Source organism: Melanotaenia boesemani, chromosome 20 (assembly GCF_017639745.1).
Source record: "Melanotaenia boesemani isolate fMelBoe1 chromosome 20, fMelBoe1.pri, whole genome shotgun sequence".
Taxonomy (NCBI): Eukaryota; Metazoa; Chordata; class Actinopteri; order Atheriniformes; family Melanotaeniidae; genus Melanotaenia; species Melanotaenia boesemani.
The window spans coordinates 16,249,380-16,393,558 of record NC_055701.1 but is presented as its reverse complement, the minus strand read 5'-3'; the positions used below and the strand labels follow the sequence as shown (position 1 = coordinate 16,393,558).

The following is a 144,179-nucleotide window of genomic DNA, read 5'->3' as shown; positions in this document are numbered from 1 at the left end:
ATCTGATTCTGTCTGCATCGGTGTGAGTGAAGATCCAGATGCCTGAACACTTTGGAAGAGAAAAACAGAACCCAAGACCAAAAAAAAAAAAGAAAAAAAGAAGAGACTCTTAGCTTTGAATGAGTATCCATTAATCCAGAAATGCTAAATATTAGAACACTGAGTGGCCCTGACAGACATGGGAATGTCAGGAAATTAGCTCATGACTATTAACAGAAATTGATACCAGATATATTGTATTTCTTGCAGTAATAATCTCCTAATTTGATATATTAAATTACAGTATGTGAGTATACAGCTTGCGGCTTTCTTTTCTTGCTTGTTCCGGGATCATGACAGCTCTGATCCCTACTGCACACTGTCCATTCCGGGTGTTAAACAGACAGGATAAGTCATTATGGCCAGTTAATGACCATGGCACATTGCCTTGGCCGCCACTTGAAAGTGAACACTCTCCGTTGATGACTGTACAGACTGGAGTTGTTGAATGAGGAGTCACTGGAAGACATCCAGAAGGTTTTTCTTTTCTTTTCTTTTCTTTTTTTTTTTTATTTTGCTTTGTGACGCACAGCTGCACTCATTGGAGAAGCTATTACCTCAATACAGAGGTTTTTGGCAGAAACTTGACCCCCCACTCACACCTCCCCTACCTTTTCCCTCATCACCTTTAGGCACATTTCCCTCCCTTCTGTTTTTTTGCTGAGTGCTTGTTTATATCAGCAGCAAGCAGGCGTCTTCATGCATCATGGCACATCCAGCGCACCACACAAAGATCTCATTCAGGTTGAGGGGAAGCCCTGTTTATAGTGCTCCCCAGGAGAGGCTATCAAAGTCCATTGTTACAGATCAGAGGAGGAAGATGCACATTTACACTGAGCTCAATGCCTTTTTATGTATGTCAGGAGCATAGTGCACTTCAATGACTTTATATTGCTGTCATATGAGAGTAATGGTGAAGGATGAAAGCATTTAGAAACAACAATCATGTTTATGTTTTCATTGTTATAAACCAACCTTAGCATAAAGTTTTCTACTTTTACTGTACACAAGGCCTTTCATATAAACTATGGCCATCTCTAGATAAAAAAAAAAATGCTCAGAGGGTTTTTTTTGTAAAGGATTTTGATTTTCTATACTTCCTTTACAAAACTCATAACTTTCTTAATTTGTTCAACAGCACATAATTCCTATTAAACTCATTAAAAATACTGACTGTATAAGATCTGATCTGATCAGTGCACACAAATGTGTCCATCAGATTTCACCTTTTTTTGCAACAAATGTTTCCAGACAATATATCGAGACATTTACCTCGCTGACTCCTGACAGGTGATGATTGCTGCCAGGACCCCTTTTCTCTGTCAGAAAACACAATCAGTAAAAAAATAAAAAAATACAGATATTCTGTCAGAGCCGCTTTCAAAAGAATACGTAGATTCTAATTATGGTTCAGAAAAACGTTGCAGGAACCTGTGACATGATATGGAGCCAGTTGCTACATATATATATATATATATATATATATATATATATATATATATATATATATATATATATATATTTATATATGTATATATAAAACGTCAGTTCTCCTGACAAACTCCATCAGCCAAGAAGATGCATTCACAGTGTACCTGTTAGTGCTGTAGGTAACCGTCTTTTGAAACTTGCCAGAAGTCAAATATATGTAGTCTTTCTTGCATCAAAGCTTTTTACGAAGAGGTTCAGCTTCCTGTTAGAAGGTTTATTTTTAGCCAGCATTAGCTTACATGCTTTTCTGTTTCTAGTTGGCGTGTAAAGCCCATTGACCCGCAAAAGGAGCACTTTTCTCCTGAGAGGTGTTTGGATGCCAACTTGCACATGCTGCTGTGCCTGTGGGTTAAAAACACACAGCTAGTTTCTAATACAGCACCACAGGCAACGCATATCAACACACACACACACACACACACACACACACACACACACACACACACACACACACACACACACACACACACACACACACACTTTTTCTCTCTTTCCCACACTGACGCACACACAGATGTGAAAACTCACAGATGGGCACTAGCATCCTTAAAAACCTGTTTCAGAGCAGTACAACTGTTGAAGAAAAACCACAGCTGAACGCAGTGTATAGTAGGAAAGTCTGCTGTGCTTTTATTTATTTATTTATCTATTTTTCCACTCAATGGGCATCAGTGAGCTGCCAACGCTGTTCACCTGATGCCCAGCATGTCAATCAGAGGAGGGCTTGGCAACTGCTAGTGCAACACAATCACAGCTGTACATGTTCATTCAGCTCTAAGCAGAAATTTACTGCCTGTTTGAAAACATACTAACTTGCAAAGAAGGAGAAATGCCTGAATCAACCTATGATATTTTTGTACAAGGATTAAAACAAAATAAAAACCAACATTTGAACACCCATTAATAACCAAAAATATATCATAACAATTTTCTCTAATCCTTTAGAAGTCAGATATGGAGCATGAAGGAACAGAATAGAATGAACATCCATGACACATTGGATTAAAGTGATTATATTGCATAAATGCCTGTTTGTAGTAAATTATGACTGTCCAAAATAGGACAAAATGTTGCATCTATTTAATAACATGAAGGAAAAAATCACAAGTCGTTTGGGTTATTAAGCATCACATTAATTCTTTTTTATGGTATTAACATTTTAATTTAAACAAATAATCTTTTTTATTAATGAAAATAATTCTTATGCTCTCAAAAAACAAAAAATCAAACAAAAACACCTTGGTGCAACGGCAATACTGAAAAAGAAAAATCTGTCTTATGTTTGCACACCAGTGAGTGGCTGATCTGTGGTTAAAACTTAGCCACTTAACATAAGAGTATGCAAACAAAAAAATCTTAATTTATTAAAAAAAAAATATTTAACAACTTTTTGAACTCCCTTCTTCTCCATCATTGCCCCTCCCACCAGACAAGTGCATGCATATAAATTTGTTCGTGGTCTAAAATTAGGACACCATCAATGGGACTCTCCTGGCTCAGAGTCCTCTGTTTAACCCATTCATCCAATTTGTCATCACCCCTACAGGGACTTTGATGCTCTTTACTTCACCTGATCTGATCTGAAAAGATGCATTTGGCCACAGTCTCTCATCACATGTTAATCTCCTACAGTCAGACCGCAGAGCCAAGAGGAAGCGCACTTAACTTGTAATATGGTTATTGTGGAGTGAGCCGCGATAAAGATTTTGTATCTCTAGACATTGGTGTAGCTAGAAGAGTTTACATGAATTTAACATTTAACCTAAAAAATAACAAAAACAAAAACCATTGTGGTCTTACGTTGCTAGTTTACTGGCATTACCATCCAACACAAACTGTGCAAAGTCCATTTCAGAGGAAAGAAAAACAAAACAAAAAACAGTTTACACACCAAAAGCAGGATTGTATTTGACTCATTTTTCTCATCTGCCTGTTTCAGATTGGTCTGAGACGAAAACTGAAGACTTTTCCAGGGAAAATGGTAAACACTGTCTACAGTGATGAGGAAAAGGGAATCCAAGACAAAGAAAGTAAGGAGGAGAGCATCTTGGCCATGTTGGGCATCATTGGGACCATTCTCAACTTGGTAGTCATCATCTTTGTCTACATCTATACCACTTTGTAGGCCCTGTACTCCTATTAAACTTTAAAATCTCACAAAACAGAGCACATCTGACCTTGTTTCAGCTACAGCATGTTGACTGATATGGAGATAAAGATGGGGAAAATGCTGAACTTCCCCAGTGGTCCACTGGATCTAAGACTGTGTGACTGTAATATGCCATCCATAATGCATCGCTACAGACATTTTCAACCATGGGCAACTGGCCTGTTTCTTCCCCTTTTACAGGAACAATTTTCCAGAATACCTGTTCATTTTTGACTTGAAAAAAGTGCATGAAGCAAAAAAGAGGAGCTCAAAATTTACAACTTTTAGCAACACGTGGACTTAAAGATTACAAGGAGTTTGAACATTTTTGGATAATATTTTTCAAATGTTATTACCAACTAAGAGATGAGTGTTCTCTGATATTGAGCATAAGGATGTAAAGAAAAAGCCAAACAAAATGTCTGCTTTTTTTTTTTTTTTCTTTTTGGCCTAGTATAAAAGATTTATATCATATTTAAAAGGACTAAATAAAAATGTTATTCTGCTTGGTTTAGTGGTTTCTTTTATCTAAACTTTTTCCTATCTTGAGAAGATCATTATTTCATCCAAACAACTGTACATAACCTGAAAATGAGTTACAGTCACACACGTTTAGGTTGCATAAAGCACGTTTACTGAAACTGTTGGTGTTTTGTCATGCAAGATGAAGGAGCTGAAATGCATCTGTAATGGGTACACTTGACATTGTGCTTGACATAAAATGATTGACGCAAAGAGATTTAAAGACATTCGTAGAAAATATCATGCCTATTTATTTATTTAAGACTTTCATGCATCTGTTGAGCATTTAAATGAAGTCAACATTGAAATGAAATGAATCCATTTACATGGAGAAACTTCTCAGAAGAGCTCAGATGAAAGTGTTTTACTGACTTAATGCACCTTTAATACTGAATGATATAATTTCATGCTGCACGAGTAAATGAGCTACATGATCATCATACTCCTGATAACACTTTCTCATTAATGTACATAGATTTTTCTAAGATTTAAAGCTTCAAATGTTCAACATTTTTGAGCGATCTATTTCAATTTTTGCCATAAGACATGACAAAACTGGCTTTTCCTGCAATGTATAAATTAATCAGGTTATCAGCAGGTTGTGAAATGTCATTGTAGTACATTTAACCATTGCCATGTGTTTTTATTAAAGGAAGATAGTTTATTAAGCAATTCCATAAAAATATTATGCTCATGTTTTAATATGCAGTTATTTTATTTTATATTATACATTATATTATGTAACAGTGAAAAGAAAAATACTGGACCGTGAATACCGTGAATGTTATAAAATTTGCACATCAGCAAGAATACTAAGGTATGTTTTTAATTTTCAACATATTTGCAGCCAATTAAATGCTGATCCCAACCATTTATAGTTTAGTTTTCTACAATTAGAGCTGAGCTTACATTACATAAATACATAGTTATGTGTTCTCATATGATTTAACACTTATTAAAATATAGTTATGAATATGATGTTGCAGCTCTGGCTATACATTCCCCTAAAGATTTTGCTAATTTGTTCTCAATGTTTCAGAAAACTTTACACCATAAATAGGCACCTAATGTTTGATAAGTGTTCACTGACAACTTTATTTATAAACTACTATAATCACATTCAACTTTATTAAAGTTTTCATGGTCATAGGTTCTTATAGATTTTCCCTGAAAATAGCATGGTCTTCCGCTCAAAAGTGTACCATAAAGAATATAACTTGACTAGAGTCCCCACTGCTCTGGTCTTCCCAGAAAGGATCTAAAAGCATGGGGGTTCAAGTTAGGCTTTGCTTTCGGCTTAGGTTTAGTTTGTTGGACTGAAATTCTGCTTTTCCAATTTACAACAGTTATGATTGTACACTGAATGTATACAGTCATACCTGACCTCCTCTTACCTGATAAACAATTCAACGTCAAACTTTCCTGAAAAGACTGACAGCTGAATAAATTACAGCTGTCCTTTGAGTGTTTGGGAGAATCAGCTTTTTGAAGGAAATGAAAGAAAATGTATCTATTTTGGTGCATCAACAAATTAATTCCCCAAGTCCAAGATAGTCTTGTAAAAAGGGGTTGGTGACTGGTTGTGTGTTAGATTGTGTAAAAGTAAAATTCATGGCTCATTCTGCTGCATTCTTCCAGAGCCAGAGAGTAACTCCACATTTATGTGCAGACATGTAAAATATGCTGTTTGCAAGGTTAGGACCGACATTATCTTGATGACATCTCCCGTTGCCATGTCAACAAAGGGAAGATAGACACAAAGGGTAGACTGGCACATATCTACCCAATAAGATGTGCTATGGAAGGACATAGCAGGCAATAACATGACATGGAAAGCCCCCAAAAATCCCAGCCACCCTGTCAACAAGACAACACTGTAACCAGAGTCTGTAAATATCTTCACCCTGACTATATGTGGATATGGACAACAGGCAGAAAATGCATAGAAATATCTGCATTTATCAAACTACCCATGTCTCCAGAGCGTACGTATTTCAGTGGTGCTGCTTCAATCACCTAACCAGAGAGCAAGTTGAGACTCAGGGTTAGAATCCCAGTCATATTCTTTTAGGCAAAAACTATGGACCCCAACTCTTCCCACTCCTTCTGGTACATTTCATTAATGTTTTGTTTGAATTTTTTTAACATATATAAGATGAATAAGATAAAAAAAAACAAAAAACAAAAAACAAAACTACTGAATTTTACTTGATCCATGACTACAAAAAAAAATAAAAATTTTTTTTCATGTTATATAATAAGAATAGAACATTGGTTTGGTCTTAATTATTATTATATTCATTGCATTATTATTTCATAGTGCACCAGGTTTAAGTCTCTCTTTTTTTTTTTTTTTTTTTTTTTTACAAATAAATCAGGTAATATAAGAGATGAATATAAATTAAGAATGGAGGTGTTAATAGGTGGTTTTACACTCTTTTGGCTGTATGGGGTCTGTTATTTCTCAATGTTTCTAGTCATTCTAGTCCTCAGTCTAACTAGCTGTACGTTCGTAATTAGCAGTCAGATATGAGATTGGTATTAAACATTTAACATTGCTCTCAGCAAGAAAACAAATTTATTCACAAACTGTTGTACTGTTCTTATGAAAAAAAAAATCTATAATAGACCTGATTTACAGTATGTAGAGAATGTGCAGCTACTGACAGCAGGCTTCATTAGATTGTCAAATACTTTGCTCTCGTCAATAACTTTGTGATTTCAGAAAGTGCCTAGATACTAGTATCTTAACATCACCTGTGTAAAGGTGAAAAAAAGGAATAAAAATGAACTGGAAGACGTTTTCAGACATAACAAACATATATAATGATCTAATGCGCTGCATTCACAGCAGATCCAGATCAATTATCAACATAATAAAGACAGTGTATTTTTTTGTCTTTCTTTCCTTTTTCACTTGGGTGAGGAGCTCCTGCTTGTTAAAAAATAAATAGAAAGTGAGACTTTAGGAAACACATGGTCTTATGAATGTATTCATATTTAATGCAAATGTTGATTTTCACTGTAATCTTTGTCATTCTTAATGCAATGTAACCTGAACTATTTTTTCTGTTTTATTTATGTGTATGCAAAATCTACTTAAACTCACTGTACAGTCTCTTATGGATGGGAGATGTAAGGGTTAAACATTTTTCAACTTGAAGTTTTGTTAGAAATATCAAATAAAAACATCTTAAGAGTGATAATATCAGGACATGTGTAGCAGGTTGATGAAGATCAATCTGAGTTCATTCTTTTTTATTAGGCAGACAAGCTACATTCCTTAAATACAATATAAACCGCAGATATAATAAGTGTTTAGCTGAAAGAGGACTGGTCCATGACACTTACAGTACCAGATAACATCCCATTAAATCTAATAGTCCTAAATTTTGACTAGTAAGTAAAAATTTTAGTATGCTTGTGTATCTGTAAGCTATGTGAGATTACAAGTGAGCATTGAAGATGACGAAGAAACCAAATCTACAGTCATATCTTTCCATGCAGTCAGACATATTTATGTCTTGCTGCAAATAGAGGGAAAACTAAGTGTTTTAAGCTAGCTGGGCAAAGAGGCAAAAATGACACAACCTTAAACAAATTCATTTCTATTCCATCTCCTTGTGGGTCAAACGTACAGAGTGGTGTCAGTACAATTTCCCACTCCACTTAGAGTCCTTTATGACACAAAACATACTGGAATAATCCTGTTGGAGAGAGAAAATGAGACTAAAAACAGCTTGACTTTGCTTTTTTTCATTGAATATAAAGGCTTAGGCAATGAACCAAAACAGTTATTTGAGCAGCCGCAGCTGCTTAAATTCACACATACCCAGAAGCCTCCTTTAAGCTATTGTTTCACCTGCATCCAGCAAGCACGGCTTTAGAAATTGCTCCTTCTTTTGAAGCTGAGAGATGATTCCCGAACAATGTGCTGGAGATTGTGGTGCATCCCAGATGGATGATTCAACCCAGCAGATTGTCAGTGCAAACGTTCCATCTTATCCAGCTGAGCTGACATGAATTTGATGGTTTCACTGAAAAGCTCTGTTAGCAATTAATCTATACACCACGAAAGCCACTCCAGATCAACAAGACATACTCATGCTTGGCAACATCAGGCTGCTTCATTTCTCATGCAAAAAAATAAAGTTCAACCTGTGGCAACAGAACACATTAAAATTTAATGCAGAACTGCAAAGCGAGATTTCCAGAAACTCACTGGCGTTTTCCCCTCATCAAGTCAACAGAATACAGATTTTTTTTCACTGAAAATATCTTCCTGGAAGCAGAATCACACCCTGCATGATAATAATTCTACTCGACTGGGAAAGCTTTAGATAAAAAATACAAAAACAACCCAGATCTGGGTTGTTATACCATATAATATAACAGCAAAGATTAAAAACTGATAGTGCTAAAGTTTTTAGTGATATGCTTAAAAACTTTATATTTTACTTCAATACTTTACTTCACTTTAATCACCTAGATACAAACCACCAAACCAATTCTCTGAGGCTGTCAGAATGCATTCTGGGAAATGTAGGAACTTGTGTTATGTGACTGTGTTGAGAGCAAAGAAACAGCACAAAGGTGAGACTGCACCAACTCCACAAATAACCCTGAAATATTCTTTTTACTTTAGATTATACAAGTTAGACACTTGCACATACTAAAATCTAAACAGGACGTGGGTCATGCAAGTACAAATGTAAAGATCAAATCCTTAGCTCCACAAAAATCTGACAACAAAGTATCACCTTTTCTGCTAAATCAGGTTGAACTTAACTCTGCAGTACCAGTGTCGTGACTTCCTAAAATCTGGCCATCACCTCACTTCTCCCTCAATTAGAGATCTGAGAGGATTTCCCCAGCAGATGTGTCTTGTACAGATTTCTTGTCACAAAGGGTGCACATATCCAGCTGCTTTTCTTCACATTCATTCATGCAGAAGAATAAATCCTGTGATCAAAATCAGGGAACAGGCTTGAAAGCCATGACAAATCCTGATATAAATGTAAAACTTGAAAGAAGAAAGTGTCAAAGTGTTAGGTTTAGCTTTACTGTGAGAGATTGCAAATCTTTTTATGCATGGGATTCATGTTATTCTGGAGATCAACCAGTCTGCCAAGAGGACTGCTTGAGATCATAAATGTCTAGGACCTTCTGTGCAGGTCTTATAGCATCAACAAGGAGAGGAGGATTTGTGAGATAAAGGAGAAGCCATGTAGGAAGACAACTTTTCAGCAGGATGTTAGCAGTGCTTCCTGCAGTCAAACTGAAACAGAAAAAAAGCTTACTAGCAATTATATTTTGCCTTGAAAATAAATATGCAGAAATACATTACATCTCTTGCTGTTTTATCAAGTTTAGATAAAAATGCAAAGAATTTGAAATCTGCATGGCAAATATGAACCTAAAGTCAGTAGCTTGTTGTCTTAGCTTTGGTTAGGTTGGAAAGCACAGCACAGTTTTACTGACCTTGGCAACTTTAAATGAAAATATACTGTCACAGCATTAAAAGCTGGAAGCAATAAATGGTTAAAGAAGCTTTTAAAGAAGAAGATATTTAAAGATAATCAATTTTCTCAATTGTTTTGAGTTGGAATTTTATAATTTTTCTGGTGATATTTTGTTGCTCCACAATCTCACCAGTATTTTTTTTTTTGTGTGTGTGTTATTAAAACAACTTTTTCCTGTGCCGATCTACCTTCTGCCTTAAAAGCTTGCATTTGAATCCACACCTCTCTACCATGCCACAGTCCTGACATTCTTGTGCCGAAATGTGGACTTTATAACCTTAACTGAATGCGGAAGTATTCCCACTTCCAGTTTCTCCACAACCCTTCATTTTGTATGCCCCTTTCTTTTTGAGATCAAGTAGTGGTAATCTAATTCTTTAACTTGAGCATTTAGGTAGTTAGATGACAATCAGTCCTCCGTCTCTACAAGAAAAAGGGAATTTTACCTCTGAGTAACAGAGAGGTAGGACCAAGAAGATGATTGGAATTGGGTCTTTGTGCGGCTTCATTCAGGTACATATTTTAGCCCTTATTAACACTTCATAGTCTAGGGATTTTTTATTTACTTTTTATTTAATTTATTCATTTATCATAGTTCTTTAATTTGCAAGTGTGGCACACACTTGTGACATACCATCTAGAAGTTTTTTTTTACCATGTCTGTAAGGTATGTAATGTGTCACCAAAGCCATCACTCTTAATGTAAGGTCATAAATCTATAGCAATAAACTGGTCGACTAATGAACAAGACTCCAAAAACTACCTCCTTATATAAAAACGATTTTCAGATCCTAGATTCATGGTGCATTGTACACAGTATCAGCATCAGTCATTTAAATGTCGGTGGACGTATGCTGCTCTGAGCAGGCAATTTATATATATATATACACATACATACATCATTATTCCTTGGCTGATTTTGAGTTGTTTAGGAGATTGCTTTATTGTTTTTATTCTGTTAAGCAGCATCGCTAACCCCAACTCCCTTAGTTCTGTTTCTCACCATTGTTTGTACAATATCCCTATGACCATATTGAAATTCAAGCAAATTCGAATTGAAGTTAACGTGAATGATGATTTGCAACCCTGAAGAGTCACTAGGATAAAAAAAGCATTAGTTTTCCCTTTACTATGTTGAAAGAAAATAGTTCATCCTTATACTTGTATTTAAATATAATTTCAAACAACAAACCCACACATGTCTATGCCCAGCTCTCTCACACACACAGGCCCACACAGCTTTATTAACAGTAAACAAGATGGGGGAGAGAAAGTCATTAGAAAGAGAAAAAGCTTCAAAGAAGTTTGTCTTTGATTTAGGACATAAGCCAAGGATGCTCACTTAGTCATCTTTGCTTTAAAGACAGGGTCATTAAGAGAGAGAGAGGAAAAGATAAATAAAAATAAATAAATAAATAAAAACAACAAAAAAATATGCATTAATTTCAGTGCAACAGCTTTCTAACCCGAGCAATGTGCTGACTATGATTAATTATGTTTATATTTATTTTGAGTCTGGAGCTCCTGCAGCGATTAAGTAACTCTCTTGTCAAGTGTCAGACAACTTTTGCTTTTCTAATCCAGGCTGATCTGCCTAAGTACAGTGTTGTTAGCGGACTGGAAAGTCTTAAAGTAAGTTGCAAGATTCTCACTTGTGGTTTGGAGATCAGCTTACTGTGCTGCACATTTGAGGGTTGAAACATACAGAATATGCAACATACTTCATTGTTCTTTGTCCATTACTGCTCACAAGAGACCTTGTGGAGCAATTTTTTTCTATTTAAACTGTAAAAGAATGTGTTTGATATGTTGATTTGGTTTTAAAAAATAAAAACCCAAACAGCAAAAAACTAATAAAACAAGAAGAAATAAATTCCCCCATTGAGCGGGACAGATCACAGCAAGCTGATCTTTAATGGGCAGAGAAGTTAAGGTTGAAATCAGAAGAGGGGGCAGCTGTGTTGTCTCAAGCTGAGGTTAGACATCTCAGCTCCCAGTTATCTGTCACTGTTGTCCAAACAAAGACTGCTGAGCTGATCAATAGAGTGCAGACCACAGGCTTCAAGATTGATTACTTTCCCACTGAAATACCTGTGTGGACACATAGCAAGTATGAAAACACATGTTCAACTGTAAGCCTTATGTGGGTTTTTTTTTCTTCTTCCTTTTTTATTTTTTTATTATTTTTTTTGCATTGCATCTTCAGGGTTGAATTGCAAAGACACTTGGTTAGATAGTACAAGATAGATTTGATCTGGTCTAAAATCAATGCTCACTAACTACTTACACTGCAGTGGATAAGCTCAGCAGAATGACTTTTGCTCTTACTGTACTTCTCACTTTGAGTCTGATTTGTACCCAGAGGAGGGGAATGGATGACTCCCTGGCCAAATGATTAAGGCCGGGTAGAGGCGAGGTTTAAGCAACAAAAAAAAAAAAAAAAAAAAAAAAAGCCCTACCAACCAGACATAGTTGTATTCAAGGGCTGAAACACCCCAGTGCACTTCAATCAGTTCAGTTGTTGAGGTAGCTCACACACATACTGTGCAGTTGCTGAATGTACATTCACTCATTTCTACTGTTTTTAGAGTACCTCTTGTACATCCAACAAGGAAGTACTTTTTATTGTTTTCACTGGTCTTAAAAATGTACATGAAATGGTAAAAAACACTTGCTATTTTACTTTAGAGAATACAGTTTTCTATTAAAAACAGCCCACTTAACGTTAAAGGAGACTTCTCTCTTGAGAGGTAAATTTTCAGTATCCACAAAACAGTGATACATTTCCATGAAAATCCCCATATAATCCAACTAAAACTGCATGACTATATTTAAAAACTCAGCCCACAGCGTTACATAAGAAAACCATCCATGCTTCACCATGAAGCAAAACTTATAAAGTGAGCACCAATATTAAATTTAAACCATAATTTTCTCTTGAGATGTAACATAATTTTTACTTGACTCACTTTGCCCAATGTTGAACCTGACAAGATTAATCTAATTTAGATTATACAATAAAAGTGACATAAAATAGTCAAATCTCTCACAGTGTATGCAGAATTAAAAGCATTAAAAGCTTCAGCTCTAAAAATAAAAGAAGCAACTTATAACATAGCTAGCTGTTAGTGTGACTACATTTGCATGAATAATGTTTGCTAAAAGAGTAGAAACCACAGTCAGTGTTTGCAACAGCAACAGCAGGCTCCAAAATTTTGGCAGACAGACACATTTTAATGGGGTCACAATCATGACAGTGGTTGTCTGCTTGTTGGACTCAAGTACCTTCAGCTGTCAGGCTGGAAAACACAGAAACCTCCTTGATTTGTTCAACATTAAGCACAGGCGCAGGACACGGAGGCAGGCAAAACAAGTATGCAGAAGACTACTGAAATACATAAGGGATGCCTTCATGTAAGCTGCCAGAGTGATTTCACAGGCCAAAACATAAGTCTGTTTCACGTAAGACGGGACAAATATAGAGTAGATACATACTGCCCTCTCCTGACGGTTACAAAGTGGATCAATGCAGAAGCATATTAGAAGATGTTTTGTGACATTTTCTTGCATTATTGAATAAATATGTTTATCTAAACTATGTTCATGTATCTTGCAGTTAGTTAGCCCTTATTTAGTAAGATGTTACAGTGTAGATAAATTAAATATAATATAAAATCTCTCTAGAATTTAGTCACTTTTTCACAAAATATCAAAAGATCAGCCATGTAAGGTCCAGCTATTCAACTGTATTGCATCACACCATAAAAAAGAAAGTTTCATGTATTGTTCTCTCGTGACATATTACATGCAGCGTGAAATATGAAGCCATCCCAACATTTCACAGTAATCTGCTCACATGTGCTACACAAACAAAAATTACTAGCTACTGACCTCTAGCTGACACAGAAGGAAACAACAGAGTATCAGGACACATTTATTTTCTAACAGCTGATCTGTGAAATGAGAGATTTTAAGTGCTAAGATTAAATGACTTCCTCAGATCATCTAAATTAAGTTAATGATAAAAAGCCTAAAATAAAGAAAAATTAAATAAACCCAAAGGTTTTTCTCAAAAGGGAAATTTGGAAAGGGACAAAGCAGCATTCTCTATTCCTAAACCCTTCTGCATTTGTTAAAAACTTGTATTGGGAGGACAAATGTGAACAAGCAGAGGAGAAAAGAAAAAAGTGTGACTTAGAATCTGATCTGTATTCAGTCCTTTGCAACAGTGTCTGCCACATGGCAGCACAATGACAGAGTCCATTGATATTCAACAGGGCGAGTGAGATTTAAACAGGTAGTGTTCTGCTAAGAACATGGTCCCATTTATGATTAAATGTTGTCTGTAATATCAAATAGATGGCAGGCAAATTGGAAAAGACACATAAAATCTACCAGGATAGGTGCATACTTCTGTCAGCTGTGGTAAAGCGGACAGAAACATGAAACTTATTAAACTGAGGTCAGGTCTTTAAATGGTCACAAAGTTGTGATATCTTTCCAGGCAACCATGTCAAGAGTCCAGCTTGAACAGCTGAGCTTATTCTGCAAGTAAATCAGTTTTCAAAACACATTGTTAAACCAAGAATTCAAACAACTCACTCAGAAAACAGGAAATAAAATAAGTTTGAGAATTATGTGCAGTGCATGAGCTCGAAATTAGTTTTATTAATTCATTGTGAAATCCCAGAAACTGTATCCTTCATCCACCAGCTGCAGGTTAACATTGGTGGGATATCTGGCTTGTTGACACTTGCGTAAGCCATGCAAAGCTAAGTAATGCCAAGCAATGTAAAGCTAATTTAAGCTGACAGAGATGGCAGAATAATTCACACACGTCAAAACATAATTTAATGAGGCTGTTCCCAAGTTAATACCACTTAATACCTCTGAGCGTGCTAATGAAAATGAAGGCATCAAATATTGAGAAGCTGCAGCAGAGCGATAGAGATTAATACAGACAATAAATATGTCATCAATACCAGCTGAACAATTTTTTAAATATTCTTGAATGTACACGACCTTGAAATTGTCCTGTTTTTGCTTCCAGTATCTAGTTGAAAATGGCTTACATAACCTTTAAAGTTGTAATTTTAAACTGTCTGTTCATGTGAATTACAGGGGCCAATTATTCCATTAACTCAGGCCAAGAATGCATCACTGTCTGGGGATGAGCTGCTAATGTACTGCATCTTCGTGTATAGATGAATAATTCATAATCATTAATTGTATGACTTCATGCAGCCATAAAAGTAAACCATGTTTAATCTCAGACACTCAACACTTGTTTGGATTTGGGAACAGAACTTAAAGAAAATGCAATGAGGAAAAAACGTCTTGTTACATGCGGTGATGCTTTTTTCTATTTTCTTTTAAATCAAACAAAAAGTTGATGTGTTTTGGGGTATGGTGTTTCCAAGATCAATAGACAATAATTTTCAAATTTCAACCTCAAACAGACCTGAACTGTCTGTTTCAAACCTCTGTAACTTTTTCTGCTTTACTTTATCGGAGTTGCTTTTGCAGATATGTTTGGAAACTGTATAATTTAATAGAGGTTTAGAGCTGCAGCTGCATTATTCCAAAACAAACAAACAAAAGAAAAATGTAGAAAAGAAAATGAAAAACTTGTACTACCTATATAGGTTCTGTCATTACGTAACTTAAACTCCATGCAGTGAAGAGAGTTTCCAATATTCTTGTAAAAGAATCATTATATCAAATAAAAGTTATCTGCACTATATCCTTGCAACTTTGAACTTCTTTGTGATGCTTTTTAGAAGTTAGAAACATGACTCCAACCTATATATATCTTAAACTGCAATCTGTTTAATTATCATCTGGTTTATTTTATTTATCTTATATCAAATGGCACAGACAAATGGTCGCTGCCTATCTAACATCGAAGCTTGGCTACATGATCAGGCTGCAATGACCTCCATGTTTATCCTTCATTGTGTCTAAAGGAATAGCAGTTATGTTTGTGTGTGGTTTTGTGTGTGTATGTGTGAACAGAAGGGGTTGACGACCTTTTCAGAGAGCAGTCATTTAATCCACACTGACAGCCTTTTAGAGACCACTTACCATTCATCTGGTCTACAAGATTAGTCCTCAAGTGAAACTACATGCTGATCAAATCTGTGTCCCCAGACGGCACAGTGACAGCAAGAAAACACAAAAATCAATAGTTTATTGAGAGTACATATTTTAGGAAATATGGCAGCAACACGCACATCCTAAATATTCTTTACATACCTGGACTTCTCTAGAGGAGGTCTGGCTGTCACAGGGAGAAAACACGTGACATTTATACCTCTTTTGAGTTTGGATACCAGAGAAAAAAAATGGGTTGAGTTTAATTATTTCTGAATGTACAGTAGAAGCTGTGACATTTAATTCCACTTCAGCATAATGAACATGCTAGACTGACGAAAAATGTACTTCAGCAACTCATCTCATTTTATACTTTATCAAGATCACAGCTCATCTCTTGGAAATTGTTTTCTGCTGTCTCATTAGGGTTTTTTTTAAAGGTGGGGAAACAACTTAATCATCTCAGCTTGAATTCGAGAACTGAAATTTACAATAAAAAGCCCATGAAGAAGATGTGACATTCAGCGTTCTGGGTGTTTGGTGTATGCGTGCATCTGTTTCAACCTGTCTTTTCTTTTAACGTAACAAATCTCATTAACCCTATTAACAAGAAAATTTCAAAATGACTTTGATTTATCTCCAATCTAGGAGTGTTCACCAACCAACCCTCAAGTTCACTTTTCTTCTAAACTGTCAGATCAACACAATTAACTTGTCTGATGTAAAAGCAACTGTTAGAGGTTAGATTAAAATAATACAGATCCTCCATTTTCATTGATATGCTCCACAATCAGGCAAATCTCGGTTAAAAACGTATGACTTATTTTTGGATGAAAATCTAGCCTTCACTATACCAGCTAGACTAAATACAAGTGCTACAACAAGTTAGCTTTCAGCATTCGATTGTTAGACATTCGTCTCCGGACCAGTCTTTAAGAGCTTGTGCACCGACCTGTGTCTGTTTTTGCTGACTAGGAGTTTGAGTTTGCCCAGAAAAAGGAAACATGTTGAAAGTCTGGCAACTCGTTTTTTTGAATAAGGTTTTGATCAGAAGAATTAGAGCAAATCTGAACTGCTCCTCGTGTCATTTGTGCAGTTTAAGTTTTGGTTCTGCTGTTACCTTTTTGTGTAAAAGCTTTACAAGTGCCTGCCTACATGCATGGCATGCTGCTGCCACTTTGTGAGGCTTGCTAGTCTAAGAAATAAATGAAATGGCTGATCATGCTTACACTACCGTTCAAAAGTTTGGGGTCACTTTGCCGTGGGATTCAATGGGGAAGTGACCCCAAACTTTTGAACAGTAGTGTGTGTTGGTGCTGTTGGTCCTTTTGTTTTGCCCTGTTTTGGCTGGACTTTTCACCTGTCATTACTATTTATCAGTTTTGATGCTCTGTCCTCTTTATCATTAAGGCTACATCCACATGGAGACAGAACTGGTTTTGTTTTAAAAAAGTTACCATTAAGACAGACAAGTTTCCAGAAATGTGTGGATCCATACAAAAACCACTGAAAACACTGCAACATACAGTATATGCCAGGCCGCTACAGAAATTCATAAAAAATAATAATAATACTAAGACATGTAGCATGCACATAAACTTGTACAATGCGATCAAACATACAAAGAAGAAGATGGTAGAGAATTGCACAAAAAAATAACTGCAGAGGTTTTTGTTATAAAAGCCATATGCTCAGCAGCATCAACAGTGTCATCGACTTACTGTAGCAGAAAATACATTTCACGTTTATTCACATTGGGATTTGGTTTCAAAAATGAACATTTTTGGGCTCCTAAAACAGCTGTTCCATGTAGACAAAACATCCAAATGATAAAAATGTTTACTAAACACACCTTGGATGGATGGATGGAAGGATGGATGGATGGATGGATAGATAAACCTCTTGTTTTCTTCTTACTTTCCCTGAGGCTTGTTTTCCTAGAACTTTTCTGTTAGCAGCCAGCAATATGGTGTGATGCACACAAGTACTGGGTGGATAAATAAACCACTTTCATTGACAACAGTAGCTCCCCAACTGACTTCCAGCATGCAAAAAAGCTTTTGTTTTCTTTTAATTTTCCAAAAATAGTCCAAGTACATTTCTACTAGTGCAACAAGTCCAATTTTACATTTACTCTTCACAGCACACATTCATACATATGCCCACACACACATAAATCACTGAGAGAGGTACATTGTGAATTCTTGGCCAACGACATGTTTCATGCACCACTGCAGCAAACACGAGAAGTGCATACAGGAAACAGGTCGACAAGGATACAGAGCAAGAGCAACAGCATGGATCACGCAACCTCTCCTTTCATCTTAGGCAGCCTCTCAGCCACCCAGCTTCATGTTTCTCTTATTAAATATGAATCAATTACACAAACCACACAACTTCTCAATCTCATCTTTGAATAGAAAAAAAAAATCCTTTAATTTTCTTTTTCCTGCATTGGGAGGAAAACCACTACCAACGGCACACAGAGAAATCAGAAACTCCTGCTCCCACCTCTCTTCAGACAAATTTTTGCAGGGAATTGGTAGTGAGATGAGGGATAAATTGATTGTGTTACATTTAGATGAATAAATTAGTTGGCCAACTTGTACCAGAATTCATTTACATCTAGATGAGATTACACAAAAGCTCATTACTGACTTCTGAAGCTTTCCCCAAACGTCATCACCCTATTGTGTCCTCAGTCATTCAGCTTAGTTGGTTCTGTGAGTGTGCAGTAGTAACTGGCTGATGTGATAAAAATCACAGAGCTGGAACACAAAAACCACCAGCTAGATATTCCAGGAGCTTAAGTTTAAAAGTATAAAGTCACAACACCAAAGAGACCTCCAAGGCGCAGTAAAATTAAATGTTTTAGTGAGTAAGGTTGAAAGAGTTTTAGTGAAATGCACCTCTTCTGCCACAAACACAGTGATATAATCCGTACCCCCAAACTCTTTCCTTGCATTCTATTTTAAAGCAATATGATCCTTTGAGAGCCTTTAATATCCACAAATGAAACACCCTGTATATGCTATTTTTAGTGCCAGTTGAGGAGCCCTGGGCGAACCTCATCACTGGCGCCCTGTATAATGAAGCACTCTTTCATGGACGATAGTACCGCTCTTATTGTAAAGCAAGAAAGTGGATCAATCATTACACTTGTGTTAAACAGCTCACATATAGAAGGAAGAATGGATTTGATTAAATAGCAGAGTCTGGGTGCCCATATCATACCAACTGTTTAAAAAAAAAGGATGAACATGAAAGGAGGATGGCTTCTTATACAGAATAATGATCATGTCAAAATCCAGAATGATGATGTCAATGATAAAAATCTGCTGATAGACTTCAGAAAAGCAGTTGAGTGAGAGAATCCTAGAAGCCTTTCACAGGAAAAATGGGGGAAAATATTCCAACTGGAATGGAAAGACTCTTGACTGGGGCTGTGATCCTTGCTCAAAAGGGGATTTTATAATCTTTTGACCAGATAGGCTGCCCACACGATTTAACCTTTGTTTGTTGAAACAAAGAAAGATGCAAAAAACATAGCATCAGAAATTCACTGTAACTTTTAACAGCACATACAGGCAGACAATGACACAGATGACATTACTATAACCTGTTGTAATGCTTTCACAAGATTTAATAAATGTTATGTCACATATGTTCTATAGCTTAAGCAACACATTTTACAGAACCAACAATCTGCATTCCATCTACAGAGTTTTAGCAAGATGTTAACGGGGTAATTACGAGTAAATATGTTATGCAACTTTAGAAAAAAGTGCTGATCTGATTAACATTCCTGCTGTATTCTTACCCATGCACCACGATGCTTAAGTCAACATGCATCATCATTTCATTTTCTTACGGCCACAATTGTCCCGGACACACATGACAGCAGGCTTGCTGGTGTGCAGGATCAAAGTGACAGGGCTGTAATGCCCTGCAGCTTCGAGTGAAGGTGAAAAGCATGGTCACAAATGGAAGGAGAAAACAATAAAGTGTGTGGAGAGGTAAAGGTGATCCTACAGGGAAATCAGCTGAAGGCAAGGAAACTTAAAGGGAGGATAAGACTCTTGACAAGTGACTCAAGTATATACACGATCATTCTCACAGATTCTTGTGTGCAGTATATCTAAACTCAAGACGCCCTAACTAAACCATCTCCTAAGTGATGAAATGAGAATTCTCATCAGGTTTATTTTATTTTTTTAAACCAACTAGCTCTATCACGATGTACTTTTTTTCCATTTTAAACTATAGAAAAAGTAACCTCCCCTCTTATATCATTTGAAGGGCACTGCCTCAAGCGTGGGCACATCAGCACCTGTCACATCTCGCCTTCAGATCTTCCATAAATGCTTTGCGACACTTTGCACTGCCCATCTATCACTCACCACACAGCCATAACCTTCTGCTTCCCACATACACTATCACATACTGAGGCAGATGTGGAGAATGAGAAGAGAAAGGTTAAGTCGTGGACTGCAGGTGACAGCACAGCAGGGGATCGTGGAGGCGTGCTGGTGTGTACATGTTATAGCTGTAGGATATTGCTGCTGTTTATGGGTTAGGGAAGGCAGTAAGAGCAGAGCAGTGTTGTTAAACACCTCTCCGGATGAAAAGGTCATGGGAATTCTAATAAAGCTCATAAGATAATGGTGAACTAGGACAAACTGTCCTTTTTTTCTTGCTTTTTTTTTTTGTTGAGCAAAACAACATGTTTTTTGAATGGCTCCAGATGATGCTCACAAACCAATGATACATCTGGGATGGTTCACCCAAGTCATGATACTAAGAATCAGTGTTTGGTTTTTTTACTCCTAAAATACAGGGAAAAATATATATGAAAACCTGAGGTCTACTCCAAACTCTAGTTCTTTTAAATAGGTCTGAAAACTCTTTTATTTACCACTGCTTTATATTAAGAAAAATAGTTTTTACCTTTTCCTGTTCTTCCTCTTTCATATGTACAATGATGGTTATAACATGAGCATGAATTTCCTATACAAATCTGTTTGTATCATATGTAACCCAATGTATGTATTCTGTTTCTTTCACTCTATTAAAGCTATATTTTAGTCTTTATTACTTCTGTATATTATGTACTTTTAAATGTTTCCTTTACACCTTGCTTTAACTGTTTTATGTAAAGCAGTTGGCGTTGTCTTGTACATGAAGTGGGCTATACAAGTAAGCCTGCCTTGCATTGTGTTGCCATTTGAAATCAGTGAACACCAACAATCAGACCTGCAGCATTTCCTATAAAAATGACTAGTTTCAAAGCATCTGTTTCCATGCTTAATAGGTTGGTCACAGCAGAATGAGTGACATTTCATATTTATCGATTTTCTTCCCCCTTGAAATCCTTGCAATTTTTTGTATATGTATATATTTTTTGTATATATTTTTTGTATATAAAAAAATATGTGTGTGTGAATATTTGTAGAACCACCTTTAGGTTATCTTGAATTGAATCCAAATTGCACACAGTGTGACGTGACAAAAGAAAGCTATACCTAAAAATTCAAAGAACAGCAGATGACATTTGCTGTTGAATATATGATTAGATATGACTTTCTCATTGCCCTTTAATGCAGCTCATGATTCAAGTTCAACCTTTGACCTCAGTGTGTCAGAGTATGAGAGTATGTTTCTGCAGGTCATATGGGAAGAGAAACCATGGTGCTGGTATTGATGGCACAGAAACCCACAGTCTCATTCAGTCACAGGACAGCAAACTCACCAGAGTGTGACACCAGAAATAGAGATTGGAAAGAGGTAGCAAAAGATAGATTTTCTGTAAGCCTGTCAAATAGATTCAAGAAGTGCTTGTGGTGATTCACAGCTAGCTAGACATCACCGAAGTTCTAAAAACAATTTCCTATGGATGCATTTTGACAGCTCATCTGCATGGCAAAATGTTTGAAAAATGCCACAAAATGTTCTGCATTATGTTAGAGTTAAGCTGATTTCAGCTGCGTTTTTATCACACTGATGTCATAATAACCTTTGTATGGAAATATTTAAGTTTTTCATTGGTGTGTTCTCAGAAAACATCTATTAATGAGACATTATTCATCCCTAAACAGCAATGTGCTGCACAGGGATGAAAGAAAAAGTGACCAGGAGAACCGCAGGGAATGGATCATACAGATAATGGTACAAAGGCAGAAGCTGACAACAAGCTGGATTTTTATCATAAAACGCTTTTTTGCTCTTGGCATTCTTCTGCAGCACACAACTCATCCATCTCTCCTCCTTTTGTCCATATATGCTGGCTCCCCTTAGGCCAGTTCATATTGCGTGCTGTATGCTCCTTTTTAAAGCTAACCAGTCAAAGAAATGTCAGATGACAGTCAGTGACCATTAAACAGATGAGACAGGAACTATCACATAAGTTAAACAACATGCCAATAACTATCAGTGTTGAAATAGCCAATGGTTGATAATACATATTTTTATATTTTTTTTTATTTCAAACTTTATGTTCTGCACTATTCTGACTTGTTTAGCATGACTACAATGTCTGAATATTGCATTGGGGTTACATCATATGCCATCTTAAAAGTTCAGTAAGTAATTAAATGTTATTTATAAAACATCCATCAAGATAAAAATCACAAAGTGCTTCGCAAAGCGATACAAGAAACAAGAAAATATAAAACACAACATCAAAAGCAAGTTTAAAAAGATGGGGGTATTTTAGCTCCTCTTTCAAAGAGAACACCAAGTCCACAGATTTCAGGCTCAGAGGAAGGAAGTTCCAGAGATTGTTGTATAGTCTCTGTCATCTTTAGTCTTTAACGTGTGCAGCATGACCAGCAGACCCTGATCACGTAACCTCAGGGACCTGCTGGGGACATACAGTTGCAAAAGTCCTAAATTAGTCTGGGGGTGTACTTTAGGTAATTCTGCTGTTAAAAACAAACAAACAAACATGATTGGTGGATGGTTGGTGGCCATCCACCAATCATCCACCAATCATCCAGACATCAGCAGTTTCAAATACCTGCTTGCTGCTCATGAGTGGACATACATTTTTTTAATTGAACAATGATCTCACTTAAGCTTTCATGAAATGTCCAATGTCTTCATTCCTTTCTCAATACATTGCATTATTTTACTTTTTATTTGCAGAAATACCTTTTTCTACACACCATATAATTAATAATGTGGAACAATTAAGAAATTTCCCCATATTTAAGTTCACTTGATAAACTAATGATCAAACCTGTCTGAGATTATTATTGATCTAAACAAAGGGGAGAAACAACACCAGCAAAATCTTCCACGGAAAACCTAAATGTTAAACTAAAACCCAAATGTTTAAATAATTTGGAACACAGTGTAGTTTTTAGATCTGATTTTAAAATGGTTAGATTTAAAATGTAAATATACATAAACACTGGCTACACATTTGCATCGCATCTCTTGAATGTTTCTCTATCGTTGGCAGGACCTGAAGCACAAACACAGCTACATTTTCAACAACTTGACAAACACACTTCTTACATTTTTTTCTGTGAGAAAGGACTGATTATTTAGTGATTCTACAACATTGCACTAAAGACTGTACTGAGAGGAGGAACATGATGACATGCAACAGTGATCTAAGGCTGGATTCACATGCATGTGTCTAACATTACATGACATGCACCTGCCAACTGAGCCTCCAAAGTGTCTCCATCATCCAGTGTTCAATGATGATCTCCTGTCACCCAAGTGTGGCATTCACACATTTTATATCTACAGAGGAAGGAAATACCACAAAGGTCAACTCAGTTTGCCTATGTGCTATTAAAAGTGAAAACTGCACATTTCTGCACCCTGGCCGGTAGCCTGTTAAAGTAACAACCTTTCATGCCATTTTCAGGCATGAGAGATTGACTGATGAATGTGTGCTTGTGTGTCTGGACTTGATCAAACTTGTTGCAAAAGCTTGTTTTTCTAATAATTTGTTTTTCTCCACTTAAATACCACAGAGGATGGAGCAATCAGAGTAAGGAGGAGCATGAAAATGGAAAGAGGACATCTGAAAGTCAATTTTATTTAGAGTGGGTGAGCTGAGCCTGGGGCTATGATTAATGTCCCAGACAGACGTTCGCAAAATTAATCAGATGATCATAGATGTAGATTTTGGAGTGGAGGCTCATTTCCATTAATTTAAAATGAGTGAGAGCAGACAGAGGACATGAGAAAAAAGCATAGCCAAAAGATCTTAAAAGATGAGGTTTGCCTTGTCACATGGTTTCCTGAGGATGAAGATACCATGAGTCCTGCATTAAATAAAAGCAGATATACTTGAAACTGTATTAAGTATAAATTCTGGAGAAAAAGAGACAGCTATTGCTAAAAACACACTAAAAAAAGATATAGATGGCAGTCAGTTCTGCTGTGCATGTGTGTGGCGTGCTTTTTCTAGGACTGTGCTCTTCTGGATTGAGATGTTTCTCCAGGTATCGGTCGGAGCCACTTCTCCAGTGTGGGGGAAAATGCCCCCAGTGCTCCAATGACCACCGATACTACTATTATCCATGATGATCTGGTAGAAATATTTAACAATTTATAAGGACTAAATTCAATTAAAGCAACTGAAGTAAAAAAAAAAAAAATAATAAGTGTTTTTTAAGCTGGATTATTATTAATTAATTTTCTGTAAGATAGACTCAGACCATCAAAGGACATTTTTCAAGGAATGGAGGGAACCTCAACTTCTCTTTCCAGAGGCTGAGAAAATTATTCCAGTGAATACACGTTTGCATGTACTGATTTATATCTGTTCATTGTACCTACTGCATAAATGATATAGTGACAAAATCAGCCACCAGCATTTTGGCATGTTTATTTCCTTAATGATGCTGTAAGTGTCAGCTCATCACATGTTATGCGTGCACTGATTGGTCCTCACCAACCATCACCTCTGGGCTTAAGACTAATCAGCCCTTTATTATCGTGACACCATATCATTCTCTGGGTTCATTTAATCATTGAAGTGGTGTAAATAAGAGCAGGGATTTCCACATTCCACTGGTGTTAGTTATACTAGTCGTGACAGTTGTGACAGAACACAAGAAATAGACAGAAAAACAAAGTTTAACATTAGAGGCTTTTGTAGGCTTTTAGAAGGATAATCTTTCTAAAAATGAGCTGACCATCATTCTGAAGTTTTTCATTTGATTTCCACATACTGATGTCCAGAGCATTTAAATGTTTATTTCAATAACACAGTATAACACAAACACTTTCATACTTACTTATATTTGTAGCTGAGAAATTTAATTAACACTTTCAATGTTTCCTGCAGATTTAAGCCTTAAAGTGTTACACAGGTCAGGTATGTTTATTGGTATTTGTATGTGTGCATGTGGATATGTGCATGCAACTCCATTGCAGCTGTCAAAGACCTTGGTGCAATCTCACTGTTGCTGTTGCAAAAAATGGACTGTTACTGGCAGGACTGATGCAATGAGAGCTGAAGGATAAATGATCAGAGGTCAGTCAGCTGACTGAAGTGAAATCTTGTCCACCTGCAAACATGCACAAACTCATGCACACACTTGCTTTTCCAACAACCACTGTATATTCACATCAAGGTTGAATGTGTACTGGCCTTTGGCATGAACCCAGCTTAGAGGCATAACAGTAGCAAAGCTAATGCAGAATTCATAATTTATGAAATTGAAAAGATTGTTCTTCTGTTGTGGTGTTACACAAAGATAACCATATTGACCACACATACATGTTTGACAAGAGGAAAACCTTTGGGAATCTGCTTGATGTAAAATAGAGAAACTCATCCATTTTTATAACATGGTTTTGGATGTGACTGGAAATATGTCTGACACCTGAAATGTTTCTTCTTTCATCAAAGTACAACTAACACAAAGAACTTAACTCATGTCTTACTCAAATTAATTTTCTTTCCATTTTGTGGAAAAGGGCACAAAATGTATCTGCCTTATTAGGATTCTATATACAACCTCCGCATACTTGCAGCTACTTTAAGCCAGACCAAGTCTCTATTCTGACAATTTCAAGAGTCCCTTGTCTGTTTTTCGGAGCACACCATTTAAAGACAAGCCTTACTTATATTTCATCCCATGAAAAGATCAAATACAGCAATGCATTAATTCAATAAAAAAGTAATACCTGCTTAGCCAAGTCCTGGATTATCTTATTCTTCTGTGGTTTAGGTCTCCATTGAAACACATTCACCAAATAATACTCATCACAACAATACAGAGACATAAAATAGTCCCCACTGAATGCATCATTCATTCCCATTTAAGTAATTTAAAAAAATGCATTTAGACGTATTATAATCATCTGCATTTAAAGATTTACATTATGTCCTTATTGGAACTTTTAACTAAGTGCCAAAATTGGGCAGGATGAGTAATAAAAATACAGGATTACTACTGAAATTTGAACTTCAGTACACATATTTTTTTAATTTAACCATGTCAGCCCTAACTCCGTTACCTCAAGGTTGCACTTATCCAAAAGTAAATCATCACTAACATACAGAGAGATGTGGATTTGCATTTATCTGGAAAGATGGCAGCTTTTCCACTATTTTTTTTTCATTTCCTCTTTAGTTCTTGTGTGCTGCAGGTTTTGGATAATGTGTAACAGTGTGCAGGGTATGAAGGACATAAAAACACGGTGCTAGGTCTGAGTCAAAGCGATGCAGGTCTGTGTTTGTTTGAGTATGTAGTTTTGAGCTAAACTCACACATTAACTTGTGCAAAGCAAAGGACAGAAGATAATCATGCAAAAAAATGGCACATTTTAGCAGGCTGTATTTTTATTAGAATGCAGTCACTGTGCAAAGTGTTCACTTTTTCTGATTCACTGTTTACTATCCCCCTTCTGTAAAGCTGAAGAGGAGAAGCTAATTTTAATCCTTAAATTAATGAACAATAATAAATCTTTGAACTGCCAAGTTAGAGACACAAGCACAAACTGCTATTCATCAGCCTGTCTGCTGACATCTTAAAATTCCTCTTTTAGCATGAAACAAATCAATGAAACTATCTCCATTTAATAAACTGATATATTTAGATTAATTCTACTTCTGCTTTAAAAAATATTCTGATTACCTAAACTTCTTGTAACAGATTCTAACGTCCAAAAGTCTCATTCACTCTGAACATAAATATACTTGATTCTTTATGTTTGCTCTGCATGATACCCTTCCTGTTTATTTATGAGACTGTTGTTCGTATGCTAAATTTTGAAGGTGCTCAGCCATGGTGTTTGCTTATTATTCTGCACATCAAATGTCCTGTGGCATAAAAAAAAAAAAAAAATCCATCGTATGGTGGTGCTAACAAGGTGAGAAACGCATTTTTATACAAGAGGTGTCCTTCAACACCAGCTGCCATTAAGTACATGCAACCTGATCATTTAAAGAAAAAAAAAACCATTGCATGTTGTTAAACTGTACACATAAAACAACAAGTAAATTATACATATATAAATAGTATAGAAATATACTGTCACATGCAACATGCATGCAGTACATTCACACACATTTCTCCATCACTGGTGGACAGTGAAAATAAAGGATAAATAAATAATTAAGAGCTGCCATTTCAGAAACAAAGACAGGGAGGCCAGTGTAGCTTTGGACAATAATATAAATGAACTGCCTTAATTAAGCCAGTAGGTATGGAGCAGAAATATTACCATGCCTTCTCCTTCTGGTTTGTTAGCTGGTAGATTAGAACATTGTTTGGCCAATTGAAAATAAAGAGAGGGAGGGGGAAAAAAAGCTTTTTGGTGACTGATGACCCTGTTGACACATAGAAAATCAACTGGGATACTATCAGTTCCCAAAGGGAGGCTGAAATCTCTCTGATGAAACACTCTTGAGAAATGTGAGGAGAAACAGTGTGAAGGAGTGTACAGAATGAGTCCTCATAGGTTTCCCTTAGCCAAATAAGACATGATATATTTCACTATATTCAGCTTAGTGTCAATTATGAATCACCAGCCTTGTTGGCTATGCATCAGTTGAGGAAAGCAAGCAAAGACATGTTGTAAATTGAGTACATGAAGCTGTGAAAAGACCTTATACAGCACATAAGGTAAGTGTGAATGCATGTAGTGTACACAATGTGTTTGTGTACTGAAGTGTGGGAGGACTAGCATGAATTCACTCATATCTCCTTTGACAAAGTAATGAATTAGGTTATGTTTGGAAGCGTCATGGGGGTTCTCCTTATATATCACTTCTCCACTGGTTTTGCCTCAAATATTACCCTGCTTGATTCTTGATCCATTGCATTTTGGTTGATTATGCATAGATTTTCAACAAAAGTAATGTTATTCATAGGTCTGACATGCAGCTGCCAGAATCATAATTACAATATCAGTCTCAAAGCATTAAGAATATTTAGGAGTAATAGATGAGTAGAACCCACGAATCCACCCATACATGCAAACTCTGTATACATAAATAATGGCATCGCCCAAGTACAAACATGTACATCGTGGGCACGGAAAGCCTAGGTGACAGGCCACATCAGTCATTTCACAGGCACTCATGAATGTTGAGCAGGCCAACTCAGTAGGTGGCATGACATTATTCTAACTCTTACAGTCAACCTGGAATTTTACAGCATGACAAGATGCATTTTGATGTTTATTAGCCATCTATTTTTAAAAGGATTATACAGCTGCAAATCAGGGCTGGTAAATGCCCAGTGGCATGTCCATAACATAATCAAATAATTTGCAGAACAGATCAGGTTGAATGCAGAGAAGAACAACCAAAGAGAGGGTATTCAGATTAAACTGTGGTGTTACAATAATGATTTCAAATGTTGCTGAAACACCACCATTCATTTCACCAGTATTGTATCATTAATCAGTCTGATTTCTAATTCTGTCAGTAGACTCATGCTGCTGGTAATAAGTCACAGCGTCAGAGGGGAAATGGATATGTGCTACTTCGCTAACTGGATCACTGAGTCACTTGGGGCCAAGTGTTCCACCATCTGGTTTTATGAGATTATACAGTCATCAAAGCCCAGTCTTACACACACACACACAAAAAAGAAAAAAAAATCAACTTCTGTGGGTAGAAACCTTTCATTCATTTCATTCAGGCAGTCTATTGTTATCGACGATGACGTAGCTCCCTTCTGTTACATTAAATTGTTAGTGATTGTCTTGCTGGCGATGGTGTCCCTGTAGATGACTATGAAGTCCAATTCTGCCACAATGAGGACATGTGAGATCTGGTGCAGGACGCTGAGGTGGCCCTGGAACAGCAAAAAATTGTCTTTGCTGTCGCCATGCTGTTCATAGTTGGATGCGTTTCTCCTCCAGGTGTGCAACCCCTATGGCAGAAAGAGCGCTACAGTGATTGATTAGCTGCAGCTGACTCCAGGTCATTTGGATTGATGTTGCATCTCTTTAGAGTCCGCTTTTGTTGGTCTTTGTACTGCAGCTTTGGGCCACCTGGCTTTCTGTTGGCTGGCAGGAGTTGTCTATACAGCACCTGGCCTGGCAATTGGCAGCCAGGCATCCAGATGACATGACCAATCATGACCAACCTTTGTGCTAGGGCTGTCTCAACGCTAATGGTGCCAGTGCGTTGGAGAATGTCACTATGGGAAACATGAACTGCAAGAATGTGCTGGAGACACCTGATGTTAAATGTGTCCAAACGTCTGATGTGTCGACGATAAACATTCCAGGATTCTGACCCATAAAGCAGTGTGGACACACACACTGCCTGGTAGACTGCCACTTTTGTTGATGTTTTCAAGTAGTTCTTTTAAAACACGAAGGAGCGCAGTCTGCCAAAGGCAGAAGAGGCGGTGTTCATGCGGGACTGGATGTTGTCATCAGATTGGCATGTGGGTGCGAGTGCATCGCCAAGGTAGCAGAACTGTTGCACAGCCTTGGAAAAAAGAACCATTAATATTGAACATGGGAGGGACAGAGGGTGGAGACCTCACTTGCATCATAACCACTGTTTGTTAAGTGCTGGGTGCAGTGACTGGCAGACGGAGGGCATAACATCCAGAGTATGTTCCATGTCTGATGGGCTGTGGGCCAGAACTGCTCAATCATCTGTGTATTGAAGTTCATGGAAATTGCTGACCATCATCAAGATGAAACTGAACTTCAATACCAACATCTGCATTGATGGCCTTATGGAACAGGGATGAGGCTGCTTATAGAAAAAGATTGAAGATCTCTGGGGCTAGAACACACCCCTGTTTACCCCAACCTTGACAGGATGGAGGGTGATTGCTGGCCAGCAACAAGTACACCCCAGCATGCCAGTATGAAACTGCTTCAGGATGTTGAGAAACATTTGGGGCAGACCAAATTTTTTCAGTACGATCCAAAGAATTTCCCAGTCGATTGCATCAAAGGCCTTGATCAAATCAATGAAGGTAATGTAAAGGTCCTTATTTGTTCCTTGCACTTCTCGTGGACTTGTCACGCAGTAAATGGTAAAATGGTAAATGGTCCGTATTTATATAGCGCTTTTCTGTACCAGGATACCCAAAGCGCTTTACAGTATACAGCACATTCACCCATTCACACACACATTCACACACTGATGGCGGAAGCTGCCATGCAAGGCGCTCGACCACGACCCATCAGGAGCAACTAGGGGTTTGGTGTCTTGCCCAAGGACACCTCGACATGAACACGACTTGGCCGAGGATCGAACCGGCAACCCTCGGGTTACAGGACGACCGCTCTACCTTGCTGAGCCACGCGGCAGTGAAGATCATATGCAGAGTACTTTGGTTCCTTCTGACGGTAAACCTAGATGTCCTATCACAGCACAGATTGGGACTTTTCTGTTTAAGCCTTCATGAAAAAATGTTATTAATTACTGTTTATGGCAAAAGCACAAGTTTTGTTTATAGAAGTTCATCCCAATGTAACGTCTTAACCAAGACTGCAGACGATATTTTTTAGCCGATGAAAATTAGCTCTATTAATAAGTTTCACCGACTTGAATTAAATGTCTGACAGCTTTCTGCTTTCGGTAAAGATATGAACATTCTCGACTCCTTTTACTGTATGAGCTCGTTAGTAGGAAGAAAATTTACCCATTGGCCTGTTCAAAAATCTCATCTCCATAAGAAGTGCCTTGACATTGTTATTACTGCATGTATTAGCAGTACAAATTGTTCTTTGTGTTCTAAACAAGGCAGTGAACTAACACAGAAATTAAATCACAGATAACGCCATGGAAACTGGAAGTAGAGTTTTTAACTAGAGGAATGATGGAAAATCCCCCACACTGGGGGACTGGGATGGATGTTGCATGTGTGCATGGTCAGCAAAAAAAAAAAAAAAAAAAAAAAAGGAATTCAGAGTGCTGATCTGGGAGATCTGCTTCATTCCCCCCATGGCAGGCAGAGGTTATGGTAAACTATAAAAAACAAAAAATAGGTTAAAGCTTAGGATACAAGCCAAGAAGTCATCTTCCACTCAACAATAATCACCACATCTGCTGCCAAATATCGATTAAACTTTTATGTTCCGCTTCTTTCCAAAAGAACAAATCACTTAAAAGATGTATCCATCTTAAGTTCAGCCAAAACTTGAGGTAAACAACAAACGAAGTCTGGAATGTAAAACAGTCATGATCTTTTTAAAACTGTTTTGGATGGGAACTACATTGTGTTTTTGAGTACTTACTGTTAAGACTGGGTCACCATTAAATGAATCACTGCCAGTACTGTAAGTACAGCTTGTTAATTGGATCCTTTAAGTGATTCTCCAGTGAATAAGAGCGGCTTGTTTTATTATGCAGACCTAGTTAATCCAACAGCATGTCGTTAGTTTTGGTCATAAGCTTTCAGGCATAAGTGGGGCCTTGGATGGACTCTTGAGACTAAAAACTTAATTGCTTGTGCTTGAATTTTTTTATATTTGGTCAACTGTAAAGACAGTTTGGTTCTGAATATCATGATTGCACACCTGTTGACTTTTGTCAAATACTCAAGAAATCAAATTTTATTTTCAAGTAATGTCTTTCAATATCATTTATACACCAATATTTGGAACAAGATTGACAAACATTTTAGAGTTATATGATATTTTTTATAATTTATTGAGAAATAACATAAATATTAATGACTGTGCTTTTCATGAGGTGGCAACTTCTTTGATCTCTTTTTACAGTAAATGTGCAGAAGCAAATTGCACCCTCTTTCCACAAGAGCTTTATGAGACTTATGGGACCTACATTAGTGCATTTGCAACACACTCAGGACTGTTGACAGTTATTATTTATTTTTTTATTCATATAAATTCTGTTGCTATGCTGATTTTTGCATACTTCACAGCGCTGCAAAGTAGTTTCTTCCTTTTTCTTTTTTAAATAACAAATTTAAATATTCTCTCTAATTCTCCCATCTTAAATAATCAAGAAATTTGTTTTGCAAATCAATACCTATCTAATGATATTTAACAGGAAATCAATATTCCCTTCTTGCTTTTAGGATGCAAGTAAAGCAATGAAAGTGTTATTCTGCACCAAAATAAAATAGCAGCATTCAGAGAGCGCAGACCTCTGCCAAGATCGGCTCATTCAAACCCCAACAGGTCAAACAGCCCAACCAGTACAACTTATATTTTGAAGCTTCTGAATCACCAGATCCATAATATCAACATGATCCAGATCACTCCCAAAATCTAATCAGTTGTTTCTCATTCCACTTTAATTATTTCCTGAAAATGTCATCACAATCCATCCATTACTTTTTGAATTATGTTGCTAACAGACAGACAGACACCTCCAAAAACATAACCTCTGCCTTGGGTAAAAATGGAGGTAATAATAATAGAAACAAAGTGGTTATACTGGTAAAAGATTTGACTTCTTTTGATGCTACAGATAGCTGAAGTTTAGGAGAAAGATTAACAATGTTATTTTGTTTCTTTTGAATTTTGATTTGGGTGCACAAACTCCTCACGAACTATTTTTCTACATTCTGATATGCGAGGGGACATCTTGTCCCTCCATTTGGTTCTGAAACTTCTTTGATAAAAAGAGGCCTGAAATTGGACCTGCTCATACTTTTACCTTGTGGCCCCTTAATGGTTTCCAACCTGCAGCATGTGTGGAGTGATGCTGTGATGTTGACTGAGATTAATAAAATGTGTGTGTCATGATAATTAGTTGCCAGAAAAGATTCTGAGAATGAAGGAGCTCATTTTCATGTTCTGGGAGTTAAAAAGACCTGCTCTTGTCAATTGTTGCGCCTGTATACCCTTAACATTATTCTTCCTTTCAGAAGTAAAAGCCTCTTCTCTCACATTTTGATCACGGGTGCACACCCCCGCCTTCTCAGCACTTTAAAGCGTGTCTGTCAGGGAGGATATAGGCTTGTTTTCATTCCATGGAGGAATAGGAATAAAACAGGCAGTAATGTTCAATGAAAAACGAGGCACAGAAAGAATTAAACATTCGTAAGAAGAAACAAAGAGCAAGAGTGGGAGTGGGAGGACTTGCACCTCCTCCGTTATAATGTGACAGTCCGGCTTCACTCCTCCTCCTCCTCTTCCTCCGTCTCTCCCACTCACGCTGCCTCTCGCAGCCACATCTCTTCATTACAGCTCAGCGTCTTCTCCTCTTTCCTCGTTATCTTCCTTCATTGTCTCATCCTAGTTTTTTCTTTTCACGCCACATCGACGACATGCAGCTCACGTGAAGTCCGTCAACTTGCAGCGTGGGTTGATGTCGAGTGAAGAAAAGCGCAGTTAAATGTTCTGACGAGGAATAAGAGGAGGAAAAAAAAAAAAAAAAAAAAATAAATAAACACGCACGTTTGCATCCCTCGGTGAGTGCCTTGGTTTGAACGGAGCAACAGCATGGATCTCTCATTCATGGCCGCGCAGGTGAGACGCTTGTTGAAAGGTTTATGGCTTGTACGAACTTTAGCTTTTATTTATGTAGCTTATTTATGAGGGTGTGGCTGGTCAACAAGTTCAGATCGCAGTTGTCAGTGTCTTAATGGGCTATGTGAAAATGAACAACATCATGCTTTTTTCCCATTAGCTGGGAAAAGGTTTCCATTATTAACACTTTAGAAGTGTGCTACGTTGTTGTGTGACACTGTTTAAATATATTAGTATTCAGTTACTAATAGGTTGTCATTATTCCCTTTATGTTTATTAGCTGTTAGTATTTAATAATGTCAAGCGTGTCTTTACACTTTTGAGTCTTTTGTCTAGATCAAAAGTGACCGAGATATCATTTCAACTTTGAAAACATGTATTTCTTACTGCTACTCATTTTATTGCCCACCATAATATGCCAGTTTATCCTCTGCAGTCAATTTCCAACAGCATAATTGGGCCAAATTATATTTAGTCATTTATGCAAATTTCAAATGGCAGTGCTCAGCATAATAATGAACTCGCAAGCTAATTTTGGCTTCATAGAGAGCATGTGATATTGTGCATCTGTTTTGGACATGTGGTTTGTTTCCATTAGGAGCTGATGTGGTAGTCTATTCATGCTGCACGCACCCTCTCTCCTGCTGTCTGGCTGCTTATGGTTTGTTTGGTTCCATTTTCCATTAAGTTACCATTAAAGGGTTCATAGCATTATTTTTTTTTTTTTTGCAAAGGGCTGTTTTATATATATATTCTAACTCAAGGGCTACTAGATGGAAATGCATTTGAGAATTGGAGCCATCAGAGAATATGTTGTTGTTTACTATGACTTGTATTGAAAGAGAGGTGGCATGATCATCAGTCTGAAAGCATGAAATCTCACAAGCTACAGAATTTGTAGATGGTTGCAGTGTTTCTTATTCCAAAGGAGAACACAGCAGTTTATCAACATACAAGTGAAATTTACAGCTGAACTATTTCACCCTGTCATAGATTACTTAAATAACTGAAAAACTGGCAACAAAATAGAAAGTCATTAGCCATTGCAAGGTTCAGTCTGCCTATTCTAAAATAGAACAATTGAAAACAGAGCTATAACAAGGAGGTTAAGTCAAAGCAGCAGCCAACTCCATTAGGTTATCTTCACTGTTTTTTTTCCCCCCCTGCCATTTAATATTTAAATATCACCTGTCAGCATTTGCGAATGCCACTTTATGTGTCGTATAGGAATTCAGAGTACTCTCCAGGGAGGTTCAAACAGCATGAAAGTGCTTTTGGAACAGATATTATCAGTAGTAGTCTTTAAATGATGGAAAAGGAAACAGGTTCTTAGTAGGTTCTAAAATTGGATCAAGTTTGAACTATCAGTAGCAACAGTCCAGTAATCATTAGCCACCAACAGATTGAAAGGGAATAAGTGAAGCCAGTACTGTTTAGTTTTTCTTAAATTCTATACTATTATTATTTTTAGCTTATCTTTAACTTTTATTGTCTATTTCACTGCTGATTGAAAGAGGTGTTTGAATTTTGAGGCTTTCTTGAAGTAGATGCATTTTTGTGAAGACGATGTTCTGCTGGCCCTTTATGCTCTGTTTAAACAGTAGCCTAAATTAATGTTTTTTTAATAGAAAATAACAAAAGCCTAGCAAGACAGTGCAAGCTTTTCATTAATTCATAGTGAAAAACTTCCATGCTATTAATATGTTAGAGACAAGTGTATGTATGTATGTATGCATGTATGTATGTGTGTGGCTGTGGATTTTACTGTCTCAGACTGTGCAGATGGAGTCAACCAACTTGCAACCAGTGCCTCAGCTAATTTTAAATAGTAAATTAAGACTTTTGATCTCTATTTTTCAGCACTTCTGACAGGAGTCCCACAACTGTAATTTCATATTTTAACAGGTTTTTGTTTGCAGAAAGTAGAAAGATTTTTAGGAGAACTAAACTTGGTGGATTTACAAACTGAACATGTATTTACTCAAATAAAAGATAAAGTGTACCATATCCAGATGTTATGAAGTAATTTTACTGACTGTTGCAGTAGCAGAATAGTGCAGTCTGCATTCACGGTTCATTAATTTAGCAGAAATTTTAAAACCTGAGGATGAAATAGTTTCTTTTTTCATAACTGCGAAGTAGTAAAGAACTTCAACTGAAGCTTAACATCAACATACGGCATTCTGGTAACACTTTACAATAATGGTTCAAAGATCATCAAATTCATGTACATGTGCTCCCAAAGGTAGTCACATGGCCATACTCATGTCTTAATGGTTAGCTAATGATATATTCACTACAGGTAAATCCCTACTCATTAAGATTTCATCATTACTGAAAGAAAAACGTGTACCTTCAAGTAAAGTCACATCAAATTCAATATAAAGTAACTAGTAATTCATGTCTGAGTCATAGTTAAGTATTTGTTCAACAAATTGGGGTCCCTTTAAAACAAAACATACCAGAAATGCACTTGAATCAAAACCAGCTGTAATTATCTTAGATCATGGTTTACAAAGAATTGCTGGTTTTCATGTATTTGTATAAGGTTTATAATTTTAAAAAACCAAAAATTAGTAAAAATTATGAATGGAACTCATTTAATTTTTCTTTTGACTTATTTTTGTAACTAACTCAGACATGAATACCAACATTAACTTCTTTGTTTCTTACATTGAAAAAAAATCAATATCATGGAACTAATTTATATATTTTATTCTACAGTGACAAATTTGTTGACATATTAATGAATATATGAATTAACAGTGACTGATGTTCATCATTTGATGATCTTTTAAGTGTGAATTAGTCACAATAATCCACACTGAGATCATCATTAGTTCATGATGAGCAACAGGAAGTGATGATAGATCCTGCACTAATTAATGCGTTAGTTCATCATGAGTTATGCATTAGTTAAGTATATGATTTGTACCATTATTGTAAAGTATTACCGATTTTCTTGAACCTGCTTCTTAAGACTCTTTGTTGAAATTCATCTGCTGACTGCCAACAAGTTTGTTCCTAAAATATTTTCGACTACCTCTGTGATGGAAGCAAAATGAGTGCGGTAAGTAAAGCATATTTTTCTGATTAGAGAGAATATAAATTTTATGGAGTTAATTTTTTTTCTTTTATAAAAATATATAAATATATATATTTTTTTTAATTAAAATATATTTTTCTTGCAGATCAGGTGGATTGCTGTATAGGAATTGTTTTGTTTTGATTTACAAATATTTTAGGGATCTTTGGTTGGTCAGTCATCCCAGGCCAGTAATAATAATAATAATAATAATTAACAAGTACAGATGATACAAGTGTTACATTTCTTTCCTTAGTGTCTATTTCTTCCCAAACTTATTTTCTAATACAGAAATTCGTTTGTGTTCGTGTTAACCATTTCATCACACTGTCCTTCCACAGGTTTCCTGATGTCTGCTTTCACACTGTCTTACCTCCTCCATTTCAAAAAACTTTGGGATTCCTTCTACCCTGTCGTTTGTCATTTTTCTGTGCGCAAGACAGCAAAATGAGGAAATGAATGAGTCGGCTCATTAGCTCACAATAATGTCCTTCATTCAGGACCGGGATGAATAAAAAACATGGCATCAGCCTGAAAGATTGCAGGATTGTTGAAGACATCCATCCGTCTGTCCGTCCTTCCGTCCGTCCTTCCATCCATCCATCCTTTTATACGCTTCCTAAATCAGGCATCTTTGGAACTGATAAGGTTTTGAAATAGTTGAGTTTTAAAATCTGCATCAGAGCACAAAATCTGATGGATCATAGAGTTTTTGGTTAAATCATTATCCTGCCACCCACATTTCACTTCGTTATTCAGCTGCACAGAGGATTTCAAATGACCCAGAACATTGCCTTTTAGACAGAACAGGTTCTTCCAGCTTGTGATAGATTATTTACACTATTTAAAAATCAATGGCTAGCTAACAGGAACGACACTTGATGCCAGTCACAAACTGGCACTTATTTTTCTTCCCTCTAATCTGTGGAGATTATTCCCTACTGGCAAAATCCAGCTATAACTGCTAAAGATGTTCTTTTTTAAACACTGAAAATCCAGTTTTTTTTATAAAGCCAAAGTGGAATATGTCTTGCATGAAAGCTAATAAAATTAATTATGATGGTCAATGTCATGTATAAGTTGAGCTTGTGGATTTGTGTGTCAACCCATTTATTGAAATTCCACCTTAAAAGTACAAGCTGAATGCCCTGGAGCTGCAAAGCTCATTCACACTGCGTGTTCAGGGTAAAACTGATATGTCTTCATTGCACATTACCATCCTGTTTGTAAAGCATGAATGGAGGATTGGGGAGGGAGGGAGGGTTGCTCAATGTTAATATGCTTCTGAGTCAGCAGGGGAAATAGTGTGTCAAATCCTTACTGGATTTCCTGTTTACCTTTTCTCCAGCTTTCCTCCCAAGAACGTAGTTTTCTTAGACTGGAAAAGATAAATTTAACTAAAGGAAGATTCATTTCAGCGTCTGTCACTTGATAACAGGAAGTAAAAGAAGACAAGACACAGTGGAAGATTTCTTGCCCATCCATCTAAAGCGAAGCTCTCCTGAATGCAAATCATTGGACATTTGCCATCACTTTGTCTCTAAAATATGACAGATACTGCCATAAATGTCTCCTGAAAAGTTTGTAAATAACTATCTCAGAGGAGCTAATTATGGATTTTCTCCATGCAGACAATGAAAAAATAAATGCTTCAAAGGATGTTGGTCATTACTGCTGCTGTATATTTGAGCAGAACAAATTAAATGCATTTAGAGTTACATATCTTTTAACAAAATAATTTTCAAAAAAACTAAACCATTTGCTTGGCATTCAGCAAAAGAAAAAGAAAAAAAAACATCCTGCAAGGCAAAAGCATGCATCATGTGTACCATTATCCAGATGTGCAACCAATTCAGACTGCTTACATAATTGCCATTATTTGGTTGCATTTATCACTCATCTTTCTGTTGAAATAATTTTGTGGTATATCACAGAAACATGCTAAATAGCTTTTGGCTGAACAATGTTTTTACTGAATGATTTGCATTTGGCAGTGATGCTTCAGTGGTTTGAAATGAAAAGGGTGTTGTTCATTAAAATGATAGCAGTTGCATCCTCAAGCACTGCAAAACACGACTTATCTGACAATCATAATGAAACTTTTGAATACTAAGCTGAGTGCAATGAGGCGATTTACTCTTAATCTTTTCAATTAAACTTAATCCTCATTGGTCCAAGTTGTCTTTTTTATGTGTTTGATTTGCATTGTGCTTTGAGTAATACTGCCTGGAATATCATATGTATGAAGAGCCATAAAGACAAAAAAAAAAAAAAAAAAAAAGAAATTGAATCTCAAGAGAACTTTTTTGAATAATCATGATGATGCTAGAGTTCTCAGTGGAACAGCTCAGTACCCCTGAGGCACAAAATAAAAAGTATTCTGCAGCATGCAGTGCTATCAAGATATTTGATGACACACTCTGATGTCGTACATGGCATCCCTAACACCAGTGTTTCACATAACTTCCCTCAGTATTTATATTTTTAACATGCACCCCCTTCCGATTTCCTTTTCACACCAGCTGCTGTGAGGATAAATTACACTGTGAATGCCTTCGTACCTTGTGAAGGCTGTGTGTCAGAATATTAAATTGGCAGATGTAAAGGCATGAAAAAAAATGAGCCAGTGTGTTACTAACTGATCTTGAAGTGAACCTTGATGTGTTTTAGACAGGCTTCAGTGCCTTCAGTTCCAGGCATTTTGCCAGACTCAGACTTGCTTCAGCTGACAGATCTTCCACACAGGGCAGCAAAACCCTGAAGGGTTTGTCTGTCCACTGCGTGGTGACCAATTGGCTCTGGCCTTTTATTTATTTTTGCCTTGACACACATGCATCGTAAGTGATCTTATGTTCAAGGAAAAGAGAAACACCATTTAATATGTTCCTTTCCCTTAAAATATTTAATTATTTTACATTCTTGACTAGATTGATAATTGAGAAACATTTTCTTTCTGACATTCTCACATTATATGCTTTGTCTTTCAATGACAGGCTTGACTGTCATTACTCATTCACTTAGTAAGTGTAGCTGTGGCTGTGAGTCACCCTACCTGACAGAGTGGTCCATCTATTCTTATGTTAAAGACATCAGACAAGAGTGAAAGGATGAGGAAAGAGGGAGTGACAGACAGCTGAAACAAACAGAGCCATTTGTATTTATCTGCATCTACAGCCCCCCACCTCTACTGTCCAGCATGAGGGAGAACTGTCAAGAACACTTTAGTTTACTTTGGTGCCACATTTTATCACTAAACTAAGTGTTTTAAAGTCAATATAAGCTAAGCAGATGATTAAAAGTTAGAAAGATATGCTGGAGGCACTGCAAGATTTGTGTGTGCATCACCGCCCACCGCCGGATTACAGAAATGTAAGTTGAAAAGTTCACGAATTAAATTATTTTCTTATTAACCACACTTTCTGAAATAGCAGCCAGAGATAGGTCTAAATCACAACCATCTTTGTTAAAAAAATTGAGTATTGAGTTACATAATCATGTTATCTCACTGCAAAGTCTTTATGCCCTGACTGTCCCTTTTAAAAGTATCCTGCTCTCTGTAATGGAAGCTTATTTGAAAAGAGTAATAATGGCACACCAGTCTTTTCATCTCGAAGAGTTCCTTTCCCCTCTGGTCTGTTTCCTCTGCAAATGTATTTTTTTTTATGAAAGCTGTCGTCTCAGTGAAAACTTGCAAGATCCTCAATACTAAGTCTTCTTCCACTTTTATGGCCCTCCAGTGTTTTAACAGGTTGAGGAAATAACACACAAGATAAAAATATAAGAAAATAGCATTGTATTCACAAGGTAAAAAAAAGTTTAAAGTTGATGAAAAGTATGTGACCCTTTCTGTTTTCGGGACAGGATTCTGTTTTCAGCAACTTTCCAGCTAATCCCAGAATACAGAGTAAAAAAAAGATAATATTCTTAAAATGTGTGATTTTAATCCTGCACAGCCAGCAGGAACACTCTGGGACATTGATGTGCAGTGAGAGGGGCAGAGAGCAACATGAAGAAGTTGCTAATGAGAAAAACCCACAGAAAGCCTTAAAGATGTCATGCTGCTTGACACTTCTCCATTAATAGATGATTTTAATTCCTGGGTTGAAGGAGAGGTCAGGCTCTTTACAGCAGGGCCACTTCTTAGTTTACTCTCGCTTAATGGAGGTGTGGCATAATGAAAGAACAGAAAATACACAGGAGACAGGAGCATTCAGAGATAAAACAATGTGCTCCATCTTGTTAGCAGCCCTGGTTTGAACTGCTATTTATGTTGTTTTCCACATAATAAAACTAGAGGTTCATTAAAGAACTTACAGTGTTGAGAGAAGACACGACAGAGTTGCTTTAAATGAGGACTTTTATGCTCACGTCCTTTCTGATTTAATGCAAAATCTTTGTTATCAATAGGATCAATCGACTGACTAACAGGAAACTGCAGGTCTGTTGTTTTTTCAGAGCAAGTGCAGAATAGCCTTGTAACCAGCTGACTGTGTACGGAACCCCTGCCTCCATTCTCCAAGTGTAGCAATAAAAGGACATCGGATCAATTCAATTATAACAGGTGTACAATAATGATAGTATTTGGACAATAATTCAGTTCATCTAATCTTTATTGGTGTTCAATAATTCATATATATATTTTTTTCTAAGGACTTTTCTGTGTCACGTAATATTGTGGTTAAACAATTATTTACCAGCACAGCATAAGGTCAGGAGAACTTCATATTTGTAAGTCTTTGTGACTACTAATAGCTCAAACCTCTTAAACCCTCTTCTGCTTCAATGCAAATTGAGATGGCAACCCAAATTAAGATGTGCATGTCTTCTAAAGGACTCTGATATGAAATATCAGAAAAAAAAAATTGTAAAAAAAAAAAAAAGAAAAAAAAAGTACAGTAAAAAATTAAAAGATTTTTGTCCACATTAAATAAAAAAACAAATACTGGTCTGTAGGTTCATCTGTAAATTTAAAGTGGTGAGAGTAGGTCTGCACACACACAATCAATGACACTTTTTATGACACAAAGTATGATATTTATTTTTTTTTTCTTTTTACACACATCTCATCATCTTTCTTTTTAATTACACATTAAAATAGTGGGAACTAATGAGACTAATTATTGGAGTTTTGCAAGAGGAGTCATTAATGAACGCATAGTCTCAGGTGTTTAACGTGGTCATTGTCTGTTTCTCCATTTTCTGATGCTCCATACATTTTCAACAAGACAGAGATCTGGACTGCAGATAGGTCAGTCAAGCATGCAGACTCTGCGCCTTTGGCACCACACTATTGTTTGTCTTGCAGAACGAGGTCTAGCTTTGTCCTGCTGATATAATCTCAGACCTCCCAGGAAAAGGCATTGCTTAGATTGTACCACATGTCTCTCCAAAAATCCAATATATGCCTCTGAATCAATAGAACATTTGCGGAATTGTCATCAATGCTATTGGACACTAACACCATCGGAGATGATGGAGTTTGTACAATTTACTCATAACAGCCTAGATGATCACTTTTAAATTTAGAAAAAGAGAATCCGAGGTCTTTTTGACATCTGGAAGTGCTTTTGCTCAGAGTTCATACATAGATAGGGCTTCCTCCTCAAGTAATACGATTTTTAGGTTACATGAACATTGTTTTCCAAGACACTCCTGACCACATGTGGATATATTGATGGCATGTCAGTTTTTCGTGCAGTGCTGCCTAAGGGCTCAAATGTCATGTGCATGTAAAAGTGGTTTCCTTGCTTGGCCTTCACGCACTAAGATTTTTAATAATTTCACAATTTTATGCTCTGTAGATGCTAAAAGACTAAAGGTTTTTGCAATTTGACATTGTTTGACAGAGTTTGACAGAAAGTAATGAACCATGACCCATCCTTGCTTGAAAAGACTTTGGGTGCTAATTTTTTACCTAACTCTAACACCTTTACTTGTCACCTATAATTTACTCATGCAGTTCTTCAGAAGTGTTAACTTGTATAACCTTCCTGTCTTTCTTTACCTCTCTTCCATTTTTCTTAAGTGTGTGTCTGGCATAAAATTTATATTTATTTATATTAAGTATATACACTGAACGAGGTCAGTGACGATATTGAAAATCATTTCTTTGGACTTGTGTCTTTGAACAGCTTTAAATCAGTTAAATTAGAGATTACAGAATGTTCTTATTCTTTCTCTTGTCGTACACCAGCAAAAAGTCTTTAACCTTTGGCTTGTTTGTACGTGCAGGTATTGCAGATAAGCAGCCTGTCAGGGTGAGAATAAAAAGTTGTCGTTATATTTTTACTCTTTCAGTATTGTCTCTCTGTCTTACGTGGTGTTTGAACTGTTGAGGGTGGCATCTTATAGCCAGGATATCAGCTTATGGTCCATTAGAGTAATTTCTGGTTGCCATGGAGTTCAGATCAGGCTGTGACTTTCTTTTCAACCAGCTGGTGTGACACTGGCTACCAAATCTCAGCTAACAACAAAAACTTATATAATGTGACGCCCTGACCTCTAATGTGCTTTAGAGACCAAGTGAAACTGGATAATTGACAGGTGTTGCAACAGTAGCCGATAAAGGTAGAACTTGGTGAACTGCCAGAAAGTGCAAAGGCACTATGGAAATCTCCCTCTGCTGCCCCTGCACAGGGTTTCCCATGGTCTCTGTGCTGTCTTATTTTACAGCATGTTTGCACTGGAAACACAAATATCTCCCCAATGTTTTGTAGCGGAGTGACTGTATATTGAAAGAAGTCCTGGAGAGAACGAAAGGGAGACTTGATGGACTGTGACAGCCAAATATGAAGTGATAACATCTTTCCCTGATAGACCTAACCCACTAACTGTGCATTGCTTCCTATATAACTGTGCTTGGGATATTCTGCAGGTATGAATTATGTATTCTGACATGAATAATCTATTCTCCACCCATCAAATGGTAATTTCCACACAGCTTCATCTTTTGTAATGATATGGTGTCGAACAAAACAATGATTTGGGGTAAAATTTTCAAAAGTATTTCAATCTGTTCATCAGAAATTAGCTCCAAACTGATAAGAGTGCACATAAAACACACATTAGGGGCCTCATTTATAAAGCTGGCGTAGGTACAAAAACCGGCGTACGCCAATTATAGTCAACGTTTGGGATTTATAAAAACAAAACTTGGCGCGAGAAAAATAAAATCAAGGAAATGATGAGGTGGACAGTCTGCTGCCAACATGTACCCGGTCAGTAAAAGAAAATGTGAGAAGTAAGCTTTGGTCATTTATTCTAAGACACAGCAGACTGGAGGCTGGAGCGTCTAGAAGGGATACAATGCTTATGAAACAGAAAAGAGATGGATATCCTTTTATTTATTTATTCTTACCAATCCTTTTTTTTTTATGTCCCAATTTCTGTCAAGACGGTCTCTATTTCCTGCAACTCCTTGGCCACCTGGTTAATAGCGTTGACTGTGTTTCTCTGCACCTGCAGGACTTCCTCTAAAGACACGGCTGCTGCGGTTCTGGGTGGAGTCTCTGGCCTCACCCCCTCCAATCACAGCCGCAGCACCGCCCACCCAGTTGGAACACCCAGGAACTATAAAGAAATATAATTTAACACTAAATAAACTGGCGCCAATCTCAGATTTATCTGTACATATTTATTTTATGCATTAAAACAAAAGACTACCGGCATCATTACTGTCATTTAACAGACGCTTTTCTCCAAAACGACTTACTGTGGGCTGTAGAGTTAAGGGTATTGCCTAAGTGGAAAGTGTTAACATTCATTCCTGTGGGATTTGAACTTTGATCTGGCAGACGGATGCCCTACCAACTGAGATATCCAGCCGCACCATCCGATACCTCTGGCGTGTCTGCCCTCCTCTGCCTTTCTGACACTGGTAATGCCAACACCGTCCCCACCAAATAAAACTGTTTTATGTTTTTCAAGATGTTCCATCAGGATCTCAGTCTCATATTCTGAAAAAATCCCCTTCTTCCCTCTTTTCCCCTCCCAAGCCATCATGGAAATAATGGAAATAATATGATGAATATTTATTATAGGTGTTCACCTGACCTTTCATAGCCACCATATGGGAGTGGGAAGGCACTTCCTCATATGTGCCCGCTTTAGAGTTGATTCAGATTTATAAATGGAAACAGGCATGGGATGTGCATGCGCACGCTTTTTTAAATCTGAAAGTTTTTGTGCTTTGCATTTCCTTTAGTCCCTGTGTACTCCACCTGTAGTCTACTTTGCTATGCACAGTTTTATGAATTAGACCCATGGATTCTTTTTATGAGCAGTTTTTGGATGAAAAGGAAACGCAGGTGGAAATTCAGAAGATTTCCCACTGATTACCCACTATCGAGGAAGCTGAGATGAATTATGATTGCAGCAACATCACCATTCCTGTCATTTATTGGAATCATTATTATGCATTTTGAAAGTCATCATCATGCTAAACTCTACAGCAACTTTAGTTTTCAGTTAAAATGTAAATTAAATTGTAATACCCGCATGCAGCTCCATTTATTTACACTTAAGACTGAGAAGGAGGTTTTTAGATCATTTTCCATTTTCTGAACTTTTAGTGCAGCTTTTTTTTTTTTTTTTTTGGTTTAGATTAAGTCAATTTTGACCTCATTTAACTTTTAAAGCTCACCTGTGTTCAAACAGTCCCTCCATAATGATACCAGCAGGAAAACAGTCCCCCCCCCCTTTAATGTGTTTTATTGGGTCTCATTCTTTGAACATGACCTTGGGTTTGATCAAGAAAAGCTGCCCTGAAGCAAATGAAACAGTACAGACAGGGTTTTCTCTCTTTGTTTCCCTTTTACTCACTTGTTCAATCTACAAAAGAGCTGAGGTTGTATAGCACAATACGTCCCTATGCTGCCCAAAAAGTACTGAAGGATAGTCAGGCTTTAAATTACAAGGCAATAATAAGGTTTAATTTACAGTCTCATTTGTAGCTGTGGACAAAAACAATCAGCCAGTGCATAAATACAACATCTTATCATCTGAGATTATATGATTTATTTGCTGTTTTTGTTACTTTATGCTAGTCTCACAGCTTCCTTCTGCCACATTCATCTTAGAATTTAGTTTTAATTTCCCTGCTAGTTTCTTTTAAAGGCTGAATTGCATCCATTCTTGTGTTGCAGCTGTTTTCTGAAAAGCCTGATATTTTACACCAACAGACTTATTTTTACTGGGTTTGTTTCTGTACAAAAGGTATTAAAGTAAATGTGACCTTCTCATTTTGGGTACATACAATGGTAATGTTGATGAATCAGCCACTTACAGTATCAGTTGGATTACATATGGAAATCATTGGGCATGTCTCCTGTTATGCATGAGTGGTGAAGAAGTACACTAACTTGATTTTTTTAATGTTGAATTTTTTATGCTGTTCACTTGAAGTTGTGAATCAATTCACAGCTTGAGCTTCAAGCTACATACCATAAATGTTGTATTCACTTAAGCTTACACCAGTCTGAGTAGTGGATCTATCCCTGAGATATACCAGAGGAGGTTCTACATTTTGATCACTTTTTTTGTGATTTCTGGATTTTTGGTTTAGCCAGACTATGTGAACTAATAAGGATTAAGGCTGCAACACGTAGAGCAACACATCAATCTGCTTTGCAGTGTTTGTTGCATATCTATTTAGGCTTACATCTTCTTTGTAAGCATTACATAGCTTCTGCAGCATCGATGTCTGGGATTACTATTTAGCCACCCAGGTATAAAAAATACCTTTGAGACACAGGTTTCAATTGAGCACACTCAGATGTGAGTCTTCTTTACTTCTACTTGAGGCTCACAGCAAATGTACAAACAGCATGCAGTGTCCTGATGAAAACCTTATTGGTCCAACTGATAAGCATCCATCTCAGAGTGTGGCAGACAGAGAAATCTATTTATTCACAACAAAGATTAATAGAATGAAGGCTCAAGCCAAAAAAAAAAAAAAAAGCATGCTTTTGTATTTATAAATTATTTTATTTATTTTATCTCTTTGCAGTTAAATAAGTCACACATTTAGATTGCATTTAAGTCAGAGGGCATGCTCAAGAAGGAAGGCTGTAGTTATTGTACAGTTCCTGAAAATACCACTGTAACTAGGCCAACATGACACACATGTGACAAATTTATGAAAGCAACCCACCTCCTCCTCCCTACAGGGAAAACACATACAGTAACCATTCAAAGATGCTGATGCTACCTTCTGTACTGTAGCAACACTTTGGTGTGCTAATTTAGTTATACAGTGATTATGTTATGCAAGGGGCATTTTAAATGTCCCTTTCTTTAATAACACATTTATTTGCAGAATCTACCTGAAACTTGAGGAAATACAGAAAATATATTTAAATAATTTTAACCACTATATGTAGCATGTTTAAATACAGTGGCTTACGGTTAGAAAAAAAAGTCAACCAAGACTCAGACAATGGTTTTAGTCAGGTTATGTTTCAATAATCCTTCAATAATTGTGAGACTGAGCTGCTTGTCATGTGAGTGTTTTATTTAGCCTTTTGATTTTTTAATGGCTTTAAATCACAATTTAAGTTCCCATGAAAGAATTAGCAGCAAGCTATGTATTTGTGCACATTTACATATGTCTGTGCCAAGGAGTGACCCTATGAAAGCTGATTAGAAAAAAGTGCAATTCTTAGGGGATTTATATAAATATATATATAAAGTGACCACCAGCACAGTGTTCATAAGCGAATTAATATAGTTAACAAGACCATACTGTTTACATGCAAATCTAATGTCTTGTTTCTTAATTAGAGAATTTAAAAAGAAATAAACATCAGTTCCACATTTGATTCAATGCTAAATTGTTATGCAAGATAACGTTTTCTTTTATTCTTCTATGGAAAATATGCAGACTCTAAAATACCATCAGTAAAACCTTCACAACAGCTGGCCGAGTCTTTCCTTTTATGGGGGTGGTATTCTTGGTGACATGAATGTGACAGATTTCTGTGAGAAGCAGGTGCAGCTGTGAGGAACATGTCAACAGCGGTGATTAGATAATGTAATCAGCCAGAAAGTTGCTTAATAAGTAAAGTTTTCAGGAAAACAATTATCTTAATTGTATGTTGCCTAATTATCATCTAAAGACACATAAAGGAGCACAGCAGCATGTCATACGATGTGCATATGACGTGTTGAGAACATGGGCACCCTTAGGCTAATTTTAAGGGTTCTGGAGCCACCCTAAAATGTTCTTAAGCCCCCTAAAAAATTTTTATTTATTTATTTATTTATTTATTTGAGCGGGACAGTGCATGTTAATGAACAGACAGGCTTATACAGCATGAATGTAAACATACCGGATTATAGCAAATGCTAATTTCCATCCGTTGTCCCGGGGATTTGGGGGGAATGGGAGAACAATATAATACAATATAGAAACAATTTGTATTTACAAACCAATATAAAAATACACGTTCTTATATCTAAAACAGTACATTCACATGCACAATTACCAACACTCATACAACACTCAAATGATAAATTTATTGATTTAAATATTGGCTTTAAATCATTGTTGTGTTAGTGATCATTTGACCTGTCTTCAGTGACGTTTAACAGTGCAGTGAAGTCTCCCATTTGAAGTCCCAGCAGCTGCGTGTAACACCGTGAGTCCGTTATCAAAATGCATATACAAATAAAACACTTGCTAGTCCTGTTAAGTTAAAATCTTAGCAGGAAGTTTGGTTCTATTAATGTTGGGTTAGCTCTAAATATAGAGAGAACAGTTTGTTCTCTAGCTGTTATCAATGAAAAAGAAAAAAAAAGTCTTGATAATCATCAGAGGGAGGACAGAGACATCTCCTGAGTGGGTGAGTCTGAGGGATTTAACAAGAAGTGTGACCCTCAAAAATGTGGGTTTCTGTTACTATGTTCAAGTACTGTAAACAACTAAAATGATAACCTGTCCATTAAAGAGGGCATGGAAATCCAGGGACAGAGAAGGTGAAGCAGATGTATGAAGACCAAACAGATCCAGAGATAGAAAAAGCAACTCTTCCTCTAGTGAGTCTGATTTAGGTAACAAAGCCACAGGACAACTTCATGACAGTTTTGGTGCACAGAACAGAACATTTCATCCCTTTCTACGTCAATAACAAAGGTGAAGGTAGCCCAGATTATTTTGGTGTAAAAGTATATAAAATAAAGTTTGATCCTATTCTCCATTTCCATCATTTCCATCACCATGAACTTCCCCCTGGTTATTCTACTGTATTCTGCATGGAAGTAAAACTACAGAGTAAAATTATATCCTGGTTGAATCAATCTGTGACAGCTGCTTGGTGGTCAGTTGCATCACATCAAAAAGTTCCTTTTTTTACATGGACTTTGTGTTTTCCAGGTGCATTAATGACTTCTTCCCACTTTCCAAAAAATTCATATTAACTGTTGATTCTGCATTGACTGTAAAAGTGAATGTGAGTGACCCCAAATAGGATAAAGCAGGTATAGATGTACAGACCTGCAGCTTATCTAATAGGAAGGTGAATTAGGTATGGTATGAGACTGCTTTATTCAAACATTTAGCATTTAGTGTGCGGTCATGATAACTTCCCTCCTGTCCCACACAGCTTTATGGCTAAAATAACATTACAGTAACTGGAGATTATTGCAAAAGCTGTTCTTTAACATTGCTTTTAACTCATGATTTCAGCACTGTTGTCTTTAAATCCTACTGAGGTCCCTGGTAGAGATTCAACAACTTCCAGGTGTCTGTCCAGCATTTTTCTATTTAAACTCATCTATTGGTCTACACTGGAGAAAGTAGCCAAGAGAAGTGATGAGAAGGCACTGTTATGGGAGCCAGGATGCACACATAGGGAGGAAGCGGAGAAGCTATTTTTCTTAGCAGCAATTCTGGAAATAGCACATGAGCTTGACATGTGTTGGGACACTGCCAAGGGTCTGAAAAGGTTACATTTACAGATAACTGGAGCGCTACTGTTTCACTATTATATGAGGCAGGAGAAACACCTTACAACAGGTTCTAAACCAATCTGAACTATAACATGGAAAGATGCTGTCAAAACCTTCAAATAGGGATCATAAAAATCTTTTCTATGGCTCCACAGTGGTATTGGATTGCTTTATATATGTAAGCCTAATCTCATAAAACAGCAAGTGAATGATATGCTCAGTCATGTTGCATTTTAGTGCTTTTTCTTTATATGTGCTATTTTACAACATGTACCCTCAAATTTAATCCTAATCCTACAAATGTTTACATTTTATTTATGACCATAGAACAACACAGAAAAACATATCCTGACAAAATGTACTTTAAGTGACTGTTCATTATAATAAATGCCATGAATTCACATCGTACAGGTTTACCTAAAGCAATGACAACTTAGTTAAAACTAAAATAACTGGTTATGTTTCATGGGGTCATTATAACATCTTGGCTTAGTATAGTGTGAGATCAAGGAACAGGTGCAACAGCGCTACTAGCACAACATTTTTACAGTTTGTATGCCCAGTATTCAATGAACATAAGAAAAATATTTTTCCAAATTTTCCAAATTTTAAGATGTTTGCAACAACTCCACCTTATTAGTTATTTAGCAATATCTAATGGCATGTAAAAATGTGGAGATTTTCACCCTCAGATCCCAAGTTGTGCTGGCCGCCTAGGCAGCCACACACATTGACCCCGGTCTGGTAACCTTTTTTTTTCATTTCAGTTAATTCAATACACATTTTATTTGTAATATTTACCATTTCTTTTATATTTCACATTTTTCTTAGCAAGTTTGGCAGGGTGGTTAACTAATTGGGTGCCCACTTTTAGTTGACTCATTTTTGTCACCTCGTTAGTTTGGTTTACTTTCAGTTAATATGCATTTTCTTTGAGTTACCAGTCCCTGGGGAAGTTGCTGTGTGAGAGGCCCAAGCCTGCTAAGAGAGTCCGAGCTGAGGTGGATCTCCTTTGATGAGGCTGCAGCCTAATTGGACTCATCCATCTCACGACAAGATAGTGGGCGAGGGGTTTAGATTTTCTATTGTTTTGTATTACTTTATTCTTTACGTAGAATTATGATTATTTAGATTTCTGTTTCCCTAATGAGTTATGAGGCTAATTTGTTTAAGTTCTGTTGTGAATTAGTTAAGTTTATTAAGTTAGCTGAAGATAGTTATGTTATGTATTTCCCTCTTGTGTCAAAATGGTCTGATCAGCCAGAGTATATAGTTTCCCTTGTGTGTCAGTTTGTTAGGTCAGTTAGTTTTCAGTTCCTTATGTTGATGTTCTGTTTATTTGACCTCTTTTATGGGCCCAGAACTTTTACTTAGGAATTTGTATTTTTGTTGTTTTTTTCTTTTTTTTGGTAAAATTAAGTGTCAAAGACTTTTTCTTAAAAAACCTCCTGTGCTCTCTTCATCCTTGGCCTCGGTCCCTCACACAAGTAAAATGTCCAAAAGATCAGGTGGTGAGATGATGTTTGAATATGACAACGGGTCATTGACTCTGTGGATAAAAGTAAGCAAGTGTGCTATGCAAATGTGTCAATGCCACATTGTGAAATTAGGTTAGTAATTTTAATGCCATCATAAACTCATATTCATATTCAACATTTTTTTTCATTTACAACTCGCCTAAAAATCTTTAAAAACTCTGGTGCTTAATGGGTTAATCTGCCACCATAACCTTACATACATCATTTTACAAGTTGGGATTTCGTGGTTGGCTTCAAGATTTACGAACACAGATTTAAAAAAGAGATTTTTTAGTGCTTAAATTCATCATGGCTGCCATTCTACTCTTTACATGCAGTTGCGCTCATGACAACTAGAGCTTGTATATTCTTTGAACATGATAACAGTCTATGTCTTGTTTCCATGCATAAATACAACATAGGCACATTTTGTGGAGGACAATCTCAGTAAAATCCATCATTTCATACTGCTGACCTGTGTGTTGCTATACCATTTGCTTGTTAGATATATTCATAAAGAGTGCATCTGGGATTTATATCAACACAAAACAGTCAACAAGAAACCTTCAGTACTGTCAACATACTGAAAAGTGTACTTTTTCCATCATGCACTGCCTTCTGTGTGATCTTTACAACTGCTACCCTGCATCCTCCCTCATTTTTTCCTGCTTTAAGGAAGCACAAAATCATCCACTGTGAATAACAACTGTGGAAAAGGTCTGGACCAATCTGCCCGCACTTTCTTCCCCTGAATCTCCAATGTTCACTGGGAATACTAATAAAGAAAAATCAGTGTGAATGCTGACTTTTAAGAGTATATAATTGTATCTTTTTGATGCACAGGATTATTATGAAACTGGGATTTAGGTTTTCACAGCTCAGATTTAACAGGGAAGATAATTAATCATGCCCCCCCCGAGATTTTTATCTTTTGATAGCAGCAGGCAGACTATTAACCATGATAGCAAGAGATCGAGGGAAAATAATTGGAAGGGCACTATTATGTGAAACACAGTAGGGGTGATGGGAATTTCAACAGCAACATGTGGGCAATTTGTGCTTGACAGGAGACATGGTTCAAAGAGGTTTGCATAAGCAGGGGGCTCCAAAAAGGTTAACACACAGGAATCGGACAATCAGGAAAACAAGCTGGCTGTTGTTAAAACAAGCACAACAGATTTGTGTTTTTTATTCCATGCATTGATTTTATTACATTAATGGAAAGTGAGAAGTATACTCGGCAAGTTCAACCCCATCAGTTATTTTTTTGAGTCTTGCTTGTGGTTTTGAAACTTACTGAAAACAGATTTCAAATAACAGAACAGAAAAGCCAGACAGTAAGAGGTGTATTTATACAGGATCTACATCAACAGTCATGTTTACGTTATTTGGTTGTTGACTAACATGCATATTGAATGGTTGTAGTCTATAATATTTATCATTTTAAATGTGAATATTAATATAGTGTGCTTTAGTGGGAAAATAGATCACTCTTGCTCTGCAGTACAGAAATTAACGAGACAGGTCATTAAGGGTAGAGGAGCAAACATGTGAATACAAATTAATAAATGTTTGATGAAGATGTATCATCTTTTGTTGATGGTTTACATTGACTGTATCACCATATTCATCCATTTTACATGAATGCTGGAGGAATAGTTGCGATAGGCAACAGTAGGACCTCTGTGGTTCGAGTGACTACTCTTATAAATGTGGAAGCATTAGAATAAAATTTAAAAAACTAATAGAAATTTAGAGTGAATACAGGAAAGAGATCTGATACAAGATACAATTCAGAAAGATGATGAGAGGGTTTATTTTCTCAGAGGAAATGACTTTTAATTCTATAGGAGATGGGGAGTGACTACTGTTCTGAAGTCATTGAAGCCTTGGGGAGCCAGGAGAACATTCAAGACCAGAAAAAATGACAAGGTCAGAGCAGTTAGAGCTAATGCGAAAGATATGGTGGATGTGAGAGAAAAGTCTGACATCCTGGGCTGAACAATGCCTGCAGAAGCTTTGTTGGGTATTGAGGTGCACAAGCAGATCACTTCTTACCCCTGTTTATTATAGTGTAAAATAATGACATTAGGTCAATTGAAAAGACACATTTATGGTAACTTGGGACATTCCTGCTGTAATTTTTGCTGTGTGTGAAACTTTTGACATTTTGAGAGGCGTATTTTTAGCATCATATTAACATGACAAAAGATTCAGCACAACTGGAAACTTCAAACATGCTGCCTTTTATTCTTCACAGCACAAAACATTAGCATTATAAAGTGCTGAGAAATTCTCTCTTTTCTACTTTATGCAACTCTGGATTAGTTCCCTGAAGAGTAAAGCATCTCTCTGTGGTAAAAACTTCTTTTTGGTGCTGTACGATGGGCAGCTGAATGTGTGTGTGTGTAACAATATTAATACTGATACAGAATCACAAAACCAGGTATCTAAGTATTATGGTGTATTACAATGTAACAGGAAATGGGTTTAGCTAAAATAGGAGCTTTTCTCTTCCACATTGGATGGACAATGGGAAAAACTAGACAACATAACTGTATTTATAACAATCATTCACTTTAGTGCTGATTATATACTGATGGCAGTAAAGAGTGTGTGTGTGTATATATATATATACAGGCAGGATAGATTGGTACCATGAATCATAAAACCTGAGAAGCCCTGAGGAAAGGCTGCTTGTCATCTCTTAGATAGCTGCAAAAACGTTTCCTCATATACAATATTATTACCATCTGCTCTGTATCAAAGCCTTTCTGTCTTTCTGCTTGATTTGTATTAGTGGGGTCAGATCACAGCCACCCCTGCTGCTTTTCACCCTGAGCCAAGTCTTATATTAGCAGAGATTCTGTTTAGGCCTTCCATCCCTGTACTTGAAGTTTCTTTGCACTCCACAGTTAAAGAGCAAACATGGAAGGAGCCTTTAGGCGTCTGATGCAGCAGATACAGAGTGCATCTTGTTTTCATTCACTCAGATAGTTTTCTTAGCCACTCAGCCACACATACACTAACACCAACACATACACTAACACATAAGCTGCTCGGATGCTATGCTTCCCTATAAGTCCGGATAATGACAATGATCAAACAAAAGATGTAATTAATGTTGATTACAAACTGAGAAACATAAGTAGATTAGACTGATATTGTATCTCAGTTTTTACAAGCAATTTAATTTCTTGTTTCCATCAACATTATCGTTTCTTAATTTCAATACTGAAAAATAATAGCATACATACATGTCCTTTTTAGACAAAGTTGTTTTAAAACATAATTTTTATTGTGATAAATAATAAGATTCAGTCATCCTTATTATTGCTTAATTTACAGTAAAAATGTAATAAAATATCAAATACTGTTAATAGTCACACCTCCAAAAGCAACACTGTTTGCATGTGTTTAACAACACCAAGTGCTCTTGCCATACTATGTTATGGGCGTTATCAGCTCACACTCTTCCCTAGAGCCTTGTGTCATCCATTCATATTGACATAGCAAACATCATTATGAAGTCTAATTGCGCAAACCACTAAGTCTGTATCAGGTCTGGTCTAAGTCTGTATTTGACACAACATTGTGAATCTAATAGCTACAATGCATGAAAATGCTTTGCAGAGATATTTTGTCATAATAAACAATAAAAAGATTGTTGTTATGATAGCACAATGTGGTCTTTGTAAAGTGTACATGAAAACATGTTCTCCACATGATTCATTTTATACATGTTTAAAATATCTGTTCATATGAATAATGAATTCTTTGGCCTTGGCTGAAACACACTTTTTTTTTCTTTCTTTCTATTTTTACTAGTTTACATAATTTATTTTGAACATGTAATAAGCAAATAAACAATCATGCATTAATGGACAGACATAGGTGACCATATGGGAAAACGAAGAAATTAAAGGAAAAAAAAAACTTTACACATTTATTTACATGTTAATCATTATCCTTTGGGTGAGGAAAAAGAAATAGCTGCATATTTTTAAGACTGTAAGCCACTAAGTATAAGACAAGGATCGTGATCCATTCAAAATGCTATTTTTAATGGTAAGAACACTGTGTCTCGAGCAAGTTTTGACTCCAGCTTAAATTTATAAATGTATTGATTTTGAGTTTAAGTTTTCTGTGCCAGTGGTAATAAATAAACAAAGAATATTCCTGCATTGGTGTGATTACAGAGACTGAAGAGGTTTTTGAGTACCATAATTATTTAACTATTTAATCTTTTCTATTTTTTATTAGTAAACATGGACAATCACATCCTTGTTTGCCTTTGAATTTTCTAGCTTCCTTTCCCCATTGTCTTTTTTTTCTCTTTACTGCTGTCAGATGCTGCTGAGAGCTGACATTTTTAGCTCGAGGTTTTCTCTTTTAATTCCCATGTGAACTCAGTCTTTGCAGCTCAGGGAGTCACAGATAAAAGCACTCCACACACATTAAAAAACATGTCAGCAGTGACAGGCCGATAACATAAAGCATTTAGACATGCCCAGATGTGTATACACACGTTTGAAGGCACAAAGTCTCTGTCTCTCTGTTGCACTTTTCCCTCATCTCTTAAGATAATTATCCCTGTGATCAACTGGTGCTGCTTTTCTGTTTCATCTGGTTAAAGAAAAGAAATGTGTCTTTTTAAGTTTCATATCAGATTTTAAATTAGACCTATTTTTATTTAGTGCATATAAGAGTAACAGATGGGACCAGATTTTACATTGTTTTCTCCTTTCATTATGTCTAGATTTTTTTTTAAAGTTTTTTATTTTTTCTACTTCTATTTTGTTGAGCCATGAGTGGTAATAATGTGAAAAAATTCATCATTTTGAGCTCAGGTACTTTGCAGAGAAAGAACATGAATGTGACATATTGGTCTTTCACAATATTAAAGAAGTATAATAAACTTTCTTCTGTCCTGCCAAATTTCCATTGAGCTGACAGATTGATTGGGTGTCAGGCGAATATCACTTGGGCTACACTTGTTCTATTGAGCTATAAGATTTATTTAAAAATACTGCTGGGCCGCAGAGACGAGGGAAAATCAATGAAGGCAGAGCTGTAAATTTAACTCGTAGGAACCAGCCTTGAAAGCAAAGACTATAACACCACTGAGCTGGTGAACAAGACCCCTTCAAATACTGAAGATTTATGGCATGACCAGTTCAATATACTACCATCTGTTATGAGACAGGTCAAATCTATTGTTTTCTCTGGATGGCTCCAATATAGAATGGCATTACTTGTCTTCAAGCCGCTACACATGAGATTAATTCTCTGAGTTCCTCAATGCTATAATCCCAGTTTATTTACTTCTTTGATTTCAATGTTGTGGGCTGAGGTTGAAAAAGCCTGTTAAAAAAGAAATGTGCATTTGAAATTGACGTCCATGTACTTTACTTTCTGTTAACCTTCCAAAGCCGTTTGTTAAAATTATGCTTATGTTACAGGACTCTTATCAGGGGAAAACTCTGTTTGTATCCAAAATATGCATTACTTTTTCTTATTTATTTATTTTTAACGAAGCTTTAATCTTGCAATGAAGTGCAACATTTGGTCAGCCAAAGTGGTGATGATAGGCTCATACTGGCATCAGCTGTTTGCAATATGTTGCCCAATGACTTGGCTCGTTGACAGCTGTGTAGCTAACAACCGCTCATCAGTTTGCCTGCAAATACTAAAACCTGTCACTTACCACTTCTCTTATCACTTTCTTACTCTGACAGTCATAATGTGGCATTTAAGACCTAATGTCTATTTATACACTTTGTTCATTATGCTGATTAGTTTTCCCGGGCTCTTTGTCACTGCTTAGATCCACCCCCTCCTCAAACAGCAGTGTCGATTAATTCCCGGATGACTCTGACTGGATTTCAAGTTTAATTTGACATTTTAATTTAAGTTTGTGATGCACACCTGTGGCAGCAAGGCTGGGGATGAAGTGCAGAGGGGCGAATAAGCCCTTCAGAGCAACAAGTCACATCTGTGTGCAATTACATTCGGAATCTGCTGGTGGATGAGACGCTATTCCATCACCCTGGCCAACAAAAGCTTTGGTTGGATCGGATTATTATTAAGCCTGACGTGTGTTAAATACGTTCTTGACTTTTCAGTGATTGTAATCATTGCTCTTGACAGTGTTTATATTCAGCCTGAAAGCCAGAGACATGCATTTTTTTTATTTTACTCTCAGCTTGTTATTAAAGTGTCTGGATTGGGGTGCATAAAACAAATAAATGTAAATATATAACCTAAAACAAATATAACAAACTTTCTGCATGTATTTTAGTTATTTAGCAAAAAAATCACATTTTTAACAGTTCATATTAAACTAAGTCTTTTTAAAGGTCTGCAAAAGTTTTTAAAAGGCTTTTTTACAGTCTGTGAGCAGAGTTAAGCTGAAATGGCTGTGATTGGTTGATTAGTATTTTCATTGATTGTGCGTGCAATGTCAAACACAAAGTCCATTCTTATCACAGCATGATCCACCGTGCTGTTTTCTCCCTGAAAACAGGTTAATGTTATTTTTGTTTTGTTGTTGTTTTTGTCCCTTTACAGTGACAAACGTATCAACTTTATTTCAGACCATGGCCTTCCTATCTGAAAGTGCCCAACACCATCTTATTCTGTTTGATTTTTCCTTGTGTGCTTCTGCGGTTCCGTATATGTTTTGATTTCCCCACAGTCCAGACACATTCATCTGGGTTTTACTTGTTTTTGCCAAACTGTGTCACTTGACCACTTACTGGTGGCAATATCCCACAGGAGGCAATTACAGCCCGTTCTATTTTGCAATTACAGTGATCATCCATGTAGGATGGCACAGCTCTAGGAACAGCTGGGATGAATAAATCAAAGCTGCAAGAGGAGAGCAGGTGGGATTACACATTTCCACGGTGTTGTCTGCTGCCGTTTGGGGTTTTGCTGTGTGGCGTGTTGCACAGGTGTAGCCACCAGTCAAAACAATGTGTGGAAATATGCAAGTTGGGAGATTTTCTTGCAGTGGGCTATAAGATGGAAATAATTTTCCATCTGTTCATTTTTTACTTTTTAACTTAGTTATTTAAAAAAAATCAAAACCAGATTCAGAGGATCTTAAATGGTTGAAGATGTAAATCTAAAATACTTTGCAATACGTATGCTTTTTTAATTATTATTTCCATTCTGTATATTCTTCTATTTGGCATGTGGACAGTTCTACACACCCAGCTGAATGGAGTTAACTGTAATTTTCTGCTTTAAGGACAGAACATTACACTTGAAAAATTCAGTGAGTGCTTGTCTTTTGTTTTGAATAATCCAGTCCTCTGTAGCAGCTCTTTCTACTCTTTATGGCTCTTTGAGTTTGTTCCCTCTGTGTGAGAGATGTTTGAAAATCTCTTTTTACAAGAAGTTTTTTTTGTGCTGTGCTATTTTGATTGAGACTAACCACTTTATATTTATTCACTTTATTTATTTTAAAGCTATCAGTTAACATTGGATAGCACTAGATGAGCTTAGTAGTCCTGACATTCTGTCATCAGATGGATGCCAGTTATTGTTAATACTAAACTGCTAACAGTTTCAGGTCTTTTTTTAAATTCTTTTTTATTTATTTTTATGTCAGTAGACAAGCTCTTTTGTTGTTTACTCGTAAATCATTGTTCAACATGACTCACTAATGTCCAATGAAGTAGCTAATGTACTATCCACACCCATGCATACATTTAAAAACAGCCTTTAAATATGTGTCCTCTGTAGTGGACACTATGCATCAAAGGGTTAAACTAATACTTGCCTTTATTCCTATTGTAACATGAACAATTGTATGATTGCTTTTATTTAGGCTTCTGAATAAAGGTAAATAAACTCTTAAAAAAAAAGTACCTAAAAATTTCAACTTTTTCATCTTTGTGCTTTGTGCTAGTAATTTTGCGATCCTTAATATAAGGGAGTTTACTGCTACACACCGGGCCTAACTTATAGTGCATTATGTAAGGCTATTCAATAATTTATTGACTTTACATATTGGCTTTTAATAACATTAAATATTATATATATAACATTATTATAATGTTGTCTTTTCTTTTCTAACTGAACAATGTGAAGTGCATGTAGGCTAACAGAATTGATGGATGATGTTCACGTAGCCCAGTTAAGCTTGCACCTTGGAGTTAAAAAAGGTGTCATTGTCAGGCAAAGATATTGCATTTCAATTAGGTATACCTGATTAAGTATGCATTGTTTGTCTTGATCAACATTGGTTTCTAAGACATTGAGGATCCCTAGTTAAAGGTCCCATATTATACACTTTATTCCCAATCTGAGACCATTCATTAATATCTAAATGAAATATTTCCGCCATGGTATGGACAAATCGACCCTCAGTTTGAGTGCAGCGGCTTCTCTTCACCTCCCTCTTTTTAGCAGCTTCAGAAATGTGCCGTTTATGGTGGGCGGAACCCTGGTGGAGCAGCTCAGCTGTTGGCTCCGCCCATCGCATCGCCCGTCATGAGGTGATTGACAGGTTAATATATTTTCAAGCTATCAGACTAATAAGGCCGAAACGATAAAATAACTGCCAGCTCTTACCTCTCCAGCTGTGTCACGGACAGTTGGTATTGAACCTGGCTTCAGCTTCAAACGGTTGGCGAAGCCTGCTTTCCATGCCCCCATGTTGTGGAAACAGTCCTCTTTGAAATGCTGGCCACAGACATGCAAAACCTTTGGAAGTTTTCCGGGTACATTTCCTCCAAAAATAAAATTAATCCACTCAGTCCTCGTGGGTTCAGTGGATGGAAGTAAAAAAACGTTTTCGTGTTCATTTATGCAGCCACAAACAGAACAGTGCTTCTGTCGCTTAGTCATGTCCGCTAACGAGGGTTGCCGAAGAGGGAAAAACACTGGGCGCTAGGTGATTTTTAGAGGGCGGGCTTTGAGAGCCGGTAGACGGGTCCATCGCTCTGTGGGGAGTGGTTATTGTCCCTTATGACGTCATAACGTACACGCTTTCAAACAAGCTCATTTCAGCGCTTACTTCCCTAGAGGTGGAGCAGGGGGGAGAGAGAGCGCCTGAAAGAGTTTCACACTTACGGGTCTCCTACACATGCGGGGGGACCAGTATGACTGTTCCAAAACCATTAAAAAGTGAATTTTGCATAATATGGGACCTTTAAAGAGCTGTGTTTCAGTGCATGCTGTGATCATGGTCTGTTATACCTGCCTTGAATGTTCACACAATCCCATCGAAGGATGTGTCCAACGCTCTGCTGCCAGTTAAGCTAATCAGCTCTCAGGTCTCTCTAATGAATCAAAAGTTAGACGTTTTATAAAAAGGGGGTTTTCAAACACAGATACACTCACTAAAACAAGTTGAATAAATAATTTCCACTGAACTGAAAACGAAGGGATGGCATTAAACTATGGTGGACCACAGGTTCATATCATCTTGACATTCTGAAATCATTTGTGTAGCATTAAAAAAAAAAAAAAAAAAGATTCAAGATGTTGGCCAACACATGGGTCTTAAAAAAATACTGATAAAACTGGTCAGTCTTTTTGTCTGCAAGTTTTTGCTGTTAGTTTCAAAGCCTCCATGTGAGATATTACGGTCTGTAAATGTGTTTGTATGAGTTCTGCACCCAGGAATTGTTTTCCCATCAATGCAGTTCTGACTACAGTCATTTAAACTGAAACTGAGTACCAGTTCAACAATACTCTTTCATGTTCCAGATGTCAGTTTTAGTGGGATTGTTTTTTGTTTTTGTTTGTTTGTTTTTTTAATTTATTTATTTATTTTTTTACCTACAAAAATATTGCAACAAAGAAGAAATTGATAAATGAAATGTATAATTAAACTTTGAAAGTAAAGTCAACCTTGGTGTCACCCATAGCATTTTAATGGTGCCTAATAGATTGTGTAGTGAGTAAAATATTGCATGGTTAGATGCTGTGGTTACCTCTTTGTGTCCATGGCTGTTTTCATGATAATTCCCCAATTGTAAATGGTAATGAGCTATTTTTTTTTTTTTTTTTTTTTTTTTTTTTAATAAATCCAATTTTTAATTATAATTACAAATAAAAGTAAACTCACAGTAAATGCATGATAGCTGGTTTAAACCTGTGCTTGCCATTAAAGTTGATGGTTGGAATTAAATATATGCGAAGCCTGAAATAGACCACTGTACTCACCAAGCTACATATAAACTAGTAAAAATCTGTAACTGCACTTTAAAGGAACTTGGTTATCTTCAGTTTTCCTTTATTGTCATTGTTTACAATGTTAAAGATAAACAAGGACATATTAATGGTTCCTGGAGTCTCCAGACTGTTCAGGAAAACTTTTATGCTTTTTACTTTTCTGCATTGTCAAAGAATTAAGAGAAATAGGATGTGAAAAAAAATTATTTATTTATTTATTTAATTATTATTGTTATTATTATTATTTATTTATTTATTTATTTATTTTTATTTTATTTTTATCTGTGCAAGAAGCAAACCATTTTAATCAGAGATGTGAAATGATGTGGCTTTTACTTCTGTCAGGGAATAACTTCTAAGTGCTTTAGTGAAACTACAGAAGTTACTCATCCATTTATATCAACAAGTATGGCCTTCCTGGTAGTAATTCACATGATTTTACTTTTATTGCCTGTCTCAATGTTCAGATGCTTTGAGATGCTGCTTCTCAAAGTCTCTTTTTCCCCTCCCTTCCATTAGTGCTTAACCCTGCTTGCTGCTCCAACCACATGTATAATCCACATGAGAATTGTGGACTTTGATGAAAATGCAGAGAAGCAGTCCATTGAAAAACTGATATACTGACGTAAGTTAAGTGAGCACACACAGTACATATATTTTTGTACGCTATGTCTGCTAAAAATAGTAAACTTGGGCAATCAAATATTTAGATGAAGGCTTACTACACGAATATTTTCCCACACATTTCAAATATCTGTTTTAGTTTGTACACTTCATGCAGACATCTCACTCTTGAGGACAATGAGTTACTAATAAATTAAATATAAGGAATGCAGACAGCGCTGAAAGAGTCTGAATGAATGTTAAATTAATTAAGATGCACTTTTGAATACAAGCAGTGTTTAACATTGGAGAGTGATGAGTGTTACGCCATGAGTTATGTGTGTATATTTATATCTTCTTTCTTTTCATTTGATTAATCAGATATAAATGTATGCAGAATATTAAAATATTGTTTACAAACTCTTTCAAGCAATCTGGGAACCCATCGGCTGTTGTTTAATGACTCAGTCCCTGAGTGCACTGGATTCCAGTTCAGTCATCTGAAAAATATAAAATATATCTGGTCAAAGTCTCCCTGTTTGATGCATTGGTCATTCTTTAAATTAATTTTTTAAAGCTAAATGTACATCAGACCATAGCTTTGTGATTCTGTGTCAGTCAGCATGTTCCACATCTTTTACTATCCCCAAAATATTTTATTATATATATATATATATATCAGTGTCAGTTGCCACTAATAATGGCAACTGGTCAAAATGATGGTAATATTTAAAAAAAAAATTCAACACAAACAAAGTGTGTGGAGGCAGAACAGCTGAGATGAAGAGAAATGTGGTGGCAAAATGAACTCTGAATTAAAAGCTGGAAGGGGAAAGACAGTTGAGGAGGCGGGCATGTGTCTGAAAATTTCAGATATTTTCAAATCAGCAGCAGCAACAACATCACGTGAGTTCACTGTTTAATAAATGAGTGACAGAGGAGAGAGGGCAGGTGTGTTACAAGCTGCAAACTTTTATTTGAACATAGCATGAGCACTAGTTGAGCTTCTCCATTGCACTTTTTATTTAGCTGTAATAATGACTCTGGTACTACTTTTTATCAAAACTTAATTTTATTGTTAATGTTGTGGTGGTTTGTTGCTGTACTGTTACATCTCTTATCAACCCAAATTTAAAAAATTCTGGTTATTCCAATCTTGGACATACAGAGGGTCCAATATGGGATTTCCTGGTATCATAGATGAAATATTAGTTAATTGTATGTGCTGTGTTAAAGTGACAGGTGGATATTTCAGTATGGAGGCTGCATAGCTAAACTAGTCTGTACATATAGGCTACTGTCCACATCTGTCCTTGTCCAACTCAGAAACAGCTGTAAACTGTGCCAATGAGGAACATTTTATTAGTCCAGGTTAAACGCAGATGAGGAAACTTTTTGACTTCATCAGTTTGTCAGTGTGTTTATTTGTGAATTATGTGATTACAGTGTTTTCTACTTGTTAGCTTATTTTACTACATGAAATTGGTGGGTCCTCCACAGGTGGCCTGCTGCATTAAGGATGGACAAGTCGAGTTGACTTTTTCATTTTCCAGTGTTAGCTGAATCCTATTAGGTGAAGTTGCTGTTGGCCACTTCTTCCTTTTACTGTAACAGTGAATATTGATGCTAACACAATATATTATTATATATAACATAATATATTATGTCGGCCTATATAGAAGACTGAGCATAGATTAATTAGCCTGTGTGTGTGTGCATGCATGCATCTGTGTACTTGCATGTGAGCATATGTGTGCTGTATATGAATTAGGGCAGCCTCGATGAGTGTATGACTCCCGATCTGACTTTTTGACCCAGTTTGGCTGCGTCCAGTACCAAAAAAATGGTTGTTGCAAATTCATATAAATTTAATTATTTATAAACAAAAAAAAAAAGGTTTTCAGAAACAAACGACTGGAGGAATTACTCCCCCCATCTCCACCACCACCCACCTTTTATTTCTGTAGTTAGTACGTTTAGTAGTGTTCAATAATGTAATTTTTCAGCATAAGGCACAATGGAAAGATTTCTTGTAATTGTCAGTTTTGTAAAGAACTTCTTAGATAAGCAGCATACATATTTTATTGCTTTGTTCTGATGCTGATTTCAAGTGACCTTGCAGTTATATGTATGTGTGTGTGTGTGTGTGTATGTGTTTCCGCCTAATAAAAAGGGAAATGTTATGCTATAGTGGATGAATCAACAGGGGATCCTACGGGGTGGGGGGGACCTAGGTTGCTGGACTTCATGCATGCCTGTCTGCTTCCATCATGCTCATGTGAGCAGCAGGCGCTCTACAGGATGTGTCATGTCATTATTCACCACCAGGGGCCAATGAACATAAAGCAGCAGAATGATTTCTAAACAGTGTTTCCCCAGTGTGAGGGAAGACCAGAAGTGTGTGCGTGTATGTGTTTTCATATTTGTGTGCGTTTGTCTGTGATCCTGGGAGAGAGAAATAGAGTGCCTTATGAGAGAAAGCAAAGGTGGGCAAATAAGCAGGCCAGAAAAAAATTTTGTGTATGCGCGTGCTCAACATCCCTCCGAGGTATTTTTAGCATTGTTTTTCCCACATCTCTAAATTTTGTTTGCAGTAGAAAAACACACTCCCCCATATGAATAAGGGCTCACATTGTCCCCAGCAATAAATCATTGTCACTAATCACATTTGAAAAATTTCATCACAATGAATAAATACTTCACATTTATTGCTAATCAAGCACTACTTCCTTGCTACACATGCGACACAGAAACTTTGTGTGTAAGACTGTATGAGAAACCTTGGACCCTGTGATGTTGTGAGCAGTTAGCATCTCGTTTAATTTAAAGTAGCATGCACACTTTTTACTGTAAAGCATGACCAGTTGGGACAAATCTGGCATGATATGGTACAATAGTCATGAAAAGAAACATTTTATTTGAAGGTTTGATTCACTGCACAGATAAAGAGTTTAAAATCCATTGTAAAGTTGGATTTGGGAGATATGGGGCAAGATACAGAAAGTTTGGTTTATGTAGCGATGTATAGACATTGCATTGATTGTCACTGTTTCTATTTACCTTAATTCCAAACACTTGTTTCCTACACATTTTTACTGCCCTTTTCCTGATCTGTTTCATATTTTGCCTCAAAAACCATTTGAATTTGTATTAGACATATCATACATCTCTTTCTACATGTGTATGCCTCCCAGTATGCTAGTGTTTGAGTGTTGCTTTGTGTGTGAAATGATCATCATGCCACTCATGTATAAATATGATGCATCAGAATCTGATGATTATCTGTGCTGGTCATAACAGAACCTTTTAATTTATTTATTTTACAGTTTTTATGCTGTAAATGGATTAGCCAAGCTTAATGATCATGCTTGGGTCAGTTTCTCTGAGGATTTTTTTTTTTTTTTAATAAAGTCAGAAACTTTTTCCATTAAGTTTCCCAAATGTGACACATTTCCCTTTCTTCAGCTCCAGAATATGTCTAACTTTAACATTGTGTACAATTCTCATTCACAAACAAATGAGTGTTTACATGCAATAATTGCTAAAGAAATCAGGTGTATGGACTTCCATACAATTTAGTACTGATTGACATTTATTCAAAAAATAACCATGTATACCCACAGCTTTATAAATCTATTGAATAGAATGTGGCTCATGCACATTTCTGCCTCTGTGTAAAGGGTTTTTGGTCACAAATCAAGGAGTTTTATGCTTCTAGCCCTAGCCTGGATCTCATTCTGCTTTCAAATGTACTGCTTCCAGGAATAATCATGCTCTTTTATCTGTTACCAACTAAACTGCAGTACATAAAAATGGAAAAACATCATAAAATTCTGTTACAAACCCACTTAAACTGTTGACAAATCTGCTCTAGGGAGTGCAAGGCATTATTGAACATTATCTGAAAGCGTTATATGCTAATTATGTTATTGCTCAGTTCAGTAAACCACTGCTGGGCTTCAGAGTTCACCACTATGGTTCTTGTGTCAAAATTAGACAGGTTTAAAACTGTTGGCATGTCACCCATAGATTTTATTATACTGCCAACTTTGGCAAGACTCAGTGCTGCAGTTTGGTTGACAAGTACAAGTTTTTGTGTCCATTTTTAGTTTTATGTGTTTATGTAAATGATCACCAGAAGTCTTTACCCTGAGGGGAGCTTAAAGGGTATGTGCAAAAATGTCATGATAATGCATTCAAGAGAGTTGATGAGGTAATTCACAAAATTTCAAATATCAAGACGGCATTGTGAAAGCATCCAAATCTTTTAAGAAACATTTGGTATTTACAAATAAATTAAGTAGCTTCCACAGTAATCTGTGCTGAATTGGCTAATGACCAATGCTGCCATCCATGAAAGTGATATGATTTTGGTCCAAAAAGTACTTAACCCTTTGAGCCCTGTGCCTATGTTTTAGGCCTCTGCTTAAAAACTACATACCTATACTTCAATCAATATATCTCTGCAACCACAAGGTTTACTTGAAGACTTTTGGCGTGTGAAGATAATTATTAGTAAATTAAAAATAGGTTACTGGCGATGAATAAATTATGATGGCACATAGCACAAATGGAAAAGGTTTCAGGCTTGCCTAAATAAAAACAGAAAGCTTTCAGGATGTAAATGAGTATCTTTTGGGAGATAACGAGTATCTATTATCTCTGCAAAGGCCAACTATGCTAAAATAAAGCAGGACAAAATTTGGGAAGTTTTAGTACAAACAGTTCAGGTAAGGTCTCCAAAATTGACATTTAGGCACGGTTTGGCACTACATATTCTCAAAATCCCCAAATTGGGGTATCTCAGGTTTTAAAAGACTAAACAAGAAACTAAAGTCCACTTAAAACTTTAATATCCCAAGAGGAAGAGGGGAAAAAAGCGTTTCCAAGTTGATATTTAGAAACGCACAAGCAGATATATTAAATTTTCTCTCCTCCAAATTCAAAATCTGAAAGCATTTTAACATTTCTCTTCCACTTCCATCCTTTCCATCTAGATCCCAGTTATGACGGGAGCCTTCATGGACTCCTCGCCCAATGATGACTACAGTGGCGAGCACTCGCTCTTCAACTCCTCTGCCAGTGTCAACGCTGCTGCCTCAGCAGCCTCCGTACATGGCCAGCAAGACGAGCAGCAGTCCATGTCAAGTGACGCCATCTGGCTTTGGATTGCCATCATAGCCACTATTGGAAACATTGTGGTTGTGGGCGTTGTCTACGCCTGCACTTTCTGATAGAAGCTAATAAAGACAAACTTCACACTCACACATCCTACTTTATTTTGGACATCTGGAAACCTGAATGCAGCTCTGTGGACCTACACACACCTTCTCTCTTTGTCTCACCCTTCTCTCTCTCTTTCTGTTTCACACTTGGTTTTTGGATCAGCTAGGGTCCCTGAGGCTAAGTTCTGATACTTGACAATGACATATAGACTACCACATTTTTTTTCATAAAAAAGGAAACATGGGGATTTGGTTGCATTTGTCATCTACAAGTACAGTTGAATGTGACAGCGGAAGTTTGACTAGAAGCTTCTCTCTACAGCAGCCTTTTAGTTAGACAGAGAAAACAAGCCTGCTCTTTCACCCAGTAATCTGAGACAACAATTTTTTAGTTTAAGTTTGTTTCCATGTTTCTTTCCAGACAACATCTTCTATTGTAACACAGATAGGAGAATGGAGGGCAGAAGAAGCTCAAGATTGTAGTTCAGTCAGGTCATTTTAAACATTCACCAGTTAGTTGCAAAGTAATTTAGGGCAGAGCTGCATCATTATGTGGCTGAACACAGAAAGTGAATGTTCAAATATTTAGAAAGTACTGGTGTTATTCTCATGTTAGACAGAGCAGAAGCCCAGGATATTGGACCTGTTTATATAGCTGAATCATAGTATAGGCAGTGATTATTGAAGTATTTTTTAGCCAGCTTACTGACAGAAAAAAAGAGAGCAGGATGCTGCCTATGTTTCAACCATGTCACAAAAGGTGATTATTTTACAATCATCCCCACAGTAATAGCTAACAAGGATTGTTAGAAAATTTGAACGTATTGTATTGTCTGTTTACTTATGGTGAGATATCTACAGATGTATACAAAATAGAATTAGAAGCACAACTTATCTAAACCCGTGTAGACTTCTTTACCTCTTCATAATATTTTCATAACTTTTTTCTCTGTAAATCCAGCTTGTTAAGGACCTCGGTTATAACTGTGAAGTAACATCTTTAGCTACAGAAGATGAAACTTTCCGATATTACAGATTTGTACGGACAAATATGGAAAAACAGAAAATGCTTGTGAGTGTGTGTGAGTAAGTAATATAATATAAACCAGAACCTGAGTGAACTTTGCGACAGATGCAAACTAATAAGTGCTGGAAGGATGTCAGATTTTATACACCAGTTAGTTACTCGTTAAGACATGTTAAACCTGGAACTCAATGTTTTCCCAGCCTGTATGAGTTAGAGCATGTTGGAGCTGCCACAGATAATGCAGTCATGTTGAATTTTGCCCCTCATTCTTTATCAGTGTGGATATTAAATATGCTCTAGAGCAGCCACACAGCTTGTGTGAAGCCTAGCTGCTATTATTGCCTTTATTTAGGGCAACCTCTGTCTGTGTACACATCTGTTACTTGTCACTGTAGAGACACTCACATGTGGCAAAGAGCACTGAGGGAGACTACAAAAGTGCTTCCTTAATGCGACTTCTTTTGTTGCTACTCTAAAGATGTAGCACTTTATGTTTGGCAACAAGTAAGACTGCAACATATAAGGTCTATAGCTATAGTCTGGATATGCAAAAATAAAGGCATCAAGCGTATCAAGCTGTAGCAGCTTGTCATGAAAGGGCCTCCCAGATGGCATAGGACACATGGGGCTGATTTTCACATGTTGGGAATGAGCAAAAATAGTGAAATCATTCAGTTCCCTGTTGTTAAATGAAAGAGTGAAGTCCACATAAGAAACACAGTGAAGCTTATAGTAATGTTATTAGATTAGCTGATTAGCTGAAGGGTTGCAACTTATGGAGAACTGTTATTCACAATACTGTCCTTGTTAAAATGCATTCTTATTCCAAACTTGTCACACTCCCTGCACCTTAGCTTGAGTTACACTTATAACCCAGCTGGATCATTTGATTAGATTACATTCCTTACTCCATTACACAGCAAGGGGTTTTAGTTTAATGGTCTAGGTTTGTCAGGTGGTATGTCCTTAATGGGTAGTAATATCAGGCTTTTCAGGCTAACCTGATACACTATAGATAGTGTTTGATGCATCATGTTAAAGTAATCTGATTTCTTTTTTTGTGGTAACCAGTAATGTTGCGTTTTAGTTTTGCAATTTAAGTAATCTATTACTTGTTACTTTCTCAAATGAGGACCACTGTAAATTAAACAAAAGCCTGCAGTTAACAAAGCTCTGTACATTACATCTCTGTTGGATGCTGTATTTTTCTTTTACAAATGACATGCAAACTAGTTATTGTTAGTTTCTTTTTCTTTCTTGTACTATGTGTTTCTGGTATTTCCTGGTAAAAGCTCAGGATGACTATGGAGCATGGGCAGAGCTTTTAGGCCTAATTTAGTCCTGTTAAACATAAACATGCATGAGTAATGAGATTGCCAACTGCAATATTCAAATGTGTTAGTCTAACTTTGACAGCTTTGATTTGGGATGATTTCAGCTGGATTATTGTTTTTTCTCTCTTTAAGATGGTGTAAATGAACTGACATTTGGTCAGATTTCAACGCACAAGTACACCTTTACTCTTCCTTTCTGACATACAATGAACTTCTCCACAACTGCACATTACCTTCAGCAGTGGTAGGTGACACACCAGCTGCTTTAATGGTAGCCATTGATGTAAAATGACATTCCACAGTGTTGGCTTATAAACAAGTTGATAAGGAGGTTGGATGGAAGGATGAGGATAGTCACTCAATTCTCAAATATTTGGCTTTTGATCAAGTTTAGCCTTGAGATGACAATTTTTCACGTCCCTTTTCTCTTTATTTTAGCACTCCTCTCTATGTGTCACTGTAACGTATACCCAAAATTTCTAAAAATAACACTTTATGGGTAGACTTTGCATTTAAAATGTGCTGTGTTTTGGCCCATGTGACAAGTTGAGAACGGGTTTGTGAAAGTGTGTGTGTACTAGCTGCTGCAGTTAGTCATCATACAACAGGTAAGAAGTGAGTGAAGTGAAACTCTACTTTTGGAAGCTGGAGGTCACTTTCTCTGCGTGTAATACAGATCTTGTGCTAAATGTGACCCAAGGATGATCTTACAGCCAAAGATGCAACTCATGTTTTTCCAGTGAAACAAACTATACAGCCCAGTGTAGCCACCCAAATTAAATGGCTGGCAGGCTTTAATCTGTGATGTCTGTGCTTTGCTGTGTACCAGGTGCCAGTTGAACTATAAAGATAAAGTGGATAAAATTAATTTATATATAATACAAGTTCAAAATCAGGAAGTTGTTTTATATGTCAAATCTTTACTCACACCATAATTGAAGTTGGAGCGAAATAGACTATAGTTTCTTTTGCAATAAATGTTTCTCTTGTGACTTACAAAATAATTACAAGTAGGCTATAACGTTATAACCCTGTCTTGTAAACACCATATATGTTCAAATGTCCATACACTAGAAAGAAAAGGAAACAGATGCAGGACCTTACTGTATCTATTGTATCACGTAAAAAGAAATTCAGCCCATGTGTTCTGGGTGTACTTTTGCATTGTTTAAAGAAGGACTTTTAAAGCCTGTTATTTTTAATAAATGGTTGATGTAGAAATATTTAGACATGTAAACCACATACACAATGCTCCTTTTGTAAAGACATATTATACTATTAAAGTTTCTGTATTAATGCAAATTGATTTTCTCTGACTATAGATGAACATGTCATTATAACGTGATAAAGAGTCAAGTGAAGTGTGGAAAGCTTGGCTTTTTAAGCTTTTAAATTTTGTACTCAGTGGTTAATAATACAATGAAGTGTTTTATTTGGCCTGCTATTGCTCTTTGTGGAACCAACCTTCTGGTATTTCGCCAGTAGCTGCTAAGCCATGAGGTGAAATTGATGCTAAGCTCAAATGGTGCCATCTGTCATTTTGACACAGGCCCTGGTTGTTTAGAAATCACCTGGATTTACCTTTCTGTGCACTTCTGCGCTGTTCCATCCCCTTGTCAGTGGTAATAACTTGTTCTGCTGAACAAACAGGAGGACCTTGCTGAAATGTTCATATTTTGGATTTAAATAAATGATAATATATTAAATATTTTGGACTGAAATATTCTGGACTAAAACCATGGTTCCCAGCATTCTTTTAAATGCTTCCTAACAGAAAAAATGTTGTAACATTTTATAACATTCATTCAGGTTTATAAGGAAAACTGCCCCTATGGGTTTAGTTTTAACATTGATCCTGTAAGTCCAAGATCTACTCGTCAACAAAGGGATCTGTAGCACCATCTACTAGTGACAATACATATTGCAACTAACTGAAAACATCTTGCCTTATCATAACCTTCCAAGCATGTAGAAAGAAAAAAATATCACCTTCTTCAACCACTGGTTAGCTTTTCTGTTCTTGGCTACAATCAAGACATGATTGATATAATTCTGAAGTAATGAAAATACAATGATTGATTTTTGTACACTGATGAAAACATCCATCCACCCATCGTCTATACCAGCTTAGTGCAATGCAGGTTCACAGGGGGGCTGGAGCCTATTCCAGTTTAATGAAAACATAAGCTATGCCTATTATGTTACATTAATCCCGCTCATCTAAATATACCCTACAACCATTATGATCTGATGAAACATACACCAGCCAGCAAAAAATGTAAAACTGCTGACTGGTAGAGTGAGTATCACTACCCATCTTGATGCAGTGCCATGTTCTGCTTGGGAAATCTGCTTTCTAAATGCTCGGCTTTTACATGGACTTTCCACTAACATAAGCATTTTTATAAACTACATAACTCACTCTGAGCAGTTCATGTCCTGACAGGTCTGGGTGTTTAGGTGGCCTGACAGGACATATGAGCTAAAAAACAGGTAGTCATTATGTTATGGCTAATTAGTGTATGTGTATTTCTGTGCTCGTTTATAGGGAACCTTGGGTCTTAATGGGTGTAGTGAAAAAACCCCATGATAAAGTTATTATTTTTATAAGCAGATCCTTTAATGACCTCAACAGAAACATCCAAGGTGGCTTGTTTTTATGCCTTCAGAAGTTTGAGGTTGTATATTCCTGTATCTCCAAGGGAAAGAAAAATCAAATACTTGACATGATATTATGTATGATTCAATACGCTGTCCAATATCTGGGCTATCTCACATACTAAAAAGGCAGGTTGGTCTGATATGTGGACAGATCAGCATCAGCCTGGTTTGCCAGGGAGCTGCTCTGACTCCCTTCAGCAAAATAACTGTGGAAGTAAAGTCTACCTTTCAATACCTTTGAAAATCCATCTCTTCGCTTCCACAGCATTGTGCATAATTCCCTCCAAATCCAATCAAAGCAACCTAGTTTAATTTAGAAAAAAACGAATAAATACCCCAAGGCCTAACAACAGCCTATGTGTGAGTGAAAAGGCAGCTTTAGATGATCCCTTGAAAAGAGCAAGAATTCAAAGAAAATTTTACTATGAATTTTTCTTCAAGGGTCTCACATTTCCTAGTCTTAGTTGATCTGGACAGCCATTGACCTTGACAGGGACTAATATATGTTAATGCATGGTAATTATTAGACTTTTAGGTGATGCTCTTGTGAGAAATCCATGGCAACTCAGAGTTCTTTTATAATGTCTTTGCAAGATGAGAAAACTTTGTCCCTGGAGTAACAGATAATGTCATTAATTCTAACCCAGGATAATATTAATCAGTTTGGGAAGAAAAGGAATGAGAATATCAGAGAAGGAAAGGAAATAAAGGAGGACAATGAAAGGAGAGATTTTCTTGCCACCCCTCTGTTTCTCTGGGGTCTTACAGGATGTAGCATTTCAGCTGGAGTGCTGTCCGGTTGGGACTGACAGTTTAGTGATGAGATGCAAATACATGCCAAGCTGCTTAGGCACATCTTTTCAAACCGTCACTTCAAAGACATATAGGGATATACTGTGTGTGTCTAAAATTCACAAATAGCTGTATTGTCATGTGTATTAAAAGTAGCACAGAAATAGTTCTATCTCAAAACCAAGTACTCACTACAGACCAATACAACCTGTGTACTGAACTGTGTGTAAACTCTTTGCCCTCTGCCAGGCTGAATAATATTATTTAAATTTTATATTTAGTTATATTTCATTTTAAAATCTCATAATAAACTTTTTCGTTAGAAGACACTTCAAGAAGAGAAGTGTGTGTATATTGCATGGTGAAGAAAATCCGAACTGAAATTTAAGGAATTTAATTTAAAAATGAAAACTCGTGCTGACGTGATAGAAGGGAACCTGTACTATAAAACTGTATAATTAAGTTTCTATCTCATACCCATCAACTTGAACTAGCTTCATAAATGGATACATAGTGACAACAAACTCTGAAACTACTCTATTAAGATGATATAGAGTTCCTAAACATTTATGCCTCATTAGATGCATTAAACACATCACCACTAGGGTGTGTGGCAGGTTAATGTTAATATGTTTCTTCTGACTCAGATTATGTTGTTAATGAACTCAATAATGGGCTTTTATTCACAGTTTCTCTGCTTGGAGTCACTTTAAAAAAAAAATAGAATTGTTTGATCATGTGAGTTTGACATGTCCATTTCCATTTCACAGCACACATTAAACTGATTAATTTGGACGCACTTATGGAATAAGTATCAGGGCATAACATGAGTTATCCTGCGTTTGCATGTGACACAAGGACGATACACATTTCTGATAGTAAACACATGAATGTATTCTCTCGTCCACATAGTCATTTGATCGGTAGCTGTCATCACTAACAGACTTTACCAAATAACACTGAGTGATGACCTTGGGATAGAGCATAAAATGGAAAGCTGGTGACAAAAAGCTTTAGGCTGCTGGCTTGCAATAGTGGGCTATAATGGAGTTTGATAGCCCTTTTTTGTGGTAATCATCTCTGAACCTTGATCTAGTTTGTTCTCTTCTTTCTACCTGTCTTGTTAACACACAAATAAACCTAAAAACAGGATTCTGTTCAGCACAGATGCTTTTCAGTATAGTTTTTATCACCCACTGAGAAAAGCACAGTGAAGAACAGTTTATCACCTTATTTAATAGTAAGATAATAGTAATCAAACAAAAGCTGACAGGCAAAAACTGATCTGAGTTAAAAAAAAAATTGCCACAATAATGTGCACCCACAGCAACATCTGTGATGATAAAGATGATAAAGATGATAGAGATGATAGATAATATGATGAAAGAACATGATGAAAAAGAACTTTTTAATGTCAATGGTTAAATAAAGGTTAAAAAATATAAATATATTTAATTTGACTATCTCTAAGAATTAGTCTTAACAAAATGCTTTTCAGTTATTTTCCACAGTAAGATTTACTTTCTTTGTCCACTCACTTTGGATGGTAAATAGAAGCCAAATGTGACAGAGAGCAGAGTTTTAATGCAATCCCGACGGCTATGTTGCTCCAGCAGTCTCAGTAAATATGCTTCATTACTGTTACTCCATAGAAACTCAACATCACTCATCATCCAAAAAGGCAGAGGAGTTCTATTTTGATTTAGGAGCACCAATGAGAGAACGACTTAGACTCTGTCTCTTTCTCTCTCTCTCTTTCCACTCTGTTAGGTGAAAAAATAGACAAAATATCTATCTGCCTGTCTTCTCACATAAAAACCATCAGAGAAAGAGAGGAGGATTTATGAAGAAGTGGAGCCTTGGAACATGATGAATGCAGTCGTGCCCACCTGCATAGCCAAATCTTTTAAACACATTAAGCTTAGTACTGTTAATAGCTTTTAATACTAATTTCTTTGTTATAAAGGAGTTTAAATTGGAGAAGGTTCATGCAGCATTTACACAAGTTAAAATGCAATTTGTAATCCAGGTAAAAAATAACTACAGAACCATCATGCTGCTATCTGTAGATGTAGTTCAGGTATGTTTTCCTATATCATTTCATTTCATATATATATATATATATAAACCAACAACAACAACAACAAAAAAAAAACCTGCAATGGATTGGCGGACTGTTCCTGCCTCTTGCCTGCTAATTGCTGGGATAGATAGACTCCAGCTTCCCTGTAACCCTGAATTGGAATAGGTGTTAGAGAAAATCATATCTACACACATGCATATTACACAAAGCAGCTGCCTCGCAGAGTTGATTGTTAAGAGAAGATTTTAAGAGTAAGAGTGTTCATAAACATTTGAATTACCTAAATGTTCGTAACAATGCATGTCAACAAGTCATAACCCAAGTACCTTATCAAAGCCGGAGATTGTGAAAACTGTATGGAAGGGAGGGTGGATAGATTTCTCAGTTTACGTGAGTTAATAACAACAATAGAGAATATTGAGATATTCATACAAAAGGAAGATCTGCTTTATTTGGGATTAGATGAAGAATGCCAGCATATATGAATGAGATCCATGTACTTAAGAATTTTATTTTAGAGATTTTAGAATATTATTTGAGGAAAGGATGCTTTATCTTAAACACACACACACACACACACACACACACACACACACACACACACACACACACACACACACACACACACACATATATATATATATATATATATATATATATGCTGTAAGGATAAGGCTGTGGAACAAACTCCACCAAAAATCATAATATTAAAAAAAGCTAAGCATGAGAGTCTGTTATGCTTTATTTTGTTTTATTATTGATTTCATAGCTTGCCCTTAAGGTAAAAGGAACAATAAAAAACAAAAAACAAAAAAACTAAAAAACTAAAAAAATTTAAAAAATAAGGAACAGAGTTGAAGTTTATAAAGGTTAACGTCTTCTGAATCTGTCACCACAATTCAAATAATATTTTATCAAATACAATCCTTATTCTTTATCGACTACTATTCTTCTTATTCTTAAAGATGTCTCATAGATAAAAAGAAGAAAAAAACTTTTTAAGTTGTATTCATGTCTAAAAAAATGTGTATATAGAGAGAATTGTTTCACATTTTTTGCCGACAAACTGGCAAAACTACATTAAAAAGCAAGAAGAGTTATATAATGTTAGCCCAAATACAAAATGACTTAATTAATTCTGTTTTCAAATTATGTATAGTACCAGACAATAATTTGGACATACCCAGCCTTACATAACATTCCCTTTTGAATGACTAGATGTTTCCTGGTACATTTTTGCTCTAATGGTTAACAAATCTGTGAAGACTAAATAAGATCACAGTGCTAAAAAACAAACAAAAAACAATCTTTAATATTGCAAATATGCTGTGACACCAAATGTACAAATCAGAGGACTGCTCTCCCACAGTCATATAACCACCCTCAACGACTGGAAATCAGCATGCAGGACATGCAGCCTGTCACCATGGAGACTGACATGTTTCGCTCCAGCTGTCTGATTCACCCACTGGCAAACACTATTGGGTCTCAGCTGCAGGCCAAAATGAAAGCGGAAGCCACTCAACAGGATTGCAGAGGATGCATTGCAATGAGAGTGAGACGAGCACGGGCACAGACATTTGGATGGACATGCTGACAGAAAAAGACAATATGACTGACATGAGCAAAACTGTCAGAGAACGTGAATGGATCGGATTAGAAGCATAAGATGAGTTGTGATGAATGACTGACAGGCATTCTCTCAAGAAAGAGCTAGATCAATATTGATCTGTGTTATCACATGCCCACTTGGATACTGACGGGTTTGCCAAGGAGACGCTTTGTGACAAGTTCTATATCCTCCATGCTAGACAGAATTTATGACACATGTATGTGGCGAATTACAGGTGATTTACATTTATTGGGTTTTTATTTGATTAAATTAGCAACAAATAAAAAAAACTATTAGAAAGAATGGATCTTTATTAAAATATTGTTTAAGCTATTAGTAATATGTATAGCCATAACAAATCAAAAAGTATCAAGTTAATCAATAGTTACGTTTATGATCTAGTATGTAATATTATGGATTAGTCAGTATAGTAATTAGTCTTACTTTGATAAATTAAATTTGTTATATGGAAAGATATGAATAAATTATAATAATTTTGAATGTGTTTTTTTCCTAGACAGTATCTCTGAACTCTTATATAAGTTAAAGAAATCAGAATGCTTAATTTGAGTCCTCCTGGTTGAGCGGAATTTATTACTATGATCACATGTGTTTATTATTATACCTGTTCTTATGTATCAGGGTGTGTTTTATATTCCAAATTTTCAAGATGTGGAGCATCGTGAAGTTTGTCCAGAAGAGGGCGCCCTTCATCGTTTTACAGATGGCTATTTAGAGTCATGAGGATGTGCAGTATGCAGATTTCATATTGTATACAAAGGGGTCAAAATTAGCTGAAATTTACACCAATAATTAATCTGTCTTTTTCAAGTAGTTATTTTTAATAAGCCTAAGAACAAGTGAACTGCAAGTTACATAATCATGGTTTTAGTACACAATATTTAAAAGAATCGCAAATAAATGCATGAAATATGGACATAAGTTGAATATGGAATAGATGTAGTATGAATGTGTATTTATACAGTACATGTTTGATATTGAGTTAATATTGAAAACATGCAACAAGGAAATCTGTATATTAACTTTTATATATCTTAGTACAGCTGATATCGAATGCCAATTTCATTGCAGGGTTATAACACAGTATTTCTTCTGTGACATAAGGCTTCTCTAGTGATCTGCTGAACCCTCTTTAGTACTATAAAGTAAAATAAACGCTCAAGTACAGGAAGCTTACATTTCTTATGTGCAGCAATGCATTTGAGGAAAAAAAAACAAAGGTTTTAAGTCAAGCTGAACTAACGTAAACACAACTAGACTTCTTGAGGCCCAAGTGAGTGAGTATTAAAAGAAAAGAGTACAATGTTTGAGTATGAAATAAAGGTGGTATACTCTTAAACAAGAAAAACTATGCTCATAATTGTTTGTGGATCAGTGCCTGACAAATTTACAAGCGTCATGTCAGTCTGCAAAACCAGTTATTTTCTTCTTTTTACATACCAATGGGAAAGGTGTGGTGTGAATTCCAAATGCAAACTCTACTCAAGTGGTAACAAATGTTATTTTAATGCTGATCCAAGGCTGAGGAAGTCCAAAAGCTGGAAGCAGTCTCATGGATATAAGGAAGCAAATGTTGGCAGGGCAGGTAAACATGACATAGCCATGACATATTTCTACAATGGCAAGTTTTGTAACTATTTATTTTATATGAATATACAAACCTTCTTAAGGGCTAACTTAAAATTGTTAATCAGCTTTCGATTAGAAAATTGTTCCCTGGAGTAACACCTGTGTACTTCTCAGAGCCCAAGCCTTAAATGCAGATCGTATTTCATAAGCCCCTTTAATCAGAAGTCAAGTCCATAAGCACAGTGAGTTCCACTAAAAGATTTTTTTTTTTTTTTTTGGTCACCTTTCCACAACAAATGTAACACTGCAAAGCTAGGAGGGACTGTTTAGTTTCAGCATTGAAGAGCAATTTAACATTCAGTTGTGGGGAGAGAGAGCACACAGGGTTTATTGTAATGTAGCATTCAGGCCAGATGCTAACGCAAAGGCTCATGGGAAATGCATATTTGGTTAAACTCTGGCATGAACAGCACGCCCAAGCAGACCCAACAAGTTGAGGTTGGGGGGTGTACTCAAATGTGCCCACATTTAAGGCTTTGCATGGTTAAATAAAGTGTAAAATCCTGTGGCATTCAATCCACTTTCATAGTGGTGGAGAAGATTAATTTTGACCATGTGTTAAGCCTTACTGTTCGTTGTTTGTCCCTTAATAGAGTAACATACAGTATATATATATATATATATATATATATATATATGTAACATACAGTATGTATATATATATATATATATATATATATATAAACACACAAACACACACATAAATAAAAGGAAAAAAATGTGTCTTAATGCAAAGCTGATATGAACTTCCAGAACCTCGATTTGCATGTCATTGTCACTGAGCTTTTCATGCACCACAACCAAGGCAAACACATTGCATAACTCTGCTGCTAATCCCACAAATGCATTTTCCCTACAAATGTAGCACCAGTTAAAAGAGAAATAACCAGGATTTACAAAGTTATAGATGATATGACTCATGTTAAATAACACTGCTCAATGCAAAATTAGCTAATAAATAAAGAAAATAGTTTTCATGTCATGAGTCTCTGGACTCCACGTCTGCCCTGTCTGCCCCCCTCCCATGTGCTGTCTTTCTCCTGGGTAGGTGATACTGTCTCTGCTCTGGCAGGCTCTGCAAGCACAACTGAATTTTATCAGTTTATCAGCCCTGCAATTTATCTACAATCTTTCCCTCACTGGTGCCAGATTGTGGAGCTCTCAGCTGTGGTATCTGGCCTTTTACTGGTATCTTGTTTATTCTGGCCCAGTTTGTGTTTGTAAATCCTGTATGAATCCTAGTGAAGCCCTTCTCCTGGTTGTCATGATGCTGACAATATGATACTCTCCAGATCTCTGCTCATTGAGCCACGCCAGTGCCCACTGTCTTATAGAGAACAGGTTCAACTAACTGAGTCTTAACGAAAACTATTTCTGTTATCTTACACTGATCTGAGCAACTCTGAGTTTCTGGTTCCAGAGCAGCTGCTTTGGGTTGATTCAATAAATCTGTACCCAGAGTTAAGGAACCACAATAACAAGCCATCATCAGTGGAGGCCAGATACCCATTTCCCATGGCAACTGTTGACAAAAAGCATGTTAGTTATTTCATCTCCATGGGAGAGAGAAGTTTTTATTCAAACATAGAAATACAAAGAGGTATTTCAAAAAAAAAAAAAAAACAACAAAACAAAAACAAAAAACAACACAAACAAAAAAAAAACATTCCCTTTCTGCTGCAGAAATGGCATGGAAAACTGCTGTGCAAGACATCATGGAAGTTGGATAGAACAAAATCTTCAATCCCAGTGGGTGGAAAACTGCCTGTCCTTTATTTCTATTTCACACTGGCTAACACACAATGTAAATGTTCAGTGGCTATTTTAATATTTACTAATTTAAACTTCCTACAAACACATACAGTATATGTTCTCTCGCCAGAGAGAGATACACACATACATACAGGTTAACCGCTACATTTGAAGAAAACCCTGCTGTTGTAAGTACTCAATACTGAGATTTTGCCACATATAGTAGTTTAAAATATACTGAAACAGACTGACATCCTTCATCCCACGAGGAAGAAGAAAATGGTGAAGAGATGGCCATCTGCTAGGAGGTCTGGTTTTTAATGTTAAACTCACAGTAGATTTCAGATGTGTGATTACATGGCTCTACACACCGTTTTGTCTTTCTAAAATGTTCTGTGTTGCAAATAATATAAAGAAAGGTCACATTTACAGAAACACATCGCAGTTCAAGCTGCTGTGACATCATCTCATTAACATTGTGTCATGTTGGATATGTAAGGCTGGAGAATCTGAGTGACAGTAAAATGATGAGAAATTGATCAGGAAATGAAACAGAGTTCTAAAAACGGTTGACATACTTGGAGTTTTAACATAATACGCTTTCTGAAACAGGCCCTACAATATGCTGACCTGTGGACCTGAATCACCATCTCTGTCTTGGAATATCTGTTTGCCCACTCGCCAACTATCTACCAGTGTTGGGAAAGTTCAATTTGGGGGTTAGCAGCGTGGCTCAGTGGGTAGAGTATTTGTCTTGTAGCCTGGGACCGCAGGCATTCTTTTTAAGATGGATGGATTCTACCTGAACAGGTCAGGAGTGAAGCTGTTTGCCTCCAACCTGTTTTATTTTCTGAACAGACACTCTGTTCCCTTGGACAAGGACAACAGACAAGAGAGCCCAAAACAACGTGATAATACAGAGCCTAGAGGAAACCTTAAGAAAAAACCACCTCAACCCCCTCCCGAAGAAAGCCCCAAAGCTCTTAACGAGGACCCACCCCCTTCATCTCATCATACTCCATCCAAGTCACCCTCCCCATCCTCCGCTGGACTTCACCTCCCAGATGAAAGAGCTGGTCACTATTGTGACCAAACTAACCCCATGCCACATTATGTTTCTGTCCCCCAAAAACCCCCCACCGGGGTGGCCAAAGGGGGGGCACCCAGCCCCTCCTGTACCACCATGCCAGCTTCATGTTTCGAATGTATGATGTGTGGAAGGTCCAGACTGTCTAGATAACAGCAGTTGTGATTTTTCCCAGGTCCAGCTGGACCCCTGTTTATTAGAAGGTTCAAAAATATCTGTACTGTTTGGCAACAGAAGGAGAAAAGTAGCTCGGTCAGAACACAGAGAGCTGCTTTCTAAAAGGTTTCTAAGTAGAGTTAACATACCCTGTGAGCCACAGCATGCCCCCAAACATAGGGTAAACAATTCCAAACCCATTAAGTTAGCTTTATTAAATGTTAGGTCATTAGCAGGGAAAACATTTTTAATTAATGATTTTATAACTGAGCCCAACCTTGATTTTATGTTTTCAACAGAAACTTGGTTAAACCAAGATAACAAAGCAGTCGCTCTGATAGAGTCAACCCCTCCCAACTTTAGTTTTATCAGTGAGGTCAGACTGAAATAGGAGAGGAGGGGGGGTTGCAGGTTTATTTAATGAATCATTTCAGTGTAAGCAGTTATCTCTTGGAAGTTTTACTTCTTTTGAATATGTGGCTCTTCAGTTGAAAGCTTATTATAAAATAATATATCTAAATTTCTATAGACCACCAGGGCACTGCACAGAATTTTATGAAGAGTTTTGTGAACTGGTGGCTACAATCTGTTTGGATTTTCACTGTGTAATTATTGTTGGCGATTTTAACATCCATGTAGACAATCCTCAGGACAAAGCAACTAAAGATCTGAGTAACAGTCTGGAGAACTTTGGGCTGACTCAGCATATAACAGAGCCCACACACATTAAAGGACACACTCTAGACTTGGTGATTTCGAAGGGTTTGGATGTTTCCAAGGTTACTGTGTATGATGTGGGCCTGTCTAAACATTACTGTGTTTTCTTTGAGTGTACAGTTTCTGTTCACACAAATGTCTCAACAGAGATGATCACAAAACGCTGCATAACTAAAAACACGACTGGGATGTTTAACCAGGTCTTCTCTTCAACACCTGCCCTGTCAAGCAGTTCAGCTAATGAGCTTGTCGCTAGTTTTAATGCTAAAATGTTAAATATTATGGATGTCATTGCTCCTATTAAGGTGAAAGTTGTCTCTGGAAAGAAAACGTCTACATGGAGAAATTCCACACTGGTAAAGCATGGAAAAAGAGAGTGTTGGAAAGCCGAGCGCAAATCGAGAAAAACAAATCTACAGGTTCATTATGACATGTATAAAGAGAAACTTCACTCTTATAATCTACAACTGAAGAATGCAAGAAAGTCCTATTTCTCTGACATTATTAGCAAAAACTATCATAATTGTTGACAGGTTAACAAACCCTCCTGTGTCAATAGCACCTGAATTTTATTCCACCAAGGCCTGCAATGAGTTTGCCAAATTTTTCATGGAAAAAATCCAAAATATCAGACAAGTAGTTGGTTTATCAACAGCAGGTTCAACAGACATACTGTGTCCATTGAAAACCAGTTTAAGCACCATGACACAGTTTAATCCCATTAACAGCAAAGATCTGGGCGACATCTTATGTCAGCTGAACTTCTCCTCTTGCTGCTTGGACATCCTGCCCACAGGTTTCTTCAAAAAGGTCTCAAAGACTCTGGAGCCAGATCTGTTACAGATTGTGAACTTGTCCTTAATTTCTGGCATCTTCCCAGAACTTTTAAAAACAGCTGTAATCAAACCCCTGCTAAAAAGGGACAATCTAGACAAGACACAAATGAGCAACTACAGGCTGATCTCAAATCTTCCTTTTCTAAGTAAGATAATTGAAAATGACGTTTTTCATCAGCAAAACGACTTTTTAACACAAAACAACTGCTACGATGTCTTCCAGTCAGGATTTAGACAGCACCACAGCACTGAGATGCTCTGACCAAAGTAATTTATGACATATGTTTGAATACAGATGATGGAAAAATGTCAGTCTTAGTCTTACTGGACCTCAGTGCTGCATTTGATACAGTTAACCACAATATATTGCTTAATATACTGGAGAACAGGGTGGGCCTCTCTGGCACTGCGCCACACTGGTTTAAATCTTATTTAGAGAATAGAAAGTACTTTGTGTCAATAGGTAATTTTACATCTGAGCAGACAAAAATTACATCTGGAGTTCCCCAAGGTTCCATCCTGGGGCTTCTTCTGTTTAACATCTACATGCTCCCACTGGCACAGGTCATGAGGAAAAACAAAATTAGTTACCATAGCTACGCAGATGATACACAGATATATATTACAATGTCACCAGGAGACCGAGGCCCCATACAGGCTCTTGGTAAATGCATTGAGGAGATTAATGACTGGATGTGTCTGAACTGTCTTCAGTTAAACAAAAACAAAACTGAGGTAATTGTCTTTGGCGCGAAAGAGAAATGATTAAAGGTCACCACAGAGCTTCAGTCTATACACCTAAAAACCACCAACCAGGCCAGAAATCTGGGTGTACTGATGGACTCAGACCTTAACTTTGAAAAACACATTAAGGGAATCACAAAGTCAGCCTATTATCACCTTAAGAATATATCAAGAGTAAAAGATCTGATGTCTCAACAGGACCTGGAAAAACTAGTCCATGCTTTCATCTTTAGTCAGCTTGATTATTCTAATAGTGTTTTTACAGGTCTACCTAAAAAATCAATTAGACACCTGCAGCTTATTCAGAACTCTGCTGCTCGAGTCCTCACTAAGACCAAGAAAGTGGACCACATCAGTCCAGCTCTGAGGTCTTTACACTGGCTGCCTGTTTGTCAGAGAATAGATTTTAAAGTTCTGCTGCTGGTCTATAAAGCTCTAAATGGTTTAGGACCAAAATACATCAGTGACCTCTTGACCCAGTATGAATCTGCCAGAACCCTCAGGTCATCTGGTTCCAGTTTCTTATCAGTTCCCAGAGTCAGAACCAGGCATGGAGAAGCTGCATTCAGCTTCTATGCTCCACATGATTGGAACAAACTCCCAGAAAGCCTCAGATCAGCTGAAACACTCAGTTTATTTAAATCCAGGTTAAAGACCCACCTGTTCTATGCTGCATTTCAACAGTTTTTATTTAGAAGTCCAAATCTACATCTGGTTCTTGTAAGCTGTAATCATGCTTTAATATTGTCTTTAACTTTATTTCTTGCATTTTATCTATTTTATTTTAGCATATTCATTCTGCTTTTATTTCATTAATTGCATTTCTTTTAATCTTTTTTATTTCTTTTTTATTTATTTATTTATTTATTTATTTATTTATTTTTTCTGTGTGCTGCACTCATTATATCAACAGGTGCGTTTCTGATACCCCTGGAATTGCACACAACCTAAATATTGCAAAAAAAGACAGGTACATTTCAAAAAACCTCTCAAATTTCGCTGAAAAGTTTTTACGCTCTTATGAGGTGGTTTTTCCAGATGTGTCGATATAGAAGTATATCGCAAATGTATAATGGAAACACACTGGTCATGTGACCAGTTAATTTCAAGTAAAGATGGTGCTGTATGAGTAGATGCAGGAGACAGAAATCTTTTTACAAACAATTAAAGAAAAAAAATATATACCTGCCATCCTTGATAGCAAACAACAGTGAAATGCAAGGGTTTTTACAAAGAATTAGAAATCTCTTTCCTCCTCCAAGTGGAGTCTCCTGGGACGAGATTTTACGAGAATACTGGCTAATGAGCTAAACACCATTCAGTGGAAACATCTGCAAATCGCAATTGCACTTTGTTGAAATTAAGAAATGTCGCTTTTATTGTGCAACAAAATGAAATGGAAACGCAAGTAATGGTGCATAGATTTTGGGGTTGTTGCTGCTGCTGCATCAGGAGGCTCACCACAGTGCATCCCACCACCTGTCTCCATGAAGGACCAACATCCACCCAAATCAGAGCTGGGAAGAGCAAGGAAAAACCATATAGCTACTCCAGCCTTTCCCAAACTGGGGGAGGGGGGTCCCAAGATGATTTCAAAGGATTGCCAGATTGTATACTACGAAGGCATTAATATATCACACAATTAACCACTCAGTCATCCCATCTGATGTTCTGGTCCATATTCCTTACCAGTTGGTGCTGCAATCTACATAATGGCTGATTGTTACCACAGCTGGATGGATGAATCTGAAAAACCTGTTGATCAGCAACATATGTTATCTTGGGGGTTTTGGCTCAAAAAGAATGGGAATCACTGCACTACTGAGCCAGTCATTTTTCTAGTTTAATTTTTTTAAATATTAACTTCAAATCAAAAATGCAAAAACAGCCTGTTTAGTTTTTTGTTTTAAATTTCTAAAAGAATCATCAAAAACAAGCTGATAATTTATTTTTATTCACAATTTTGAATTGAATATTAAATGAATGAATGATACATAGACCAACTATAATAAGGATTGTGCATTATTTCATCAAATGAGTAAGATGCTGATTTATTAGGTCAGTACACCCAATGGAAGTCCTAACCTCAGTTGCCAACTCTGTAATAGGCTGAACAATATTTCAGTATTCTTTCCCTTCCTATTAAGTGTTACAACCCCCCCCCCCCCCCCCCCCCCTCCCACACACACACACACACACACACACACACACACACACACTTTACTTTTCTCTAAGCTATAAACATTCACAAATAAAAATACCAACTTTGAGCTTAGCCACTTACTGTAAATTTTACCATGATTGGTCAGTTTTGTGGTGTATTATTTATTCTGACATCCAAATCACTGATTGGAAACTAAACGTCAGACAGCTTGTGTTTGGTTTGTGGCTGTTTGCCAGAGGGTGACTAACTCTTGGATGGTGTTTTGTGATGGCCTGTTTGGTTTGTCAGACACAGATACGGAAATTTTAGATTTTCTTCATTTAAAAGCAAGACATTAATTATTTTGATAAGAGAATGCAGCTTTCTAAATCCTGTTTTATCTGCTGGAATAGCTCATTATTCAGTCTGTATCTACAACAGTACTGGGTGGTCAGTCAGTGTACTGTCTGCCATGAACATAGGAGCAGTACTGGCTGTGCTTTTCATTTTCAAAGAAATGGCTTTGTGTTCCATGGCTGGCTGCATTTGTGGTGTAACACAGTCCTCATCAAAGTTGCATTAACAGCCGCAGACATTAGCTCAACACTGGAATCGCTCCTAGTATAAGACCCTGGGCTTGGTTTGGCTCCATTACTTATGAACTTTCTCTCACTCTTCTTCTAGCAACCTTTATTGTATAAGACAGCAGAGAAAACAACATATAAAGACTTACACCCTGTTTTCTCAAATCTGTGATGAGTTATGAAAGAGAGTGGGCAGATCACAAGCGCCTAATGGAGCTTATAGCCAGGAAAAAAAAAACAAACAAAAGACAGGAAAGGAGACAGGAAATGAATAAGGTATTTTTGAAGACATGCTTGAGCCTTGCTGCCTCCTCGTCCAGACTTCTCTGATACACCTCATTACACACCACTGGGACATAAATAACTGTAGCAGACAGAGTTGTAGCCTGTTTTGTGATTACTTGAAAACCTTTTTAGTTTACAATTCTGAAACATGTACTGTGTCGCTAAGGGACTGAAAAATCTTCTGGGTCAACGAGGGTGTTAAAATAATAAATTCCAAGTTTTACACAATTTTATTCCTTTAGAAGCACCTATTACAAAAAAAAAAAAAAAAAAAAAAAAAAAAAAGTTGTTCATGTAAGCCTTTGAGAACAAAGTAGTAACAGAGATGATAGTTTCAATTCTAAATAATTTACAAGAAGATTGAAAAAAAACAAAACAAAAAAAAAAAATACAACTTTTCCGTTTTGAGTAAAGTTGTAATTCTCATGATATATGCCAGTGGAAAACAGCAACATGCAGTCGGCTTTAGATGACAAGCTCCATGTCAGAATGTTTTCCTTGCAGTGGTTCACTATTGTTCTCTAAGATGCTGGTAAAGCAGTTGACAGGAGCTATTTCTAGGCAGGAAAAATGCTTATCATGCTGTAAACGGCTCAGTGTCCTAAAGATTATATATAACCCTAATTCCAAAATAGTTATGGTGCTCTGTCAAACAAACTGCAATGATTTTCAAATTTCAGAAGACAGAATTTTTGCCCACTTAAACAAAGAAAGCATCAAATTGAATGATGATAGTGAGAAATGTCTCCAATCTGAAGCCACCACATGTCTCTGAACTGAACTTAAGTTACCAGTTGTTGGACATTTTGAAAAGGGATGTAGTCCCATTCTTGTCTGATAAAGGATAAAGATATTCTTTGTTATTTTTTCCATGTCATGCCAAATGTCTTCAATTTGTGAAAGGTCTCAACTGCAGGCAGGCCAGTCCAGCAACTCTTTTACTACAAAACCATCCTGTTTTTGAGATGCAGTATGTGGTTTGGCTCAAATATGAAAGGTCTTCACTGAAAAAGATAGTATCTGGATGCTATGCTACTCTAAAACTCATATATCTTTCAGTATTGATGGTGAATTTCCAAATGTACAAGTTGCCAGTTTTTCACTAATGCATCCCCGTTACATCAGAGATGGAACCACAACTTCACAGAATAGTTTTCCAGTTTTCTAAATTTACTTTTGCCTTGAAATGATGACAGCCTTTCTGTTCACATGTTACAGGAAAGAGCTTTAACCCCCATTAGTGGATTGTGTGGCGAATTGTCTTCATAGGCATTGTTTCCTGGAGGTAGTGCTAAGCCAATGCAATCATTTCTATGATAAAAATTTATGTCTTTAATGTGTTGCTTCAAGATTGCTAGAAGATCACAAGCATGCAACACTCCTTTTTCCTACCATTTACTTTTACAATATTTTTCTGTCCTAACTTTTTTTTTTTTTAGATGTCTTCAAATTCAAGAGTATGACACTTGCAAATCAGAACATTTTGCTTTTATTTAAATTTTACACAGCTCCATATCCTGCATAGTGCTGTGGTGGTTGGGACTGTTGCCTCACAGCAAGAAGGTGACTTGTGAAGTTTATGTTTATTTCCTCCCCATTAATGCTTCTTCCAGGTACTCTGGCTTCCTCTCCTACTGTCCAAAAATATGCATGTTAGATTATCTAGTGATTATAAATTCATCTTACTTATTGATTGTGTTTGATTCTTTACCCTCTTTACCCTAACCTATACGGCTACGAGCTGTGGGTAGTGACCAAAAGAACAAGATTCCTGATGCAAGTGACTCGATGAGTTTTCTCTACAGGGTGTCTAGACTCCTGGACACCTCTTTAATCAGGGGTTCCAGGCATGACCCACCAGGAGGAGGCTCCAGAGAATACCCAGGACATGCTGGCCTGGGAACCACTGTGTATACTCCTGGACAACAGAACTGAAAGAAGGGGCCGAGGAGGGGGAAGTCTTGGCTTCCCTGCTGCTTCCCTGCAACCTGATCTCGGTTAAGCAGTAGAAAATGGATAGGGAATGGAAATTACATTTCTCTTTCTTCAGGTGCCACATTTACTTTACTTTTTTCTCTGGATCATTTATTAAGGAATACCATTTCTTCTGTTAGCCTAAGAGTGGAAAGATAGAACGAGATCGCACAGAATGCCACACAAACTGTTTTCATCTACATGTCATAGATCTGAGTTTTGTCATCTTTTCGTGGTTTAGTTTATTTAAAATAGAAGGTAAATCCAGATCTACACATATTCCATGTCCTTTAAAACAACATGCAATGAAAACATTTTGTCTATGTATCCACATATTCAATATTCAAATAATATAATAATGTTATATAACAACTGTTCAAAGGTTTGGACATACAGTTTATCCGTTCCTATGCAACTTGTTCCAAGGATATTTCTTGAACAGGGGCAAGATGAAAATTAGTACAAAACACTGTTTAGTCTATAAACCAATCAATCATGCAAGTGAATAAAAACATTAATCAAATTAGACATCTTATTTGGATTTTAATCTTCCCACAAAACCAGGAAAGGGTGAGTAAGAAAAGAAGGAAGCTGAAAGTGTTTTGTCGCAGCACCAGGAAGTCTGATTACTTTGCTGTGATTAGATTGTATGACAGACAACCTGCTTCAACCCATCATATGGGAAATAATGGTCTGTAAGTGAATTGCACAATAGCACCAGATAGAAATCATCAAGTAAATGCTTGCTGCTTTGCTCTGCCTTCCCACCTGTGGGAGGTCACTTTGAAGGCAAGCTCACAAATAAGATTACAGTTCTGTCTAGGAAATATAACAGTTACACCTCTAGCACATAAGTGAAGAAGATTGTGACATAGCTGCTCACTGCCTGAGTTATTCCCAGCATAATATGGTGAACTGAAAAATTTCATTGCAACATAAGTTCAAAAATGTCATTGTTTTTTACTGTCTCACTCCTGTCATTTACTTCCTCAGTGTCATGTGTGCAGTGCACACTGATCACAAGACAACACACCACTTTATTTGTCACACATTAATCATGGCTTGTGTGTCCTTTTAAAGGCTAACTTGAGATTCACCTTCAGTTTACCATTCTAACTTAAAGCTATGATATCTTTATATATCTATTGTTTGTTGTTTATTGGCCTCTTTATCCAAGACAAATGATGTCCTCTGATAAGAGCTTATAATCTGAGGCTTGATGATGGAGCACACTATTGAAAATCTGATTAGCTTGGACAACAAGGTTTGGTGCAGGATGAGACCAGAGGGTCAGAATTGATATCAAATTGAAGATAAGGATCTTGTATCATTACACCAGCAGCAATAGTGGGTTATGAGCATGCTTTTTCCTTTATTGATATTTCACCTTAGAGAGAAGCTTTAAATGGCCGAGCTGGCCATAGAATATAAATAACATGCAGCAGAAGCAGCAAAGAAAAAGCTTAAAATTACATTAATGTTTCTGTTTTGCTCTAAGACGTTTGATCCTGTATTTCAAAGCATCAGTAATATGATACGAAATTATCCAGGAACACCAGCAATAAGCATCAATCTGTAGCTTGCCATGTGCAATATATATATATATGTTTATTAATTTTTTTTTCTTTTCTTTTTTTGGTTTCATAAACATTATTTCCTGCTCTCCTCAGGTGTTTGGGAAGGTTGTTCTGGAAATGTGGAGTATAGGAAGAGAAAGTTCTCTCCCTTTGAAATTTAGTTCTGACTTTAAAAATCATTTAAAAATCCTGTCCTGAAGACGTAGGGGCTATAACAGGCTCAAAATGTAAAAGCAGCTCAGAAACATACTAATGACTAAGACCATTAAGAGCCTTTAAACACAATAAAAGAAACTTAAAAACTGTTTTGAAACTGACAGGAAGGCAGTAGATTTTGTTTTAATTACTTAAACATGGTACATAAGTTATTGGCCGGTTATTGTTCAGTGAGGAAGGATCATTTTTATTACAGCAGTCTGTTGTGTCTGTTATGACACTGCTGTTGAAAAAACTCCCATCTGTGAGAATAATTAATCATGTTCAGCAGCTCATCCTTAAAAAAAGTTATAAAATGTTTTTAAAACAAAGGTTGTTTGAATGGCAGGTAGCATTTTTAAATATGGAAAATAACTTTGAAAATCATTTCAATGTCAGTCAGGACAAGTATCTCCAGTTTTTCTGAGTAAAAGGGTTCAACATAATTAAAACTAATTTATTATTCATTTAAAAGACTCAATCTTCTATTTTCTGCTTTCCTGATGAAGTGGACAGCAAATGTCATGTTTTTTTTTTTTTTTACTGCATTGTTGTAAATGAACAACTGTTCTTCGAGAAACTGACCATTTAACAGATTTATTTTCCTTCCATCTGCCTTCTACATTTCAACAATTTCTTTTAAAGTTTTTTATGTCCTCGTTTCTCCAAGCAGATTTGTTTTAACGACAGACTACAGTGCTTTTGCAGATTTTCTCAGTGACGTTCCCCCATCATCCTACCTGCATTGTACATATATTATCAGCTCTTTACAGCCAAGTGAAGACAGCCTTATCTTGGTTCTTGTCTTATATAACCGATAATAAAACGGTTGTATGGTGAGGTTTCTCAGCCTTGGGTGCTGCTGGGTAGCAATGGCTTCAGAAATGTACATAATAGATGCCACTGTGCCATTAAACAAGTCAGGAATGCAGAGTTTTAAGGTAGGAAATTTGCGTAGTGCATCTTTAAAATGACATTACTTTCAGTTTCAGTGCTTCAGTGCAAAGCTGTAGTATTACTGCATTAATAAACTTAACTTACAGAAGTAGATAAACATAAGGCAATAAGAAAGTCACTCTAAAATAGCTTATTTATTTGAATTTCTTAGTTACTGTACACCATTCATTTGGATCATATAAATGACATTTCAGATTTTTTTTATCCGTAGCAGTGTGACAAAAAGAAAAATTATTGTGCACGATTCTGTTGTAAAGAAACATGGAAGACACTTTAATATGAGCAACAGCTCAGGTTGAGACAGAACAGATGCTTAATTGTCATGAGTTTGTATTGAATAGGTCATGGCAAAAACTTACTGACTTATAAAGCTCAGTAAGTTGTGCCTGGGATTCCCTAAAATGGTCACAATCTATATGTAACTGGTCCTGCATTTGCTGATGTGAGCATCTTTATGCTAACTTTGCTGCAGAAAGAGCTTCCCTTATATGATCTGTTCTGCTGCAAGAAATAGTGACACAAATTTTCTCTATCTGTCTCGCTGATGGCATGAAGCTTGCACATGAACAAAATTTCATCTTAATACTGTAGCTACTCACTGAATGATTTATTAACAATTTGGCTTCACAAAAAGAAGCAACTCTTTTTCTGTAAAATCCACAATTACAAAATGCATGTTGCATTTCATAGATGCGGATTTCGATCTTCTCTCCAGTCTTAGTGTAAACATGAGGTGTATTTGACCCCACTGGATATAGAATTACATCCTCACATAAACATGTATAACCTTGCCAATGGTTCTAATATCTTTTGTTCAAAACCGTAATGTACATATTATGCTTACTTTGGACATTTTTGTTTATCATAGTGACACACACATACTCACGAAGTTGTTTTAAGCGTCTTGATCCAAAACTGTTTATGGAGTGTGAAGTTGTTTGGATTAGCAGTCCACATTTCCGGCTAAAAGTCCTTCTTCTGTAACACGTTCACAACAGCCGGTTCTAGTTTTTATCAGCACTACAGACTGATGATCCGAAACTGTAACCAGTAACAAGTTATTCCCCAAAAAGTTGTGCATTAAAGTAAAACACTTCACATCTTTCCGGAAAACTTCTTAGTTTATTGCAGTCAAAACAATGATCATCTGGCCATTAAACATTTATTATGAGTGGATATTACAGATAAATGGCTTTACTGGTAAACAGCAGCAGTATTTATTGGCTTTCTTAGATATGGATCCTGTTGCACAGAAAGAAATGTTAACATGCTTTGGACAGTTTCATCCTCTTCCCACAATCTTTTTATAGCAACACATATAAACCATGTCTGTGGTATTGTTGATTTGCAATCAGTACAGATTGCCAGCACTTACCAGCATGGATGAAGCAAGTGATAAGCACACGAGTGTAATTACATTGTTTTGGAAAATTTGGAACCAATTCTCAGGTGGAAATGGTTTCCATTAACTTCCATTTTGACTAAGAAGTGGATAATTGAACAATCTGGCTCTGATCAATATTCTCTCTCTCCCCTTCATTTATTATGCTGACCAAAAGACTGCTGCTACAGCTAACATCGGCTCTCAGCTAAACCGGAAAAACAGGGAAAATAATGAATGCGGAGAGGGTGAAGGCATGTCACCATGCTGTTATACAACTTATTGTGAGAGACTTTCAAGCTTTTACCAGAGAAGAGGATCCACAGAAGATTAGATTCTGGTAGGAAAATAAGATGTTCACTGGTGGTGTGTCCATTTCCTCAAATAAAATTGGGTTAATAATCAATGAGTGAACTGTTAAAGAACTGGACTGATGGGAGCATTGACAAATATACTGATAATTCCCAATCATACCTTCTAGTAGACTGTTCTCTAAAGGAAACACCAAGCCCATCATCTGAGTGGGTTTTTAAAAAATGAAAAGATAAAAGGTCTTAACATGTGGTTAGGTTTTAGCAAAAAATATCCTTATCTGACTTTAAATGTACCCTTTAAACTTCTCTTAATTACAAAACATACCTCTTTTTCTGTTAACAACAGTTACAAGAGATTTAAGTAGATTCTACATGTATTTATTGATGTAACTGTACAAGGGTGCCAGTAGTATGTTTTTTTTAAATCAATAAAAGGTTCAGTTTTGCCAGAGTAAAGCACAACATAACTGATAATGGCTGAAAATGGAAAATTAATGGGCTTCCAGCTTTCAAAGCAGGTGTCCAAGACCAACATTATGGAAGCTAAATTGCATGCTGAATTTGGAGTGTATTTTCTGATTCACCACATTCCTTTGACATAGAATCACTTCCCCATGATATAAGCAAGGTTATTGCATAGTCCAACCATCTGCTTCACTATTTTAATACTGAGTTACTGACATGCTGTGGTTTCATAACTGCAATCCAATATAAAGATTTTTCAGAAGGGTATATTATAGACCCTCACTTTAAAGATCATTTTAATTATTATAGATTCAGATTCACTTTAATGTCATTACAACAGGTAGAACAAAAAGTAAGGTGCAGACCTTTCAGTGCAAACAATAAATACTATACAAACAAAATGTTGCGTAAAACCCTATATATATATATATATGTGTGTGTGTGTGTGTGTGTGTGTGTGTGTGTGTGTGTGTGCGCATGTGTGTGTGTGTGTGTGTGTGTATGTGTGTGTGTGTTGGTATGTATAAAGATATAAAAACTATGAAAACAGAGGAAGGAAGTGGGTGCAACAACAGTAGTGTTCCAGTTATATTTATACTTTACACTAAGTGGATATAGTATCATTATTGAGTGTCTATCGCTTAGACTGGGTATTGCACAGATTACAACAGAGAGGCATTCATGGCTCTGACAGCAGTCAGAAAGAAACTTTTTTTCAGTCTGTTAGCCCTGGTTTTTATGGCCCTGTACCATCTGCCTGACAGCAGTAGCTCAAACAGGAAGTGGCCCGGGTGGTAAGAGTCAGAATGGTATTGGCCCTCCTGAGGCAGTAGTAGCCATGGAGGCCCTCTAGTGTGTCTAGAGGGCACCCAATGACCTTTTCAGCCTTCTCGTTTGCCACTGTGCAACCAGCAAACCACGTACAGAGGCAGTATGTGAGGATGCTCTCTATGGTGAAGTGGTTAAAAAGACACAAGCAGGCTCTTGCTGATGTTGTTAATTAGATTATAACTAATGGAAATTTAAAAATCTTTGCCAAATGTGTTTCTCTTTGTGTGTGTAAAAGTAATAAATTAAACTTAATCTCCTCGCTCACAGTGGAATTAAATAAATTCATGTATCAGAAAATTAAAACACAGAGCACTCGTTGTTTTTTTTATGAGAAAATGTTCTTTCCTCAGTCTGTGGACAAGTTGTATTGTTGGTACTCAATAAACATAATATGGAGAAGGAAAAAAACTGTGTCAGATTAAAAACTCATAGACTTGTTTTATGTAAAGTTACACAAAACAAGTTTATGAGTTTAAGAAGGGCAAGGGATAAATATTAGACATACTCAGGGAGCTTACTGAAGTATGATTTTTGCCTTGCCTTTGTGGCTGACGTCACTGTAATCAGACTTGTGAGTCAGAGACAGGAGGAGTAGAAGAGGGAGACGGTTTAAAGAGTAACAGTGAAGCAGAGCCTCTGGATATTTCACATCTGGACACACTCAAGGAAAAATGACTTTTCAGCCTACAAGGTATGTACTAACATGACATGCTTTGAATGACTTCATGTAAGCTGTGATATATACCAATTCCTTTTAAAAATGAAAACATAAAATAAAAAGTCAGTAGTGTTATTCAGTTTGTCAGTAAACACGTGGATAAATTTATTATATATATGAAGAGAGCTGTAGTTTAAAGTAAAGGCAAATAATTTCTTGATTATTTTGATGTTTGATTTGAATTCATATTCAGAAATGTTAAATTTACATTTATCATAGTGTCATGTAAGCTTAAAATTAAAGTAGTCATTTAAAGGTATGCCAAAGCCATTATTTTTATGTGTTTAAACACTGAATTATAATAATCCACAGGAGCTTTTATAGTAATTCTGCTGAGTTCTGTAGCCCTTTCTCCATTCAGCAACAGAAACAAACTCTTGACTATTTTGATTGTTTGAAGTTTTTTCTCAAATTGCAGCTTAAATACAGCAGATCTTTGATGTAATGATAGAGCAGATGAATGAGAAAGATTATATCTCACACTGATACTAATAAACACAAGTGTATCCTGGTCGTTGGACTATTAAAATGACTGTAATGGATGATGCAGACTCAGTTAAAGGAATTAAGGCTGCATCACAATTAAATGTACGGTGAGAAGGTGTCTGTTAAGGCCTTGTTTTCATGATTATGATCTTGTTTTGCACCCTGAAAGTCTCTAAAATGTTCAATCACATTTTTATGGTAGCTTTTTCTAAGTCATTTTAGTTCATTAAAAACAGCTCAGGGCTTCAAAGCACAGTTGCAGAAAGTTTACAAAGTGAAAAAAGTTCCCCGTAATGAGTGGGTAGCTTGTATGTACAGCTTTACTCCTGTGGAAACACAGGACAAGCCATGACATGACTGCACAATAAACAAGTCAACGGTAGGCAGACGTTCTCCAAAAAACTTCCCCCAACAAAATGCATGGCTACAGCTTATAAGCAGAAAGTTTGTCCATTTTGTTTGGAGTTCAGTGGTACATTTTCAGTACATGAGTGTAATTATTACACATGGAATTAAAACGCCAAGTTTGTTGTTTAGGAAATATACAAAAAGAACAAACTGTCACTTATTAGTTGACCACCAGCTGAATATTTACTAAGGACATAAAAATAGTGTTTATCTTCTCGTCTCTCTCACTAAGTAGCAAAAGAGTTTATTCAGCAAAAATACTAAGCTTTTAGTTTAATTTATGTTTTAATGTGGACATTTACTTATTTGTGTATGAAATGTTTCCTGTGTCTACACAGCATCCCAGTCTTAAGCATCACAAAATTATATGAAGACCTTAACAACACCAATGGCACTGACTGTCCAGATACAGAAGCCTGGGAATGGATCTACGCCAGCCAGCCAGTGTATATCCTGATCATCAGTGTGCTGGGCATCATATTCAACCTCTTTGTCCTGCTGGTTTTCTGCCTTCATAAGAAGCCCTGCACTGTGGCTGAGATCTTCCTGAGCAACCTGGCTGCTGCTGATCTTATCCTGGTGTCCTGTTTGCCCTTCTGGGCTGTCAACATTTACAATGAATACAATTGGCCTTTTGGCCAATTCATGTGCAAAGTTGTCAATGTGGGCATTAAAATAAATGTCTACTGCAGCATTTACTTCCTTGTTCTAGTTAGCATAGATCGCTATGTGGCACTGGTGCATACTTTGTCACATGGAAGAATGCGTCGGCCAAAGTATGCCAAATTAGGTTGTCTGCTGACATGGGGTTTTGGTTTGCTGCTAAGTTTACCCACATTTATCTTTAGGGATGTGAAATATTTCCCTAAATATAATGTTCATGCGTGTTATCTTGAATATCCAAACCCCACAGTTGAGCTGTTCTATGATGGGGTGTTGATCATTCTGAGCTTCATTGTTCCCATTTCAATTATCTCATTTTGCACTTTGAAGATTGTTCAGGCTTTGAAGACCCAGGCAATGGAGAGGTTCAATGCTGAGAAAACGGAGAAGAAAGCCACTACTTTGGTGCTTGTGGTCCTCTTGGCCTTCCTCATCTGTTGGGTGCCATTCCACCTGATCACCATTTTGGATGTGCTCTCAAGAGTCAAAATCCTGAGAGGGTGTAACCTCACGTCCGCCTTGGAGATTTGTAACCAGATCTTCACCTACTTTGGCTTCTTCAACAGTGTTCTCAACCCCATTCTGTATGTTATTGTGGGAAAGAACTTCAGGAAAAAGGTCCAGGAACTCCAGAAGCAGTTTAACATTAAAAGAACAAAAACAGCTGAATCTACTCGCTCCAACCTGTCTTCTACACTTAAAACTTTGGTATAAAGCACCTGCAAAATACCCTGAATACCAGACTGAGTCAATGGTCTAAGTAATGGGGAGACATTTGATGATCTTGCTCTGAATTTATTAGAAAAAAATATTCAAATGATAACCTCCCAATGTCTTCATCCATAATTAGTCATTGTGTTACAGTATTGCCAACAAAGTATTATTTTGTGTCATATGAAAAACATGTATTATTTAGTTTGTATGGACAAACCTGTTTTTCTGTGTTTAAAATAATTGTGATAACGTGATCAAGTTTTTGAAGTTTTGTTATAAATATTTGTAAAATGTAAACATTGCATTATGTAAATAAGCCCCATTGTAAAATAATGTATGTAAATACAAAATGCATCTACTTTAATATATTACTTTCACTGTAAGTAAAACTATTTTTCTTGTAACACAATCATTCAATTCAAAAGTGTTAAAATTTTAAGTCTTTAGAATGGATTTCAGTCTAAAGCACAAGGATTAGCACATGGTGGAGTTACAACTGCTTGCTAAGTGTTTTCTGGCATTTCTGAATCACCTTCTGCAAAGTTAAACAGGATTCTCTCAGATTTTCCAGTGGTGACACACAAACACTCTGCTTTCTGTGGTCAACATAGACATGGGTTGTCTGAGGCGTTTCTCTCCATACAAACATCTTACGGTCCATTATTTACTCAATGTGGGTTGTGGGTAAGAATACAGCTTTAAAAGCCCCCATAATGGAGGCATGCCATGACTTACAGCAAAATACATTTTACCACACGTGCCAGCATGGAAAATTGTTGTGGAACAAAAAACATTCAAGCAGACAAAAAAAGCCCCAAGCTGTAAAAAAAAAAAAAAAAAAAGCAGTTAGGCCTCATTTAACATGTTTTTTTTTTTTTTTTTTTTTTTTTTTTTTTTGTCTGCCTTTAAGAATTATCCTGTTGTGCTTTAAACTCTGTGAAATGTATTGGGTCTCATTCTGGTGCTTGAAGGTCATGTTCAGTCATCGGAATAAAACATGATCAGTGTTAGTTTAGAGTTTTGTGCCTTTCAGATCAAAACAGTGCATTCATAAGTTGCACAACTCAGCCATATTTTTCTTGTTGTTCTGCTTCATCATTTGAACATTTCAAACAGCTGCTATCTGTTAAGTGCTTAGTTCTAACATCTTAATCCATGTCAAAATAAAATCCTCCATTTTTTCCACATTTCTTCAATGCTGCAGAAATGCAGCACAGAGGAGCTGTCTAAGACTCATGAGTTAAGAGAAATATATATTTATTTATGTTATATGTGTGTTCAACTCCAGGTTAAAGAATAATAAAAAGAAAGATTAAAATGTTCAATGCTGCAATAACTAACAGTGAGCTTCAGTTTTTCCTGTGCTTGTAATCATTGTCCAGTTGTATAACCCAGTTTCCGCCAACTTTAACCTATTAAGCCCCGGCCCATTAAAAATGGTAAGAAAAGTCAAATTTTTTTAATATGAGGTCTTTATTTGGCCCTTTAACAAAATGCAACAAAAAAAATTAACATTTTTTGGGAGGGATATCAACCATTTATTACCATGTGATACATTAAAAATATTATAATGTGGTTTTCTGCTTCTGGGTATCTATTAGGAAACAGAAGACAAGTATCAGATTGTGTTCAACAGGATTTTGAGTAAAGTTTATACAATAAATTGAAGCAAAATGTCTCAGAAACTATATGTAACATATATGTCACGTCAGGCTATTATGGGTTAAATGTCACATAGCTTCATGCTTGACTCTAAAATACCTTGTATATATATACAAGTTCATGGTTGGCACAGTGACTGCAAGGTATCCACAACCCATGGCTACAAAACAAACCACCACTGTGCTTGAAAGTTGGAATTAGGTTGTCATAAACTGTGCCTGGTGTTTAGCAAATAGCTGTACACTATGACAAAACTCCACTTTGGTATCACTGAGGACATTGTTCCAGATGTTTTTGGGTTTGTTTGAATACAACTTTGCAAACATTCTATATGGAAACACAAGGTTTTCTCCTGCAATCCTTCCTCAATAGTCATACTTTTTCAGAGTTTTTCTAATTGTACCGTCATAAACATGAACATTATTCATTCACTCAACATTCATACATGTGTAGCCACTGCTGCCCTAGAGCAGATGTGACAGCCAATTCAACCACTTTCCAACATCCATTCACCAGCTAATAGTAGTGGGCAGAATACAGAAAAAAAGTTGATCAAATATTTTCATGTGGATGAGCAGAGTTGTACATTAATCTTTACTTTTAGCATTTTTGACATTTCTATATCATATGAAAAGGACAGCGGCAGACCCACTGCACACCACCCCCAGGTCCGCCCAGGGCCCCCCCGCCCCAACCACACACAGAAACACATGCACACACCTATTTCCTTGCACACTCCCACTCATCCTAACACATACATGCCTCCTCAGCCCCACCCACACAATATAAACACTCACACAGCATACAACCCTCCCACTCTCACTCCCAACACATGCATAAGCAGGCACACAAACATACCCCCACACCCACACAAACATCATCCAAAGTATAGACACACACACAACATACAAGCATCCCTGTCTCACACCCCAGCACCTCCCCCTATAATCCCCCGAATCCCACTCAGCCCTCCTTTCTTAATTTTTAAAGATGCATTATGTAACTTTCCGTCCTTAAAACTCTGCATTCCAAAATCTTTTGATGGCAGAGGGACATCTATTATATACATTTCTGGAGCCATCACTGTCCAGCAGCATCCCAAGGCTGAGAAGTCACACTATACAACTTTTTTATCTGGGACGCCGTGTGATGTTGCAGCCAAGTTTCGCTTTATGGACTGTGTCACATGCCAGCAACAGATATAAACACATTACATTTTATACGACCATCATGACTGAGTCAGCAAAGAAACCTCAGAAGACATTATCAGAGGAAGAGAGGAAAAGAAAGAGAGAAAGGGACTGAGCAAGAGATAAGACAATAGTCAAGGTAAGACTGTCTTTTACTGGATGTAGTGATGTAGCTTGATCAGGAGATGTGGAAAAATTGGCTTTCAGGCAAAAAGCAGTGTAGCTAACAGTACATCTAGGATCCAAGATGGAATTAGCTGTCGATAAAGGGTGCATCAATGAGAAAATCTACAAAAGTTCTGTAGTGCTTCTTTAATAGTTCAACTCCAGTCGGTATTGTTAAATCAGTGCTTTTCCCACAGCCATGACATAGCCTTGGATCTTTAGACAAGGCTCTGATGTCTGCTGCATAACATGACATGACAAAAGGTGACCTATAGGGCTACAGTCTATAGGGTCTTCTTTTTTATGCATTTATTCTTGTATTACCAGTTTATCATATTAAGATATGAAAAAAAAAACTTCCCCATTAAACACCACTTTTCCCTAGAACCACAAAGTATCTTCTGCAAAGTAAATACAAGCTACAACATGCTGTATAGTGATCCCAGCAAAACTGGTTAAGTAGGTTTGTCTCTGTTTGACAAAGGTAATGTCTGAGGTGGTAACTCACTGAGTCTTAATTGATTTTCCAAAATGCTGAAATCAAATTTTAATATTTATAAAATACATTATTTTCAATAATTACTACTGGAACTGCTAATTGTTTTTACATACTAACAGTTTTGATAGCCTTAAGGTTCATGTTATATTTCATTTTCTGTGTAGGTAGTTTCCTATTTCATGATGCAGTTGTTTTAAGTAGCTGGGATGAAGTGGTGTTCCTAGACCACATCAGCACTGAGAAAATGTCTGCCTCCTCAAAGAACCAGTTAGCTGAATTTCATTCCCTCTGGTCCCCTATGATTTGCTCCATCGCTTAGTGTGTTTGTGTGTGTATGTGTGTACGTGTGTGTGTGGGCAGGGGAGGGGGGGGGGCTTGTGGCGGTGAGGTGTACCCACTGGTGGACCTGGGTTGGTTGACGCTGGCCCTTGGCCTGTGGCCGGACTGTTCTGGGGTTGGTTAGTGCCAGGGCTCTGGGCCTACCCGGTGTGCTGCCACGGGGTGGATTGGTGCATGCCCTGGTGTCTGGTTGCCACCCCGGGACTCAGGGGTTATGGCCTGGGTGGGGGAGTCCTGGTCGGGCCTGGTGGTGGTGGGTCGTGGGTCTGCGCTCTCCCACTGTCCTCCCCCCCCCTCCAATGCTTCTCCCCTAGGCATGTGGTGGGTGGGTGCCTTCTGGGGTTGGTGGCACTCAGTGGCTGCAGTCGTGTATGTCCTGGTCGTGAGGGAAATACCCGCCGGGTCCTGTGCCCTGTGACCGCGGGGGGTTCTGGCTGGGGCTCTGGGGCAGGGGGCTCTGGCTGGAGTTGGGTTCGTGGAGGCGTGGTCACATTTACACATTCACACTCATCTCTGTTCACTCCTCATTCCTCGTACTCTGCATGCTGACACAGTCATTGAGTTGTCCAGTGGGTTGAAACAAGAGCTACTTTTGTTTACGGTTATTATTATTATCTCTTTTTTTTATGTGTGTGCGTCTTTGGTACTTTGGTTGTTGAAGTTTTACATCTTGTTGTTGCTGTCTTTTTTTTTTTTACAAACTCTTGATGCCTGTCAGCTTAGTTTACTTGTAAAAGCTGTAGGAAATTCTCTGGTGTCTGGTGTTAGATTGGATTGAAGGATCATTGCCTTCTATCTACTGTATTAGATTGTCTCGTCTTCCTTTCTGCTTTTTACTTCATTACTCTCCTTTTTTTTCTCTGTCCTCTCCAGTTAGGTCCAGCAAGATTACCCTAATTCTATAATTCTAAATGAATAAGATAAAACAATATATATGAATAAATAAAGAAATAAAAAATGAGATTATCAAGAAGACCGTTGAACCCATAAAGCTCATCTTGGTAAAGCAAATTTGTTTGGCACAACAGAGCATCCAGACCATCATTCTGTTTGCTACAATGCTGGACAGGACAAGTTGAAAAAAGAGTTGCTTGACTGACCTCATGTGTTAAAATTGGCACTTGAAAGCATGACGCAAGAGCTATGTGCATGGGAAAAGTCTGTGTATTGCAGTCTTCAGAGAAACTATAGCACTCTTACCCTTTTTCCCTACTGCATTAACTATACAACTTGAAAAAGCTGCAAAGCTGGTTCTTTTGTAACTTACTCTGAACACCTGCCTGTACTGCAGGAGGCTGCCTTAGAAACAAGACATTAATGCAAATAAAAGCACAGCCTACTGTCTAAAATTTCTTTCTTTCTTGGTTTCTTTGTTTGTTTGTTTGTTTGTTTGTTTCTTTCTTTCTGTTTTTCTTTCTTTATTTATTTATTTATTTATTTATTTTTCTGACGAGCATCCAGGATATTTCAGAAGAGGACACATCTAAACCAATGACCAATTCGATAGCAAAAACTTTGACTTGCTAGCCTTGTGAAATTTTGGCAATCTATAAAAAGAAAATAAGAACTGTTTTATTTTATTTAAATGAACAACAACAGTGAACAATTTACATGCTATTCTATTAGATTCTGTTTCTACTTGCCTGAGCACCAGTTAAAGGCTGTCTTTGCCAACTGTTTCTCAGTGCTGATGGGGCTGGCTCCTGCACTGGCCAGTGTGTTAGAAAAAGAAAGTAGTTTCGAACCCATAAAGTTGATTCTGAACCGGAACCAAATAATAGTGGTTCTTCTTTGCAAACTATGATGTTATCAGTGGGCAAAAGCTGGGTTCACCTGAATGGCAGACCAATTAATGAGCTTTTGTAAGTAAAGAAGGAATAGTAAAAATGACTTATGCCAAAACGGAGCTTAATGTGGTGTCTTTCCAGTTTATGCCTCCTTCCATAAATGATTCAAATTGGTTTACTTAGGTCCATCAAACACAGAAATAATTTATTTAGCATAAAACTGGAATGTTGTTGCTTTGTTTTGTTGTGTTGTAATATTTTAATAGTTGTTTATTTTGAATTATGGAATTTATGTAATCTTTCTGGACTTGACCTGAGGGGACAGGGAAAAAAAGGAGAGTAATGAAGAGAAGTAAAAAGGAAAGTGGAAAAATGGAAAGGGAGCCAAAGATACAGTAGTTAGGTAAAACCCACAACAAATAGAAACTGTCTCCCCCTCATATTGTTATGAAACAGTGAAACTCATAAGCCTTATGGATAATTTTTTTTCTCTTCTTTTTTTGTGCGAGCATGCTGCATAGTGAGCACATATTTCAGACTTTACACACAGACTTTAGTGACCTTCCACCTGAGGTTGGAACAGCCTTAAAGTATAAGCTCGACCATAAAGGGGTCACACTGTTCTTTTAACACAGCGCAGTAAACAGCTTGTCCAAATAAAACAGTAGATTTTTTCAAATAGCCATTGACTTTGTGGACTGTTTCGACTAGTCGATTAGTCTTTTACATCCCTAATAAATAAAACTGGGTATCATCAGTATAACAATGGAATGTCATATTTCTTAATGATTTTGCCCAATGGAAACATGTACAAAGAGAATAATATGCACTCAAGATCAGTTCCCTGTGGAACATCAAACTCAGGTGTATTTAGAGAGCAATCATGCAAGTGTACAAATTGGAATTAGTCAGACAAATATTATCTAAATGGGGCTACCATTTATCACATTTATCTTATCGTCAACAGTCTCCTAACTGATTAACTAAACTGATTTCATTTATTTACATTATGAAATATTCTAAATACAGGGAGGAAAACAAAACACTTGTTAAATATTTATTTGAACTGACATGTAAATTGAAGATTTATCCGTATTTTTTTTTTTTTTTTTTTTTTGATTAAACATTTAAATAATTTATTGAATATTAAAAAAAACTTAACAGGATTTGTTTGTGTAATGCCTTTTATTTTTACCCTAATATTCAGTATAGTAAGACTTCCTTTAAAATATGTCTGTCTGTTAATAGTTTGACATATTTCAACACTTGGCATCTGCAGGAAATGATTCCAACACAGTTTGGGCTCAGCAGGCTTGTTTTGAATGCACAGAATAAATGTTGACACTTTCCCAAACAAGTTGATATATTAAACTCCTTGGCTGAAGGTGGGGAAGAATGTAACTATATATACAAATCCACTCACAGGAGAACTTTCCTCATCTTCACTGTGCAGTCTCACCAGAAGCTCTGTGTAAGGACCACCTTTTCATACTTATTTTGCCTGGAATTTGACTAAACTAGAAAGATTTTCATGTCCACCACGGTAAGGAATTGTCAATTGTCACGTTTGATTTGGTTAAGAGAGGTTATGCAACACTTTTTGAAAACAGTTCAGTTCTGTTAGTTAGTGCAAAGAGTGATTTGGAACCAGTGCTTGAAAACAGTAAACAGCAAAAGATTTAACAAATTGGAAATAATTTTAGGATTTTGTCAAATGACAAACCTTATATTATCTTGTGTGTGCTTGCCTTTACTGTTTGGATAAAGATACGTTTATGTCATTTGCAGCATGTATTGTTCGTTTTTATGAATATATATTTAACTAAGTTTAGAATTTTTATGTATTTCTACTGCAATGCATTTCACAAGTTCATTTTATCTGTTAATACAAAAAATATAATTGTTCTAAAAAATTATATATATATATATATATATATATAATTGTTCTATTCTAAAAATAATATATACATTATAAACTCAAAATAACATTTCACTGAGGAGTTTTGTATGACTGTTTTGTTTTATAGACCATGGAATCGGAAAATGCAACATCACTCTGGTCTAACAACAACAGCACCTCCCCCTCTTTCAACTCATCAGATTCCACTGTTTCCCTAGAGTGGGACCTTGTCGGCATCATTATCCCCCCATACATATTCACCTTATGCATTTTGGGCCTTCTTTTTAACGGCTTTGTTCTGGCTGTTTTTGCACTCCACAAGGACCAACTGACTGTAGCAGAGATCTACCTGAGCAACCTGGCACTGGCTGACTTTATTCTTCTGTGTGGCCTCCCTCTCTGGGCAATGTACATCCTCAATGGGTTTAACTGGCTATACGGAGATGCATTATGTAAAATTGTCAACTTTTTCATTCTCAACAATTTCTACACCAGTATCTATACCTTGGTTTTAATTAGCATAGACCGCTACTTTGCCCTTGTGAAGACCATGAAGGCCAGGTGGTTAAGACGGACATTGTATGCTAAGGTTAGCTGCCTCATTGTTTGGATATTAGGGCTTTTGCTGAGCCTTCCAACTACTGTTCTAAGAAAGGAGAAATTCATTGAAGAGTACGAAGTAACATCCTGTGTTGTGGACTATGCTCATGGCAGTTCTTGGAAGCTTTCCCATCAGATTCTATTGAACATATTGGGCTTTGTCCTTCCTGTTCTGGTCATTGTTTTTAGCAGCTACAATATAATCCAGGTTCTGGAACAGAGGAAACTAATCAGAGATTTTAATGACACCAATGACACAAAGACCATTTCACTACTGTGTACTGTCACACTACTATTTTTACTGTGTTGGGGTCCTTTCCAAGTATTTACCTTCCTTGACACACTCTGTGATATCCAAGTGTTGGAAGAAGACCTGTGGTTTGACACTCTAGATATAGGTGGACAGGTTTCAGTATATCTGGGTTTTCTCAACAGTACCCTGAACCCTCTGCTGTATGTCTTTTATGGACAATACTTTTGGAAGAAGGTTCGTGCAATCTACAGAAGGTCTAGACACCAACACAGAGGATCTGACATGACTACATACCAACGTTCAGTTGTATCCACTTATATCAACAAAACAGAGCAAATTAAGCCAGTTGTCATTTTTAATGCCAAAAATCAAATGTGACTGATTACATCCTGCTTTCCACTTCCTTTAGTGCTTATGGGTCAAATATACAGGATATGGCTCTCAAACTGTTACTTAATGAACCTTAACACAATAATTATGCTCTTATATAGTTAAGCAGCACTATGAGAGGATGTTTATTTTATGGTTTGGGGAAATATTGAATGCAAACAGAAATAATGTATTTTACAAACAAGAAATGGAAGCAGATTTTAGCTCCATAATGACAATGATATCTTGCTCTCTCAACACATTATGTACATATTTATTTGTTTAATGTGGTTAATGACTTAATTCCTATTGACATATGATGTTTTGATGTGAAACACACAAACAAAAGCTGGTTCATTTGGATTGCTTTTTGCTGATTATTTCTCACAATACATTTCGCTAGGATTTAATGACTCCAAAAGTATATAAGATGCATTTAAAATGATTCCTTCACTTTCTCTTGGCATAGCAAAGGAATGATTTTCTTTACTTAAAGTGTCTTAAATGTCTCCTCCAGCCTGCACACATTAGCCTTCCAGTCATATAATTAAGTTAAATGACTAATAAAGTGAAATTAGCAGGCCAGCAAACATTCTTAAAATGTACATTTGTGCTTTAATTTGATCTGGTTTGACACATATATATAATGGAAGTCTGGTATTTATATGTGACCTGATGTCCCAGATGTCATCATTTCCTGCTCCTTGTTTAGATAACACAAACAATAATTGTTAATTACAGCAAGGCTCTGTTTTGGGTTGATGTAATATTGAAATGCCAGTGTCTACACATTTCCTGGTTAAGTTATGCAACTCCTAACAGAAAATACTGAAAGATAATATTAGAAAAAATTGAATTAATAACCCTGAATTATCAAAATACATTGAAAGGTGAAGTTGTTTAATTTGCATGTTTATGCCCGTATACTGAAAGCAGAGATTTTAACAGTTAGGATTAAACAGAGCCAAGCACTCCAACATATCACCACACCTTTCCTGTTTGATATGACACTGACATCCTCTCGATTTTGATCACATCCTCTTGTTTAAATATCAGATTCAGAGGAAATGGAGTGTGCAACAATACAAGTAGTCTCCACCTAACATTATGCTTTATTTACTTCATTACTCACTATTTTATTGTATCCAATTTCTTTGTCTTTGTTTTCAAGTCTCCTTGTAGAATTAGATTTTTCCTAAAACTACACTGTGTAACATAAATCATGTAATCTTAGGGGGGGTGCTTCAAATAAAATGTTCTTGAATAATAAAATAAGTCTTTGCTACTTGGAAAAAAAAATACTGTCCACTGGACGTGTTTCTCAGAGTTAAGCTGGCTAAAATATTTCTTCAATTACTCATTTTCACTGTCACCTCAGGCTTATTTATAATGAGACACAGCAGACTGCAGCAGACATTTGATAACAGCACAGACAGACTGACTTTATCATTAAAAAAACTCAAAATGTATGTTCAAGACAGCAAAACTGAAAAGTTAGGTAAATTAAAAGTTTCCTTCTCTGTAGGTGATGGGTATTTTTCTATCAAGAAATAAGACACAAAGAACTCAGGTTGAGGCTTTTAACATCGCGATGGGGAAAGACAGTGGTTCAGCACTCAGAGAGTATCTGGTGTCAACTCCGAAGTCTCAACCCCACCGCAGCCTTTTTATTATGCGAAATTATGCAAATTACATGAACCATTAGCGCAAGCAGGTCAAAATGGAAAAACACAGCATTCATCATTTCATAGCCTTTATCATGAAGAGCAGTTGTAGCCACATCCTGTGTCCTGCAGAACAGGCAAAACTGCGAGTCATTACACAAGTTTAAAAGAGGAACTTTAAGATGTCAACACTTCTGCTTGCTTTAACAGCTGGTATGTGTCTGAGGAAGAAAAGTTGATGCTTGAATAAGGTACTGCTTATTTCATGAGAAATTCTTTTTTTTTTTTTTTTTTTGTCTTTGTTTACTTGGTAAAAATGGCAGACGTCCATGCTACACCTTTTATGTGCTTTCATGGGAAAATTCCGCTCACGCACCCTGGAAAGCATGGTGATGGTTTTGTTTATTGTCTTTGGCCGGATGGCATGCAAAGGTCAAAAAGGGAACACTGCAGCCCCCTAAGCAAAGTACAGCACGTACAAAAACCAGCTGCTTGAAACAAATTAACTGCTGACTGACCCGAATAAAACTGAAAGGGATGGATCAAAGCAGGCTTGAAGTGCAAAAAGCAAGTTTACCAACAAAGAAAAGACTAAAACTTGATAAGGCAAAATCTACAAGTAAGGACTTGGCATGTCATTAATCTGCATCATTTATTTCTTCCAGTGTTTGACATCCAATATTACAAACAAGGGTGCTATCAATCAAGATGTTTTAGATCAGTTTTTGGTCTAGTTTTAGTTTCAGATTTGAACTTTTCTACTTTTGTAAGATTCATTAATAGAAAAAAACACTCCTTAGTATTCATTAAAACAGGGATCATTGTCAGGGCTGTTACTGCTGTAAAACTAGTGAGCACTGAGAGGGAGACAAATAAGCCCAGGGTATAATCAGATACCCCTCTAAAAGTGTAATTTGATATATTGTTAGGACACAATATTGGCAACAGCCCCTATAAAGAAATTACTTTCATAATTATGCATTTGAGTTGAACATTTTTATTAATCATGCACTACGTCAGTATCTATTACGAAATAAACTAAATTAAAGCAAAAGTGAAACAGATAAACTGAAACAGTGTTTTGCACTGTCTTGCTAAAATATGCAAAGCATCCTTTAAAAAGATAATATCAGGATTACTGTCAGTAAATAGTTTCCCTACACTTACTTTCCCAGCATTTTGTTGTCCCATCCCAACATTTTGAGACACATTCCTATAATCAAATTCAAGGGTAATACTTGTTATTCAAAATGTGAATGAAATAACAGTTTTTGAGAGTTAATTGTTTTCCATTTGATAGAGCATTCCAGTTTTTCAGAATTAGGATTGCAGATCATCACCTTTTGTTTCCTGTATATGAAGATGATATAACATGTTAAAAAAAGGTTTATTGTTATTGCATTGTGACTTTCCAGAAGTCTCTTTGAAATGAAGTTTCTTTTATCTGTGTGCTTTCAACGTGTGTTGCTGCATTTGACTATAGTTAAACAAGTTAAGCTACCAGGAGATGTAATTAACTGACAATTTACTCTATCCATAATCTCATTTTATGCATGCAGAAGGCAATGTAACCCATGTTCTGAGAATCAGACCCATTGCAGATATGATGACAGGTTAGTTTTGGTTGGTTTCTTTAACCTTCTTATCCAAAGCTTGCCTGTTGCTTCGTCTTTCTACATCTGTGCAAACTGATACTGATATTTGTCATTTTAGTTTACTTTAAGGGCAACTGGAGGTCATCCTTAATGAGAGCTTGCATGTCTCAGTAGCGATAAATAAACACATGAATGAATAAATAAGTCTCTCCCCTGTACTTTGACTGAACAAACAGTAGAAAATACACACTGAATTTTCATTTTTCTTTATAACAGATGTGATATTACTACACAAATGTAATATTATTACATTTTTTTACATTTAATGTACCTTTACAAGATTTTAAAATGAGTTAATTATTTTAATAATTATTTCATGAAAAAAGTTGTTTTTTTATTTATATTATTAAACAGGTTTAATTTGAAGTGTGTGTTAAGGCTGATGACATACTTGCACAGATCTTTTGCACAAATTTGAACAAAAGTGTGCATCCAGATTTTGACTTGCCCCATGGCATGAGTTAGGCATGAGAGGCTTGACAACAACCGTCGTTCTTACAGTCAGGCAGTAATACTGGAGGTGAAAACATAGAGGAGGGGCAGGGTGAAGAAAGGGGGTGGGAACTGGAGAGTAATCTGATATTTTCAAACACATCTGCTCTATAATTAATGTCACTACTTTCTCAAGAAAGTCAGAGTGACAGAATATAGGCTCAACAGGTACTGGAAGAGCTTTGCTTTCTTGGTTTACTGAGGTTTTTCTTCTGTGAGGAAAAATGGATCTTTCAGTCACAAGGTATGTGTGAGCTTTAATGGTTTACTGTTCTTTCTTTTCCCTTCTTTATGATAAAAACTTAGCAAGGGCTAACTGTGACTGAACAGTTTTCACTACTGTGCACCACCAACTGTTTTCACTGAGACTTGTTTTAACAACAGTCTGCTAAATGATTCCACCAATCCAAAGATATTTTCTGTATTGCTCCATATATGGCAATGAACTTTAAAGCAGCTGCAACTAATATTCTAAACCACAAACATGAAAAACATTATGCACTTTAAAATAATATGCATGCACTTTAAGACAGAGATATCAGAAAAATTTGAGTAGAACTAGAAATTTACTTATGATTTGCTAATGCAAAAATGCTATCAAGCATGTGTTGATAAAGCAAATGTTTGGGGGTAAACAAAAATAACTGATGAAAATACCTCTAAATTTAATGTCTACTGTCATGCAAACAGCACTGCACGCACAAGTTAACAATTAGATCATTAAATGAACAAGTAAGGTTTTATGATTTAAACAAAAAAGAAACCTATGGCAGGTCAGAGACTTCTTACCCCAGCAGGGCACAGCCGGAAAAGTCATTTTCAGGATTATTTACTGTAATGATGAAACAAGGTGCCACATCCTGATGCAATGATGTTGTACTAGTATTAGTTTACATTGTGTGTTTTTGTTTGCTAAGTAATGGTATCCATTTGCACACATAAATGTTTACATGAGTATCAACTATGTTTTTCTTTTATATTCTTAACCAGTTACACAAATAATACCACATAATGGGTGGAATAAACTACCTTTAACCAAAGGTGTGGTTTACACCATCAAACATAGTTTAGTAATTTATATTATTTCTTTCCACTATATCTGTCAATAAGAGTAAAAAAATAACAGGACAAAGTAGGAGGGGAATGAAAACTAAGAAAAGAAAACATACTTGATAACATGAACGATTGCTAAGTTAGGTTTACTGTAAAACTGAATCATGTTGAACCTACTTTACATTTTTTTTCACGTATTTTTGTCCATAAACTGCAAAAACATGTGTATTCTGTAATCTCTGATCAATTTATATGAATTACTGTTTCTTGTTATCTCATGTAATTTCTGTAAAAGTTTGCTTCACTTTGTTTTAGTAATGTCTGGTTTACCTTCCTCTGTTTCTCTGCAGCAATCCTGGCAACTTCACCTCTGAAGCTCCACACCAGAATAATTCAAATGCTTCTAAATGCAACCTTCAACCAGATAACTGGACCTACACTGTGATTCCAGTTTATATTCTACTCATTGCAGTGGTGGGAATTGTCTTGAATCTGTTTGTTTTGATGGTTTTCTGCCTCCACAAGAAGGCTTGCAATGTTCCTGAGGTCTACTTGAGCAACCTGGCTGCTGCAGATCTTCTTCTGGTGTGTTGTTTGCCTTTCTGGGCTGTTAATGTTTCCAAAAAGTTCAACTGGCCTTTCGGCTGGTTCCTGTGCAAAGTTGTCAATGCGGGGATTTCTTTGAATGTCTACTGCAGCATCTACTTCCTGGTTCTGGTTTGCATAGACCGTTATTTGGCTCTGGTGCACCCGCTGACCCGAGAGAGAATCCGACGGACTTTTTATGCCAAAGTAGGATGTTTATTAGTTTGGCTTCTGGGCTTCCTTCTCAGTGTTCCTGTACTCGTCTACAGAGAAGTCAAAATAAAAAAAAATGGCAATCACACTTGCTATCTTAATTATCCAAATATTCCTATGAATCTACTGTTTGAAATACTGCTATTCATCTTCAGCTTTTTCATCCCCATTTCGATTTTATCCTTTTGCACTCTTAAAATTATCAAAGCTCTGAGAAACAGGTTAGCAGAAGGTGTAAATGTTCAGAAAATGGACAATAAGGCCACCACTCTGGTCTTGGTAGTCCTCCTGGCGTTCCTGATCTGCTGGGTGCCGTTTCATCTGATGAAGATCCCGGAAATGCTCAGACTAATTAAATTTCTGAAACAGTGTTACCTTCTCCAGCTCCACCACATTTGCCAACAGATCTTTACCTACTTTGCCTTCTTCAACAGTGTTCTCAACCCCATTCTTTATGTCATTGTGGGAAAAAATTTCCGGAAAAAAGTTATGGAACTTTTCAAGCAGTGGAGACATGACAGGACATCAACCGTCAGCTTCAGCCACACCGCAAGCTCATACTTTGCAAGAAAAAGTTAAAGCTCTGCGAGCATGTTTTTTTTTTTTTTTTTTTTCCTGGATACATGGCAAAATGTTTTTGCATCATGAAACACGAAAAAACATAGGAAGTATGTTTGAGTAAGTTTTATTTAGCATATTGACCATCACTTTTACACATCAAGTCCCTGCTAATTTAGTATTTTGTACACTTCATACATTTCAAATAAATCCACTGGGGTGTCTGCATCTTTCTCCACTGTATATTACGTACATGACGTCTGTGTGGTTTTTGATTACACAAAATTAAGATTTTGTAAAAGCTATAAAGAATAACTGTAAACTATACAAATGCTCATTGACTGTAAATGATCTGATGAACAGAACAGTTGGAATCGTGGGTGTAGTCCTTATGGATCCATTTTGTGTCTTTGTCATCCTGTTCACATCTACGTCAATTATACAGAGTGTGCTTCCAAGAATCCACTCACCACTCACAGAAATGCTTTCAGATTTAACCAAATGATAAACATTGCTACATAATTTAGCAGCACTATCATGTATGATTTATGATGCAGTTATAATGGAGTCAAATTATGGAATTAATGTAAAAACAAAAGAGATGGAAGCATACACTGTATTTCTGTCACAACATTCAAATCATGTACATATCCTTGTCTGCAAATGTATGTTTGAATCTTTTGATTGTCATAACTCTGCTGATATTAACTTGTTGCAGGTTAGTGGTGAATATCTGTGCAATAATGTAACTTCTGCATTTCTTGTTGTGCATAATTATGGAAGCGTGGTTTAAAAAGGCTTTATTTTTTGCTACATATAAAATAAAAGAATGGCACTAATTAATTTTCCTGACTTATGTAGTTCACATTTGAAAATGATTGTTGTATTAATGTTTTTTGTTTTATTTAAAATGTGCTCTGAATTTTTGGGCTGCTTGCTAGATCTGTAAATTGCTGTTTGAGAAACAGTATGTTAAAGACAACCAATGGAGCACATTCATGATTTTTTTTTACTGAAGTAAACAAGTGTGTTTTCAATTTAATGAATGTTGACAACAGACAAGCTCTCAAGAGAGCATGTCTTAAGCAAGACAAAAAGACAATCTGTAACCACATTTTGTAATTACACATTTAGCTCAAATATTGAACCAGCCTTGGAAAATGACTGAAGATAAAAACATTCCAGTAGTTAGACTTGGTTTAAATAAGCCCCAGTTTTAATTTATTCTAGATTAAACTAAAACAGTTGCAATAGGGGTGATTAGAGCTAATCTAAGACTATGTTGAAATGTTTGCTTGGGACTATCTGAATTATTTAAAATGAAGACCAGTATGCAGAACAAACGCCTGGCACAAGACTGCTTGCAGACAGGAGAAATCTAAATTACTTTTATATGTACTAAGGAAATGCTTCAGAGTTAATCTCTCTGCTTGAGCAATGACCAAGAAAGACTTTACTCAGATGTTTTAACAAATATTTCAGAACAGTATTTAGATATGGAAGACATTGTTTTTGATTGCTTTCTATTTGATCGTATTTATGTGCAAAAATGTGTGACTGAAGGGTTATACAAGTTTTAAATCTAGTTTTTAGTCAATAAACTACATTGAAAATAGGCACCGTTAAAAGGCAAGGCAAGTTTATTTGAATAGTACATTTCATGAACAAGTCAATTCAAGGTGCTGTACATAAAATATTAAAAGCATTTCATCTAAAAGTACATTAAAGTACATTTAAACACAAATGTTGTTAAAGAAATCAAATGAAATACAAAAACAGCAAAAGCTCAAATAAAATAGATAAAATGCAAGAAATAAAAAGTCCAGTGTGGAGAAGAAGCAGGCTGTTACGCAGGGACTCCAGAGACATAGACAGGTTAACGGTACTTTATCAATCCTGAACACAAGGTAAAGGTCTTACTCAAACAGAACTGAAGGAGTCAGTTGGAGAGACAGGAACCAGGGATGGAGAAGGGGTGAGTCCATGAAGCATGTAGGTTTAAGGTCCGACAGGGAGTGACTGAGGTGCTGGTGTATATGAGGACCAGGAGACAGGTGTGACTGGTTGGGCTTGATTATGGTGAGCAGATCAGGACCAGGTGTGGAGAATCTGAGAGGAGCTGTCAGAGGTCTACCAGCCCTGGCCAGGTGAGGTTGTAACACAGGCAGGCAGGTCAGGGAAAGGTTAGAGATAACCGCAGTCCTTTGAATATAAGAACCCAAAATAAAAAGAGCTAAATAAAAATGGGACTGCAACATAAAAGTTCCACATCAAATGAAATACCATTATAAAATGAAAGTGAAGTAAAAATAAAAAACAGATAGATAAATAAATGTATATATAAATAAATGACTTAAAGTACTTATAAATAGATAAACACAAATAAATAAGTGTTTATACAAAAATAAATTAATAAATCAAATATATTAAATCAATTAAATAAATCAGTTAGTTTCATTACATAGATAATCATTGAAAAAAATTACATTTTATTAATTTATTTAAGATTATTTTATGGGATGCTTATTATTTTCAGTATTTATTTATTTAATTCATTATGAATAAAATGGCTTTCCATACCTATGGAGTTAATATGTGTTTTAAAAAAAAAGTTGAGAGTACACTAATTTTTGCCTTTTCCATATCTATCAGGAAACGCATCTCGTGCAATATAAACATTTCTAAGCTCTTTAGATAACTATTCAAACATAGCACATTTTTTACACGTGACAATGTTCAGATAGTTGTCCTAATTTGTTTTAAAAGTTTATATTTCTGTTTTAGTGGAAATAAGTATGAATAATAAGAAATTACTTCCTCTTTTTAGCATGTCCTGCACCACTGGCAGCCATGATGGATTCTGTCCAGACTAAATGGTGACAGAAGAACTCAACCAAATCAAGTTACCCAAACTGTTGATTACAGATAACTTAATTAATGAAAGTCCTTTTAATTCTCAGGATGTCAAAGAATTTTTATTTCCTGATGCAAGTTGCCTGTTTCAGGATTACTTTTTTTTCTTTCTTTCTTTTACTCTGGAACACAGTTCCAGCACCTCAAACAAGCCTTTATATGGTGAACTTTGATCACTACATCTGAGACTTAAAGGAATAAAGAAGTTTACAAAGCCTCTTTCTCCCCTCAGTAGATCAGCTTTTAGTGTCAACAGATGTTGGTGGAAATATAAATTAAAAACACATTGTTGTGGAGACTGTGTTACTATAGCAGGCCACTTGTGCCTGGTTTGTGTCAGCAACACAATGCTGTGTTTCAGCTTAATGAAATGCAGCTGAACTAACAGCACTTCCTGTTAATATCTGCACCACAGCAATACCACCTACTTAGAATAATATAAAAAGCATGAGCGAGAAAATGTTGTTCCTGGAGAGAAAATTGTCCTATGTTTACAGACTTACTTGCTGATTTGCTTTGATATATAATTTTTAAAATAATCATGAAAATGCTAATCCCCCACTTTAGTGTATGTAAATGTTTACTTCTTCTGGCCCTAATAAAGTTGTTTGAAAAAGGTTTTATATTGATGAAGCTTATATACAATTTAAGGCATCTTTAGACTTTTTTTTTTTTATTCCTGTTCTAATTCAGCACACAGTTCAACACAGGATTGCAGTTGGAATTAAAATATCATCTATAATATACTACTGAATGCTATTTATATTCTAACCATTCATTTCCTGCTTAGTTATTTGCATTACAGAGTTTATCTTAGTCCACAACAGAAAACGTTTCATTTACAGTCAAGTTCAGACCTCGTCCTGCAAGGATGGACTCCCAGAACCAGACAAACATATGTGGAAATACTTCCTCGGTGGAGCGGCAAATGTATCCAGCTGTGTATTCTTTATTCTTTATTGTGAGTTTTCCAGCCAACTGCTTGTCTCTGTACGTAGCCTGGAGGTTGGCGATGAAAGGGAATAGCGTGGCAGTCTACCTCATCAGCCTTTCAATTTCTGATCTACTCTACACAATTTCTCTGCCTGTTTGGATTGAACTTGCACTGCAGAGGGACGTAAGTGAAGGTCTCTGTGTTGCAGTGAATTTGATCATGTACAACAGCTTTTACGCTGGCTCTGGTCTCCTTTGCTGCATCACCGTAGATCGCTATCTAGCAGTGGTCTATCCTCTCTACTTCCACCAGGTCAGAGAGGTGAGCACTGCAGTAATTGTGAGCATTGCTGTTTGGATTCTAGAGATTATCATCCACATTCTCTTACTTCACCACATGGGGGCACTGCAAGCTTCAGGACACTTGTGTAAGCAGCAAACACCCATGGCACAAGTTGATGCCAACGTCGCCCTGACTCGGATCATCCTGGGTTTCCTGGTGCCCGTCATCATCATGACTTTTTGCTTTCAGCAGATCATGCAATCACTCAAAGAGAGCACCTCCATCGACAATGAAGAGCGCAGGAAAGTGGGACGGCTGCTGTTCCTCCTTTCTCTAACCTACCTAGTGTCCTTTGTGCCCTACCAGACTGTCATGCTGCTCAGAGTCATACTGGAGCTAGGAAACTGCAATTGGGCCAATATGCTAAAAGATCCGTACCTGGTCACAGTAGCCACCACAACTCTGAACAGTACACTGGATCCTATAATATACTGTTTAATTAGTGACAGTGCCAAGAAAGAGATTAGGAAAGCTGTGGAGAGAGGGAGTAAAATTTTTACAAGGAGGGAGTGCTCAGAAATTTCTACGAGAATTCAGATAGTTCCTTAGTCTGTAGTTGCAAATTAAATAAAAATCAAAATATTAAGGCTGCATGGTTTAAGAGGTGGAAAAGTGGAAATATAATGTTAATACAGTTCTAGTCAAAAGTTTGGACAAATCTAAACATCACTGTGAATGAGTAGATGTATCTAAACATATAGCATGGTATTTTCATGCATATATTTGTCAAACCTCACTGATGGAGACCATCCCCTCTGGCATTATATTTCTTTCATATGTGCTGGCTGTGGAGTAAATGTAACATTCTTTGATTCCTTTACATTATTTAATTTTTAAATGCATTTTTTCATCTGTAACAATCTTTAAATAATCTATGCATATTTATTTCTTAATAGTCTATAACACATACCTCCCTGTATCTAAGTACTGTTCTTTGAGAGAAAGAAAATCCTTGTTTCTTCTTTCATAAGCAATTGTTTTTAAATTTATCACAGCTCAGTTTAATTACTTAGTGCACTGCTTAAAATATCTTTAGCTGTGTGTGGGGTTGTGGACAATTAGAGCATCTATTGGTGACATTGAAGAAATACACAAGTCTATCATTAGGAAGCACATCTGTTAAGTCATAGCAACTAGCCATGTTGTCCTAACTGTGCTATGGAAACAGCTGCTCAGATGTGTCTTTATCAGGCAGTCATTTGCATCACCTTTTCCTGAGTGCAAGTCTGTATTGATACAGCAAACACTGAAACGCACTGTCATATTGAAAGCAAATTAAATCAGCCTTCTGCTAGTTTGTTTTGTAATGTCCTATCACCCAGTGGAAGACACAGTAGTCAGGGATCACAAGGAGGAAGCTGGTGACCCTTGCACAATAATAGACTCAAGAGACGGGTAAATGAATCAACTTTGCCTTTATTTTGTTTTTTACTTTAATAAGAATGGATTTTATGGACTGAACTTAGAGAGTAAATACAGCTGACTAAAGCGTAAGTATGTAGTTTTAATTTTTAAACCTAAAATGAGCTCCTTCTAAAGTGCGATGTACAGGCCTTTACACTTGAAACTGAAATTAGGCATTTATATCTGAGTAAACACTTTTAGCCCTTGTTTTTCTTGTATTGAAGTCATGCGATAATAGGATGTATTCTTTCTTAAGCTCGTGTCTGAGAGAAGTGCAACGTCAGATAACTTGTGAAGACCATGTTTTTGGACAAAGAGGCAAACACTGGATGCTGCCTTGGTTAAAATAAGTCTGAATATTGTATAATTAGTTTGCAGCAATACTGCAGCAGAACAAACACGTTGGATAAAGTTGTGCATGTAGTTGTAATAATATACTGTATGTGGTGTAATGAGTGTTTTGTGTGTGCAGTTTTTTGCTCATCCAATCTAATCTAATCTAATCTAACCTAACCTAATCTAATCTAATCTAATCTAATCTAATCTAACCTAATCTAATCTAATCTAATCTAATCTGAAATGATATATGATAAGTTACAGTACAACACAATAAAATACTGTTACCAATACACCACCTTATCTTACAGTCTAAAAAGTAGAATAATGATTATAATTATCGGTCATGCTATTATTACTGTTTATCATGACTAATTTGAACTGTTTGTTAAAATTATGTTAAAAAGATATAGTTACTTTTGTTCTAATATTTTGTTAAAAATATATTTCTTTAGTCTCCTCTGCAATTCCAAATTATTTCTACCAATTTCTGAAAAAACCTATTATTCAATTACTTTAACAAGTAGCACAAAACTGCAGTGAGGGTTGTATGACATTTGTTGCTCCCATTTCCTGTTTGAACAGACCTTTATACCTGGTGGAGCATCTTATAACTCATTAGATTATGTGACAACAGGTCACTTGCATGCCTGGACAAAACAACCTCAAGGAGACTCAGTTTCAATCTTTAAAATGTATGTTTACAATAGTTTGCAACCCATTCTGTACAAGTTTAAGTAGCAGTCTAATAAAGTATTGTATTCCTTCCCTTTTCTGTTATATTCTTTACTAGGTATTGCTATATAAACACAGCATCTGCAATGGAAAACATAACCCTGGGAACCAACTTTTCGGAATGTAACTCAGGTGACAATCCATTTAGGAGAAGATTGTTTCTGTTCTACTACCTGGGTGTCATGATCACTGCCATCCCATTAAACACCTTCTTCCTCTACGTGTCGTGGCATCACATCAGACAGAAGAACGATCTTGGCGTGTATATGTTCAACTTGGCCCTGAGTGACCTGACCTTTACTGCTGGTCTTTTATTGTGGCTGGACTTCCTGTGGAGAGGGGTTTGGATCCATGGAGGCTACCTGTGTCTGCTATCAATATACTCTCTCTACACCAACTTTTACACCAGTGAGGCTCTACTCTGTTGCATTGCTGTTAATCGCTACTTGGCCGTGGTTCATCCTTTAAAGTACGCATCTTTGAGGAAGGTCAGCACTGCAGTGGTGGTCAGTATTGCCATCTTGGTATTGGTGATTTGCTTCAATGCCACCACCATCACCTGGGAGGACTCATACTATGAAAGCAAGGCATTTTCATTGTGTTTTGACATCTTCATTCCACTGTCAGAGAACCTGGTTCATAGTAGCATAGCACGCTTTTTTTTGGGATTTCTTTTTCCAGTTATTGTTGTCTTGTATACCACCTGGGGGACTTGTCTGGCAGTTAAATCCAACCAAGCCACTAAGGAAGAGGAACGTACACGTATTTCAAAGCTACTGACAGTGGTTCTGGTTTCTCTTTTGTTCTGCTTTGGACCTATCCATGTCATAATGCTCATTCGCATACTGTTGACAGACTGCAAGACTTTCAAATGGCTCCTCTATATCTACAAGATCAGCACAGCTATCACAATCCTCAACAGTGTTATAGACCCTCTGCTTTATTGTTTTATTACTAGAACAGGAAAGGCAAATGTAAAACAGGTCATTCATTTCTTCCTGGGAAAGAAAACTAGCAGTGAAAGTATTGTAGAAAGCATTACATAAATTACTAATCAGAATCAGAATACTTTATTAATCCTGGACGAAATTGTGTGCACACAGTTGCTCCATATCAAATGACAAAGGATAAGATAAAGATAGCAATCACAAAAAGAAAAATCACAAATTCCTCACAATATCTATATAAACAGATACAGGATCAATCCTGCCAGTGAGTAGTATGTACAGTATTATCAATATGATAGACAGTAAAATGTAAATGTAGTGCAAAGTGTAAATGTATAACAGTGGATGTTGTTGCTATATGGAGGAGTTGTACAGTTTGATTGCTCCAGGTAGGAATGATTTCCTGTGTCTTTCAGTGGAATTTAAGTGGTATCAGTCTCTCACTGATTGTGCTACTGTGACTGATCAGCAGGTTGTGAAGCAGGTGGGCGGTATTGTTCAGTATTGTCTTTATTAGAAATAACATTCCCCTCTCCGATACCACTGTCATAGAGTCCAGCTCCATCCCCACAACGTTACTGGCTTTGCGGATCAGTTTGTTCAGTTTGTTTGTGTCTGCAACCCTCTGCCTGTTGCCCCAGCATGCAACAACATAGAGGATAGCACTGGCCACAACAGACTCATAAAACATCCTAAGTAGTGTTTGGCAGATGTTAAACGACCTTAGCCACCTCAAAAAATAGAGATGGCTCTGGGCCCCCTTACCCCTAAAGTGCAGTAGTGTTCCCAGTCCAGTTTATTGTCAATATGCACTCCAAGCTATTTGTAATCCTTCACCACTTCCACATTGACACCCTGTATTGAAACAGGTGTCGCTGGTGTTTTGGATCTCCTAAAATCCACAATCAGTTCCTTAGTCTTTGTCACATTAAGCTGCAGATGATTTTGCTCACACCATGTGAAAAAGGAGTCCACAGCAGCTCGACATTCCACCTCATCTCCTCCACCAATACAGCCAACTACAGCAGAGTCATCAGAAAACTTCTGAAGGTGGCAATTCTCTGTGCAGTAGTTGAAACCAGATGTGTAGAGAGTGAAAAGAAAGGGGGAGAGGGCAGTCACTACTAAATGAATGCTTGTGAGGCATCTAATATTCCAATTTTTAATATAAACAAAAATCGCTGCTATCGGGCAAAAACCTCCAAAACTGTCATTTTTCAAAAAATGAAAAGAACAGAATGGTTTTGTAATAACTGGACATAATGTCATCAAACTTTGTATTGTGTTTTAACCATATATCTTTGGTTAAATATTTGTAAAACAACAGACAGACATAGAGGGTAACCAATAGTACTGATTTATGAAGGAATACAAAAATCACGAATTTTGGACATAGGAGGTTTTTGCCCGACAGTAGCGATATGAGCTATGTAGATGTTTAATGTTGTCAATGGTGAATTATTTGACCATCAAAATTACAACCTTTATTTGACCATATTATTTTGTTTTAATGCTTGTTTTCAACAAACAAGTTGTAAACCTGCATTGCACCTCATTCCTGACTGGTGTCTTCCCAAGCTTTTTACAAATTCTGTTGTGGAATCAAAGATTAAAAATTCCAATGTGCATCCCACATTATACAAACATTTCAGACCAATACCCAAACTATCTTTTATGGTGAAATTACTTGAAAAAGCAGTCTCTGTCACCTAACGTCCTACTTGCAAAAAAAATGCCATCCATGATCATTTCCTGTCTGGTTTCCGTAAAATGTTTTCCACCGAAACAACACTACTCAAAGTTTCTAGTGACATTATGCTGTCAGCAGACTCTGGCAAATAGATAGTCCTAGTGTTGTTAGACCTCTCCTCTGGGGTCAACTATAATAACCCGATATAACAGACTGAGGGATCTCATTGGAATGTCTGGCTTCATTCTGCAGCAAAATTCATATGAAACTGACACTTTAATTATTGCACTAGACAATTCCATCTCTGACATTAAACACAAACTGGAGGATTTAGGAGCCTCGCACAACCCCAGTCTCACACACCTGGAAGTAATTTTTGTTGAAGAGCTGTCTCTAGAGCAACATGCAAAACATCTAACAGGAAACTGTTTTTTTCATTTGAGGAACAACTCAAACCTCCAAACATTGGTGTTAGCAAGTGAGCTAGAGATGATAATCCATGCTTTTTTCTCATCACAATTAAACTACTGCAATAGTCTGCTCACTTTCCTTTAAAATAAGCTCATCTTCAGGTGGTTCAGAACTCTGCAGCGAGATGACTTGAACAAACAGAAGATCTCATATAAGCCCTGTTTTGAAGTCGCTTCACTGGTTCCCAGTTGATCTTAGAATTCATTTTAAAATCTTGGTTTTAACCGTCAGAGCTCTCCATGGTAAATCTCCTCTTTATGTTGCTGACCTGCTTTACCCATACATGTGCTGTTGTAGTCTGAGGTCGTCCAGTCAGAATCTTTTAATGCAGTGGTTCATAACCCTGTTCCTCAAGGCCCACTATCCTGCAGGTCTTAGATGTCTCCCTGCTGCAACGCACCTGATTCAAATTAAACGGCTTTCTGACAAGCTCTGCACAAGTCTGCTAAAGAGCCATTAATTTGAGTCAGGTGTGTTGAAGCAGGGAAACATTGAATGTCTGCAGGACAGTGGGCCTTGAGGACTGGAGTTGGGGGATCCCTGTTTTAATGGACCTTTGCACTCACTTCAGGATTCAAGGGGACCAGTCTTTCGAGCACCCAGACTGTGGAATAACCTGTCCCTATCTTTAGGTAGCCTGGGTTCTGTGAACATTTCTAAAAAGCAGCCGAAGACATTTTTATTCCAACAAGCTTTTAGTTAAACTTGGGCTCTCATGACTGATTTTATATTTTATACCTCTATTTTGTTAATTTTACTTTGTGTATTTTATTTTGTTTTGAATTTTTATTCTCTGTACAGAACTTTGTGACGAATGTTTATGGAAGGTGCTATTCAAATAAGCTTTACTGTACTTTCCTTCTTTTACAAGCAGCTGAGTGCTTGTTTGTTTTTAACAGTGGGTTGTGTGAAAACACATCTGTCTGGTTTCACTTCAGCTTTTTATTTTTGTTTTTTATTATTGTCACAGTATCAGTATTTTCACAGACAAGTAAAGTATAGGCACCATGGGAAGAATTCATTTACCATGAAAACATTGTACGTGTATTTCGGAAAACTACAGGAAAACTTCCCATTCTAATTGTTCTGAATGTGCCGTGATCTGTAATGAAATGGTGCAACTATACAAATAAAAGTTTTAAAAGGTACATATAATGCAAATAAAATGTTTATGGACCATTTTAATCATTGGAGTGAATTTTAGACAAATTTTTACATTTGATTAAAAAATTGTTGGACTTCAGTCACAACAATTATTCAGTATAAAAATGTTTATTAATAAACTTGATATGATTACATTTCACAAGAAACCATTTTAACTTAAAACATTTACATCAAACTTAGTTTTAAGGTTATTTCTTTATTTGTGGATTTGAGTTGGCAATCTGATACTAATGCAAAAATGGATATCTGGAGCTCTCTAGTGGACAGTTGAGAAATTGCAGCATCAATGTTTCTAATGTAGATTTTTTTTTTTTTTTTTTTTACACTTTTGTTATTGTTTCTAAAATTGTTTCTGTCTCATGTAATTATTCTTCTCGTAACAAATAAACAATGTGCCTGAAGGCATTTACTTGTTTGTGCATCACTGATAGAATGAAAAAAATAAATAAATAAACAGACACCCACATTTCTTTAGCCTCGGGATGTGTGTATTCGGAAACAAAAAGACAAGTTAATGTTTTGGGGACCTGGCTTATGTGCCCCAGATGGGAGTTAAGCCCCAATAGTGTCAGTGCAAGAATGTACAAATGAATAAATTTAACATTTACGTTGACAGAGCACCATGACACTTTAGTGAATGTCAACCTTGTAAAGTAATGCCTCCCACATTATTTTGCTTAAGTTGCCATCATAACAAGACAGGCTGGAAAGGACATGTGCTGCTCCATGTGAGTCTTTGATTCTCTTTCCATTAAAGATAATGTGCTTCACCTAGCACTCAATAACCAGCAGAACTTGTTGGCTATAAAGCCCACCTGAATGCCCATTTTCCTCACCTTCTATTGTCCTTGACTGCAAAGAATCAGGCTTCTTTAAATGTTAAGTACAAGCTTTCAGCAGATAGAAGCACCTTAGTGAATCAGTCTCTACCTGGATCTTGACATAGTCTTAGCAGTGGCCATGTGTGTGAAAGCCTGCTCACTCAGGCAGGGTGGATGACTAATCTTAAATCTACACTAGTGATCTGACTCTGTGCACATGAAAATAAAAATGTCATTATTATCTGAATTAAAAAAAGTGCAAACTGACACAACAGCTACAGGGAAGATAATAAATTAATAATGATGTGAGTCAGTTACAACAAGTACTGATAAAAACAAGAAGTTGGCAGCTGTGCCTAGCACTGGATACTGACAAGCAATCTGTGGGATTGCTCAAGGTAATGTACAAATGTGAATGCAACAGAGAAAATAAAAAAATAAAAACACTTGTAAGCTTAAAAAAGAAAGGCAACAGATATAAAATATAATTGCCATTAAGGACATTATAAATACATATTTGCAATATAAACAAGAATAGGAAGGATAGATTCACTTGATTTACATCAGTGCTTTGCTGTGGCTTAAATTACATTAGGCAATTAAAACTCTAAATTGGATTTCTTGCAGTGAGAGTATTAAAATGTATGTTATGTAATCATTTGCCTTCCAGTGTCATCCCTCCAAATATTGTCCAAATTGTTTTTCTATCTCTCACTATCTTCTTTCTGGCTCTCCAGATGCGCACAGTTTGACTCAGCCATAAAAAGCAGTGCCAGAAGTCATTAGAGGGTGGAGAAGTGAAGCTCATCAGAAGCATCATGGCAACTGACTTTGTTCCAAAAATTTAATTACAACATAGAGTTTTAGCTTGCATAACAAATTAATGCTATTTTAAGAATACGGTCATCTGCATTGTGCAAAAAACATATTTATATGAATTAAACAGTTTCTAGAAATAACAACACTCAACACTTGATATTTACAGTTCGCTTATATTGTCATCAAGTCAAAGTCAAGTCAAAGCCTTTATTGTTACTGCTGTTTCAACTGGTGCATTTACAAAAACAATTTAAAGGAATAAAAGCCAGGGCAATGGTATATCATCATAAATAAATAAATAAATACAATAATACATGCAGTATAAAATCTAAGAAATGTATTTTTTTTTATTTAACCTTTATTTCACCAGGTAATTCCCATTAAGATTACATTATAAAATGTCAAAATCCTAAAAGAACAAAATAATAGGGAATGCATAGTTAGCTGGACAAGCAATTATAGACACCTACGGAGTCAGCCTCCAAGCATTTTAAGACAATTTTAAAAGCTCTTAAAAGTTTGAAGGCAGTGTATAAGCTGTTCCAGGCTGGAGGGGGCAGAGAATATAAAAGCCTTTTTAAGTTCAGTGCAAGCTTTAGGGGCTGTCAGTTAAAGAAAATAATTAGACTGCAGACATTTACTTGACCTTACCAAAATATATTCACAAAGTTAAGAGGGAGGCAGACCAAGAATTGATCTATTGATAAAATAAAACCAATATGAAAGTGTGTATTGGGAAGGCCAATGAACTCTGTCATTAAGGATGCAGTGGTGAGTGAGAGCTGTGCAGCCCATCACAGACCTTTAGGCACTGTGGAACACAGCATTCAGAGAACTAAAGAAGAATGTGTAGTTGAAGTATATTGGGAAAAAAAATACAATAATTATAGTGAAAACCAATCTTTGAATGATTTTGTTAGTTATTGCACATATTGAGTTACTTTTGCATTTTATTTAATTGTGATAGTTTAGAGCATTGATGGCTTTAGGGAAAAAAGCTTTCTCTGAATCTGTTTGCCCAGGTTTTTTAAGATCTATAGCACCAGCCAGAGGTCAACAGGGAAGGTGGTGACTGGAATGAAATGCATCCCTGATAATGTTTGTGGCCCTACAGAGGTATCACAAATTTGTAATGTCCTCAAGGGAGGGCAGAGAGCAGTCAATGATCTTCTGAGTTGTGTTTATCACTCTGCAGATCTCTCCTGTCTGTTGCTGTGGACCTCACATACCACACTGTGATACAGTACACCAGTACTCTCTCCATTGTGGCTTTGTAGATGTTGCAGACATTGGACAGCTTTTGGGCGTTTTTTGTCAAGAAGTCAGTTGTCCATCACCAGTTGGGGTGGAGAGTCTAAGGTGAGAGAGTTTGAAAGGTAGAATGTCCAGGATCATTGTGTTGAATGCTGAGCTGTAGTCAATGAATAGCATCCAGTGCAGTGTGAAAAGTTACGACAGTGGTGTCCTCCATGGAGGGGTTAACTCAATAGGCAAAGTGGTAGGGGTCAAGTGAGGGCGGGGTGTGTCTATGAGATGCTTGGCGACCAGCCTCTCAAAGCACTTCATGATCACAGCCAAAAGTGCAATAGGCCTGTAATAATTCTGATTGTTGATAATAGGCTTCTTTGGGACAGGGATTATTGTCTAGATTTCAGGCAGTGGGTTGATGGCTTGTGTCAGAGACCAATTGAAAATCCTAGTGAAAACCCCAGTCAGCTAGTCTGCACAGGCCTTGAGAACATTCCCAGGTACTCCATCTAGTCCTTAAAACCCATCTTTCTTTGTGTTCCTGAAGTGTAAGTGTGTGACTGCTTGAGGTTTGTGGATGTGGTATGACTGTTTTATGGCCTATTGGCCTCAAAGCAGTAATTAAAAACATAGAACGGCGATCACCAACTCTGGACCTCTCAAGCCAGTGTCCTGCAGGTTTTCACTGTCTCCCTGCTGCAACACATCTGGTTCAAATGAAATAGTTCAGAATCTGGCAAGACTCATAATGGTCAACTTTAGTTACCATGGCAACAAGTTTTGGTTAACATGTTAACAAGCCTTGGTTGCATGTTAACAGTCCTCAGAAACAATTATTGACCCACTGGTGATCATGCATGGTAACAAGCATCAGTTTCCATGGTGACAGGTAATCAATAACAGAAGTAATGTCATTAATGTAATCACAGAATGATGCCTCCAGAGGTTATAAATAGAACCCCTTCCTCATTATGACCTCAACAATTTTCTGACAATGCCACGAGGAAGACATGCACGCAAACAGGCCTCCCGCCCTGCAAGCAAACGCCGGCGAGTCCGTAGGACCCACGATGTCCACAGATGCAGGAGGGTTGTTCGTCGCAGACTCTGATCAACCTCACTCGCCATAATGCAAGCATTAAAAGAAGTCCCTAATATGGGGCCTTTTTGCACCTATGATCCAGAGAATCACATATAGTCTGTGTCCCAGTTCAGGGTCTGCACACTTCGAAGTGCAGATTCGTCGGCTACATATGTCATCGCAGTGCACCAACCACTGTCCCACTCTAAAGGAGCCGCCGAATCCACCATACAAATCCATATTTCGTTTGGCCTCAAACGAAGGCCTGTGGTGATGTATCCTTTTGATGCAGCTTCTTTTCTTCCAGAAAAATTGCAGACATTCTAGAACTTTGACAACATTTTAAAATTTTGACAATATTCTAGAATTTTGGCTTTGATCCACAAGTAGATTATAGAGTCTTTAAAACATTGTGGAATCTTGGCTTTGATCTAAAACAACATTCTAGATTCTTGAAAACATTCTAAAATCTGGATAAAATTCTCAATCTTGGCGTTGATTTAGAACTACATTCAAGAATCTTGGCTTTGATGACATACTGACATTATTGACAGACTTACATTAAAGACAGATGTACATCAAAGACAGACTGACATTAATGACAGACATACATTAAAGACTAACGTACATTAATGACACACAAACATTAAAGACAGACATACATTAATGACAGACGTACATTAATGACATAATTGCATTAAAGACAGACGTACATTAATGTCATACTTACATTAAAGACAGACGTACATTAAAGACACTTACATTAAAGACAGACATATTAACAGACGCAAATTCATGACAGAAGTATATTTAAGACAGACGTACATTGATGACAGACTTGCATTAGTGACAGACGTACATTAATTACATACTTAAATTAATGACAGACGTGCATTAAAGACAGACGTTTATCAGAGACAGACGTACATTAAAGACAGATGTACATCAAAGACAGACGTACATCAAAGACAGACTTACATTAACGACAGACTTACATTAAAGACAGACTGACATTAAAGACAGATGTTGATCAAAGACAGACAGGCATTAAAAACAGACGGACATCAAAGACAGACGTACATTAAAGATAAACGTACATTAAAAACAGATGTGTTTCAAAGAAGGACATACATTAATGACAGGCGTACATTGATGACAACAAACATCAAAGACAGACGTACATCAAAGACAGACGTTCATTAACGACAGACTTACATTAAAGAAAGAGTAACATTAAGGACCACATACATCAAAGACAGACGTATATCAAAGACCGACGTAAATCAAAGACAGACGTAAAATAACAACAGACTTACATTAAAGACAAACTCAAATTAAAGAAAGACGTATATCAAACACAGACGTACATTAAAGACAGACGTGTGTTCATGACAGAATTACATTAAAGACAGACGTACATCAAAGACAGATTCAAATCAAAGACAGACTTACATTAATGACAGAATTACATGAAAGACAGACTGACAATAAAAACAGACGTACATCAAAGCCAGACGTTCATCAAAGACAGATGCACATTAAAGACAGACATACATTAATGACAGACGTAAGTTAAAGACAGTCTTACAACAAAGACAGATGTACATCATAGGCAGATGTACATTAATGACAGACGTACAATAAAGACAAACGTACATTAATGAGAGACATGCATGAAAAACAGACAGGCATCAAAGATAGACGTGCATTAAAGACAGACGTATAATAAAGACAGACATACATTAATGACATACTTACATTAAAGACAGACGAACATCAAAGACAGACTTACGTTAAAGACTGATTTAGATTAATGATAGACGTACATCAAAGACAGACGTGTATTAAAGAAGGACATTCTTTATGGGGATCCTAAACTCTGGGAGTCAAGCCTGCTTGGTCTGCCCTCTGCAAACATGGCTTGACTGGCTCCTGGTGTAAATGGGTCCCCAAAAATGCCGTTTCCTCACAGCAGCGCCAAGCCAAAGACAGATATTAAGAGTTTGTGTGTGTGTGTGTGTGTGTGTGTGTGTGTGGATGGTTGAAGGGGGTTGGAGTTTAATCTGTCACATAACTGGGTGTGTAAAGGGCTTATTGTTTTTGTTCTGTGATTTTCTTTTTTTTCATTTTAATATGCATTCATTTCTACTATGTAAAGCACTTTGTGTTGCCTTTGCATGAAAAGCGCTTTATAAATAAAATTTGATTTGATTTGATTTGATTTGATACATTAATGACAGGCGTAAATTAATGACAGACGTAGATAAAAGACATACTTACATTAGCGACAGACTTACAATAAAGACAGAGTGATATTAAGGTCTGACGTACTTCAAAGGCAGACTTGCATCAAAGACAGACGTACATCAAAGACAGACGTACATCAAAGATAGACTGACATTAATGACAGACGTACATTAAAGACAGACGGGCATCAAAGACAGACTTACATTAAAGACAAACCTACATTCATGACAGACATGCATGAAAGACTGACAGGCATCAAAGGCAGACGTGCATTAAAGAAAGACGTACATTAATGACAGACGTACATTAATGAGAGACGTACATCAAAGACAGACGTACATCAAAGACAGACGTACATCAAAGACAGACTTCTATCAAAGACAGACGTAGATCAAGGACAGACGTACATTAATGACAGACTAACATTAAAGATAGACTAACATTAAAGACAGATGTACATCAAAGACAGACGTACAATAAAGACAGGCTTCCATTAACGACAGACTTGCATTAAAGACAGACTGACATTAAAGACAGACGTACATTAATGACAGACATACATTAAAGACAGGCTTACAGTTAAACAAGACTGACGTTACAGACAGACGTACATTAAAGACAGACTTAAAATAACGACAGACTTACATTAAAGACAGACTGACATTAAAGACAGACGTACATCAAAGACAGACGTATATCAAAGTTGGACGTACATCAAAGACAGACTTACATTAAAAACAGAGTGATATTAAGGCCAGACATACATCAAAGACAGACGTACATTAAGACAGACTTAAAATAACGACAGACTTACATTAAAGACAGACTGACATTAAAGACAGACGTACATCAAAGACAGACGTACATTAAAGACAGAGTGACATTAAGGACAGACATACATCAAAGACAGACTTACATCAAAGACAGACATATATCAAAGACCGGCGTATATCAAAGACAGACGTACATCAAAGACAGATTGCCATTAATGACAGACATACATTATATACTGACGGGCATCAAAGACAGACGTACATTAAAGACAGAGTTACATTAATGACAGACATGCATGAAAGACAGACTGGCATCAAAACTAGAAGTGTATTAAAGACAGACTTATATTAATGGCAGACTGACATTAATGACAGAAGTACGTTCAAGACAGACGTACATTCATGACAGATGTACATTAATAACAGACGTACATTAAAGACAGACGTACATTGATGACAGATGTACATTAATGACAGACAAACATTAAAGACAGATGGGCATCAAAGACAGACTTACATTAACGACAGACTGACATTAAAGACAGACGTACATTACTGACAGACGTACATTAAAGACAGACTTACATCAAAGACAGACGTACATCAAAGGCAGATGTACAATAATGACAGACTGACATTAAAGACTAACGTACATTAATGACAGACATGCATTAAAGACTGACTTACATCAAAGGCAGACTGATATCAAAGACTGACAAACATTAAAGACAGACTGACATTAAAGACAGACGTACATTACAGAGAGACTGACATTAATGACAGATGTACATTAATGACAGACGTACATTAATGACATACTTACATCAAAGACAGACTAACATCAAAGGCAGACTTACATCAAAGGCAGACGTACACCAAAGACAGACGTACATCACAGAAAGACTGGCATTAAAGACAGACTGACATTAAAAACAGACGTACATTAAAGACAGAAGTACATTAAAGACAGACGTGCATTGAAGACAGACGATAAATTAAAGACAGACTGACATTAAAGAGAGACGTATATTAAAGACAGACTGACATTAATGACAGAAGTACATTAAAAACAGAGGTACATTAATGACAGATGTACATTAATGACAGATGTACATTAAAGACAGACATACATCAAAGACAGACTTACATTAAAGACTGACTCACATCAAAGACAGACTGATATCAAAGACTGAAAAACATTAATGACAGACTGACATTAAAGACAGACTGACATTAAAGAAAGACGTACATTAATGAAAGACTGACATTATTGACAGAATTACATTAAAGACAGACGTACAACAAAGACATACTTACATTAAAAACTGTATTACATCAAAGGCAGACTGATATCAAAGACTGACAAACATTAATGACAGACTGACATTAAAGACAGACTTACATCAAAGACAGACGATACATTAAAGACATATTAACATCAAAGACAGACGTACATCAAAGACAGACATACATCACAGAAAGACTGACATTAAAGACAGACTTACATCAACGACAGATGTACATCAAAGACAGACTGACATCAAAGACAGACGTACATCAAAGACAGATGATACATTAAAGACATATTTACATCTAAGTGTAAGTTCATCAAGGACAAACTGACATTAATGACAGACTTAAATTAAAGACAGACATGCATTAATGAAAGACATACATTAAAGACAGACTTACATTAATAACAGATGTTGATTAATGACAGACGTACATTGAAGACAGAATTACATTAAAGAGAGACATACATTAAAGACAGACTGACACTAATTACAGAAGTACATTAAAAACAGAGGTACATTAATGATAGATGTACATTAATGACAGACGTACATTGAAGACAGACTGACATTAAAGAGAGACGTACATTAAAGACAGACTGACATTAATGACAGAAGTACATTAAAATCAGAGGTACATTAATGACAGATGTACATTAATGACAGATGTACATTAATGACGGATGTACATTAAAGACAGACGTACATTAAAGACAGACTTACATTAAAGACTGACTCACATCAAAGACAGACTGATATCAAAGACTGAAAAACATTAATGACAGACTGACATTAAAGACAGACTGACATTAAAGAAAGACGTACATTAATGACAGACTGACATTATTGACAGAATTACATTAAAGACAGACGTACAACAAAGACATACTTACATTAAAAACTGACTTACATCAAAGGCAGACTGATATCAAAGACTGACAAACATTAATGACAGACTGACATTAAAAACAGACTTACATTAAAGACAGAAGTACATCAAACTCAGACTTACATCAAAGACAGACGTACATCAAAGACAGACTTACATCAAAGACAGACGTATACCAAAGACAGAAGTACATCACAGAAAGACTGACATTAAAGACAGACTGACATTAAAGACAGACTTACATCAATGACAGACCTACATCAAAGACAGACTTACATCAAAGACAGACGTACATCAAAGACAGACGATACATTAAAGACATAAGGTTTAACAGGTTTATTCTGGAACAGACATACTGATGATAAACATTCAGTTACCAATGCAGAGGTAAGGAATCTAGCAGGGGAGTGAGTCCAGGTAAGTGGTTAAGGTCCGACAGGGAATGACTGTGGTGCTGGTGTATATAAGGACTGGGGAACAAAGGAAGACAGGTGTGGCAGGTTGACTGATTACTGATGAGCGGATCAGGAACAGGTGTGGAGGATGAGGGAAGTAAGGAGTGAATGGAGGAGCGGCAGGACAGGCTGTAACAACAATCTTGATAACAGTCTAGAATCTTGGCTTTGATCTACAACTACATTCTAGAATCTTGACAACATTCTAGAATCTTGGCTTTGATCTATGAGCACATTCTATTATCTTGACAGCATTCTAGAATCTTGGCTTTGATCGACAACTACATTCTAGAATCTTGACAATATTCTAGGATTTAGTTGTGGAATCTTGGCTTTGATCTACAACTTCATTCTAGAATCTTGACAACATTCTCAAATCTGGATGGCATTATCAATCTTGGCATTGATTTACAACAACATTCTAGAATCTGGATAACATTCCCAATCTTAGTATTGATTTACAACTACATTCCAGAGTCTTGGCTTTGATCTACAACTACATTTCAGAATCTTGACAATATTCTAGAATGTAGTTGTGGAATCTTGGCTATGATGTGCAACTACATTCTAGAATCTTTACAACATTCTAGAAACTTGACTTTGATTTTTGACCACATTATAGAATCTTGACAACATTCTAGAATCTTGGCTTTGATCTACAACTACATTCTAGAATGTTGACAACATTCTAGAATGTAGTTGTGGAATCTTGGCTATGATCTGCAACTACATTCTAGAATCTTGACAACATTCTAGAATCTTGGCTTTGATCTACAACTACATTCTAGAATGTTGACAACATTCTAGAATCTGGATAAAATTCTCAGTCTTGGCGTTGATTTACAAGTACATTGTCGAAATTTGACAACATTCTAGAATCTTGGCTTTGATCTATGAGCACATTTTATTATGTTGACAGCATTCTAGAATCTTGGCTTTGATCGACAACTACATTCTAGAATCTTGACAATATTCTAGGATGTAGTTGTGGAATCTTGGCTTTGATCTACAACTACATTCTAGAATCTTGACAACATTCTCGAATCTTGGCTTTGATCTATGACTACGTTCTAGAATCTTAACACTATTTTAGAATCTTGACCTTGATCTACAACTACATTCTAGAATATTGACAACATTCTAGAATCTGGATGACATTGTCAATCTTGACCTTGATCTACAACTACATTCTAGAATATTGACAACATTCTAGAATCTGGATGACATTGTCAATCTTGACTTTCATCTACAACTACATTCTAGAATCTTGACAACATTCTAGAATCTTGACCTTGATCTAAAACTACATTCTAGAATATTGACAACATTCTAGAATCTGGATGACATTGTCAATCTTGGCATTGATTTACAGCTACCTTCGGGAATCTTGACAACATTCTAGAATCTTGGTATTGATTTATAACTACACTCTCAGATCTTGATAGCATTCTAGAATCTTGGCTTTGATCTACAACTACATTCTGGAATCTTGGCAACATTATAGAATCTTGGCTTTGATCCACAACTACATTCTAGAATCTTGGCTTTGATTTTTGACTATAATCTAGACTCTTGACTGCATTCTAGCATCTGGACGACACTCTTATTCTTGGTTTTGATCTACAAATACATTCTAGAATGTGGATAAAATTCAATAATTTTGGCTTTGATCTACAACTACATTCTAGAATTTTGACAACATTCTAGAATCTCTGTCCTGACAAATTATAAAATTTTCTATTTGGCAATTATAACTGACAAACTTCTATAATCTTTGCTTTGATCTACAACTTCATTCTTGGATTTTAACATTCTAAAATCTTGACAATATTCTAGAATCTTGGCTTTGTCCTACAGCTACATTTCAGAATCTTGACAACAGTAACTTTTTTTTTTTTACCCTGTCCTGTCCAGCATTCTAACATACAGAACGGTGGTCTGTCTGCCATATTTTGCTTGACAGATTTGCTCTACCAAGGGAGACATGTTATATACATGGCTGCCCTTGACATTTTTATTATTTTTATTGTAATCTTTTTTTCTTTAGTCTTTATATGTCAGTGCTGAACCTGACAGGGAGATAGAAGAAGATGGGGAAAAAATGGGAGAAAAGGACAGGATTAAAATATGTAAATAACAGTTGTCTAGGCTGCCTAAAACACACCACAAAAAAACTAGCACAGTACTACATGATACATAAAGAAAATAGGATAATGATGATATGAAAAAGTACAGTAGTCATCAAATGTACCTGCAGAGAAACGTACCAACACAAACATCAGCAACATCTAGTCAGAAGCAGATGGAGAGACAAGCACATTTGTGGGCATGCACGTGTGAACGTACATGTGTGGCCATGCAACAAGGAAGAAATGTGTGCTTGCAAGGGGGCCATGATCACGTCGCACCCTGAAGCATCAGCGGGGGACGGGGGGAGCCCAAGGCCCCAACAGCTCAGCAGGTCTACAGAGCACCAAGCCCAGGACAGCCAAAGCAGACAGAATAACAGCCCACTCAGACCAGAGCAGAGGGGCCCCCAGACTGGAGCTCCCCGGCGCCAGGGGGCAGGGGGCAGCACAGGGCAACGGTGAGTAGGCCCAGCGGGCGCCGGGTGCCGCGGCACAGGTTGTACAGAGGGCAGGCACCCCACAGGCCCAAGGGCCACCCATTCCCCCCAAGAGAACCTCGCCCAGGAACCCGACGGGGCCCGACCGCCCCAGGCAAAACCACTGCTGGCCACACCAACCCAACACCAAGGCTAGACACCCCAGGGACAAGAGCATGTCCGCAGGTCTCCAACTAGGAAGAGAAATGGCCAGAGCCGATGGACCCCCAAGGCCCCCCAGCCAGCCCCACCCCCGACCCCCACGGAACGACTAGACCTCAACACCCCTTCCCACTACATGATGTGACTAATCAGCAGGGTCCAGGGAGACTGAGAGTTAGCTGATTGATGTTTAATGGATACCGATGCAGTCTCTAGACTGATGTGATCCAACAGGAGATTTCTGTACTGAATAATATTTAGATTGTTTTTAGACTTCCAGTTCACTAAAATAGTTTTCTTTGCGATACATAAGGCCGTGAGGACCATGTGTGCTTTGTTAGTGTCTATATTGATGTCACTTAGGTCACCCAGTAAACAAAGTTTAGGACATGCAGGAATGTTACATCTAACCCTTGTTGATAAATCCTCACAAACCTTGTTCCAGAACTTTTGGACAGGTGCACAGAGCCATAAAGTGTGAAGGTAATCATCTGCTGTGTTACCTGTGCACTGTGTGCAGATGTCTGAGTGATTAAGACCCATCTTGAACATCCTTCGTCATGTGTAATGCTTTCTATGGAGGACTTTGTATTGTATGAGTTGTACATTTGGGCTGTCTGTCATATTAAAGGCATTAAGACAAATTTGTAGCCAAAATGGTTGAATAGGATTGATGGATAAATTTTTCTCCCATTTCGAAGTAGGTAGGGAATTTGAATCATCTACTTTCAGCATTAATCTGTATATTTTTTAAAGTAATTTTGGGGTACAGAGGTCTATGAAATCTGCTACCATTGGAGGAAGTTCTAGGTCTGTTCAGTGAAGGGGGAATTTTGTGTGTATTATGGTTTTGAGTTGTTGATATTCTGATTAGCTAAGAATATTCTAGATTTATTACTATGTTCAAATGTCTCCAAGCGTAATCTTTGCACCAGAAATTCTGTTCTCTTGTTAATTATTTCATTCAATTCAAGTATAGCCTTCCTTATTTGGGTCATCGTTAGTTCATCTTGTTTTAATTCTTAGCTCTAATCCTAATATTTTTGAGTTTTCTTTCTTTTTTTATGTGATGCAAAAGAGATCATTTTGCCTCGCATTACCGCCTTCCCTGCTTTCTACAGAACACATGCTGAGACTCCTGGTTTGTCATTGTTTTCTAAGTATATAGCCCATTCTTTTGTGAAGTAGTTGATAAAGTCGGGATCTTTAAGCAACGCTGTATTAAATCTCTAGCTTTTAGGCGATGGTGTGATTCTCATATTCCTCAAAGTGAAGGAAACTGGTGCATGGTTTCTGATAGTGATGGGGTGAATCTGGGTCTCTGAAATCTCACTTACCAAAGAGCTGCTAACCAGAAAATAATCTAGCCTAGAGTATGAATGGTGAACTGAGGAAAAGAAGGTGTACTCTCTGAAATTAGGGTGATAAGACCGCCATCTATCGCAAAGTCCAAAATCTTCCATATATTGTTTAACAGTGTTTGTGAATTGCCAGTTTTGATGATTTACAGTGTTACTACTGAATACATCTTTGATGCTAAATACTTCAGTAATGCCTACAGGATTCCAGGATGGCTGCTGCAGGGAGGAGTGGTTTGTTGGGCTCCACTCAGGCTCTCTGTATTTTATCACTTTTAGCACTTTTCTTATTGTTGTTTTGTCCTTGGAGTTACAATTTTGCACCACATAAGGGTTCTTTGGTTGATTTAACCTATAGCGAACGGACTATGCTCTACATGTTTGGATATGGACACAGCACTCTACACTCCATCTGGTCATCATTCTGGTGTAAAAGCAACAGGAGTAAAGACAAGGCAACATCTCTGCAGGGCCGAGTGCATGCGTCCAAAGTACTTCTGGTGCTCATGCTTTTGGCAGGGGATATACACCTGAATCCCGGCCCATCTACGCGTGAGACGCAGGCTAGCTTTGTGGATCAGGTGAAGCCATGTGAGGATGGAAACACGGGGACACCACCCCTGCACACAGCGGAGCAGTCCGGAGCAGAGCTCTGGCCCGCTCAACTGTTGTACCAGTGTACAGCAGACCGCAGTCCAACCGGTGAGTCACGCTTTCTGATAGACACAGACATGACTGCTGGGACCATGGGGACCGCACCGACTATGGCTTCTAGACTTCTAGAAGAGGCGCGCTAATGGACAAACAAAGAAGATGTTACAAATGCACACGAATAGTCGCGCTGCACTGAAGCAAAATGAACATCCGCAGTCTGATCTCCAAAGGAGATCAGATCTCTGCACTTCTCCTAGACTCCAATTTGTATTTTCTTTGCTTAACGGAATACTGGCTGCATAATAATATACCAACAAACATGATAGACATTTCTGGATACCAGTGCTTCAGAAAAAGTGTCCTAAAAACAAAGAATTTCGGGAACTTATTATAGATGGTAAAAATATTAATGACAGTGTCACTATGGCAAACAAATTTAACTCTTATTTTGTACAATCAGTAGAAGAATTTTTAGCTTCTACAGACTGTTTCCGTATCAAAACTGTTGATGAAACAAAAGTGGCACAAATTATTGCAAAACTGTCAAATTCAAAATCAAATGATATCTATAACATTAATAGTTGCTTTCTTAAAAACTACAGCTGTATCCTGATCAAACCATTGACGCATCTTGTCAGTCTGTCAGTTAAAATCTGTAAATTTCCATCTGGCTGGAAAATAGCAGTCGTTGTTCCAGTACTTAAAGCAGGAAGTCCGGACTCAGTGTGCAATTATCCGGCCCATATCAATTCTGCCTGTACTATCGAAAGTGATTGAGAAAGCTGTAGCTGTACAATTAGTTGACTATTTGGAAGCCTACCAGCTCCTCCACCCACAGTAGTTTGGTTATAGACCCGGGTATTCGACTGAAATAGCGAACTGCTGTTTTGTTGAGAATGTGAAAAAATCCCTGGACAGGGTCAGGTGGTAGGGGCAGTATTTTTAGATCTCAAAAAAGCTTTCGAAAGATCAGTCACAGCCAGCTTTTATCTAAAATGCCATCTTTCAACATCTCTCCTGAGGCAGTGGGCTGGTTTGCATCATATCTTCAGGATAGAAAACAGTGCGTTAACGTGGCCCAGGAGAAGTCTCCACTTTTAAATGTTCAAATGGGCATTCCACAGGGCTCCATACTGGGACCCTTGCTGTTTAGTCTCTTTATGAATGACTTACTCCTAATCTGGCCTGATGCCAGTTGCCAGCTTTACGTGGACAATGCAGTGTTTTTTTGCACCTGCTAAGTCCCCGGAGCAGGCAGCGAATGTTCTGTATGGCTGAGGTGGGTGGATGGGTGGCTTATTCAAAACCAGCTGGTCCTGAATCTAACCAAGACAGTAGCAATGTGTTTTTCTATTAGAAAACAAAATGTGGAACACAGTTTCCAAATACATTTGCAAAACAAAAACATAAAATATGTAACAGAATTTACATATCTTGGGTTGGTCCTTGACCCCCAACTGAAATTTGATAAACACATTAAGAAAATCTCAAAAACAATAAAAACCAATTTAAATTGTTTTAAAATAATCAGGCACTATATCTCAGACCAGGCCGCCCTCCTTTACATGCATGCTATGATATTCTCACATATATCATATTGCATGACAGCATGGGGCCAGGCCCCTTCCTCAGCCTTAAAGTGCATTGGGTCATTGTACAATCAAATAATAAAACTTATGGACAGAAAGCCAATCCGTCACCACCACTGCAAAATTCTAGAAAGTATAAATTGCTAAACTTTGCTAGTTTTAGTTAATTGTGTTTTTTTAAACTAATATTCAAATGTATGAATAATTTAGCACCAGAGCCACTTAGTTCATTTGTTCAGAGACAAAACAGCAGTAGAGTCACCAGAGGTTCCACCAACCAGAACTGTAAGCTCCCGAACTGCAGAACTTCATTTGGTCAGTCTGCCATTTCTTATAAAAGTGCAAACCTGTGGAATACATTACCAACTGAACTTAAGACAATATCTGAGTTTAAAACCTTCACCGTTAGGCTTAAATTTTGGCTTAAAACAAACCAAAACTGTACCCACTTGTAAATAGTACTGTATGTGTGTGTAAATGAATTATAGATTTTGTATTGTGTGTTTAGGTTAGTTTTATAGAGGTTTTGTAAGACATACGTGTATTTTAATATATTTTAATGTAGTGTAATGTAGTGTAGAAAGGCCCAACCAGGGACAAGAGTTGAGAACTAGCTTTGGCTAAAAACTCTGCATGGCATCAGCTCAGCTACAATATTTTGTGACTATGTACAAATGCATGTACAATTTTTCTCTGTTACCTTGGGGCGTTTGTTTGTTTTCAGTAGCGCGCCATGTTGATCCTGCCAAGTCTCGCCGAGTCTTGCGTTACAGTATGCTGTGAGAGAATTTTCAGTAACTTTCTAAAATTAAGAATGTTTACAAGATTTAATAATCTTGGCTTTGAACTATGACCACATTTAGAACTTGAGTTTCAAAACTGACTAGATTCTAGAAAAGAATGTGCACTATTCTGACTTGAAACAAATCTTTCTCCAACAGCACAACTTAAGCAAAAGGCTCCTGTGTTGCAGCACAGGACCATCTAAAACCTGCAGAACACTGGCCCAAGAGGTCTGGAGTTGTTTTTATCCCTTATCTAGAATATTAGCTTTGACTTACAGCTACATTCTTGAATCTTGACAACATTCTATTCTTGACTTTGATCTACAATTAAATTCTAGAATCTTGAAAACATTCTAGAAAGTGGCTTTGATCCACAACTTTACCCAAGAATCTTAAAAGAATTCTAGAATCTTGGTATTGATCTATGACTGCACTCTCAGATCTTGACAAGATTATAGAATCTTGGCTTTGATCTACAACTACATTCTGGAATCTTGACAACATTCTAGAATCTTGTCTTTGCTCTTCAACTACATTCTAGAATTTTGACAATATTCTAGAAAGTTGACTTTGATTTATGACTAAATTCTAGAATCTTGACAACATTCTAGAATCTTGGTATTGATTTATGACTACATTCTGGAATCTTGCCAACATTCTAGAATCTTGTCTTTGCTCTTCAACTACATTCTAGAATTTGACAATATTCTAGAAAGTTGACTTTGATTTATGACTAAATTCTAGAATCTTGACAACATTCTAGAATCTTGGTATTGATTTATGACTACATTCTGGAATCTTGACAACATTCTAGAATCTTGTCTTTGCTCTTCAACTACATTCTAGAATTTTGACAATATTCTAGAACGTTGACTTTATTTTATGACTAAATTCTATAATCTTGAGAGCATTCTTGAATCTTGGCTTTGATCTAAACCTACATTCTGGAATCTTGGCAACATTATAGAATCTTGTCTTCGATCTTCAACTTCATTCTAGAATTTAGACAATATTCTAGAATCTTGACTTTTATCCACAAGTACATTCTAGAGTCTTGAAAACATTGTAGAATCTTGGTTTTGATCTATAATTACATTCTAGAACCTTGACAACAATTTAGAATCTTGCCTTTGATCTACAACTGCATTCTAGAATCTTGACAACATTCTAGAATCTTGACTTTGATCTATGACTACATTCTAGAATGTTGATAGCATTCTAAAAATTGGCTTTGATCCACAACTACACCCAAGAATCTTGAAAGAATTCTTGGTATTGGTCTATGACTACACTCTCAGATCATGACAAGAATATAGAATCTTGTAAACAATCTACAGTGGTGACTAGATTGTAGAATGCTGGTTTTGTACTATGACTTTATTCTAAATCTTGAAATTTAAAACTGACGACATTCTAAACTAATGTTATTTATGATTACAATCTCTTCACTACACTCTTCACTACATTCTAGAGTCCTTGCTTTGACATTTGAACACATTCTAGAATCATGTCACAAGAAGGAGCCCCTAGTAAGCAATTCTTTATAATTAAATGAATATCCCTGAAGCTGCCTCCTTTTAAAGATACATTTTTTTGTCATATGACCTTTATATGACAGTTCACAGCAGAGATAGATAGGAAATGAGGGGAGAGCTGGGGAATCACAAGGGTCCAGCAGGCAGGGTGTCAAACCATGTTGTCTCAGGGCATTAAGCCCATGTTGTCTGTTCCCAAATCTCTCAGCCATCAGATCTCCTGGGAATATTTTGAACAAACCACTTCCAGTAGAAGTACAGTATGTCTCTTTACAGTGTAGATGGTTAGTCCTGGTAACATGATATACTTGATTCTTCAGTAACTCATGTCTGGTTCCTTTAATCATTTAACAACTTTCTTCTTTTTAGTATCTCATGTGTCAAACTTGTCAGGGAGATTTCTCATATCCCTCTTGGTACAGTTTCATGCCAAGCAAGCATGTTGTGTTCCTCCAGGTTACAGTCTGGCACTTCCTCCAACTTTTCCTCTTCCTGTCGCTCTCAGCACTTTCACACATCTCACTTCCTCACGACATCTCCTTGTGCTGGCAACAACATCTCTTCAAGCTTGTAAAGAAAATCATAAGATGAGCAACACAGCAATTGGTGTTATAGCACAGCTATAATAATTCTCATGCATTTCTTCCATCTCTTCAATTCATAGATAACATATTTATTTAATTGGAGAGATTTTAACAGCACTCTGTGTTGCAAATGAGCTTTGGTTTATGAGTTTTGAGCATATGCAAATAAGTAAATGCAAAATGGAGTATTGTGCTCACAAGCACTAATGGACAGCCAGTTGCTGCCAGACTGTTCCTATAACAAAGTTATTTGTGTCAGCATGTGTAATAATGCATGTGTTTCTCTACTCTTGTAATAATCTGTAAACAGTATAGACAACAACTTGCAACACAATTTTAAACAGTGCATGCAGTGTTTGGCAATGGTTTGCTTCCCCTTTGTGTTTGTGTGCAGCCATGCCTCCAGTGTCTCTTAACACACCCAAGTCCAGTTGCTGCTGCAAGCATACTGTGTAACACTGTGTAAGCATTAGCATTATCATTAGCAGCATCAGCAATTATAGCAGTTAAAAACTTGCATATCGTGGGAACTGAGCTGTTGGAATGGTTAAATTGTTACCTTGCAGCAGACTCAAGACCACATGATGACAACTGCTCTTTAGTTTTCCATAGTAGGCATAAAGTAAGCAAAAAGTTAATATTACTGATCACCAACAAAGGAAATAACAAAAGCAGTGAGACAAAGCAAGCAAGAGAGAAACAGAAATAATCAAAAGGAAATATTTATAAATTAATTTATTGCATTAATTACATTATTTAAATTCCTCTTAATATTTCTTGAATTTTTTTATTCTTCTATATAATAATTGCTGTCTGGTTGTAGTTGTAACTTGGGTGGAGTTTTCTCTTTCATGTTGGTCTCATGCATACATTAAGATGCACAAACAGCAAATGAGCTTGACATCCTCACAGGTGACTGATGGCTATTTTAAAAACTGTAAAAGGAAAAGAGTGTGGGCAGAATTATCTGTCACAATCCATCTTCTGGTTCTAATTACAAATGGGTGTGAATTTCATGCCCCTCAACCTTTCCTTGATTACCCTCACTAAGATTAGGATGTGTGCCCACGCAAGCTGCCAGCCTCTCCGGATGAGACATGCAAGCCTGCATATATGCACATACACACTTTCTTCTGATGGAGGACATCCATTAAAGGTCTCTTAACTGTCAGAATGCCAGAGGAAACTAAATTTAAGCTATCAGACTTATTTTTTAGCATCAGAAAACTTTAAACTTAAGATCAGGGTGTTTAGTGTTTTTTACAGTTTTAATCTTTAGAGGGGTGGTTTGTCACAGTCTGTGGACTAATGGACAACACTGTTTTAAAAATGTATCAAATCAATTAGTTAGTTGCAAGAAAATCCATTGCTACTACAAATTTAATCAAACAGCTCTTTTAAGAAAATGCACAATGCCAACAGTTTCAGGAACCTTTCAAGGTTTTAATTGTACAAATGAGTTGAAATCCTTCTATGAAAAACTACATATCACCTGAACAATAGCTTTGTTATGATCTATCATTACATATCATTGTCACAACACATTAGGATACACCTTCAGAATAAATCTGAAACTAACAGAGGTGAGCAGGTATTATCCTTGTAGAGTCACACATACATCATAGCTTAGGATGAGTAATTTGAGAGTGTGAAAACTGAACTGTTTTGAAGCTTTGAGATTCCATCAGCAGCTTATATTTTTGGAGGCAGAGAGGATGTTTTTGACTGATAACTCAATGCAGTTTAAACATGTGAGTATTGTTCTTGAATGAGTAATTAGCTGTAAATAGCAAAACCATTATATACCAAGTTCTAAAAATATTTAGTTCTGCTGTGGAATTGGCATTTTTCTTTTTTTATATTCACTGGATACTGGCTTACATTCACAGCAGACTTTAAGTGCCCTAAGAACAGGAAGTTCGAATATATGCACAGGCTT

The 144,179-nt window shown here is 36.8% G+C and overlaps 6 protein-coding genes across 7 annotated transcripts; all 6 read left to right on the top strand.

The window, feature by feature from the left end:
* The first annotated feature begins 33,331 nt into the window (after positions 1-33,331).
* On the top strand, positions 33,332-83,920 carry LOC121631794 (uncharacterized protein C14orf132). 2 transcript variants are annotated; one of them, XR_006008797.1, is made up of 3 exons: positions 33,332-33,711; positions 67,050-70,458; positions 83,910-83,920. XR_006008797.1 is itself a non-coding variant. In XM_041972864.1 (2 exons), exons 1-2 carry the CDS (start codon positions 33,685-33,687, stop codon positions 67,284-67,286), a joined length of 264 nt encoding a protein of 87 aa, XP_041828798.1. In that variant the 5' UTR covers positions 33,332-33,684; the 3' UTR covers positions 67,287-71,344. The 2 variants fall into 2 exon arrangements, 1 of the variants encoding a protein (XP_041828798.1); XM_041972864.1 differs by lacking the exon at positions 83,910-83,920 and having other exon boundaries at positions 67,050-71,344.
* An 11,113-nt stretch (positions 83,921-95,033) lies between these two features.
* On the top strand, positions 95,034-98,241 carry LOC121630717 (B2 bradykinin receptor). The gene is made up of 2 exons (XM_041971147.1): positions 95,034-95,125; positions 96,385-98,241. Exons 1-2 carry the CDS (start codon positions 95,106-95,108, stop codon positions 97,421-97,423), a joined length of 1,059 nt encoding a protein of 352 aa, XP_041827081.1. The 5' UTR covers positions 95,034-95,105; the 3' UTR covers positions 97,424-98,241.
* Positions 98,242-105,095: 6,854 nt separating this feature from the next.
* On the top strand, positions 105,096-106,196 carry bdkrb1 (bradykinin receptor B1). Its single transcript, XM_041972612.1, has one exon. It carries the CDS (start codon positions 105,096-105,098, stop codon positions 106,194-106,196), a length of 1,101 nt encoding a protein of 366 aa, XP_041828546.1.
* Positions 106,197-110,107: 3,911 nt separating this feature from the next.
* Positions 110,108-113,232, top strand: LOC121631841 (B2 bradykinin receptor-like). Its single transcript, XM_041972936.1, has 2 exons — positions 110,108-110,242; positions 111,402-113,232. Exons 1-2 carry the CDS (start codon positions 110,223-110,225, stop codon positions 112,426-112,428), a joined length of 1,047 nt encoding a protein of 348 aa, XP_041828870.1. The 5' UTR covers positions 110,108-110,222; the 3' UTR covers positions 112,429-113,232.
* Positions 113,233-116,332: 3,100 nt separating this feature from the next.
* Positions 116,333-117,145, top strand: LOC121631598 (psychosine receptor-like). Its single transcript, XM_041972611.1, has one exon. The coding sequence runs from the start codon at positions 116,333-116,335 to the stop codon at positions 117,143-117,145; it is 813 nt and encodes a 270-aa protein (XP_041828545.1).
* Positions 117,146-117,902: 757 nt separating this feature from the next.
* On the top strand, positions 117,903-120,117 carry LOC121631597 (psychosine receptor-like). The gene is made up of 2 exons (XM_041972610.1): positions 117,903-117,991; positions 119,130-120,117. The coding sequence occupies exons 1-2, from the start codon at positions 117,903-117,905 to the stop codon at positions 120,115-120,117; spliced, it is 1,077 nt and encodes a 358-aa protein (XP_041828544.1).
* The last annotated feature ends 24,062 nt before the right edge of the window (positions 120,118-144,179 follow it).

Coding starts and splice junctions, on each gene's coding strand:
- LOC121631794 (XM_041972864.1), top strand. CDS start 33,685: ATGGATCTCTCATTCATGGCCGCGCAG. Junction 33,712..67,049: donor TCTCATTCATGGCCGCGCAG/GTGAGACGCTTG, acceptor CTTTCCATCTAG/ATCCCAGTTATGACGGGAGC.
- LOC121630717 (XM_041971147.1), top strand. CDS start 95,106: ATGACTTTTCAGCCTACAAG. Junction 95,126..96,384: donor ATGACTTTTCAGCCTACAAG/GTATGTACTAAC, acceptor GTGTCTACACAG/CATCCCAGTCTTAAGCATCA.
- bdkrb1 (XM_041972612.1), top strand. CDS start 105,096: ATGGAATCGGAAAATGCAACATCACTCTGGTCTAACAACAACAGCACC.
- LOC121631841 (XM_041972936.1), top strand. CDS start 110,223: ATGGATCTTTCAGTCACAAG. Junction 110,243..111,401: donor ATGGATCTTTCAGTCACAAG/GTATGTGTGAGC, acceptor GTTTCTCTGCAG/CAATCCTGGCAACTTCACCT.
- LOC121631598 (XM_041972611.1), top strand. CDS start 116,333: ATGAAAGGGAATAGCGTGGCAGTCTACCTCATCAGCCTTTCAATTTCT.
- LOC121631597 (XM_041972610.1), top strand. CDS start 117,903: ATGTCCTATCACCCAGTGGAAGACACAGTAGTCAGGGATCACAAGGAG. Junction 117,992..119,129: donor ATAATAGACTCAAGAGACGG/GTAAATGAATCA, acceptor ATTCTTTACTAG/GTATTGCTATATAAACACAG.